The sequence below is a fragment of the Theropithecus gelada genome, chromosome 5 (assembly GCF_003255815.1).
Source record: "Theropithecus gelada isolate Dixy chromosome 5, Tgel_1.0, whole genome shotgun sequence".
Classification (NCBI taxonomy): Eukaryota; Metazoa; Chordata; class Mammalia; order Primates; family Cercopithecidae; genus Theropithecus; species Theropithecus gelada.
Window position 1 is genome coordinate 102,194,063 of NC_037672.1, and position 144,179 is coordinate 102,338,241.

Sequence of the window (144,179 nt, forward strand, 5' to 3'; positions counted from 1 at the left end):
GGGACAGAGAAAGCAGGCAGGCAAGGCAGATGGAATGAGGCAAGACAAGCCTAGAAAGGCAAGAGATTGGGTCCACAATTATGCTTCATTTTTAATCCTTATTTCTTACTGTATGTTTCCACATTTTGAAGCAGTTGAAAAATTCTAGGTAAAGAGGAAAACCGGGTTTAAAATTCTTTAAACTAACCCTCACTCGTTTAATGGCATTTTAAGAAGTCTAGAAAGGCAGACACTAAATTTTCCTTAGGTCTTCTTTAGTACTGATGTGGAAAATCATGATATACTTGCAGCCTGGCTGCTGCTAAAAATGACTAAGTCATTTATAAAATCTTATTAATGTTTGTTTTGATATGGCTTCTCCATTTCCGATGTTACCTAACACGCATTTCCATCTTCATAATCCAAGCCATTCTTGCTTCAAATACTATAACTAAAACAGCTTTGTAAAGAATTTCCTGATACGTAAATCTCTTTCTTTTCTATCTACAGCTACTATAATTGTTAAAAACAAAACAAAACAAAATAAAAACTTCCTCATGTGTGTCTTATATCAGAAACTTGCTTCATACACACACACACACACACACACACACACACAATAACACACCATATTTTTAAGTTTTAAAATCTCTTTATATTTTTATTACCCATGTATCTATCTGTCTCACCACTGAGTTGTAAGCTCTGTGAAGACCCGGGTCTTTACTTATACTGATGTCTGCTCCAAGGTTCCTAGAACACCACTGAACAGACACGCATTCAGAATGTGTGCTGATTGACTCTTGCATCCTTGCCCGTTCTTCCTGGCTTTTCTTTTTTGCTTATTTCAACAAAGGAATACAGAGAAAGATAAGTAGATTTAATATACAAGTTTGTTCAGGTACCTTTGCTTTTTGCTTTGTTGTTGTTGTTTTGTTGTTTTATCTATGAGTAAACATACTTTAAAATAGAGGCTGAAAGAGATGTGTAGTTAAGAGCATAAAAACTGTAAAATTCTGAGTTTCTATTCCTCTGTCTGGATAAAGTCAAATAACATTACTTTACTTATTTATGTACATACTAACTTGAAGTTCACATAAAGGAACAAAGTATCGGTCTTTTCACAGTCTCACAGGGGCTTGAAAACTTAAAGGAATTCCCAACAACAGTCAGCAAATTTGCCGTGCTTGGCCTGGTTTGGAACGTTGTTAAGTGCTTTACCTTTTCCAAGTGCTTTGCAATAATTTATAAGTCACTTTTTAAAAAATCCTGAGGGGGAGGGAATAAGTATTATGGCTATTTTTTTAAATAACAAAATATAAAAGAAGAAAGGAAGAAAGAGAAGGAAGCTTACATTCTCAGTGCTCACTACCTTCTTTCATTTTTGCTTCTCTGGCTTTAGATTCCCCACTTGGTTCATGACTTTCCAGAATACCAGGGCATATTGACATACAAACCATAAACAAGGAAGGAAAAATCACAAACTTGCCTCCCACTGCTCAGGTTTTAAAGTGGCACACCCATCATAGGCTTCTCTATTCTGTTTCTTCTGCCTAAATCACAGGAGCTTAGAGGTGCCCAGGACTACAGAGTCTGCTAATCTGGCCTCTTTCTACTCTCCAAATCGAGACCTCTCACTTGTTTTTATTTTCTGGAAAAATAGTGCTGTTCTATCGTGTTGGTCCTGCTGTAACAAAATACCTGAGACTTGAGAATTTACTAGGAGCAAAATTTTGTTTTGTACTGTTCTAGAGGCTACGTTCAAGACCACGAAGTTGGCATTTGGTATCTGATGGGGGCCTTCTTGCTTCTTCTCATGGTGGAAGGCAGAAGAGAGTGAACCCATGTCCTCAAGCTCATTTATAAAGGCCTTCATCCCATCCATGAGGGCTCTGCCCTCAGGAATTAATCACTTCCTAAAGGCCCCACTTCTTAATACTACCACATTGGCAATTGTCTCAACATATGAATTTTGGGGGGCACATTCAGTTCATAGCAGTGTTCTTTCGTAGGTGAACCTCCTTTGGCTTCTGGCTGAAGCTGTGGGTGCTGTCACCTGCTCCCCCACACTAACTTGGCAGAATGGTGGGCTGCACTTTCTGCAGGTTTACATTCTCCTCTAGATTCACTCTTCTGCCTTCTATTTAGATTCCTTTGGTAGCTGATTTCATAGCTTGCTCTCTCCTAATTAACTCTTTCAGGATTCTCACATCTGTTCCCTCCTCTGCTCTTGCTGTCATGGAACACCGGCTTTCTGAAAAGCTCACATAGGACTTCACTTCAGGCCTCACATAGCTATGAAACAAATTTTTGTGTGGGAGGTTCTTATGGTCTTTTATGAACATGTAAAATATGAAACCCCTACATGGTGACTTTTTCCTGATTAACTTGCTCTTCTTTATCTGAGGTTATCCCTCTATCTCAACTCATGGTTTACTTACTGACCCAATGTCTTTCCTCCCATTTTAGAACAAATATAATTATAGGTTTAAGATAGGTGTCAGGTTTTTCTTTAATAAAGAGAAGAATCATCTGTGGCTAACTAATCCCAATGAGAATTTGGGGGGATGGGGAAGGAAAGCTTCTCAGGAAACTAAAGAGCCTGGTGAAATTAGAAAGGCATCACTTCCTACCCTTAGTGTCAGGGATTTAACAGGAATTATCTCTTCTTTACTTTTCTCCCTGATAGACAATTGCTGTGAGGATAAGAAAAAGGCTGCTTTTATGCATGAGCTTAAGTCTGGATTAAGGAATGAATCACAACTGCTATTTTCTAGAGCCTCTTGTCACTGGGCAAGGCCGGGTCATACCATTTGGCTTCTATTTTATTAATCAATGAACAGTTTCAGAAAGTAGCACAAGCTGCAGCTCAGATTGGCACTTTGTCTTTATTTTTCCCCCCTTTTTAAACAATATCCTTGTTGAGCCACCTATGATTTTGGAATTTACTCATGTATATGTATTCATTCAACAACATTCAACAGCAAACACGTCGTCGAGTACTATGGTGACTGAGTTCGTGAATTAGTGGTTTTAATTCTTCACTCCCCTGTAGCATAATGTACATTCTCATTCTTTTCATGACTTCATGGTCAGAGGAGTGTACATAAAGCTCCTTGTCTTTAGACTTCTCCATGTATCTTTTTTTTTAACGATGGGATATAGCATACCTGCCTTAAGTAAGGGCTTGAATTGTCCTTGTTCTTTTATCATTGCCATGACAAGAATAGCTGCTATCCCATTATCCAATGAGCCTCAGTATATGGTACATTGTACAGAGATGCCCCAGCCAACTCACACATCTGCACTGAAGCAGTGCCCTCCCAGGTGAACCACAGATGTGTGAATGAAAAATAAATAAATAAAACCATTGAGTTTGGGCTTGTTTATTATGCACTGTAGATATCATTTTCACAAAGCTGAGTAATATAGGCATTTAGATAAGGACATCAGGCCTAAAACCAAATACAGAGTTTTTAACTTTTAAAATAGACTTACTATTTAGACTCACAGTTTATTAATAAAAATATATGTATTTTTATTTATTGCAATAGTGTATTTAAAAAATACATTATTGCAATAAAATAAATTTTGCAAAGAAGTATGAAGAAGCATATGGGAGTATATAGTTGAAAATGCCTCATTCTGTCTTGAGAGGTCAAGAGAAAATTGTCCATAGAAGAAACAATACTGAAACATTTGGATCTTGGGGAAAGAGACAGTGAGAACATTTCAGGCAGGAGAATACAAACAGGAAACAACACAGCTGGTTAAATTAGACATTAACCATGTTAATACCATATAATGTTAAATCAGACATTAACATCATATCATAAAAATGATAGACAATCAAAGGGGCCATATCAGATATAGAGTAAGGAGCACTCTTGAGCACTTATTTGTAAAGGGTGCTGAAACAGGGCAGGTGTTCAGAAAAAATAGAGAGCCAGTTAACACAAGGAGGAGAGTCCTTGTATAGCTGCCAAAATATGAATTGATCTCATTGCTGCCAACGTGGTCAGGGATCTCAAGTGAGGGGAAAAATCCTTGAAACATTGACCTTATTGACCTTGGCTGTAGTAAATACATGGTGAACAACTGTTTGAGGTTTATCAGTTTGAAGGACTGCCAAGTCATTTGACAACTAGGAACTCCAAGTCTTGATCTAGCTTGCACCCTCAGAGATGATCTAACTCAACATTTTCATCTTGTGGATGAGAAAACTAAGATTCAGAAGACCAAAATGTACTCAAATTCAAAAACTTAAAACCAGAAACCAGGTCTGATTTATCACTCTTGACTTCTTTCTACTATACAATACATTTTCCTCCCTTAAATTTACCAAAGCCTATAGGGAATGGGGAGATCTGCACATGTAGAAGAGTCAGAATTGAGACTTAAGAATATATGTCACTATAATAATAAAGAATTAAGAGTTAGGAGAACAGAGAAGTTCCATATGCATAGAAATATCCATGATATCATGTCATTTTCCACAAGAATGTGAATGTTGAGAATTTTATAGAATGCCACCACACAAGGTAAGCTTTAGTTTAGGAAAAGTCACTTATGTTAAATTGACTAAAAGGATGGGGTAGGAATAAATAAGAGCAGCTCCTCAGAAACACATCTAGAAGAAGCTACAACCAGCCTAACATCTTGTTTATCACCAACAGAGCAGTTGGGAGTAAAATACCTTCTAAAGCCAGCACACAATGAAGAAAACTGAACAAAATAAACTGACACGATTCAGCAATAGTATCTTCTGGGAAAATCCGGAAGATGTAAAGGCACTACTCTGTGCTTTCCTCCTCTTAAGAACATCTAATATCTTCTATAATATTAAATATTTTGGCAGAAGAACCAGAACCCTCTTTTACAGCTTGATACAATTGTATCTATTCTTACAGATGATTTCAGATCCCTTCAAAGATCCCTTGGAGGGACAGAATAGATTTTTCCTAAGCCATAGAATTCCCAGTAGTACATATTATAGCAAGGGACACGGAATGAGCAACCAATTAGCATTAACTGAGCACAAGTGTGCCCAAGACGGAGCATGTGTTGTTCACTTCACATTGTCCTGAGGCAGATGTCATGTCTTTCTCACACCTGCTCCGTGGGACTGGTGCAGATACTGAGCTCTCATCTCTAAATGAAAGTTGAGCCATCAATACATGCAGGCTTGACAAAACAAACAAACAAAAATGACAACAACAACAACAACAACAAAAAAAAACAGGGCTAGTTTGGTCTAAGGAAAAGGACCCGAGCTTTGAGTGAATTTAATGAAAAAGTACAATTATGAAGATTTGTTATTTAGAATATTGACATAAAAATGGCCTCTTAAGAGAAAATAAAGGTTGATTGAAAGCATTTATTGCTGTAAAAATAAAGTAGAGAAGAGCAGAAGCATTTAAATAACATATTTTGATCTACAGATCCAGGGATATCTCTGAGACTAAATACCTGCCACGGGTGAGACTGGTGAACTGTAGCTGGCACAGTGGCTCACATCTATAATCCTAGCACTTCGGGAGGCCGAGGCAGCAGGATCACTTGAGCCCAGGAGTTTGAGAACAGCCTGGGCAACATAGCGAGACTTAGTCTCAACAGAAAACATTAAAATTAGGTGGACAGGATGGTGCCCGCCTGTAGTTGGTACAGCTCTTGGTAACTGAGGAAGGATGATTGAGCCCAAGAGTTCAAGGTTACAATGAGCTTTGATTGCACCACTGCACTCCAGCCTGGGTTACAAAGACCAAGTCCTTGTCTCAAAAACAAAACAAAACTAGTAAACCTCAGTAGACAGTTTTTTGCCTATATTTCTAATTCTCTGCTAAATACGACTACTTCACTATATCCAAGCTACTGGATAAACCTATTTATCCCTGAAACAACCACAGAATAGATGTACCTCCTTTTAGAAGATGCACTTCCTTTTGGATATTCTTCCTTTTGTCCTTAAGTTCAGGCCTCAGTGTTCTGCTCTAATTAGTTTAACTCTCCGCAACTCCCTGTTTCCTCCAGCTTTATCTGATCCTTCTGGTAACAAGACCCACGTGTTTCCCTCTACAGTGCCAACTTCATTCTGATGCTGTACATCACTCTCTAATCATTCCACTCTCAGGTAAAGTTCAGTTTATTCTACAAATACCAAAATGGGTGAATTCTCCTGTCCCCACAGCAGCCTCATGAATGATTTTCTTAGAAAGTGCTAATATTCCTCTTCCATGTACATAGCACTACCTCTTTTGGCTTTCCTTTTACTTCCCTATTTCTTTTCTGTCTCTTAGATCTCATTTTCCCCCTTCAAGATTATTATTCTCCATCTCTGCCCTTAAATTTATTTTTCTTATTTTTATACTTTCTTCCTTAACAGTCTAATTAATTTAATTCTATGCAATTGATAGGTTAATATCTTCAGATTCGATTTCTCTTTTACATTTTTGCCCTATATTTCGAATTGTCTGCTAAATACAACTACTTGGCTATTCTACTTACACCTAAAATCCAATGAGCCAAAATGGAAACTACTGTTTTTCTCATGCAGACCCAGTTACCACTGTTTCTGTCCAAGGTGTGAACATTTTTCCTGGGTTTGAAACTTCAGCACTCTCAATGATTGTTTTATTTCTCTTGCTCCATGTACCCCCACATTCTGATCCAACCACTTTCTTAGTACTTTTGTATCTACATTTTTAATGTTTCCTTCATTCACCTTCTTATCTCCAATCTCATTGCCTATGTCCCAGTTCAGGTCCTCATTACTTTTCTCTTGAGTTATTATGAGAGCATCTTAACTGAAGTCCTTTTTTTGCACCAATTCATTTAAAATATGGTAAAAATATTTCTAAACAAAGAACTGCTCTGATACTGTCATGCATTTCTTCCTCTTTCCTCATATCTGTCAATGTGGCTGTTTTATATTCCTCGGCCTAACATTTAAAGCATCCAAATCTCCATGACCTCACTCCCAAGCTTATTTCACACTAATTCTTTTTATAGAACCATAAATTAAGCTAAACTTAACCACTGGATTGTTATTTGCTAGGATATAATGTTGGAAGTTAGATCTTATTGTTATTATTATTTTGTTGTTTCTGTTATTATTATGTTGATCCTTCTGGTAAATATATTTTATTTATCATCTTTATATATTCAAATTATAGTAATTTGTCAAGCTCCAACTCATTTTCTTCCTTCTTTATAAATGCCTCCCACAACTGGAAATAATTCCCACTCCAAAACTCAATAGTGTTTTTCTATGCCTCTGTGTATTGTATATTTTGACTAAGAGCATCTCTCCTACTAGACCATAAACTCCAAAGGGTAAATCTATGTCTAATTAACATTGCATTTATCAGAGAAAATACTCCAGTGCCAATAACATACAATTAAGCAAATTTGTATATTTACTTAATGTACAAATTAATAATCATAGCTAACTTTTTTGGAAGGGTAGCTTCTCAGTGTTGCATGGAAGTATGTGCTATTTTGTTCTTCAATTTTTTAATTAGAAAAAAGCACTGAAATTCAAGTGGTTAAGTAAGTTGTCTAAAGTCAGAGTAAATGTCAAGACCAGACTCTCAAATTTATAGTTCTAACACAGACCTCTCCCTGAGTTCCACTCCCATATACCCAACTACTTTCTCTATATTTCCATTTGAGTGTTTAATACTCTTCTTTTGTGACAGCTTTCATACCTATCCCTTATAGTTCATTGTCTTCAATTTGGGTCTAGCTTAGCATGCCCTCATATCATATCAAGGCTACTGAATTTGTTTAATGACTTGGTCCTTTAACCCATACTTTTTTAATAATTCAATTTGTCCTACATTTATCTTTCTAAATCACTTCCTGTAATACTATCACTATCCTGCTCTAACATTTTCAATGGCTTCCTACTGACTATAAAAATAAGCCCAATTTTCTCTGTCTGGCAACCAATAAAATCCACTAATTGGCCTCAATCTATGTCTCCAGTAAAATGCTCCCTAACATGTAGCCTCTACACCCAAACAAATTAATCTCTTCATTGCATTTGAATATACCATGTGTATCAGTGTCCCTTTTCAGAAATTATGTGTAAGATTTGGCTTTATTGAAACACATTCCTTATTCCTATCTACTTATTAAAGTCTAAAGTGTCCGTACTATTTATCTATCAAACTAGCATTCTTTTTGTGGGGGAGAAAGAAGAGGGGAAGGATGATTACTCAGAGACTGCCCAAGGTAAACTGGCATGTACAATTAACCTACTTAATACCCACGTACTTTCAACATCTATATCAAATCTCACCTCTTCTAAAATTTTCAGACTCATGGCCTTTAGTTTTAGTGATCATTTTTTCTTTTAGAGCACTGTTGTGTCATAGTAAATCATATAAAAGTCAACATCCTAAGACAAAGAGCTGAATCCTGTCTCCTCTACTTAATAACTACGTGATCATGCAAAGACCTCTTAAATTCTTGGGAAGTTTTATTTGTAAATGGAATTATTTCTCTAATTTCTTTTTATTCCTATAGTAGGATAATACATCTACATCCTTTCCCTCGTAACTTTGTAGTATCTGTCACTGTGGATGAAATATAACTTCGTTTCTGATGGATGTTGGCCTCAGCTACGTGACTTGGTTTAGTTAATAAGAGGTTAAGAAACATGACATAACAGAGGCTTTAAATGGGCATCCATGATTTAGTTTGTCTATTTGTGCTTCTGTAAGTCACTCTGAGGTTGACATACCTGAGGAAGTCATTGCTTCTTTATCCTGTGCCTTGGAATAAAGACGTATGAAGTGAAACCACTCCAACTCGAAGCTTGGAGTCAAGTACGACCCATCCAAGTCAAACAGAGAAGATTAAGAAACCAATGTGAACCTACAGATCAAAGACCAGAAGAGAAAAGGGAAGTAGTAGTTATAAGCCACTAATATTTGAGGTTCTTATATAGCCCTTTTCCAGGACAAGCTAACTGATATGACTATCTCACATATTTTTGTGAGACAAATGATAGATGTAAGTGAAGATGATTTCAGAAATTACAAAATGCAATACAAATGATATTTGATTATTGCTACTCAGTATTATGAATTTGTATCCATTTCTTGTTTCCTTATCTAAATTTTAAATATGAGAGAGATAAACTATTATATGAGAAACAGAATCATTAGATAATTAGATAAGAGATAATTATATTTCTTATATTTGCCAAAATGCCCTACATGATGCCTTATACCAAGTAGGTACTGAAGAAGTATTAACATTGCTGCTGTTAGCATGCCTCCCAAGTATATTTTGTTTATGTCTTTGTTTTTGTTCTTTTAGTTCTTCAGTTTTTGACATTTTCATGGTAGTATAAGATATTAAGAGAGTGTATTATCAAATCAAACTACTGATTTCAGAAACTGCCTAAACTCTTATTATCATCGGGTCTTGGGCAAACTGCTTAAACCCTCAAAGCATTAACTTATTTATTTATAAGAATAATATTATTACTAATAATACATTCATCAACTAAAATTAATTACAATAATCATTTGGCAGTGATTGTCACATCATAAAATATCCAGTAAATAGCAGCTTTTATTATATTTTTAATATTTTAAATGCTCCTTTCTCCTCTCCAGAAATTTCTAAACAAACTTCTCAGACCATCTTATCCTTCCCTAGCCAAATATAATTCTTCCAGATAGACAGAAACACACACACAGACATGCCCGCGCGCACACACACCTCTCGCAGGATTTTCCATAAATAGGTGGGGAACAGGAAAAGGTGATCTTAAGAACTCTGTGTTTTCTCTCTGCTTTCTGGTCATCTACGTGATGTTTCCAATGCCCCCCAAACAATTTCTATTCCTATTCACCTAACTAATGCTGAACCATCTTCACATTTCTACTTAGAGGACACTGACCCTGGAGAAGCTTTCCCAGACTCCTCAAGGCTAAGCTGAACATCCCTCTTATAAAGAGCTTTCATAAATTCGTGATTGAGGGCACTTAAAACTGCTTTTTGACTTGTCCATTTTGAAAACTGTACTATAAGTTATTTGAAGGCATAGACTGTGTTCATCACTTTCACTAGAGCCTGGAACAGTCCTGGCACATATTAATCACTTAAAAGTATAAGATAAAAGAATAAAAACAAAGAAAGAAAGGAAGAGAACAAGGGCAGAGAGACAGCGAGAGAGCATAGACTGTGTTCATCCTTTTCACTAGGACCTAGCACAGTCTTGGCACACATTAAGCACTTAAAAATATAAGATAAAAGAATAAAAAAGAAGAAAGAAGAAAGAGAATAAGGGAGGGTGGGGGAGGAGAGAGAAGGGAGGAAAGAAAGGAGAAGGTTACTTTTGTTTTTTTGCTTTTCAGAAGAGAATGTTAAAAGAGCAAGACAATTACTATAACATCATCAAAACTCATTTTCCATCTAAATCTACATTTTGTTTGAAATCACATGTCAGTGTGTTCTCTTCCACTCATCAGAGTAACAGGCTATTTAAAAACACCAACTCATCATAAAACCTATTTGAGACAAAATGGAATGAATAGAGTAAGGTGGATTTCTATTCTTTTCTTCCTTATTCTCCTTCTTGCTCATTTTAGAAAAAGGCTCTTCTTCTTCACTAAAAACCCTCCAGCAAGAAACAAATATAGAATATTTATCTCATCTACTTTTTTAAAATTAAGAACAAGAAATTTAAGTCATTCTTTATGTAAAATATTTATTTGTGCTTTATATTTCTGGATAGGAATTAGAGATAACAAGTCTAGATCTGGTTAACAATGGGTAAAAAAGAGGAAGATAAAAAATGGAGAAATGGATTAAAAAGTAGACAATACAAAGGAAAGAAGGAATACAAGAAACTTTAGAGTAATGTCTCTTCATAGCACTTCTGTTTTAATCCTAAATTCTAAATATCCCCCTCTGGGTATGAGGAGAAGAAAGGTCTACAGGATCCTAAAGTCTTCTCTAATACTGAGGAACAGGACTGGAATGATATCCCTCTGGAGTTTGACAAAATCTAACTGAAATTAAAATATGGTTATCAAACCAGCAATTCACTGTCTCTACTTAAAGGAACAATAAGTCAGGTGTTAATAACATAAATTAATAGTTTCCATTGTTCTTAATGTAAGTGGACAAGTATTAGACACAGCTTATCTGTGCTGCCTTTTATTTTCACATAACTACCTTCAAAAATTATTCAAAGAGTTCAAAGAAGAAAAAGTTGCAGAAAGAGTTGGATAAACAGACAAAAAAGAAAGAAAAACAGGGAAGAGCCAGTCAACTTAGCAACTTTAATTGTCCATGTGGATTGTAACAGTGGATTTGTGTCAGTTAGAACTATCCAGTGCACTGGCCCTAAAATACACAGACAATGACTAGGGGTGTTGTTGTTGTTGTATATTAATTTCTGCTATATAGACAGACTCAATTCTCTTCCCATATTTGTCTGATATATGCCGGCAAACAGAAGTCTCTCAAGAAATGTTAGTGAATGAATAAAAACAAGATTGCATAAATAATCTCCTTATTTATCATCAGGGCCAGGGCTATTGCTGAGTCCCCAATTTATGCCCAAAGTTGATTCCTCTGAAACAATGACACTTAATGTACACAGCCTCCCAGAGAAGAGGAGACAGCTCCTGTCTGTTATGTGACTGTAAGCCACTTGTCCAAACCAATTCTGCAGCAACAAGTGCCAAGTAGATTGGGAAAATGTACAGATGGCTGCCTGCATGCATCACTGGATTGGGCTGCCACCACGGCCCATTGTTTTATTTATTACTGACAAAGTAATTAACTGCTTGACTCCTTCTTTTTAAATTGGTCATCCTTAATGGACAGCTGCACTGGGTTGGGTTGGGGGGGGCGTTGTACTAATCATGCCTTTGACAGGAGCGAGCTCCACAGCCCCACTGCAGCAGCTAGAGCCTTTGTGAGGTCATCCCTTTGCTGCTGGACAGAAACCCATGCTTCACTCTCCCCAGGGTCTTTTAACAGGCTTCCTCACTCCCAGAAAACACACAGCATTTTTTTTTTTTTTTTCTGAGAGCTTCTTTTTCTGAAGTATAATACAATGGTAAAAAAGTCATTTTTTAGTTTGTTATCCATGTAATAATGTATTTTTTGTTCAAGTAATAATTTCTTAAATACAAACTGAAAAAATGCCTTTAATAATACTTGTGGAAGAAGATTGCAATAATCTCAGCAGATATTACCCAAATTATAAGGAAGCTAGAGGTCATGTGAAGGCATCAAAAGCTGTTTCAACTCACTTCTCTGTCCAGCAACCAAGTATTTATTTTTATTTCTATAGCATAAAGAATGATCTTTATTTTTTCCACAGTATAATGAATATTAGATGCTTGCAGAATATTTTACATCACAGAATCCTAAAGATATTTTTATAGTGAGCATGCCTAATATATCAAGCTCAGGCTCATTTGTTAGTAATACAATGCCAGATTCACGGCATAGGCAAAATTCTTCCTAGGGGTCTCATGCTTGTCTTTTCTTACCTGTGAAATGAAAGCCATCGTTCTTTCCTGCCCATACTTCTTCCTGACCTAAGTAACTTCAACTCTGTTCTTTAGGATTTATTCTATAAAATCAGGGGACTGGACATAGAGAATCTCTAATAATCTGTGACTATCTGGATATTGAGGCAAATAAAAATTATAATGTATTACTCAAAATAATAAAAACTGTGAATATGCAATGTAAGGGGCATGTATTAATTACAAATACAAGTAAATCTTGATTTGTTTTTATTATTACAAATATCAGTGTCAGTGATTTGAGTTTGCTTGTGAAAAAGTCTTTTATATATTCCTTTCTGTGCTTTGCTAATTTTCCATTCTGTATTCCAAGGCAGACCAACAGATTGCAACAAAATCGGGTTAAACATTGATCTTCCGCCCTGACATTGCATTAACTTTTATAATAAACATCTTCACTGTGTCAACCAGCACTGTGTTTACATATTGAACCCAGCAGCCAATTGTCTTACTTCTTTTAGGTGCTTTTGAATTCCAGAAGGAATCTTATCTGGAAGACTAGAATCATGCATCTGTCATGCCTTTCAATTTTGTATTTCAGATTAACTGCTCCTTTTCCTCCACGTTCATAAGGTCTCCTAAGAAATTTCCTTCCCAATTCACTTGGTAAGTACCTGCTCAGGCTGTTATTCTATAATGAATTCGTGTCTTTTCTCCTATTTTTCCTGTGCCGCCCTTTTTATCTGGAGTCAGGATTCTGAGCTCTGACCTCCCTCCTTGTCATGTTGCCTGAGAAGAATTGCAGACAGACCCTCAGACCTCAAATATTCTAAATTTTGAAGTCCCAGCTTTGGCTGAGAGGAGGCCAGCATTGGAGTACAAGTAAGCACTTATATATATATATATATAAGCACATATATATATATATATATATATATATATTTTACTTACAGTCCCTGAAAATTAACTATTTCTGTTCAGGTTCAGGGACTGACTGAAAGTATGAGCCAATAGGTGTGCCTATCCATTACTGATAAAATATTCTCTATTTTTGAATGTTATGAAGAATACACATTTAGGAATTGGTTTTCATATCTGCAGATAGGGTCCATGCTGCTTGCTTCACTGAAGCAACACGTAGAAGCTGACTAACAAAGGAGAAGGCTGAGGAGAAATTGCTCCATGAGATAAGGCATCGCATTTATCCCTGAATGTTTCTCTCTCTCCAAACGCACAGAAACATGGCATAAAGTGTGGGATTAGGGTCTCTAAAGGACATGTAATACCTCATTCCTGGAGATGTGGTCTAAAATGAAAGGGTCAAAATCGATGGTCAAGTCACAACATTTATTCCTAGAGTCTTATTTTAATAAATATGAAGAGATCTGCAAAAATTGTATGCCTGGGAAAAAAATCCCATTCAGACCAACTGACCCAGACCAATTAATGACAACTCAGAGTAGTAATAATGAAAAATTCATTAGACTAACTCCCATAATTTGCTAAAAGGGTATTTATACAAAACACTGTACTAAGTATATAACACAATATCTCATTGTGTGATCCTTATAATAGCTCTGTGAGGTACATGTCATTATTCCTATTTTTTAGACAGAAAAGTCTCTGATAAATAATTTGTCTAAAGTCACATATTTACCACATTTACCAGTTATAACCCAAATTGGTCTGACTCTAAAAGCTCTTAGCCATCCAGTCCTATTGTAAAATAAGCACACCAGTGGAGAGCAATAGAGAATGGGAGTGCAGTCACGATGGGAGCCTGTCATTGGATCTCATGTATGCAGAGGTTCCTCCTTCCAGGAGAGCTTTGCCCTTGTCCTCATTAACTTTTATGTCAATACATTCAATGCATTGTATTGGATTTCTAGATTGGGAGCTAAAAAAAGAAAAGATTTCTAAATATCAGCTATCTTATTTTACCAGTTTGCTTAAACAAGTTACAGAATATCTCTATTCATAATTTTTTTACCTAAAAATTGAAATAAAACTACTCTTCAATAAGTGATTTTTAAAAATGATGATAAAATCAAAGGAATTTAGAATAATCCTTGCACATATTGGGCACTTAGAAAATTTTGCTTCCTTACTGTCTCCCTTCTCCTTACATTTCAGTTTTGCACAATGTCTCATGGCCTCTTCAGAGCAGAGACTATGTAGTATTTACCTTCATATCTTCAGACCAAATGCTTAGCATATAGTCAGTGGACAATTACTGGAAATGATTTAGAGACATTGAGAATTACTTCCTTTGAAATTTTAAGAGGTATGGTAAAACTTTGGTTTCAGAATATATATTTATTGATTTTTCAAATATGTATTTTTCTTATATGTTATGGTCAACCTCTTGGGATCTTTAGAAAAGAAAATTTTCCAGTATTTTTTTTTTTTTTTTTGAATCTCAGGCCAAGAGAATTAGAACACTCCGTAAAATTACATAGGTATATCTGATAAAGGCCATACTCTGTTTTTCCATATAAGTATAAAACTGATAAAGGCCATACTCTGTTTTTCCATGTAAGTATAAAACTGTTGTATAAAAAATTACCTTCTGGCTAGGTGTGGTGGCTCATGCCTGTAATTTCAGCACTTTGGGAGGCCAAGGCATGCAGATCACTTGAGGCCAGGAGTTCAAGGCCAGCTTGGCCAACATGGCAAAACTCCCTCTCTACTAAAATACAAATATCAGCCAGGCCTGGTGGCGCGTGCCTGTAATCCTATCTACTGTGTAGGCTGAGGTGGGAGAATTGCTTGAAACCAGGAGGTGGAGGTTGAAGTGAGCCAAGATCATGCCACTGCACTCTAGCCTGGGCAACAGAGCAAGACTCTGTCTCAAAAATATAAATAAATAAATTACCTTCTAAAATGTTATCCTCTTCACTCAAATATATACAGTAAAAGATGTCTGTCCAATAGTATAATATATTTTGTTTAGCAAAAATACATTAGTCAATTATTTATCTTAAATTTCCTTTTTCCTCCTCAGTCTAACATGTTTATTTTTATACTGGACTTTGGTCTATCCATTTCACATATGGCTTAACTGTTTCCTATATAGATAGTTCAGTATCTGTTAGCTGCATAGTAACCTAATCCCAAAATGGTGTTTTAACATTTCCTCACCATCTCTGAGTTGTTTGGACTCAGCTGGACGGTTTTTCTGCTTCTTATGATGTCAGCAAGGGCTATAGTCATCTGAGGTCATGGGTGGCCTACAACATCCAAGATGGCTGCCTCCTATAACTGGCAACTGATGTAAGCTGTTGGTTGAGAGATGCTAATAAGCAGATCTCCTAAGTTTTCCTTGACATGACCTCTCCATGTGGCTGGTTTCTGAGAAGGAGTACCCAAAGGGTGAATGTTTGAAGGGAAGGAAGCAGAAGCTAAAAGTCTCTTAAGGCCTCCTTTCTGTGCATTCAGTTGCTCAAAGGCCATTTCAGATTCAAAGGAGGAGAAATAAACACTCCTGTTGACCTGATGTGCATTAAAGAGAAGAAATTGGTGGGTCATTTTTAAAGACTGATTATTAAATATAAATAGTTATCCTGTTATATTTTTTGGTAAATGATTTCCTTGTCCATTCTACTGCTATAAATTTTTCTTCTGTATGTAAGAATTTAAAATCCATGGTTTCTTTCTATGTACTAATCTACACATAGTTGTGTTTATCATTTGATAAATGATATGTCTTTGATGAATATATTACATGATACTGAAAACCTGATGTACCATTAAACATATAAATAAATATTTCACATTTTAGAATTCTGAGCTCTAACTCCTTCTTTAACCTCTGCATTAGAATTAGACAAAAGCACTCAGATTTAAAATATATTAAATGAGGCAGTGGGAGAGGTAGGTGGTGAAATAAAGTTTTTCGTTAGTCTTATATTTCTCTTTTTGTTCATACATTTTGAGCTCTCAAAATAGCTGCAAAATGCTTTATTACATTGCTAATATATGCTTAATTAAAAAAAATCCAAACTCTACCAAATTTAGCTAAATGAAATAATTATATGTTATGTTGGTGTGTAAGAGGTGGGGAGAAGGAGCACATTCTAAACTTCCTTGCTCTTTTCTAAATTTGTCTGTGAGAGAGCACCGATTAAGAGTCAGAATTTCTAACTCCAGTGTGGATGGACTTCACTGGAGTAACTATTAAACAAGATGCATGACAAGTGTTACCATGATAATCAGGTGAAGTTATTAAATAGAAAAGAACATATTTCTGTCTTTTGTAAGGAGAAATCCATCAGTTCCATGGAGAAATGAAGGAACTCTCTGAAGCCTGGAAACCCCTGGGAGGGAAGCACATGTATTATTCTAGATCAGAACTAAACATTCCAGCATGGAGGATGACCTCATGTGGCCTCCCTGTCGAAAGGTATGTAAAAACAAATGTTGTAACTATGAATTTGACATTAACCATGGGAAAATTTAAGACAAATGAAAGTTATACATTATTGATGAATCTCTTTGGGAAACTTGTTGAAGTTATATGTCATTTTTTCATTCACTAATCAGACAGTAAGGTTATTGGGTCATGAATGGTAGGTATACTTAGCAAACAGTATTTCTATTGTGTAAGTTCTTTTTGTGCCTTTTCTTGTTATTAAATAAATTATACCTGGGTATTCTTTAAATGGGAAATTGTCTGCGCTCGTGTAATTGAAGCAACATTACATCTGTTAATAGAGAGCAGAAGGTATAATCGGAATTTTGTTACAAGTGGAAAAGAAGGAAATTAATATTCTTTTTGTTTTTAGACATGCAACCTATGTATTAAGTAAGATATTGTTGATGGCAAGTACACACTGCTTGGCATTGATTTCTTCCTTGCTGCAAGGAGGTGGACCCAAGGTGAATTCAAAATGGAACACAGGAAATAAGAAGTAAATATAGTGAAAGGCAAGAATTTGATTTGATGAAACTCATCACTAAATGATGAAACTGATTACTCAACGTATGTTATTACTAGAGCTTTTTAGTGGAGATATCATACTATCGGTGTGAGCCAATATAAAATTGCACTGTAATAAAGAACACTGGATCTGAAATGAGACTAGTTACTATCTCAGTGTTTGTTTGAATATCTTTAAGGTAGGGGTAAAAACTGAATATGAAGTAAGGTACATGAGAAAAAATTGTCATGATATTTAGGAGTTTTAGTAATAATTATATAAACATTAATGTTTCTGGGTAAGTTTCACAAAAGAGAAAATCTTGTAAGAAGCTAAAAGGGGTAAGGAAACCTTTCCTATAAAGGAACAAGGATGAGAACTATAGCAAAATTTCATCAGAAATCATGCAAGCGAGAAGAAATGAAAGTTAAATATTTTAATTGTTAAAAAAAAACCCCACCAACCTAAACTTCTGTATCCAGTAAAATTAACCTCCCAAAGTAAAAAAGGAAGAACTTTCTCAGACAAACAAAAACCGAGGTAATCCATTTTCAGTAGACTTCCACTACAACATGTTAAAACACGTTCTGCAGGAGAAGGAAAGTGATATAATATAGAATCTCAAATTTACGTAAACAAAGGAAGAAAATCACAGTAGTCCATAAAACAAATCTTAACAAATTTAAGACAATAGGGATTATATCAAATATCTTTTCTGAGCAAAATGGTATAAATCTAGAAATCAACAACCTAAATAAATAAATAAATAAATAAATAAATAAACCCCTCAGAAACTTTACAAATACATGGAAATTAAACAACATGGGTCTATACAACCAATGGGTCAATAAAAATGTTAAAAGAAAGATTAAAATTTTTACTGAGACAAACAAGAATGGAAGCAGATCATATCAAAACCTATGGGACACAGCAAAAGCAGTTCTAAGATGGAAGTTTATAGCAAAAACACCTATATCAGAAAAAAATTAAGACTTCTAATAAACAACCTACCAATGCACCTCAAGGAACTAGAAAAACAAGAACAAACAAAACCCCAAACTGGTAGAAGAAAGGAAAGAATAAAACTCAGAGCACAAATAAATGAAATAGAGACTTAAAACAATTTAAAAGAACAATGAAACAAAGATTAGGTTTTTAAAAAAGATAAACCAAATGGACGAACCATCAGTTAGATTAACTTGGAAAAAGGAGAGAAGACTCAAATAAAATAATTAAAAAGGAGACATTACAACTGATACCATAGAAAAACAAAGAATCATGAAATTATTATGAATGACTGTAAGTCAACAAATTTAATAACATATAAAAAATGGGTAAATTCCTCTACACATACAAGCTACCGAGATTAAATTATAAAGTAGAATATCTGAACAGATCAATGAGTGAGGAAATTGAAAGAGTAATAAAAAATCTCCATCAGAGGAAACCTTAGAACCTGATGGCTTCACTGTTAAATTCCATCAAACTTTTAAAGAACTAATATGAATTATACCCAAACTATTCCAAAAAATAGGAGAGAATACTTCAAAATTCAATTTATGAGCTCATGATTACCCTGATTCCAAAATTGAAATAGGACACAAAGAAAAAAAATAACACAGACTCATATTCCTGATGAACAAAGATGCAAAAATTCTCATTAAAAAGATCATTTACTATGATGTAGTGGGATTCATCCCAGGGATGCAAGTTAATAAGTATAATCCACCACTTTAACAGACAAAAGAACATATAATACAAAAAAGACAAAGAACATATAATAATTACAATAGAAAAAAAATTTGACAAAATTCAATATCCCTTCATGTTAAAAACTCTCAACAAACATCTATGTCTAGATATAGAAAGTATGTATTAAACACTTCAACAAAATAAAGGCCATATATGCCAAACTCACAGCTGATATCATGCCTAATGAGGAAGAGCTGAACAAGTTTTCCTCTATGATCAGGAGGATCTTTTTCTGCTGTGATAAGCTAAAATTTCTATTATTTATTTAATTCTTCTCATGCATTTTACTCAGTACAGTTCAGTGATGAGCATGTTTATTCTATAGTGCTTGGAACATCTGGATAACTACATACATGAATTAAAGTCACAGAGCACTTAATACAAATTTTCTACAAAAATAGGACATTTCGTTTATTAAAATTTTACAGATAGGCATAAAAGACTACAATAAATAACTTAAGTGAAGTTCTACAGTTTTTAAGAAGTCAGATAGGCTGGTCACATAGGCTCATGCCTGTAATCCCAGCACTTTGGGGGGCTGAGGCAGGTGGATTCCTTGAGCTCAGGAGTTCAAGATGAGCCTGAGCAAATGGTGAAACCTTGTCTTTGCCAAAAATGCAAAAACAATTAGCTGGGTTTGGTGGCACACCTGTGGTACCAGCTACTCAGCAGGCTGAGGTGAGAGGATGATTTGAGCCCAGGGAGGCAGAGGTTGCAGTGAGCCGAGATCACGCCACAACACTCCAGGCAGGTGACAGAGTGAGACCCCAGCTCAAAAAGAAAAAAAAAGTCAGATGGTTATCTATCTCCAGGCTTTGTATATTCTGGTTCAGGGGTTATGGAGGAACATGGCCAATGTGAGAAACAACAGCAACTGTAAGCCCTTGGCAACACACTAAGAATATGGTTCCCCTTAATACGGAATCCATGGATACAGAAGCTGCAGCCAGCACACTTTATTTCTGTTAGTCATACTCTGTATAATTGATTTGTAATCTTTTTGGGGACAGGATAACTGTGGAGGAATTTTAATAAACTGGACTGATCTACTGATAAGGAGAAGGTCAGCCTTATCCTCACAAGTAAGCCCCCACACACTGGTACTGCCAATTAACTGAGGAGAACCATGTCTCTATGCCAAGTATCCCCTGCTGAGTAATCCCTTCCACTGCCCCAGCATCTGAGATGAGGATGTGGATATGTAGCTGAGCAGGACAAGGATGCCCACTTTCACTACTGCTGTTCAGCATAATACTGTAAGTCTTAGCCAGAGCAATTAGACGAAAGAAACAAAAAGAAGGCATCCAAATTGCAAAGGAGGGTTCAAATTGTTCTTGTAAAATTCATATGAAACTACAAAGACCCTGAATAACCAAAACAGTCCTAAGCAAAAAGAACAAAGCTGGATGCATTACACTACCTGACTTCAAAATATACTACAAAGCTATAGTAAACAAAACAGCATGGTACTGTCATAAAAACAGACACATAGACTAATGGAACCAAATAGCCTGCCCAGAAATAAATTAACACATCCACAGCCAACTAATTTTCAACAAAGGTACCAAGAACATACATTGAGGGAAAGACAATCTCTTCAATAAATAAGTGTTGGGAAAATTGAATATCTACATGTGGAAGACTATGACTAGACCACTACCTCTCAACATATACAAAATCAACTCAATATAAATTAGACTTAAATGTAAAACTAAAAACTATGAAACAACTAGGAGAAAACATAGAGAGGAAGCTTTATGAAATTGGGCTGGAAAAGTGTTTTTTTTTAAAATAAGGCTGCAAAGTCACAGGCAACAAAAATAAAAATAGACAAATGGAATTAAATCAAACTCAAAAGCTTTTGTACAGCAAAGAAAACATTGACACAGTAAAGAGACAACCTACAGAAGGAAAGAAAATAGACAAAAACTTTATGTCTGACAAAAGGTTAATATCCAGAATGTATGAAACTTAAACAACTCAATAGAAATAGAAAAAATAACACAATAAAAAAATGGGCAAACTTTAATAGATATTTTTCAAAAGAAGACATGCAAATAGCCAACTGGTATATGAAAAATGCTCAGTGTCATTAACACAAAGTAAACCCACAATGAGATACCACCTTACTCCAGTTGGAATGGCTAATACCAAAAATATAAAAGAAATCAAGTATTGGCTAAAATGGTGAGAAAAGGAAACACTTACACACTCTTGGTGGGATTGTAAACTAGTACAGCCATAATGGAAAACAGTATATAGGTTCCTCAATAAATTAAACACAGAATTACTATATGATTCAGAAATGCCACTACTACATGTATATCCAAAGGAAAGGAAATCCGTATGTCAAAAAGATATTTGCACTCTTATGTTTATTGCAGCACTAGTTACAATAGCCAACATATGGAATCAACCTAAAAGTTTAACAACAGATGAATGGATAAGGGAATTGTGAGATACACACACACACACACACACACACACACACACACAATGGAATATTACTCAGCTGTGAAAAAGAATAAAATCCTGTCATTTGTGACAACAGGGATGAACCTGGAGAATATCATGTTGAGTGAAATAAGCCAGAGACTAAATGACAGATACTGTATAATCTCACTCATATGTGGAATCTTTTTTAAAAAACTTGATATAAAACCAGAGTAAAACAGTGGTTACTAGAGACTGGGAAAGGGAGGAGGAATAATAGAACGGTAAGAAGTTGATCAATTAGTACAAATTGTTAATTAAATAAAAAAATGAATTGGGTTGTTCTATTGTCAAATAGGATGACTATGGTTAATATTAAAATATTCTATATCACAAAACACTTAGAAAAGAGGCTTTTGAATATTCTCATCACAGAAAATGCATGAGATGATGGTTACACTAATTGCCCTGATTAGATCATGATACAACATAGATATATATCAAAACATCACATTGTACCCTGTAAATATATTCAATTGCAATATGTCAAAAATAAAAAATAAATTTTTAAAAACATTTAAAAAGTAAATAATAGCAACATTGTATTGGATAATTATATCATGAACAAGTGAAAGAAATGACAGCAATGTTGTTACAAGGAATATATTTTAAATGTAAACATTCAAATAAATTAAAAGTAAAAGGAAGAACAATTACATATCATGCTAACACTAATTAATGGAAAGTTGGAGTAGCTATATTAATTTCAGACAAAAGCAGATTTTAGAATAGGGAAAATTATCAGGGATAAACAGGAGCGCTACATAATGATAGAAAGGTCAATACTCTATGAAGACATAACAATTTTTAACGTATAGGCACCTAACAATAGAGCATCAAAATACGAGAGAAAAACTGTTAAAACTATAAAAAGAAATGGACAAGTCCACTATTATAGTTAGAGACTTCAAAAGCCCTCTTTCAGTAGTTGATAGATTCAGCAGGCAGAAAATCAGTAAGTATATAGTTGTTCTGAACAGCACTATTGATCAGTTCCAACTAATTGATATTTAAAGAATAGTTCCTTAAACAAAAGCAGAACACACATTCTCTTCAAACTCATATGGAACATTCATTAAGATAGGCCACATTTTTGGCCATAAAATATACCTTAAATTTAAAGGGATAAAAATCATACAAAGTATGTCCTCAGATGACAATGAAATTAAAATATAAATCAATAACAAGCAAATTATCAAATATCTGGAGATTAAGCAATAACACTTCTAAATAACACATGGGTCAAAGAAGAAGTCTCAAAATGAATAAAATACATTTTGGACTAAGCGAAATAAAAAATACAAATTACAATTTGTGGGATGCAGTGAAAGTAGTAAGAGGGAAATTTTTAGTTAAAACACTAAATACATATATCAGAAAAGAAAAACTATCTAAAATCAATAATATAAGCTTCCATTTTAAGAAGCTAGAAGAAGAATAAAAATTTAACCTAAGGCAAGCACAAGAAAAGAAACCAATAAAAATTAAACAGAAATGATTAAAATTTGAAAATAGAAACAATAGACAAATTCAATACATTTAATATTTGATTATTTAAAAATAATTATAAAATTAAAAAATTCTAGCCATGTTAATCAAGAAAAAAATGAAAGAACATGCAATTTATCAGAAATAAAAGAGAGAGCATCCTTACTCGTCACAGGAACAATAATAGGATGACAAAGGAATGCTATGAACAATGCTATGCCCATGAATTTCCTTGAAAGACACAAACTATCAAAACTCACACAAGGGGAAACAATGTAAATATTTATATGTTTATTTAAAAACTTTAATAAATAATCTTTCAAAAAAAGGAAACCCAGTTCCAGATGGTTACACTGGTAAATTTTACTAAACATTTAAGAAAGAAATAATGCCAATTTGTTACAATATTTTCAATAAAACAGAGCACTAACATTTTCTAAATTATGCTATGAGGTCAACATTATCATATTTCCAAAACCAGATAAAGACATTACAAGAAAGGAAAACTACAGCTCAACATCTGTCATGAACTTAGATGCAAAAATCTTCAACAAAGCAAATTGAATTCAGCAATGTATATATATATAAAAAAAAACCAGCTACACCATAGCTGTTTCAGTCTCTTTTGTGCTGCTACAACAGAATACCAAAGACTCTATAATTTATAATAAACAGACATTTATTGGCATATAGTTCTGGAGACTGGAAATTTCAATACCAAGCTGCTTGCTTTTGATGAAGGCCTTCTTGCTGCATTATTACATACCAAGAGGTGAGAGGGTAAGAGAGAGAGCTCACTCCTGAAGACTTTTTTATTTAAGGCATTGAAACTCCTATGAGGGTATATCTGTTGTGGCCTAACAATATTTTAAAGATTCCACCTCCCAATACCATTACACTGGCAATGAGATTTCAACATGAGTTTTAGAGGAGACAAACATTCAAACCATAGCAATAGCTAAGTGGGATTTAGGTGGTATATCAGAAACAATCAGTACAACCCACCACATCAACAGGTTTAAGAAGAAAAATCATATGATCCTGTTAATTGTTGCAGAGAAAGCATTTGACAAAATCCAACACCTAATCATGATTAAAAAAAAAAAAAAAAAAGAAAAGAAAAGAAAAAAGAAAGCCCTCAGCAAACTGGAAATAGAAGGAACTCACTAAACTTTATAAAGAATAGCTACAGAAAAACTAACATCATACTTACTGGTAAGAAACTGAACGCCTTTCTCCTGAGATCAGGAACAAGACAAGGATGTCCTTTCTTGCCGCTTCCATTCAACATTGTAGTGAAAGTCATAGCTAATGCAATAAGACAAGAAAATGAAATAAATACATGTTAGTTGAGAAGAAAAAAATAAAGCTGTCTTTATTCATAGATGACATAATTGCCTAGGTAAAAGCATTCTATAGAATCAACAACAATAAAAAAATTCCTGGAATTAAAACGTGAGCATTGAAATTTCACAAGATACAAAGTCAATATACAAAAGTCAACTGATATCCTATATATAAAAATAAACAATTGAAATTATACGTGGAAGAAGGTACTAATTACTAACATCAGAAACAAACAGGTAGATTTATTTTACAGATTTTATTATAAAATATAAAAATACTATAAAGAGCTTACAACAAATTGAAACTGGAACTAAAAATTTCCAACAATATCAAAGACAGGTAAGAATCAGACAATGTAATAGTTATTTCTTCAAAGCTGTTTAAGAAAAATAGTACCATCCATACAAACTAGTCTAAAACACACAAGTAAAAGTTCTCTAATTATTTTTTAAGGCTAATGAAAGCTCGATACTAAAACTTGACTAGTTCATTATAAGAACGGAAAATTACAAGTCAATATATTTTATAAATAGAATGCAATGTTTGTGAAATTATGAACCAATAAAATTCAAATATATATACTTTAAAAACTATATTACAACAAACTTGAACTTATTCTAGAAAGCGAGGTTTCTTTAATATTATAAAATTAAAGTAATTCATCACATTAGCAAAATAAAAAGGGAAATTCTACAAAGACCTCAAAAGATGCAGGAAAAGCATTGGAAATGATTAAAGACCGTAATTAAATTATCTTAGAAAATTATGATTAGAAGAAAAGTTTCTTATCTGATAAAAGGTATCTATAACATAATATCTACAATAAACATTATATTTAATGCTATAGGATTAAAAGTTTTCATCATGGGACTGGGAATAAGATAAGAATGTACTGTATTACCATTTGTATTCATTACCATTTTGAAGGTTTCTACTAGTACAATATGGCAAAAAACAAAAAAAAGTAAAAGAAGGATGGGACAGGGAGAGAGATACAGAGAGAGAAAAAAAGAGAACAAGAGAAGAGGAAGAACAAGAAGAAGAGAGTTGAAGAGAGATGGAAAAGTGACAGGAGATGGGGAGAAGGAGGTAAGGAAGGAAAAAGGAAGGAAGAAAGTAGAAGAATGGTAAATAAAGAAATAAAACTTTTATTTACGGTTTACATGTTCATACATTTAAAATTCCAAAGTAAATACAGATAAATTACTAAAAGCAGTACAACTTAAGCAATGTCTTTGCACAGATGAACAGTATTTAAAAAGCAAATGTATTTATATGTACCACCAATTAGAGATAAAACTAAAAACTCACATTTAAAAAAGCATAATAAATAAAATATGTAGGAAATGACAAAGTATGTAAAAGTTCTAAACTTGCAAATCAATAAGTCATTGTGAGAAGCATTAAAGAGACCTGAAAAAACTGAGATGTTACCAATATACCAAGTTTTAGACTGGAAGACTCAGTATTCAATAGATTTCAATTTTCTGCAAATTGGCTTATGTGTTTAATGCAATTCCTGTAAAAATTCTAGCAAGTATTTTGTGTTGTTTATATTTTTGTAAAAATGGGCAATCAGATTTTAGGACTAATGGAATGCAAAGAGTCTCAAGAAGCCAAACTATTCTAAAAAGAACAAAATTTGAAGACATTACATAAATTAAGAGAGTATGGCATCGACACTTGAATAAACAATTAAATCAGGGCAAAAGAGAGTCCAGCAGCAGATTGTCACCACTACTAACAATTGACTTAGGGCAAAGGTGACACAATGCTGTGGAGAAAGGAGGGCTTTTCAAAAAAATAATAATGAGTTAATTGCATATTCAGAAGAAAAAATGATTCTTAACACAGAGTTCACTCTACACTCAAAAATCACTTCCAGATGGATTATAGATCAAAATTTACATGAGATAAAACATAGCTTCTGGAAGATAACATAAGAGAATATCTTCATAATTTTGCAGTGAAGATTTCTTCAACAGACCACAAAATGTACTAATCATTAGAAAAAAATATTGATAAGTTGGATTACATTACAATTCATGGATTACAGAAGACTAAAAAATTATATAGAATTATGTAAAACTATATTAAAATTTTAAAACTCCTAATTTCATCAAAGACAATACTCTTCAAAGGCAAACAAATAAGGGAAAGAAAATATTTGCAATACATACAACATATATATGTTATGTATGTGTGTGTTTGTGTGCGTGTGTATCACTCTTACAAGTTAATAAAAGATGACAGGCAACACAATTTTAAAAATAGGCAAGACTTGAAAAGACAGATCACTAAATAAAATACTCAAATGACTATTAAATATCTGAGTTGTTGCAACTTATTAATCACCAGGAAAATGCAATTTAAATTCACAATGTGTTGATACTGTTCTGTTTGTTGACATGGGTGGTGATTATAAATGTGTCCATTTTGTAAAAAATTATTAAAATACATTTATGATTTGTACACTCTATGTATTATACTTAAACAGAAATGTTTATTCATACAAGGGATAAGTGAGTTTGGGAGTTGGGGGGATTTGACTGGTAAATATGGAAGAAAAAATGTTGATAGTATTTACCCTCATATTTTCCACATGATTTCCTTTTCTCATCTCTGTCTCTTTTCTTCTCATCACATAATCACATTGTAAGTGTTTCAGTAGAAGAAGTGTGGTGATGGTGTTAGGATTAGGGATGGAAAAAGCAAAATTAAGGTTATTCCCTTCTCCGTTGTATTAGTATATTCTCACACTGCTATGAAGAAATACCCGAGACTGGGTAATTCAAAAAGAAAAGAGGTTTAATTGACTCACAGTTCCACATGGCTGGGGAGGTCTCAGGAAACTCACAATCACAGTGGAAGGCACCTCTTCACAGGGTGGCAAGAGAGAGAATGAGTGTGGAGTGAAGAGGGAAGCCCCTTACAAAACCATCAGATCTTGTGAGAACTCACTATCACGGGAACAGCATGGGGGAAACTGCCCCCATGATTCAATTATCTCCACCTGGCCCTGCCTTTGACATGTGGAGATGATTACAATTCAAGATGAGATTTGGGTGGGAACACAGAGCAAAGTCATGTCACCTACCCATTTCCTTCTGTTTTAATTCTGTGTTCCATTCTGCATAATGAATACTTTAGCAGAAGGAAATGGAGGAGAGTAGGAGTTTCAAGTGAGAAGATCAAACTTTCCTCTTATTCTCCCCAGTCTTGATAAATTAGTCCTGCTGCTAGATTAACACTGGAAGAGGGTGCTTGAGGAGTCACGGTCAGTTATAGAGTCAACTGTTGTGAAGGGGAAGAGTCAGAAAATAACTGATGGTGACAATAAGTAGGGAAATGAAACACCAGTGAATATTCCAGGCTGTATCTAATGGAAACAGAATAGCTGAACAGTGGAGATCATGATCATTAGAGATAGACCAGCATTGAAATTCTATTACTGTCTGACTTTGAGCAACTTACTTATTCCCCAAATTCTCAATTTTCCCATCTGCAGTATGTATGAAATACCAATGCCTATTTCAATTAAGTTGTAATGATTAAATAAAAATAATGTACATAAAATGCTTATGGATACCTGATATAGTTTGGCTCTGTGTCCCCACCCAAATCTCATGTCCAAATGTAATCCCCATGTGTCAGGGGAGGGGCCAGGTGGAAGGTGATTAGATCATAGTGGCACATTTCCCCTTACTGTTTCATGAATAGTGAGCTCTCAGGAGATCTGATGGTTTTAAAGTGTATGACATGTCCCCCTTCACTCTCTCTCTCTCTCTCCTGCCACCATGTGAAAAAGGTCCTTACTTACCCTTCACCTTCAGCCCTGATGGTAAATTACCTAAGTCCTCCAAGTGTCATACTTCCTGTTAATCCTGTGGAACTGTGAGTAAATTAAACCTCTTTTCTGCATAAATCACCCAGTTTCAGGTAGTTCTTTATAGCAGTGTGAAAATGGACTAATACCTGATGCAGAATAGGCACTAAAAATATGTTAACTGGGAAAATTATGATAGTGATAGAGTGTTTCAGAATCTCACATCAACAGTCTTTTATTTTATGACCTTTTTAGGTTGAATAGCCCTGAGATCAACAATGTCACTGGTTGAAGAGGGCTGTCCATTTCATGTGATAGAGGGCTCTTTAGGCGGCTTCTATACTCATTAGGTTCACAAAATGTGAACTGTTCCAGATGACTAGTAATAAGACATTTTCACTGATGGCAGTTGATGTTTCTCCTTTCTGACACATCAAAGTCTATCAAAAACTGAATCCCTTGCAGTCTGACATCACTCCATATGCTGCAAAATGTCTTATACTAACTTTAATTTTTTAGGCACCTAGTATTGAGCACCTATTATCTATCTGACACTGCTTACACTGATAATTTAAAATTAATAGATACATTTGGTATTCTCTGTTAAAGGAGAAAAACAAAAAGATGAACATAACATTGGAGGATAAGTGTTATGACAGACAAAAGCCTGGCAGGTTATGGAAACACAGAAAGAGAATGTCCAAACCAGAATAACTGAAATGGGCAGAAGGATGATAAGGAAGGATGCCTGGAGAATGTGATGGGTGAGTTGAGTTTTAACAGGTGAGCAGGAATTAGCCAAATTAGAAAGAGAAGAGGGTCATTCTGAGGAACTTGTATAGAGGTGAAGTGATATGAGAGAATATGTTGGATTTAGGAAAATATGAATGGTTCTACAAGACCAGCTACTTGCATTTTAAATGACTGATGCTTAGGTTTGTTAAGTTTAATATTTTACATGCAACATTTTGTCTGTCCAGTTGCGGAGTTAGAACTGCATATAATTGTATTGACCCATTATCAGTAAGAAAGAGAATTGATAGCACATACATGATTTATCAGACCAACTAAATTCCATTGTGAACAAGAAGTAGAATGTTTTTAAAACTTACTTTTGCGTTTGCCTAGTAACCATAATCTGATCACCTGAGATATCCTAAAAGGCTCCATAAGAAATATTTATATTGTATTCTAGGAAACTCAACAATTAACTCCAAGTCTCAGTCTTCCCAAGTGATAATATATACAACTTTTAATTTTGTGCTTCAGAAAAATTATACAATTTTTTTTTTTTTAGATGAAGTCTCATTTTGTCACCCAGGCTGGAGTGCAGTGGTGCCATCTCGGCTCACTGCCACCTCTGCCTCCTGGGTTCAAGTGATCTTCCTGCCTCAGCCTCCTGAGTAGCTGGGACTACAGGTACGTGCCACCATGCCTGGCTAATTTTTTGTATTTTTAGTAGAGACGGGGTTTCACCGGGTTAGCCAGGATGGTCTTGATCTGACCTCATGATCCACTCACCTTGGCCTCCCAAAATGCTGGAATCACAGGCATAAGCCACCACTCCCAGTCACTTCTTTCTGATATTGTCTTGTTCTGTGACTCTGTATTTAATGGATATTCATCAAGAATGAAAAGGCAACTTCATTGTGTTAAAGTCTGAATGATTTTACGTGCAAAAACTGTAGACTACAGCCTATCTTACATGCATTCCAGGATTAGGTAAAACTCATCCAGAAAATAATAAGCCTTATTCTCTTTAAACACCATTCAGCTGGAATAATTCTTGCCTGATTTTAAAATCTGAGCACCCAAATACTCACTAAAATTTTAGTGGGTTTACCCAGATAAATAAATCTCTTTATAAATACCTGCTTTTTGAGATCCTTTTCTTCAGGACTTTATTTTTTATTAAACTCAAAATTACATGAGAAGAATAATTTCACAACATGAAATAAGAACTATGCACAATTTATTAGGAATGATAATACATCTGGCTGGATTTTCAAAACTACAAGCAATATCCAGAGTGATTCTGGTATTTACTTCCAGGCCATTCACATTAGATAACTGGTATCTCAAAATTAGTCTTGTCTGAATGTTCATATTCTGAGTCTATAATCTATATGTGTGTGCCATGCCAATTTGTATTAAATGGTGCCTAATTTCAGCATCTCTACTAGAAAGGCTCAAACTTCAGATTTCACCAACAGTCTTTCTATGGTCCTATAGTTTTATGCTGATATCTATGTGATACTGAAATTTAAGGTGTACTTTGTTTCAATATGCTCTGCAAAATGCCAACCATGGTTGCTTATTTCCTGGGGATGACATTCCTTGTGCGTTCTCCAATCTGTACTTTGGTGTTGTATATGTGTTCACACAAGCACCTAAATTTTTGGCAGAGAGAAGGCACCAGATTGGCAATAAAGCACCTGAAAATAGCTTTTCACTATGAAAAGTGTTGGACTCTATGCTTCTTATGTAACACTATCAAAGATACTCATTTCACTACCATTTCATCTTAGTCCAAACCCTACCATGTAATAATTCAAGATTTTAATGTTTAGATTTTTGTGCCCCCTATAAACAGAATTCACTAGATATTTATAAGCTCTGTATTTACTAATTGAAGATAAAGTAAATACCATATCTTACAAGAAAATTATACAAGCCAATACTTAATATATAATTTGCAGTGTAGCTCGATGAATCTAGTATGTGGTTTCGTATAGTTTTCCTTGGGCAACTTTGAGAACAATGAATGTGCATGGAATGTTCATTGAAGACTTTGATTTTTAAAAATTCTATTAATAAAATCTATGAACCATATTGTCCTCGCCCCAATCTATATTTTGACTGTCAAAATATCTTTCCTACCTGATCACATATAAGTTTATAGACAGAGAAAGGAAAGTGTTTTCTTTGTTTTAAGAAAAAGAAAAGAAGAGGTACTTTTTAACACTTCAAATCCCATCAGCCTGGTCAAAAATAATTTTCATTGTTTACTTTTATTGCCCTCATCAACAGATCCAATTGTATTTCTGTTTAGCTCTTTTATTTTTTGAATTCACTTTTACCTTTCTGATCTCATCTTTGCTTATTTCATTCAGGTTTTTAAGAATTACTTTACTTCTCTATGCTTATAAAACTTCTAAGGACTTCTAACTGGCAATTGTGTAATATCAAAGCCAATTGTCTCTAGTTAGACAATTTTAAATATGTGCAATGATAGTTGTTACCCATAACAAAATTTTAAGATTAATCACATTAGGGTCTGTTAAAAACTGCAAATGTAATAATAATTTAGTTATATGCTCTCTTTTTTATGTGGTTCCAGTTTTTGGGGAATACATATTTTATATAGCTTAAATTCCTTACTTATGAGTATAAACCAGAATAAAATAAGGGAGTGGATATAAATCTAGATAGTTGCTCTTTTAATTCAGGGTAAAAGGCTGCTTTCATGTCACCTCAGGCGGGAAGCAAAGCTACTCCATGAAAATTGATCCATAGCCATCCTTCTACCCTGACCATTAACACTAACTTTGCCATTTTATAGCTACAGAGGCAATCAGTACAACTTTGCAGAAATTCTGGAAGATTGGCACAAAGCATTTTAAAAATCACTTTCTAGTGTACATTAAATTCTTCAAAAATACTTATGAAGAAACAGGAAGTAACTAATTTTCTTTACCTTTGCAAGAATTGGCTCGTGAGAAAAGGTAATATATGAAACTTATAGTGTTTTAAAAATCTTCATACTGTAGCCAAAAAAAAAAAAACCTTAATAGACAAACAAACTTTCCTAGTAATATAATTTTTACTTTAGGGTTTCTTTAACTCTTAAAACTTCTTTATTAACAGTAAATTTTCTTCATTTTATTCTTTTCTTAATTTTCTATGACTAGTCATTTTTATTCCAACTCCAAGCTTGTACAACAACTCAGCAAATGTCTTGGGGTGAATGCCTGAACCCAAGGCCTCTTTACTCTTGGGGCCAAGTCTGTCTGACAGATTCTGGAATTACTGATTGTCAGGCTGATTTCTCTTCCCATCTCCACACTTGGTCTGTCCTGCCTTGCACAGAGGCATATAGACACCCCAGTATACTTGTCTAGACTCTGCTCACACCTATGGTAATAGCTTTCCTCAGGCCAAGGTGTGTCGTACATGCTGGACCCAGTCTTGAAAAAAGAGGTACTGTAGGACCTAGAAGCAGGCTTGGGTGATTTGAGTGTGGGATTCTAGATTTCTATGTGTCATGGCATCTGATCATAAAATCAGTGGGTAGGTCCTGGGTGAGTGTATCCTCTTGGCCCCATGGACTCCTGACCCATTGGAGAGGTGAGGTCCTGGAGAGCCAGGGTAGGCCCCTCTAAGATCAGGGCTCAAAGCTGGGTCTCAGTTTACCAGGTTAAAAGTTATTATTGTGGAGAAGCCTTCTAGATATATGTGAGGAAATAATAGATATTATATAAACAGGATTATTCCCAGCCATGAACCAGCCCATGTTTAATTAAAAATGTGGAATTGAGGCGGAGCAAGATGGCCGAATAGGAACAGCTCCAGTCTCCAACTCCCAGCGCGAGCGACACAGAAGACCAGTGATTTCTGCATTTTCAACTGAGGTACTGGGTTCATCTCACTAGGGAGTGCCGGACAATCGGTGCTGGTCAGCTGCTGCAGCCCAACCAGCAAGAGCTGAAGCAGGGCGAGGCATCGCCTCACCTGGGAAGCGCAAGGGGAAAGGGAATCCCTTTTCCTAGCCAGGGGAACTGAGACACACAACACCTGGAAAATCGGGTAACTCCCACCCCAATACTGCGCTTTAAGCAAACAGGCACACCAGGAGATTATATCCTACACCTGGCCGGGAGGGTCCCACGCCCACGGAGCCTCCCTCATTGCTAGCACAGCAGTCTGCAATCTAACCACAAGGCAGCAGGGAGGCTGGGGGAGGGGCGCCCGCCATTGCTGAGGCTTAAGTAGGTAAACAAAGCCGCTGGGAAGCTCGAACTGGGTGGAGCTCACAGCAGCTCAAGGAAACCTGCCTGTCTCTGTAGACTCCACCTCTGGGGACAGGGCACAGATAACAACAAAAGCAGCAGAAACCTCTGCAGATGCAAACGACTCTGTCTGACAGCTTTGAAGAGAGCAGTGGATCTCCCAACACGGAGGTTGAGATCTGAGAAGGGACAGACTGCCTGTTCAAGTGGGTCCCTGACCCCTGAGTAGCCTAACTGGGAGACATCCCCCACTAGGGGCAGTCTGACACCCCACACCTCACAGGGTGGAGTACACCCCTGAGAGGAAGCCTCCAAAGCAAGAATCAGACAGGTACACTTGCTGTTCAGCAATATTCTATCTTCTGCAGCCTCTGCTGCTGACACCCAGGCAAACAGGGTCTGGAGTGGACCTCAAGCAATCTCCAACAGACCTACGGCTGAGGGTCCTGACTGTTAGAAGGAAAACTATCAAACAGGAAGGACACCTACACCAAAACCCCATCAGTACGTCACCATCATCAAAGACCAGAGGCAGATAAAACCACAAAGATGGGGAAAAAGCAGGGCAGAAAAGCTGGAAATTCAAAAAATAAGAGCGCATCTCCTCCGGCAAAGGAGCGCCGCTCATTGCCAGCAACGAATCAAAGCTTGACAGAGAATGACTTTGACGAGATGAGAGAAGAAGGCTTCAGTCCATCAAACTTCTCAGAGCTAAAGGAGGAATTATGTACCCAGCTCAAAGAAACTAAAAATCTTGAAAAAAAAGTGGAAGAATTGATGGCTAGAGTAATTAATGCAGAGAAGGTCATAAACGAAATGAAAGAGATGAAAACCATGACACGAGAAATACGTGACAAATGCACAAGCCTCAGTAACCGACTCGATCAACTGGAAGAAAGAATTTCAGCGATTGAGGATCAAATGAACGAAATGAAGTGAGAAGAGAAACCAAAAGAAAAAAGAAGAAAAAGAAATGAACAAAGCCTGCAAGAAGTATGGGATTATGTAAAAAGACCAAATCTACATCTGATTGGGGTGCCTGAAAATGAGGGGGAAAATGGAACCAAGTTGGAAAACACTCTTCAGGATATTATCCAGGAGAACTTCCCCAACCTAATAGGGCAGGCCAACATTCAAATCCAGGAAATACAGAGAACACCACAAAGATACTCCTCGAGAAGAGCAACTCCAAGACACATAATTGCCAGATTCACCAAAGTCGAAATGAAGGAAAAAATCTTAAGGGCAGCCAGAGAGAAAGGTCGGGTTACCCACAAAGGGAAGCCCATCAGACTAACAGCAGATCTCTCAACAGAAACTCTACAAGCCAGAAGAGAGTGGGGCCCAATATTCAACATTCTTAAAGAAAAGAATTTTAAACCCAGAATTTCATATCCAGCCAAACCAAGTTTCATAAGTGAAGGAGAAATAAAATCCTTTACAGATAAGCAAATGCTTAGAGATTTTGTCACCACTAGGCCTGCCTTACAAGAGACCCTGAAGGAAGCACTCAACATGGAAAGGAACAACCGGTACCAGCCATTGCAAAAACATGCCAAAATGTAAAGACCATCGAGGCTAGGAAGAAACTGCATCAACTAACGAGCAAAATAACCAGTTAATATCACAATGGCAGGATCAAGTTCACACATAACAATATTAACCTTAAATGTAAATGGACTAAATGCTCCAATTAAAAGACACAGACTGGCACACTGGATAAAGAGTCAAGACCCATCAGTTTGCTGTATTCAGGAGACCCATCTCACACGCAGAGACATACATGGGCTCAAAATAAAGGGATGGAGGAAGATTTACCAAGCAAATGGAGAACAAAAGAAAGCAGGGGTTGCAATACTAGTCTCTGATAAAACAGACTTTAAACCATCAAAGATCAAAAGAGACAAAGAAGACCATTACATAATGGTAAAGGGATCAATTCAACAGGAAGAGATAACTATCCTAAATATATATGCACCCAATACAGGAGCACCCAGATTCATAAAGCAAGTCCTTAAAGACTTACAAAGAGACTTAGAATCCCATACAACAATAATGGGAGAATTCAACACTCCACTGTCAACATTAGACAGATCTACGAGACAGAAAGTGAACAAGGATATCCAGGAATTGAACTCATCTCTGCAGCAAGCAGACCTAATAGACATCTATAGAACTCTCCACCCCAAATCAACAGAATACACATTCTTCTCAGCACCACATCGCACTTATTCCAAAATTGACCACATAATTGGAAGTAAAGCACTCCTCAGCAAATGTACAAGAACAGAAATTATAACAAACTGTCTCTCAAACCACAGTGCAATCAAACTAGAACTCAGGACTAAGAAACTCAATCAAAACCACTCGACTACATGGAAACTGAACAACCTGCTCCTGAATGACTACTGGGTACATAACGAAATGAAGGCAGAAATAAAGATGTTCTTTGAAACCAATGAGAACAAAGATACAACATACCAGAATCTCTGGGACACATTTAAAGCAGTGTGTAGAGGGAAATTTATAGCACTAAATGCCCACAAGAGAAAGCAGGAAAGATCTAAAATTGACACCCTAACACCACAATTAAAAGAACTAGAGAAGCAAGAGCAAACGCATTCAAAAGCTAGCAGAAGGCAAGAAATAACTAAGATCAGAGCAGAACTGAAGGAGATAGAGACACAAAAAACCCTCCAAAAAATCAATGAATCCAGGAGTTGGTTTTTTGAAAAGATCAACAAAATTGACAGACCGCTAGCACGACTAATAAAGAAGAAAAGAGAGAAGAATCAAATAGATGCAATAAAATATGATAAAGGGGATATCACCACCGACCCCACAGAAATACAAACTACCATCAGAGAATACTATAAGCACCTCTACGCAAATAAACTAGAAAATCTAGAAGAAATGGATAATTTCCTGGACACTTACACTCTTCCAAGACTAAACCAGGAAGAAGTTGAATCCCTGAATAGACCAATAGCAGGCTCTGAAATTGAGGCAATAATTAATAGCCTACCAACGAAAAAAAGTCCAGGACCAGATGGATTCACAGCTGAATTCTACCAGAGGTACAAGGAGGAGCTGGTACCATTCCTTCTGAAACTATTCCAATCAATAGAAAAAGAGGGAATCCTCCCTAAACCATTTTATGAGGCCAACATCATCCTGATACCAAAGCCTGGCAGAGACACAACAAGGAAGGAGAATTTTAGACCAATATCCCTGATGAATATCGATGCAAAAATCCTCAATAAAATACTGGCAAACCGGATCCAGCAGCACATCAAAAAGCTTATCCACCATGATCAAGTGGGCTTCATCCCTGGGATGCAAGGCTGGTTCAACATTCCCAAATCAATAAACATAATCCAGCATAAAAACAGAACCAAAGACAAGAACCACATGATTATCTCAATAGATGCAGAAAAGGCTTTTGACAAAATTCAACAGCCCTTCATGCTAAAAACTCTCAATAAATTCGGTATTGATGGAACATATCTCAAAATAAGAAGAGCTATTTATGACAAACCCACAGCCAATATCATACTGAATGGGCAAAAACTGGAAAAATTCCCTTTGAAAACTGGCACAAGACAGGGATGCCCTCTCTCACCACTCCTATTCAACATAGTTTTGGAAGTTCTGGCTAGGGCAATCAGGCAAGAGAAAGAAATCAAGGGTATTCAGTTAGGAAAAGAAGAAGTCAAATTGTCCCTGTTTGCAGATGACATGATTGTATATTTAGAAAATCCCATTGTCTCAGCCCAAAATCTCCTTAAGCTGATAAGCAACTTCAGCAAATTCTCAGAATACAAAATTCATGTGCAAAAATCACAAGCATTCTTATACACCAACAACAGACAAACAGAGAGTCAAATCATGAATGAATTTCCATTCACAATTGCTTCAAAGAGAATAAAATACCTAGGAATCCAACTTACAAGGGATGTAAAGGACCTCTTCAAGAAGAACTACAAACCACTGCTCAGTGACATAAAAGAGGACACAAACAAATGGAAGAACATACCATGCTCATGGATAGGAAGAATCAATATCGTGAAAATGGCCATACTGCCCAAGGTAATTTATAGATTCAATGCCATCCCCATCAAGCTACCAATGAGTTTCTTCACAGAATTGGAAAAAACTGCTTTAAAGTTCATATGGAACCAAAAAAGAGCCCGCATCTCCAAGACAATCCTAAGTCAAAAGAACAAAGCTGGAGGCATCACGCTACCTGACTTCAAACTATACTACAAGGCTACAGTCACCAAAACAGCATGGTACTGGTACCAAAACAGAGATATAGACCAATGGAACAGAACAGAGTCCTCAGAAATAATACCACACATCTACAGCCATCTGATCTTTGACAAACCTGAGAGAAACAAGAAATGGGGAAAGGATTCCCTATTTAATAAATGGTGCTGGGAAAATTGGCTAGCCATAAGTAGAAAGCTGAAACTGGATCCTTTCCTTACTCCTTATACGAAAATTAATTCAAGATGGATTTGAGACTTAAATGTTAGACTCATACCATAAAAACCCTAGAGGAAAACCTAGGTAGTACCATTCAGGACATAGGCATGGGCAAAGACTTCATGTCTAAAACACCAAAAGCAACGGCAACAAAAGCCAAAATTGACAAATGGGATCTCATTAAACTAAAAAGCTTCTGCACAGCAAAAGAAACTACCATCAGAGTGAACAGGCAACCTACAGAACGGGAGAAAATTTTTGCAATCTACTCATCTGACAAAGGGCTAATATCCAGAACCTACAAAGAACTCAAACAAATTTACAAGAAAAAAACAACCCCATCAAAAAGTGGGCAAAGGATATGAACAGACATTTCTCAAAAGAAGACATTCATACAGCCAACAGACACATGAAAAAATGCTCATCATCATTGGCCATCAGAGAAATGCAAATCAAAACCACAATGAGATACCATCTCACACCAGTTAGAATGGCGATCATTAAAAAGTCAGGAAACAACAGGTGCTGGAGAGGATGTGGAGAAATAGGAACACTTTTACACTGTTGGTGGGATTGTAAACTAGTTCAACCATTATGGAAAACAGTATGGTGATTCCTCAAGGATCTAGAACTAGATGTACCATATGACCCAGCCATCCCATTACTGGGGATATACCCAAAGGATTATAAATCATGCTGCTATAAAGACACATGCACACGTATGTTTATTGCGGCACTATTCACAATAGCAAAGACCTGGAATCAACCCAAATGTCCATCAGTGACAGACTGGATTAAGAAAATGTGGCACGTATACACCATGGAATACTATGCAGCCATCAAAAAGGATGAGTTTGTGTCCTTTGTAGGGACATGGATGCAGCTGGAAACCATCATTCTTAGCAAACTATCACAAGAACAGAAAACCAAACATCGCATGTTCTCACTCATAGGTGGGAACTGAACAATGAGATCACTTGGACTTGGGAAGGGGAACATCACACACCAGGGGCTATCATGGGGAGGGGGTAGGGGGGAGGGATTGCATTGGGAGTTATACCTGATGTAAATGATGAGTTGTTGGGTGCTGACGAGTTGATGGGTGCAGCACAGCAAAATGGCACAAGTATACATATGTAACAAACCTGCACATTATGCACATGTACCCTAGAATTTAAAGTATAATAATAATACATAAATAAAATTTTAAAAAATGTGGAATTGAAAGGTAAATATGTTTTATAATGAACCCCAAGCTAAATAAAACAAAATTATAACAAAGAATCAAAGAAGGAAGTGAGTTTTTTCTTGTCAATGAAAATGCTCTGAGAATTCTAGACTAGTAATCACTCATTCCATGAATGTTTTATAGGTACCTGTTATGTCTCCAATGCTGTACTATGTGCAAGGAACACATCAATGAAAGGAAATGACAACATATCTGTCCTCATGTAGTTTATGTTCTTCATTACATAACAGTATATAGAGAGACAAACAATAAAAAAGTATGCAGAAAGTTATCATGTATATCATTGGCATAGTAACTAGAAATATTTATAAGGTGAATAAATAAAATAAGCAGTGGAAGATGAGCCATGCAGGCAGGGATGAGTAGTGCAAAGTTTCTGTGGTGGAAAATGGCTTTTCATGGGACAATATGAGATGAGGTTGAAGAAAAGACTATTCAGCACCTTGTAGACTATGATAAGGATTTTAATTTTATTCCAGGAGAAATAAGTAGTCCTTAAAAGGTTTTCAGCAGGAAAGTTTCAGATATAATGTACATTTTTGAGAGATGGCTATATTAATTAGCTTGGGATGTCATAACATAAAACTGTAAACTGGGTGGTGTAACCAGAAACATATTTTTCTCATATTCTGAAAGCTTGGAATTCTGAGATCAGGGTGTCAACATGGTCAGATTCTGGTGAGGAGGACTGTCTCCCAGGTTGCAGACGGTCATCCCTTCACTCTCAGTGTGTTTTTTCATGGCAGATACGAGAGAGAGACAGAAAAAGAGACAGTGGAGACAGCGCACAAGAGCGCTTTGGTGTGTTTTCGTATAAAAACACTGATTTCATCATGAAGGCTCCACCTTTATGACTTCATTTATTATAATTAACTCCCAAAGTCTCCATCTCCAAATACTATCCCATTGGGAATTAGGGCTTCAACATATGAATGGGGGGGACACACACATTCAGTCCGTACCAGTCGCTGGTTGCTGTGTGGAGAGAAGTACAAGGGGCAGGAAGGAGACCAGAAAGAAGGCTATTGTGTTCCAAGAGTAATGACAGTAAAGAATGTTATCACACAGCACAAGTTACTCAAGAGTCTAACTAAGACAACATAAAATACTTCTTGATATTTTCGTCTGATAGCCATATTTTAAAAATCACCTTGAACATTTTGCAATTCTCAAGCATTATGTTTATGTACTATTTGTGCAGATAAAAAGTGGATGTGGGAAGAAAAGGCCAAGAGCAGGTCAGTCTTCCTTTTCAGTCCCTGCCAGTATAACGTGTCAGGAAGTGTGACAATATTAAATGGGTGGGAATAAGAGAGTGGAGTGGATTTAAATCCAGCCTCTATGTAAAGATTTTCTGGGATCCTAATATCAACCCCACCTAAAACGTTTGCTTCAGGACACAGATTTCAGCCAAATAACAGACCAAGCTAGGATGAAAATATCGGGACGCTAAGTCAAATGTGCAAGTTGTTGCAGGTCTCATGGATCCTGATATTCCTTACTCTTTTGCTGCCACCCTACCTCCCCCTGCTATCTTTCTTCCCCACCTTCCTGTATTTGCTCTGAATCTGTGTTGTTGCCCTCTTCTTGCTCAGCTCACTGATTCAACTTTACTGGACCCCAGCTGTTTGCAAAGCACTATTGCCTTTTCCTGAAATTCTCTCCTTGGTTCTCAGACACTTGTTTAAATTGTTAAATTGGGTATTAATTCAACTAGGGGTAAGGAGGAGGGGGAAAGACCACAAGCCGCCTCATTTCAGCAGTTCCCTGATAGCTTTCCCAACTCCAAAAAGTCAGTTTCAACCAAGTGTGCTACTACATGTGCAAAAAAGCAATGCTACGGCAGTTATCTGAGAGTATGACAGTGAAAAAAATATATACTATTTCCAGTCACTGAGTAAAATAATTATTAACGTGTACACCATAGCTGCTGTAGACAGTTATGTACTATGGGGAATGCAGCAATAAATGAACTGGTGTCTGCATTTATGCCCCTATGCCCTGACAACATGGCCTCATTAATTCAAGGAGGCCCTATTAAAAGTGTGGCAAGTGGTTTGCAACCTTGTTTTCTCACCCATTAACCACAGCACCCTGACCACAAGATGGCCTTTTTTATGTATTATTACATAATGCCAGTCTGATTTTCCCAAACATAGCTCGCACAGTATAACAAAAAACCACTTGGCTTTGGCCAAACAAGGCTCAGCTGCCTGCAGCCCAAGTGACACTCCCTCCTGTCACTAGAGAGTTATGATCTAGTTAAGAAACGAAAAATGAAATAACCACTGAACAATTCCAGACAATGTAAAAATAATCTCTATTGAATTCAACTGTGAAAAGGACATCCCAAGCGAACTCTTATTCATACTAGCTCAAGACTACTCTGTTACTCAAGTTTCAACAATTTGGACTGATTCATTTCTCAAGCTGTCTCCATTGTTTTTCTCCTGAAGAAAGTCTATAAAGATGCTGCAAGTAAAGCCCGTAAGATAGCTGTAGAGCTGAATTCCATTCCTCCCTGGGCTGCTCTTCCAAAAACAGCCTTCATTAACCATGGATAAGTAACATGGAGGCACCAGGCTTAGAGAGCAAACCTTTGAAATTAGATATGATCATTGCCAATAAATCTATTTGGCATCTTAATCCCTAATATAACACCCACTAAAAGATGATATAGGTATATATGTAAATAGAGATATAGATACATAGATATGCATTAGATATAGTGACTACTACATGCAAAGTTCTGATGCTCTATCAGTGAATAAAAGAGGTGAGGGGAAATAGTCATTAAATAAATATGCAATTTATTATATGATCACTATTATGATATGTGCTTTGAAGAAGAAATTAAGTGCTTTGAAAACTTATAATGAGGCTTTGACCTAGTCTTGGGGACCTGAATTGGCTGTTAGGATTCGGTTTTAGCACTAATAATAATAAATAAAATTGCCCTCTTTTACTTAGAAGTGGTCTGGCTTCCCTGCTAGGTAGTGACTCTGCTAAACTCTACACAGGCCACAGAAGAACTTTGTTCATATTTCGCAAGTTCCACAGTCCATCTTCTGAAAAACTACATGACAGTGATCTCAGGAGGAAAGATAACCAGGACCAAGGTCCTCATACCTAATCTCTTTAGTTTACCTGACTCAGCAGGACCAGCACTGCCCTCCCAGTTATCCATCAGGATGAGGACACTTATCTCTGTACAGTTCTATATATGCCCTTAAATCTGACCAAGTTCTACCTCTCCTCCACACCGCTCTAAATTCTTGTTTTGTGGCTTTTGAAACTCATAGTCTGCTTGCAGCTAACCGTTTTATCTCTGTCTTTTTTCTGGTCATTCTTGTTACCTTTGGGCTCTCACTGAAACTTGGCCCTCCCCAAGGTCACAGCTTCCCCTGAAGCCTTCTCAAGTGGTTGCTCTTTTCTCAACCATACCTTATGTCTTGCTGGTACTTGCCCTTCCTTGCTAATTTCTATATGCTTCCTAATAAATACATAGTCATGCACACACATACACACACTGAAAATACTCCTCTGTCTGATGATACTACCAGTTGACAGCAACTAACAGTTACATAGGTTGAACATCCCTTATCTCATCCTAAGGACCAGAAGTGTTTCCTATTTCAGATTTTTTCAGATTTTGGAATATTCACATATACATGCCTGTTGTTCACTCAATCTGAAAATTCAAGCATGGCAGGGCTCAAAATGATTACCTTGTTCCAGGCACCGATCTGACTTAATATACACAAAAACACTGAGTTACATATGTTCCTATCCTTATTCTACTGATGCACTTGAGATACTGGGACATTGGATGAAATATTCACAGTCAAACAGCTAGGAGGTGTTAGAGTGGGGATTTGTACCCTGGAAGTGTGGCTCCAGAGTTCATCTTCTTAAAGACTATGTCATATTTGCCTCCCGTCACTTGCTGGCCTGTGATGCAGTGATGATCTTAGTTCTGTGTATTAGTCTGTTTTCATGCTGCTGATAAAGACATACTCAAGACAAAAGAAAGAGGTTTATTGGACTTATCGTTCCACATGGCTGGGAAGGCCTCACAATCATGGCAGAAGGTGAAAGGCACATCTCACATGGCGGCAGACAAGAGAAGAGAGCTTGTGCAGGGAAACTCCCCTTTTTAAAAACCATCAGATCTTGTAATACTTACTCACTACCATGAGGACAGCACAGGAAAGACCTGCCGCTATGATTCAGTTACCTCCCACCAGGTCCCTTCCACAACACATGGGAATTCAAGATGAGATCTGGGTGGGGACACAGTCAAACCATGTCATTCCACTCCTGGCCCCTCCCAAATCGCATGTCCTCACATTTCAAAAACCAATCATGCCTTCCTAACAGTATCCAAAGTCTTAACTCATGTCTGCATTAACTCAAAAGTCCACAGTCCAAAATATCATCTGAGACAAGGCAAGTCTCTTCCACCTATGAGCCTGTAAAATCAAAAGCAAGTTAGTTACTTCCTAGATACAATGGGATTATAGGCATTGAGTAAATACAGCCATTCCAAATAGGAGAAATTGGCCAAAACAAAGGGGCTACAGGCCCCATGAAAGTCTGAAATCCAGCAGGAGAGTCAAATCTTTCAAAGTTCCAAAATGATTTCCTTTGACTCCATGTCTCACATCCAGGTCACACTGATGCAAAAGGTGCGTTCCCATGGTCTTGGGCAGTTCCACCCCTGTGGTTTGTTAGGGTATGACCTCTGTCTTGACTGCTTTCATGGGCTGGCATTGAGTGTCTGCAGCTTTTCCAGGCACACAATGCAACTGTCAGTGGATATACCATTCTGGGGTCTGGAGGATGATGGCCTTCTTCTCACAGCTGTACTAGGAAGTACCCCAGTAGGGACTCTGTGTAGGGGCTCCAACCCCACACTTCCTTTTCACACTGTCCTAGCAGAGGTTCTCCCTGAGAACCCTGCCCCTGCAGCAAACTTGTGCCTAGACATCCAGGCATTTCCATACATCCTCGGAAATCTAGGTGGAGGTTCCCAAACTCCAATTCTTGACTTCTGTGCACTGGCAGGCTCAACACCACATGGAAGCTGCCAAGGCTTGAGGCCTGGACCCTCTGAAGCCACAGCCTGACCTCTACGTTGGCCCCTTTCAGCCATGGCTGGAGCGGCTGGGGCACAGGGCACAGGGCACCAAGTCCTTAGGCTGCACACAGCACAGGGACCATGGGCCCAGTCCACGAAACCACTTGTGCCTCCTAGGCCTCTAGGCCTATGATGGAAGGGGCTACCTTGAAGAACTCTGATGTGCCCTGGAGACATTTTGCCCACTGTCTTTGGGATTAACTTTCAGTTCCTCATTATTTATGCAAATTTCTGCAGCCAGCTTGGATTTCTCCTCAGAAAATGGGATTTTCTTTTCTATTGCATTGTCAGGCTTCAAATTTTCCAAATATTTATACTCTGCTTTCCTTATAAAACTGAAGCCTTTAACAACAACCAAGTTACCTCTTGAATGCTTTGCTGCTTAGAAATTTCTTCCACCAAATATCCTAAATCATCTGTCTCAAGTTCAAAGGTCCACACATCTCTAGGGCAGGGGCAAAATGCTGTCAGTTTCTTTGCTAAAACATAATAAGAGTCACCTTTGCTCCAGTTCCCAACAAGTTCCTCATTTCCATCTGAGACCACCTCAGACTGGATTTCATTATCCATGTCATTATCAGCATTTTGGTCAAAGCCATTCAACAAGTTTCTAAGGAGTTCTACACTTTCCCACATTTTCCTATCTTCTTCTGAGCCCTCCAACCTATTCCAAACTCTGCCTGTTACACAGATCCAAAGTTGCTTCGCCCTTTTTTTGGGCATCTTTTCAGCAGCACCCCACTCTACTGGTGCCAATTTACTGTATTAGTCTGCTTTCCTGCTGCTGATAAAGACATACCCAAGACTGGGCAATTTACACACACACACACACACACACACACACACACACACACAGAGGTTTACTGGAGTTCCACGTGGCTGGGGAGTCCTCACAATAATGGTGGAAGGTGAAAGGCACATCTCACATGGTGGCAGACAAGAGAAAAGAGCTTGTGCAGGAGAAATTCTCCTTTTTAAAAACCATCCTATCTCATGAGGATTATTCACTATCATGAGAACAGCATGGGAAAGATCTGCCCCCATGATTCAGTTACCTACCACCAGGTCCCTCCCACAAGACTTGGAAATTCAAGATGAGATTTGGATAGGGACACAGTCAAACCATATCACTCTGAAACCATGGTTTTTCCCTCTGTTACTGGTCCTGTGATCAACCTTGGTGACTTCAATAGATGGGGAGAAAATTCAACATGTAGGCCTCGTGGTTCCTTGATGCCATTCCCCCAGTCATGCACTCTCCTGGATGTCCTCTTGATCTTGTCATTGCCAATAACTGTTCCATCTCCCAAATCTCACTCTCAAATACTCAAATAACACCTTTCATGCTTCCACTTATAGACTCTAGCACCTCCACTCCTACGATTGTTCTACCACACCATACTTCATTTCTTCCTTACTCACTTGCATTCCATGCCTGATTACAATCATGTCCTTGCACTCTCCTTCTCTTTCCTTTTCCTTTTCTTTCTCAATCCTTCTTTCTTGACAGGATTCTAATCCAGGTTGAATCTAGCTCTTCACCTACACTCATAATTCTGTGCAGCTGAACATGAAGTGAAAATGAAGTCATGATAATTTTAAATTTATAAAAGCAAACGTCAACACCACCTAGTAACTCTACCTTTTACTAATCAGTTCTCTTTCCTAGTCTACAACATAACTGAATTTTACTTACTTTCCTTTCTCTACAAACCTGAAACATCACATATTTAATCTTGTATAAGTGATAATTTTGCCTAATATTGTCTGAGCAAATATAAATCAGAGACCATCCTCATCCTTCCACCTTCAAACTTCCAACCTACCTGCATTCATGCATTTGTACTCTGTCTCTCCTCCCTTCAAAAGGGACGGTATTCCAAGCCCATTTCCAAAATCATTGTTTTAAAAATTTCACAATATAATTAACTTTACTATGTAGAAATCCAGCAATGTATTACAAAAATGTAAACAAACAAAACCAAATGAACCTATATCCAATTTTTTTGAGGTTTTTTTTTTTTCTAGCTTCAGTACTGTTTTTCTCTCAGGATGTATCCCTGTGGTTTTATTTTGGTTTTCCCCAAAGTAATTGTGCACCTATCAACACGATTGATTGTGGAAATAAGTAATAGATGTAGCATCATCACTTTCTTATTGGATTCTCATAATGAATTCAGCATTTCTCAGCATATTGAGCTTCTAAATTATTAATCTTATACATAGTCCAAAAACACATTCATAACATAGAACATATACTATAGAGAGAACAAACTATACTCTGGTGTCCAGTGTTTGTGACAACACAAACCAGAAGAGAAAAGCTTGAACTGTTTGCATATCACCAACACAAAAAGATGAAAAAACATTTAAATGTAAGAGCAACTTAAGCAAACTTTTATCTGCTTACCTCTTAGATAGTTTGATATAAACAATATCAAATAATTTATTTCCATTTTCTGTCCAATTCTTTTTTTCTATTTATTTTTGGTTTTTATTTTTTATTTCAATAGGTTTTTTTGTATGGGTGGTGTTTGGTTACATGAATAAGTTATTTGGTGGTGATTTAGTGTACACCATACCCAGTGTGAAGTCTTGTATCCCTCACGCCCCTCCCACCCTTCCCCCCAAGCCTACAAAGTCCATTGTATCATTCTTATACCTTTGCATCCTCATAGCTTAGCTCCCACTTATGAGAACATATGATGTTTGGTATTTTATTCCAAAAACCAAACATCACATGTTCTCACTCAAAAGTGAAGAGTTACTTCACTTAGAATAATAGTCCGCGGTTCCATTCAGGTTGCTGCAAATGCCTTTGTTTTGTTCCTTTTTATGGCTAAGCAGTATTCCATGGTGTATATGCATACACATTTTCTTTATCCACTCGTTAATGGATAGGCATTTGGGCTGGTTCCATATTTTTGCAAATTGTGCTGCTATAAACATGTGTGTGCAAGTGTCTTTTTCATATAATGACTTATTTTCCTCTGGGTAGATACCTAGGAGTGGGATTGTTGGATCAAATGGTAGACCTACTATTAGTTCTTTAAGAATCACCATACTGTTTTCCACAGTGGTTCTACTAGTTTACATTCCCACCAGCAGTGTAATAGTGTTCCCTTTCCACTCCATCCACACCAACATCTATTTTTTTTTTTGATTTTTTGATTATTGCCATTTTTGCAGGAGTAAGGTGGTATCACCTTGTGGTTTTGATTTATATTTCCCTGATAATTAGTGATGTTGAGCATTTTTTCATATGTTTGTTGGTCATTCATATATCTTTTTTTGAGAATTGTTTATTCATGTCCTTAGCCCACTTTTTGATGGGATTTGTTTTTTTCTTGCTGATTTGTTTGACCTCCTTGTAGATTCTGGACATTAGTCCTTTGTCAGATGCATAGTTTGCTAAAATTTTCTCCCAGTCTGTGGGTTGGTTGTCTTTTTACTCTGCTGATTATTTCTTTTGCTGTGCAACAGCCTTTAGTTTAATTAAGTCCCACCTATTTATCTTTGTTGTTGTTGCATTTGCTTTTGGGTACTTGGTAAAGTCTTTGCCTAAGTCAATGTCTAGAAGGGTTTTTCTGATGTTATCTTCTAGAATTTTTATGCTTTCAGATCTTGGATTTAACTCTTTGATCCATCTTGAGTTGATTTTTATGTAAGGTGGAAGATGAGGATCCAGTTTTATTCTTCTTCATGTGACTTGCCAATTATCCCAGCACCATTTGTTGAATAGAGTGTTCTTTCCTCACTTTATGTTTTTGTTTGCTTTCTCAAAGATGAGTTGGCTATAAGTATTTGGGTTTATTTCTGGGTTCTCTATTCTGTTCCATTGGTCTTTGTGCCTAGTTTTATACCAGTACCATGTTGTTCCGTGACTATGGCCTTGTAGTACAGTTTGAAATCAGGTAATATGATGCCTCCAGATTTATTCTTTTTGCTTAGTCTTGCTTTGGTTATGTATGCTCCTTTTTGGTTTCACATGAATTTTAAGATAGTTTTCTCTAGTTCTGTGAAGAATGATGATGGTAGTTTGACTGGAATTGCATTGAATTTGTAGATGACTTTTGGCAATATGGTCATTTTCACAATATTGATTCTACACATCCACTATGTGTTTTCATTGTTTGTGTCATCTATTATTTCTTTCAACAGGGTTTTGTAGTTTTTCTTGTAGAGGGCTGTCACCTCCTTGGTAGGGTATATTCCTAAGTATTTTATTTTTATTTTTTACAGCAATTGTAAAAGGGGTTAAGTCCTTGATTTGATTCTCAGCATGGTCACTATTGGTGTATAGCATTGCTACTGATTTGTGTACATGAATTTTGTATCCTGAAACTTTACTGAATTCATTTATCAGTTGTAGGAGCTTTTGGGATGAGTTTTTAGGGTTTTCTAGGTATACAATCATATCCTTCGGCAAACAGCGATAGTTTGGCTTCCTCATTACTGATTTGGATGTCCTTTATTTCTTACTTTTGTCTGATTGCTCTGCCTAGGATTTCGAGTATTATGTTGAATAGAAGTGGTGAAAGTGGGCATCCTTTCCAGTTTTCCAGTTCTCAGAGGGAATGTTTTCAACTTTTCCCCATCTAGTATGATATTTACTGTGGGTTTTTCATAGATGGCTTTTATTACCTTGAAGTATGTACCTTCCGTGCCAATTTTGCTGAGGGTTTGAATCATAAAGGGATCTGGATTCTGTCAAATGTCTTTTCTGTGTCTATTGAGATGATCATGTCATTTTTGTTTTTAATTCTGTTTATATGATGTATCACATTTATTGACTTGCATATGTTAAAACATCCCTGTATCCCTGGTATTAAACCCACTTGATCATGATGGACTATCTTTTTGATATGCTGTTAGATTCATTTAGCTAATATTTTATTGAGGATTTTTGCATTTATATTCATATTCATCAGGGATATTGGCCTGTGGTTTTATTTTTGTTATGTGCTTTCCTGGTTTTGGTATTACAGTGATACTAAATTCATAGAATGATTTAAGGAGTATTTCCTCTTTCCCTATCTTTTGGAATAGTGTCAATAGGATTGGTACCAATTCTTCTTTAAATGTCTGGTAGAATTCAGCTGTGAATTCATCTGATCCTGGATTTTTTTTTTGTTTGTTTTTGGCATTTTTTAATTACCATTTCCATCTGACTGCTTTTTATTGGTCTGTTCAGAGTTTCTATTTCTTGCTAGTTTAATCTAGGAGGATTGTATATTTCCAGGAATTTATCCATCTCCTCTAGGTTTTCTAGTTTGTGTGTGTAAAGGTGTTCATAGTAGCCTTGAATGGTCTTTTGTATTTCTGCAGTATTGGTTGTAATGTCTCTCATTTCATTTCTAATTCAGCTTATTTGGATCTTCTCTCTTCTTTTCTTGGCTAATCTCACTAATGGTCTATCAATTTTGTTTATCTTTTCAAAGAAGCAGCTTTTTGTTTCATTTATCTTTTGTATTGTTTTTGCTTCAATTTCATTTAGTTCTGCTCAGACCTTTGTTGTTTCTTTTCTTTGCTGGGTTTGGGATTGGTTTGTTCTTGTTTCTCTAGTTCCTTGAGTTGTGATGTTAGATTGTCTATTTGTGCTCTTTCAGACCTTTTGATGTAGGCATTTAATGCTATGAACTTACCTCTTACACCATGTTTGCTGTATCCCAGAGGTTTTGTTAGGTTGTATCACTATTATTGTTCAAAGAATTTTCTAATTTCTATCTGGATTTCATTGTTGACCAGTGATCATTCAGGAGCAGGTTATTTAATTTCCATGTATTTGCATAGTTTTGTGGATTCCTTTTAAAGTTGATTTTCACTGTGGTCTGAGAAGTATTTGATATAATTTTGGTTTTCTAAAATGTATTGAGACTTGTTTTATGGCCTATTATATAGTCTATCTTGGAGAATGTTCCATGTGCTGACGAAAATAATGTATATTCTGCAGTTGTTGGGTAGAATGTTCTGTAAATATCTGTTAAGTCCATTTGTTGTAGGGTATAGTGTAAGTCCAATGCTTCTTTGTTGACTTTCTGTCTTAATGACCTATCTGGTCCTGTCAGTGGAATAGACCCCAGTGTCTATTTTTCCCATCTTTCTATCTATAGGTACCCCATGTTTAGCTTCCACTTATAAGTGAGAACATGTTGTATTTGATGTTCTGTTCCTGCATTAATTTGGTTAGGATAACGGCTTCCAACTGCATCCACATTGCTGCCATGAACATGGTTTCATTCTTTTTTCTGGCTGTCTAGTATTCCATGGTGTATACGTGCCACATTTTCTTTATCGAATCCACCATTGATAGGTACCTTGGTTGATTCCATGTCTCTGCTATTGTGAATAGCGCTGCGATGAACATACAAATACATGTGTTTTAATGGTAGAATGTTTTATTTTCCTTTGAGTATATACCCAGTAATGGGATTGCTGGGTCAAATGGTAATTCTATTTTAAGTTCTTGAGAAATCTTCAAACTTCTTTCCACAGTGCCTGAACTAATTTATTTTTCCACCAACAGTATATGTGCATTCCCTTTTCTTTGTAGCTTTATCGACGTCTGTCATTTTTTGGCCTTTCAATAATGGTGATTCTGACTGGTGTGAGATAGTATACCATCAGGATTTTGATTTGCAGTTCTCTGATCATTAGTGACGCTAAGCATTTTTAAAAGTGTTTATTGTCTGCTTGTATGTCTTCTTTTGAGAACTGTCTGTTCATGTTCTTTGCCCACCTTTTAAAGGGGGTATTAGATTTTGCTCGTTGCATTACGTTTCTTATAGATTCTAGTTATTAGACCTTTGTTGGATTCATAGTTTGTGAATATTTTCTCCCGTTCTGTAGGTTGTCTGTTCACTCTGTTGATGATAGTTTCTTTTGCTGTGTAGAAACACTTTAGTTTAATTAAGTCCCATATGTCAACTTTTCTTTTTGTTGCAATTGCTCTTTTTAAAATAATTTCAACTTTTTTTTTAGGTTGAGGGAGTACATATGCTGGTTTGTTACATGAAACTACCCATGTCTTGACATCATCACTCACACAGGGATTACTTTAATCACTTCCTAGCAAGCCTCTTGATCCTCCAATTCATGCTATGCTTACTGCCAATATACATTTCCCTAAACATTGCTTATGTTAGTCTCTGCTCGAAAACAATCCAGATCTCCCTGCTTAAAATTCTGTGCAATGTAAATTTATTTGCTTAATTTTTAAGACATGTCAGAATGCCTATCCGTGTTTCCCACAAACTCTTTTGCCTAATAAGGTCAGTGTCCTCATGGCTATTTAAAAATCTGTTGCTTCTGAACGTTTTCAAGTATTTTCCTGTCACCTAAGCAGCAGTTTTCATCTCTGCTTCCTTTTAAGTTTCAGTCTATCCTTCAAGGCTAAGACCTACTCTCTCCATATTAACTTCCCAATCTGCATTTTTTTTTCTTCTCCCCTCTATGGTCCTGTAGCACTCATGGCATGTTCCACATAGATCAACACATGTCCACAAAAGTATTCAAAAGCTCATTCATTTTATCTTGGTTTTTCCAGTATTACCTCCTAGGAGGCAGGAACTGCATTTCACACAGGCTCCACGGTACTCGCACAGTAATGAACATATAATGGGAATTTATTAGATAGACACTCAGAAGGTTTATGAACCCCCTTTTTGCCTATTTATATTTTCTAAAAAATAAATACATAATTAATATAAAATATTTACCTTTCATTTATTTCAGTAAAATATTACATACATGTACAGTATGAAATAGGTTTATAACCTCTATTTAAGAAAGGTTTCCAGGACTCTCAAAACAAACTAATAAGCACTTAGAATGATACTTTTATTTCTTCTCACTTTCTTTTCTTTTCTATACAGAGAACCTTGGCAATATCCTGAATTTAGTACTAAAAGCAAAAGATAAGGAAGGTGTTATGTGGCCTCTGTATAACAGAGACTGTTCTATACTGAAAACTTATGATATACTTTCCACCTTAGACAAAGCCAGACAGGTAAGATTTTCTTTATCATAGTGTTTAGCACAAGCTGGGGAATATAACTGCTCAATAAATTCTTGTTAAGTGATTGAATTTTTGATAATTCACTCAATAGAACCTTCCATTTCTGAAATATGCACATAATATCTTCAGGAATTAGACCTGAGTAGCATTTCCCAAGGCAATCCCTCATTCTAACTTTGAGAAGGAATGTGATTAATTTGAAGCTGCTATTCTAATTTTTCATTTTTAGATTTTTACTATTATCTTCTTTTAGGTTTTTACTATTATCTTGAGAAATAGCAGGCCAAGATCCTTACTTCCATACTACCAGCCATTTCTCTTGGGTAGCAAAACACTTTAGAGCTGTAGAAACAGTATTAGAAACCAGGTATTCCAACCCATTCACTCTTCAGATGAGGAAAACATCTCTCAGGTTAGATGGGGAGGGCCAAGACAGAAATCAAACTCTTTTAAACAAGTAACTGCCTTACCTACATTTAAATAATGAAGGATGGCAAAATACCATGAAATCTCGGGGCTGAATAGAACTTACAGATGGTTCATTATTCTTTGTTTTAGCACTTCCAGTAATTGGCAAACAACTCTTTCTACAATGGAATGCCTCGAAAAATTAGAAATGTTCTCAAAAGAGTATTTCTCAGTGACTTATGTTGAATCAAAATTTGTCTTCCCAGAACTTTGCAGCAACAGCCCTAGTTTTGAATTCTCAAACAGTAGCAACAATCCGCTTCCTCTTCCATGGGACTGAACTAAACAATTTATACAACCCTTAAGATTTTGTCTTCCCAAGTTCCTCTGAACTTCCTTTTTATGGCATGACTTCCCTCTGTTTTGACAATAATCTTATTAGAATTTTGTTCTTGAATCTTAGAATGCTCTCAATTAAAGGCGACAAAAAAATCAAACTCAAGTTGGCTTAAAGAATAACTAAAAACTCCAGGGTAATTTAGGCATAGTTCCATCAGAGCGCTGGGTCCATTTTCCTGTGGTTTGCTCTGCTCCTCTTTAATCGGTGTTAACTTTCTCCCCAGCCTGACTTCCCTCCTGGTTGTTGGATGCCTGCCAGCAGTAATTAGTGCTGCATGATGCCTCATTCAGCAAGAAAGGCAGGTTGCTACCCATTAACTGCTGAAAAAAAGGAAACACTGAGATTTACATCAATTGGCCACCCCTGAACCAATCCGTAAAACCAGGGGAATGCCACACACTGATAAGCTTAGGCCTGTATTAATTAAACCAATTACAGTGCAAAGGAAGATGGAATTTTCCTGATTGGCCTTAGCTGAGCATAGCTTACTGTTGAAGCTGGGGTGAGGTCAAGTTCACTCAAACCTTATCGCTGGTATCAACAGAGAAGGTGTAATGGATGTTGAGGAAAAAACCATAGCTTCTGTCCACCATGCATGTATACCTGTATGTAACACTCAGGATGGGTCTGACAAATGTTCAAGTTAAGTGAAATATTAGAAATTAGTCTTATGGCCATTTCCTTCATTTTGAAAATGTTCTTCTATTAACATAGTCTTACCTTGAATTCATTTTCTTTTTTAAAGCAGGTGTAATTGTTAGAGTTTGTGGTTACTGAAGTACCTAAAGTGGTTTTTTAAATTTCATTTTATACTGCTTTTGAGTTGAACTTTTAAAACCTCCCCACCAAGTGCATTCTTATGGAACTTATTGCAAAAACCAAAACAGTACATTAATTCGGCTCCTCAATCTCCGTGTTCTGTTTTTTATGCATTGTTCTATCTACTAAAACACTTCAAATTATGTTTCTAAAAGTCAATACGTTAGTTTACCCTTTGCAGACAGATGCCTCTTCACCCAGATTGGATTTTTATATGTGACCAAGACAAAGCCAAAGACAAAGCCATGAGACATACTGTGGGAAACCTTCCAGCAAGCTAATATCAAATTAATAATTACATGCAGTTGTTCAACCAGCTTTACACATCTGCTTACATTCACTATTATTCAGTCATATTTCCACCCTTGTTCCCAAGGACATATGAGTGATTTCATCAAAATCCCTGCCTAAACACAAATATTGCAACCTCCCAATCCTCTAAAATCTCCCAGGCTACTCAACCTACAGAAAATTAAATAAGGCTAATTTGGCAGGAATGCTTTTAGTGCACTCAAACTGGATCTTAGAGGTTGTCTCATTATTTTCTAAGTGATTTCAATTCCTTGTTAAAGTAATCCATTCTAAAATGCTATTAAAGATCAACGTTGCTGATCTAATAGTTTCCAGAATCTACCTTTTAACCCTTTGAGAGAATTGGTGTGATATTTGCTTAGATCGCATCTTCTAGCAGTACTCCCCTTCTCTGTGATTTCTGTGGATTACTGCCAATCATTCTGTGATTACAACTGTAAGTCCTTTCGACACCTTGGAATGTAATTTGTCTATGACTGCAAACTTGAATTCATTTAGAATGTCTGGGTGGCTTCCTATCATCTCTTCTTTTTACTTTTTCTGGGACTTCAATTCATTGTTAATGGTGTTTTTCTAGCTGTTCTATTTTGATGATAACTTCTTCATAGTGGCAAGGACAGATTCAAAATAGGAGCAGAGTAATTCTGCCTCCTGCCTGTATTTGTTAGCCTCTCATCATCTTTTCTAAACAGTGGGCTGATGCACTATATTCTCATAATTATGATTCCTAGCTTTTGCAGAAGTACTTTTCTCTGCTGGGAACACTCTTCCTGTTCTGAAACTTTCTGTAATCTAACTTTTGTTCATCCATCAAGTCTTAGCAATAATCTCTCTGAGGAGTCTTCATTTATCCTGCGAAGCTAAATTAGATGCCCCTCCTATATCTTATGATACCTTATGATAGCCCTTTGGTGGAATTTAGTAGATTATATTGTAAATGTCCGTTAGCATGTCTGCATTCCCCATTTGACTATCAGTGGTTAGAGGATAAGGATCTTTCCTTGTTCTCTTCTGCAGAGATTTTCATAGTTCTTGGCACCAAATAGGTGGTTAATATTAATAATTGTTCAATGAATTAAACCTGTAAAGGTCCTTTTGGTTAACTTTGAGCATTGTTTTATTTCTTATATTTTCTTCCAAGATTTATTTTACTGCCACATCAAGTTTCCTTGGTGGTTGAAAGTAAATCTAGAATAATGATTTCTTCATACTTTTTTTTTTTTTTTTTTCAGTAAAAAACTTCCTTGTCGAACCTCTGAGGTATTAATTTTTGGGGAAGTTTAAAATAATGTTTCTTATGATAAAAGGAAAAAATCTTCTACTATACATATATACTGGATCAGAAAATATGCTCATCAGAAATGTTTGAGGTGCATGGAGTATACTCCACAAATGGAAACATGAAAATAAAAGTGAGATAACTATTTTTGTAGAGACAAAATGAAACAAATTTCACTAGAATTTTTTTAAACACAAGATTTTAAAAAAACACATTTCAGTCATTAAGACAACTTTAATATTTTGAAAGCTTGAAAACTATATTTTTTATCAAATGCACTCAGTAAATTTTACAATCTTTAGTTTTTCTATTTACCAATGGTATTTCCTACTGATACATTTTTCTTACAACAATAAATCTCCTTAACTTATTCAATTTGTCACCTGTTCAGTAGTTTATAAAATTTTAAAGCTAATGGTATAACAAACTCAAATGATGATATTTTATATTTATAAGTGCATCCGAGGATGAATAAGTAATGAAAACACAGTCTGCTGCTACTAAAAGTGAGGGACTTAAGAAGTTTAGCTACAAAGAGATGGAATGCACTTGATTTCATCTGATTTTAAAATTCAAGTAGATTTGATCCAGGTTGGTTCTTAAGGAGGTCATCAATAGAAAACACCCTATTACTTTTTCTCCTGTTCAGCACTGGATATGCAGTAATTTTCCTAATCTACTGCCACAGATTGAATGCATCGTTGCATTTTTTTCAAACTATCTTGTGTTATATGACATGTTTGATGACAGACTTTCCTGACCACAGTTTTCCATTAAACTTATCAGTCAAAGGTCATTTACAAGCAACTGTGATTGACTGAAAGTCAGAAGTATTATTTTCATTGATTAGGGTTTAAAGAGAAAAATTGTTGCCAATTGGTACAGTCCAAAGATATAGTACAAATAATCTGTAGCTACTTTTTAGCCAAGTGTAATGACAGATTTCAAGAGAGAGGACTTAAAAATGTCATCTTTAAATTTTTTAAAGAAAAATATTAATAATATAGTTATAATTCATTTGTATGCAGCCACCGAGAGAGAATATCTGCAATGTAATACAATATAATGGCAACAACAGTGTAACACTAACACATAATATTTTATACCTCATGTTAATTGTCATTGTAAATACGAACTGTCATGTTTATATAAATTATAATATTTCCATAATAAATATGTCATCATATTATCTACTTTCAGCAGAATTAAGAAGATTGGCCTTCTAGTGCTGAGACACCATTAATTATCTGTACAATCTATGACAAATCATTTAAACTCTCTAGGTCTCAATGTTTTCTATGCATAAGTAGTAACCCCTCAAAAATTAAAATCTACGAAGTTTGTAGTAGGGGGGCCTTGAGTTACTTTTAATATTTCATAAAGCTCTTGGGAACTTTGTACTTAACTACAATAAAAACTCATAAGCTCCACATAGTTTCTGATACATAAAAACTAGTTAATAATAAAGTATGAAATGAATAAGAGAATAAATGAAAAAGAAAGTGAATGAATGAATGAATGAATGAATGAATAAAAATTAGAACAGTAGGTTGATCTGCACTTTATATCAACTCTGTTGTCTACTGGTTATTTCTTGCTGATCTGATTTCCAATTATATGTGCTTGTGACTATTTAAAAATGAATTAGTCCAGGCACAGTGGCTCATGCCTGTAATTCCAGCACTTTGGGAGACCGAGGCAGGCAGATCATGAGGTCAGGACTTCGAGACCATCCTGACCAGCATGGTGAAACCCCATTTCTACTAAAAATACAAAAATTAGCTGGGCATGGTGGTGCACGCCTGTAATCCCAGCTACTCGGGAGATTGAGGCAAGAGAATCACTTCAACCTGGGAGGCAGAGGTTGCAGTGAGCTGAGATCACACCATTGCACTCCAGCCTGGGCGATAGAGGCAGACTCCATCTCAAAAAAAAAAAAAAAAGAAAGAAAAAAGAAAAAAAAAGTGACTTAACAATTACTTTTTCAATGTAATTTGAGGAGTAAAATATTTTTTAATACCCAGAGCAAGTCATGGGTATTAATAAAAATGATGCTTGGTAGCATTAATATTAGAAAATAATAGAAAAATGGAAATACGTCTACCTATACAAGTACCATAAATCCTTTTCAGTGACTCTATTGCAGCTATGAGGAATTCTAAAGCTTTTTCACAGGGATTGTTGTCTATTACTTTCATCATTTTATGTGATATGATCCTACCTGTGACAATCCCTTATCCTAAAATCTCAACTAACAAATTGAAGAAATCAATAAAAATTATCTTACTTATAAGATATTAGTGGTTATCACTAATTTCATATAAACTCAATTTTATTTCATTTAAAGCTATATTTGCCTCCATAACTCCTCTTTTCACAATGATTGATTCCAAGGGTGAGGTATATTTTATTCCATCTAGAACGAGAGGTCCTGATCAGAGGGTAAAAGGTAGAAAGGTTTTTTCCCCTTATCCTTAAGAAAAATTGTTAGTCCTTCTCCTTATGTAAGGAAGAAAGTAAAATTTTTTTTTTCATTTTTTGAAGTAACGTATGACAACTTAGTGCTATTTCCTCTAACTTTTCCCTGAATATGTTCCTGATTCCATAACAACCGTACTCATTCTTTATTTTGCTTATAGCTGAGTTGATACTAGGCTACAATATTGTTGTTATTATTGATTTCACTGGCATTCTCTGTTATATAGTCTTCACTAAAAAGCCATGAATACAATTTATTGTGGTAAATTATACAAATACTTGTTCACAAAGCGAGAGTATTAACTGACATTTGTCTTTCCTGTTAAGTCTGTTCATTGATGTTGATCAATTCATTATTGTTTAATACATATAATTTTTATCAAATTTAAATGGACTAGACTGAATTATGCTGCTTTCTGGATAATAGAATTTTAAGTCAGCAGCATGTTTAATATGCATGGACAACCCCCCATAACCTCTCCAATAAATAAATAAATAAATAAACAAACAAACAAACAAATAAATGTATGGCATATCAGGAAACATGGCCTTTACTTGACACTGGGGGAAACACACATGTGTTTTCCCAATGTCATGTGTTAAACATATCTAAATATGTGTTGATACATTTAATGTGTGTTTTAATACATACATTTAAAAAATATAAAATCAATTAAATAAATATGTAAATTTAAATATAAAAATATATTTTTATATTAAAATAAAATATAAAATTTATATTAAAATAAATATTAAAATATATTTTAACTTAAAAATATATTGTAACTTAAATATATTTTATATTTAAGTAAAAATATATTTCTTAAATTTAATAACTATATCCTTGCTCTCTCAGGACAGAACTTTTCAAGGTCAAAAATTAAATTAAAATTCTTATTTAGAAAGTTAAGAAAGCACTGAAATTATTTTGACTTTAGACTATGTAGTTAATCTTATCGAATCTTAGTTTCCATTTTTTTTTTTCTGTCCCACAGGACAGAAGGCACAGAAGACAAAGCCTATGGCTCACCAAAGTGATAAATCCAGTAGGGCATACCTACATAATGCTGGGATCCTAAATGACTCTACCCTGTGTATGGTGTGTACCAGTAATAAATCCACCCCACAGCACAAGAGAGGGAAATTCTTTGCTATGATTTTTGTGCTAAATTCAGACAAAGTATCTCCCCTGAACATTCATAGCCAAAGAACACTCCTCATGCTGATTTGTACACTGAATCCACATTGACCTAGTGGCCTAACAAACCTAAATCCAACAATCTGTTTAAAGTGGTCCCAAATAGTAGTTTCTTCAGGGATCTCAGATAAACCTAGGCAAATTATCTTTGAGGGGATACACATTCCATCCAGGCTTCAAAGGATTTCTACAGATAAAGTTCCAAGAAACATGAATTTACAGTCAAAATTTATAAGATAATACCCACAATAAATCACTTGATAGAGTCCAACAGAAACAACAGATGACAGAAAGACTTTAGATGTAGAATATAAAATTATATTTCAATCTGTCTAAATAAATAAAAGATATATATATAAAGCATTATAAAAGAGTAAAACTATACAAATGCAAATCATATTGCAAAAGAGCCAAATGGAACTTCTGGAAATAAGATTATGTGTAACTGAAGTAAAAAATTTCAATGGATGAGTAAACAGCAAATTAGATACAGTTAATGGGAAATGTAATGACTGGACTCAGTGCTGAAGAAATTGTCTATAATGTAACATGTAAACACAAGTAGTTGGAAAATATTAAAGAGAAGTTAAAATACATACAGAATAACATAAAATTTTTAATACACATGTCATTGGAGTACTACATTTAAAAAAAAAAAAAACTAGAAAAAAATGAGGAAGGGACAATATGAGAGATGGTATCTTAGGTCAGTTTTCCCAGAAGCAGACCCTGAGGCAAGGATTCATGGACAAGTGATTTAGAAACGCAATACTCCCTGTAGAGATCAGCAAGGTAGCATGGAAAGCAGAAGGGGGAAGAGAAGAAAGTCATGCCAGGGTGCAGTCTCAGATAAAGTCCTGCAAATACAGCTTTGGCCTGATCTTGCAGGAGAATTTTGGAGTAAGTTAACCTCAGAGTTGCCCAAGGCAAAGAAGCTAACTTGCTGTACTCCTACTTCTGTGGGACATTGGTCAAGGGCTGTGTGGAAGGAGTAAATTCTCAGGGACTTCTAGATTTCTGTATATGTGGATTAAAAATCCCCATAGAAAAAGTACCATTCTCAAAGAAGAGGCATAGTTGCAATTTGCCAGATAATAGTCAAAATTGCTTTCATACTTGTTTATTTTTTCTTGGTTCCCTTTAATTTTGGCCTGGTCTCATAAACTCTTCAATGTGCATAAAAATAATGTCAAAATTTTGCCCTTCTTATAGTTGTCCTCAGTGAAACACTTGTTGTATTAAACTAATCCAACAATATTTTTAATTGAAAGTTTTACCTTTATTCTCAACTTTTATCATCTTTTCTTTGAAGTTTTCTTTTGTATTTTATATTTTGTTGGATAATGTTTCTTCTAATCCACTCTGAAGGTCTCTGTCTTTTGTCAGTGAGTTTAATACATTTACATTTATTGTAATTGTTACTAGGATTCATTTATTTCTTTATATTTGATTTTTATTGCTTATTTTCTGTGTATTAGTTTAATTTGCCTGTCATACTTTCCATTCAATTTCATACGAGAAGTTTCTTCTCGTATGAAAATTAGTATTGTATTTTATTTATTGTTTGGTTACCAGTAAAACAATGATGCATATCTACATTAATTTTTTCTTCTACCCATTTCTTAGCTTATCCATATTCATATCTTCTCTCTCTACCTTGTCTCTTATTTTCTTCTCCCCTGCCACCACGTTTGCATTTTCTACATTTTTAACTCTGAGCTTTATGGATCTTTTATAGATTTTAAGTTTGTTTTAGCAACAAGAAAATTTACTATGCTGTTTTCTTACCTGTATATTTCATATATTTCATAGATTTTTCTAGTTTCAACTTACTATTTTGCTACCTGAAAGTATTTTCAAGAGTCATTTGCTTGATGAAACTTCTGAGTTCTTGTTTGCCTGAGAATATGTAATTATGTTTCCTTTGCATGTAAATTATTGTTAGTTGCATATAGTATTTCAGATTTAAAGTCCCTTTGTTATGACTCTTGAAAAACGTTGTTCTCCTCTATTATGCATATAACATTAACAATAATTATATTAGTGTTTCATTTCTTGTTATTTTTGTTTTTTAAATAAATACTCTGTTTTCTATTAGAAAACTTTAATAATCTCTCCTTTATGTTTGATGTTTTAAAATTCACTTTAATATGTTTGTATTGTCTTTTTAAATCATGTGAAAGGTTTGGCACTATGAAACTTTGCAATATTTTTCTTTTATAATTCTTACAAATATTAGGCCACTCTTTCTCCAAATGTTTCCTCTCTTTCATTTTTTAAAAATATAGTTTCCTGGAATACCTTCAATGTGAAGGTTAACAATTATATATCCATCCTTCCTCTCTCCAAAATTTTGTTTTTTCTTCTTTTTCTTTATATTTTTCTTGCGACATTTAAAAAATTTCCTCTACTTAATCTTCAAACTTATTAGTTTGTTACCCAATTGTATTTATTCTATTTTAATTTACCTATTGAGTTATTTTTTATTTTTTCAAAATGTATTATTCTACTCATCTTTTCCATTATTCTCCCTTATCTCTTTGAGAATATTTAATTCTTACTTATATTTATTTTAACATTTTATTTATATTTATTTTGAGTTTCTGTTCCACAATTCTCTTCTATCTGGTATAAGGTGAAGGAATCCACCTCAAGTCTGAGATTTTCTAACTTTGCAATCTGTACAGAATCACTCTCTGTGCTCACCGCCCCACAGTAAGCAATTATGTACTTTGAGGACTCTTGTTTTCTCCTCACTAGTCCTGATAGGGAAGATGGAGAAGAGAAAATCAGAATCCACCCAAAATATCTGGGAACCTGTTGTTATTCACCCTCCAACCCAGCTAGGTTGGAGTGCCTTTCTGCTGTTTCCTCCATTTGTCACTGATGCTGGGTTGGTGTTACTGTTTTTTCTCCTTACTGTAGGAAATAATTCTCACAGGGCAATGTGAAGAAAGGCAGAAATTACAACTTAAAAGTTCTTTTCCAAGTTCCTGCTGTTTTTGCAGCCAGTTCCTTTCATATCTAAATTGTTCTTCCTTCCATATATATGATGAATCAGCTTGTGTCTTTCTAAGATTACTCAGTATTTCATTTTTTGTTTCTCAGAATCATACAGACTAGCATTTGTTTCACATCTACAGAATTATATTAAGGGGAAGAAGACAGCCATACTCATTAATTTGTCAAAAACTGGGAGAGGTTTTTCCAGTGATCTTATTTTACCCTTATAACTAAGATCAACATTATTGCTGTATCTCCTTCAACACTCAGTTTTTGGCTATTACAAATTAATTCATTTCCACAGAATTCTATGTACCTAGCTCAGTGTCATGGGCAAAAGTGTTTTCAATAATTCCTAACTTCTATTTTTCTGGGGAGGCCAAGTTTCATAAATCTATTACTAAATTTGCACACATATATTACTCTGTGGAATAATACACTTGTCTAAATTGCAAATAAAAAAATCCTAAATATAATGCTAAAATTCTTCAATATGACTTATATAGGCAGTAAGTAGATAAGAAATAATTAAGGGGCCCAACTAATGCTTTCTATGAATAAATAGGGATAGGTAAGTAAGACACAGCATCATGAAACTTTCTGTGCCTTTATTTCATACAAATGTTGTGAAGTAGTTCACAGCTTCACAACGTCTTCTTTGAGGATGAAGGACAATCTTAACACTCACCTTGAACTACTCTCTAGTTTTCCAGAGTCCATTTGTAAATTATACTTAAATAGGTTTAAAATTACTTCTCTCTCTCAGGTAAATTTTTAATTCCACATGAAGTATTCCAAAAGAAAAAAAATTATGTCAGATTTATTTTTATATGTTTACAAATACGCATTTTTAAATCCACTTTGAAACTTTTACCTTGATCATTCCAATATGACAGCACAGTTGTATCTATTGACGTTGACCGGTATTAAATTGAAGAACTGCTGTAAATTACCTCTCCATTTAGATCTATATGTCTAAAATGTAATTTTCTTCCTCTTACATGCAACACTATTTCTTTTAGCTCCTCAATATTTTGAAACCATCTATTTGTCCACGAAAAAAAAAAAAAATTCTTCCAGGATTAATAGAACAAACAATTTGGTGAAGACTTCTGTGAAATTACCACAAGAGATAGATCATAATAGGTGGTTGTAACAAGCAAAAAAGCTCCTAAGAAAAGGCTTTCAGAGGACTCTAAGGGTCCAAATCTCCCATGGGCTTTGCAAACAGCAGCCCCAGTTGCAAATCCAGGACCTGGCTTTAGGTACATGAAGCTCAGCTCAGGTTGTCGCTGGCACAAAGGGTCAGCTCTAAATGAAACTCTAAATAAGTGAATTCCATTTCAGTGTACTGCAGGGGCCTTTGAAAACAGTATGCTGAGAATAGATAGGGCTCAAGGACAGTATCTCCACTTGAACTTTTAATGAACTCCCGTAGGCGCCAAGAAGGCAAGCAGATAAGGAAGAGCATAGAGACAAGGAACTGAGTAGAAGGTTACATCTGGGTAAAGAAAGTTTGTTTTGCATTGTGTTCTTTCTGCTGACGTGGGATTTATGGAGTATAAATAAAGTGAGGCGGAGGCTCTGAGCACGGCCGCCATGTTCTCTGTTTGTCTTTGTCTTTTGTGTCTGTTCATTCTCCACCACCCCCGGCACGGACCCCAATAAGTGGCGCAGCAAGCAGGGTTCGCACGGGTGAGTAGGGGAGAACAAGAAGGGGAACCCCCTAGGAGCGGGTAAAGCCCGGATATTGTTAAGGGGAACCTTCTTAAGCTTTCATTATGGGGAATTCCAGTTCCTTGGCCTCAGAATATTTAAGATTATTACAAGGGCTTTTACTTTCAATTGGAGTTGATACCAAAGAGAGAACTTTACGGAAATTGTTTGCTCATGTGGAACAACATTGCTATTGGTTTCAATATCAAACTAAAGTGCAATTAAATAAATGAGATTGGCAACAGGTTGTTAAGACCCTTCGTCAAGCGCATTAGCACGGCGATGTAATGTCGGCACCTTTGTGGGCCCTCTGTGCCTCTATTACTCAGGCTTTGGAGCTCTTAGAGACAGACTCTGAAAAAGAGGAAGGTGGAGATGAGGAATCTTTGAAGTCTCCAATAGCCATTTCCCCTCCTTTAGATAATCCTGTAACTGATGGGGAAGGTCCTTTGCATAATGATGTGTCTCAGGAAAGGGAATCAGAAATTCAAAAGGAGCTTCAGCCCGTTGTTCAATTGTTACAACAAATTTTACAATTGCAGTTATCTCCCCCTTACCCTTCTCCTCCACCCACTCCTGTTTTTACTTTTCCTGTGGCTCATCCACTCCCGTCAGCAGCCAAGGCGGAGGAGGAGGATAGTTTTCCACCACCACCACCGACGGTGGAAATGCTGCCTCGTTCAGGCATGGTTTTTACTGTCCCTGCTTCTACTGCTAAAGCTGTAATTGAGGTATTGGATTCTCANTATATAGTAATGAGACTATTCCTAGTTCTTTACCTTTTTGTCCTATCTCAGAGGTTTCCCCTAATATTGAGGTGCTGGAGTGGCAACAATGTCGGGGAACTAAACCCTGGATTTTATTAGAATACAATGGGATGCAAATAACTGATTGGAGTGTGCACGGTGATTTTCAAACAAAATTTAGTCACATACCTTTGAAATGGCACCGGGTAAATAAAAGTATTGCTGCTAATGGTAATGAAACCTTGGTATGGCGTGAAGGAGGCCTGTCGCCACCTATGCCTCATCTTAGACACTCTTTACAAGTACAGAGTCATCTTTGGAAGTTGTTAGCTGCAGGCAATGCCATTAGCACTTTTGTGGGGAATATGTCCCTTAATCTTTCTAACCCGAATAACTCCTTTCATATTCAGTTATATCGGAATACCTCCCGATATATTATTGCTTGTGTCCGTAAGCCCTACCTATTATTAGCGGGGAATTTGACATGGGATAATGATACGGGGATTGTTAATTGTACAGATATGTGTACATTTTTGTCTTGCCTCAATCATTCCTGGTGGCACAACTTTACTGGGGATATTTATATCCTCAGGGCTTGTAAGGAAATTTGGCTACCTGTTAACCTTACATGACTGTGGGGGGCATCACCTCTTGAGACTTATATTTGGACTTCTCTCCAGCGAACCCGCCGTGCCCTTGGACTTATAATGGTCTTGGTGATGAGCCTTGTCTCCATCGCCTCCACTGCGGCCGTAGCAGGGCTCGCTCTTCATCAAAGCATACAAAATGCTGAATTTGTGCAGCAATGGCACGAACAATCTCACCGGTTATGGCTTCAACAACGAAACATTGATTCTCAACTTGCTGAAAGATTGGACAACATGGAGCAAGCATTGACATGGCTTGGAGATCAGCTCACTGTCCTCAGTACTCGGATAACATTACAATGTGATTGGAATTCCACTCAATTTTGTGTAACACCTGTGCCTTTTAATATCTCTTAGAATTGGACCAAAATCCGAAAATTATTAGTAGGCCATAAAAATATTAGTTTGGGCATCCAAGAGCTCACTCAGAACATTTCCGAAGCATTTCGACAACAATTACATGTGTTGTCCAGAACCGCAACCCTGCAGGAGCTGGGTCAACGCCTTGCTGCCCTTAACCCATGGACCCAGATGAAAACATGGATTTCTACAATCTCTGGAAGTATATTGCTTTGGGCACTCAGATTGGGTCTACTTCTCTTGGTGATTCAATGCTCCCTCCGTCGCCTCCAAAAACAAAAGAAAACACAGGAACAAATATGGGCTACCTTTTTAGGACTGAGGCAAAACAAAAAGGGGGAAACACAGGGGCCTTTGAAAACAGTATGCTGAGGATAGGGCTCAAGGACAGTATCTCCAATTGAACTTTTAATGAACTCCCATAGGCGCCAAGAAGGCGGGCAGATAAGGAAGAGCATAGAGACAAGGAACTGAGTAGAAGGCTACATCTGGGTAAAGAAAGTTTGTTTTCCATTGTGTTCTTTCTGCTGACATGGGGTTTATGGAGTATAAATAAAGTGAGGCGGAGGCTCTGAGTGTGGCCGCCGTGTTCTCTGTTTGTCTTTGTCTTTTGTGTCTGTTCATTCTCCACCACCCCCAGCACGGACCCCAGTAGTGTACACAGTGGTATCTTTTTCCTTCAACTCGCTCCCCTTGAATTCTCCCTCAGACATTCAGGGTTCAAAGCTTCCCCCTTCACTGCCAACACGAAGTCATTTTATCGTGTATTCATTCAATGAACAATTTGTAAGACCAAATACCAGATGCTAGAGTTATCAAGACACATAAGGCAGAAGGTATATCCTTAATTCACAGTCTAACGGAGAGAAAGGTACAAAATAAATGCAATTTAATGTGACGAACACAATAATTAGGGTTAAATACTCTGTATAAACACAATCAAAGAAGTAAGTTATCAACTTCATTTAGATAGTTCAGGGAAGGTTTTGAATTGAAAAACACATTTGAATCAGGTCTAGAAACATTGGGTATGGGAGACAGGGGTAAGGGAAAGGGCACTTCATGAGAATTAACTGGATGTGCAAAGCAGAAAAAACTTAACAGTAAATTGATTTACAGTGAGGTGTGAAATTTCTAGGATAAAAGAATATTAGGTCTGAGAAATAAATCACTAAAACATACATTTTTAGAACTTAAAAAATTAGGAATATCATTTGATTTTGCAGGGAGACCCTCCAACAAACCCAGAAAAATGATAGTTATTCTGCTTAGTCTTAAATATAAAAAATATTTTTAACTTAAAAAATATTGAATTGTTATAAATACATAATAGTATACATATTTATGGGGTACATGTAGTATTTTGATGTAAGCATACAATGTGTAATGATCAAATCTGGGTAACTGATATATCCATCACCTCAAGCTAGAGGTGATAGAAAAATGCTATCATTTCTTTGAGTTAAAAATATTCCAAATCCACTAGTTTAGTTACCTTAAAATATACAATAAATTATTGTTGACTATAGTTGCCCTCTTATGCTACTGAACACTAGATCACTAGAGGTCCCCTGACTTGCCAGCATTCATTATTTTTTGTCTATTAATAAAAGCCATTTTAACCAATGTGAGATGATATTTTATTGTAGTTTTGATTTTCATCTGATGACTAATGATGTTGAGCATTTTTTCATATACCTGTTCACCATTTCCTGATATGTTTATCATGAAAAAATGTTCAATGAGAAAAAGGAAACCACTTATGGCTCATTTTGAGAAATGTCTATTCAGATCTTTTGCTCATTTTTTAATCATATTATTTGTTTTTATCATTATTGATTTGTTTGAGTTCCTTATATATTCTGATTATTAATTCTTTTCCAGATGGGTAGTTTGCAAATATTTTCTCCGACTCTGTAAGTTGTCTCTTTGCTTATTGATCATTTCCTTTGCTGTGTAGAAGATTTTTAGCTTGATGTGATCCTATTTGTCCATTTTTGCCTGGGCTGCCTGCACTGTTGAGGTCTTACTCAAGAAATCATTGCCCAGACCAGTGTGCTGGAGTCCTGTCTCAATGTCGTCAACTTCACAGCCTGATTTTTTATCTATTTATCTATTGATCTATTTATTTATCTAACTATCCATCTATCTATATAATCTACCTTACAATACACACACACACACACACACACTCAAATACACATAGTAAATGTAACCTAAAATGGACAATATAGGATATATCAATTCTACAATGCTAAAAAGAGTGTTTGGTAAGAACATTTGTTTGCTGTCATACTGATAGCAAAACGTCTAATCAGACCGCTTCTCTATGTTGATCTTTAGCCAAATGTTTGAACACCCAATTACTCATAAGTGTTTTCTCATACTATGTCTGTGCTACTGTTAAATTTTTGACCAACTACCATCACATGTTCCAGTTTATTTTTTGTGGTAACTTTTTCTTTCCTTTTTTTCTGCTAGAAACACAGAGCTTTTGGTATAATTTGGCAAGTCCTTTTCTTTCTATCTCCAACCATATATTACTATCCCTTCTGAAAACTATAACCTATATGAAGCTCATACTGAAGCACCATTATTGAGTGGTTCACTGTAGTCCTTAAAAAACATAGAGAAAAAGTCCAATTACAAAGAGTTTAGTTTAAAAGCAAGTGAGTCATTTCTTATTCACACTACAACACTTAGAAGTTTATATTGATCCTCATATGCTCTGACAGAAATTTTACCAACCTGTATGTTAGGCGGAAAATCCAAAGGACTATCCATTTACATCTGGAAATTAAATTGATTATGCATCTACATGAAAAAGATAAATTCAGGTCATATCACTGAGAGAAGCAACAAAATATTGTAAAAGTCTATACAAATAAAAACAATTAAAACATTTGAAATTACCAAGTAAATGAAATCTATTTTATTGAATCACTGAACTTCAAAATCATAGATGCCATGGCTCTGTCTTTGGGTAAGCTAGCATCCCAGTTGTATGCGCTAATATTGTTTTTAAGTCAGTCATTTCGCAATCTTGAATCACTTTAATTGATGTTTAATTGCCATGTTTAAAAACTTTTACCATAGAAGACATGAAGAAGTCTATTTTTAGGCAGGAAATAGAAGTTTCTAGGTCTTCATGAAACTATAAAATTATAATTTTACACAAATCCCTGCCAGCTGGATAATAAATTAGGATAACAGGGGATGAGCTATATACCCCCTTTTACTCTTCTGTGAAAACTGATTTTGTTTTAAAAACTTAGAAATTCCAAGTTAATATTCTACTATTGCACCAAAAGTTGACATCCTTTATTCACATTCCCAGCCTTCCAGTGGCCACTAAAGAAGAAACCTTCATCTAGTCTACATCACCACCAAGGGAGAACAATGACAGCTAACACTGCTCCAGCCTCTACTACCTTGACCTGGTACAGCCATAGAACACAGGAAGTCCTCTTTGCTTCTAATGAAATTGGAAACATGGGAACATGCCCTATAATGAATGGTCTATATCCAAGAGAATACACTACATTAAAGTGTAGGAGAAAATCAATATTTATTAACTATAAACTTCCATTATTTAAAACAAGTCTTTGAAATAGTACCAGTTGCCTCATTTTCTTCTTCAAGCATTATATTTATGATACAGAAAAATGGGTTTTCTATTAGTCTAATCATTTTCTAAATTCTCAAATTGAGTCTTTTTCTCCAGTTATAATACTTTTCAGATGCTTCTTTGATGTCATTTACAGGGAGTTGAGGTTTTTTAAGTGTATTATGACCTTCCAGGCTTTCTGGTTTCAAAAGAACCTGGTGTCTGGGATACTAACAAAAATAATCTGTCCTTCTTTGAATTACCCTAACGTTTTATCTACAAATCAACAGGCTTCTTGAGGGTAGGGATAATGCATCCCTAGCACTTAGCCTAAAGTCTCTGAAACAGTACACTTTAATAGATCTGTAGCTCTTTAAAGTATTATACTTATTTACATTTATACCATTTCTGTGACCAGGTATGTTTTCCAACTACACTTATCATTTTGTGTTATTACAAACATGTGACATAGTTAAAACAGAAATCATGAAAATACAGAAAACCACAAAGAAATAATCACCTGTAATTACTGCCTATATTACAGATATATTGTATATTTCCCACATTAGCAAGCCAATTTACCAATTATTATTTATTGGTTAATTAGCATTTCATCATATGGCTGTCCATACTTATTTATACATACTATATATAACAATATGGTGGCGATGTGTATATTATTGCCTGTGATCTCATAGGCATGATAAACAATGCTTCTTAGTTGGTGTTCATTTAGTGTGAGTCCTTTGTAAAAATCATTACATTACTGATTTTAAATTGAAGAGAGAATAAGCCAGTGGATTTATTTATTGTTATAACAAAACTTTGTAAATTTTATACCGATATTTTCTTTCACCAAAAGTTCAATTCAAGGCTGGGCATGATGTCTCATGCCTGCAATCCCAGCACTTTGGGAGGACAAGGCAGGTGGATCACCTGAGATAAAGAGTTCAAGAACAGCCTGGCCAACATGGCGAAACCCCGTCTGTACTAAAAATACAAAAAAATTAGCCAGGTGTGGTGGTATGTGCCTGTAGTCCCAGCTACTGGAGATGCTGAGGCAGGCGAATCACTTGAACTCAGGAAGCAGAGGTTGGCAGTGAGCTGAGATCTTGCCACTGCACTCCAGCCTGAGCAACAGAGCGAGACTCCGTCTCAAAAAAAAAAAAAAAAAAGTTCAATTCAAAATTACTCCATTATAAACTATTTGATTATATTATCCAGAATTTTACAACTCATATTGAAATGCAAATTTTATAATATTTTTTCCAAATAGAGTCTTAATAGGGTTAAAGGTTGATAGTCTCACAATAATACACTATTCCACAATGTAGAGCACTTAGCAGTATCCATAACAACCATTATTATTTTTAAAATATTTTAATAGTAACATTCTTTAAAATAGTTGATGATTTATTGTGACAGAATGAGGAGAACTTAAGCAAGACTATCTATCGGTAAATTAATTTCTAACCATGCTGACGGAAAAGCAGCTTTATATTTTACTTTTGAAACAAGGTGATGGTTGTATCTGAAGGAAAAAGAGATACAAGCTACTATTTCTAGGCTATCCAGCTCAAGGAAAGCACTTTGTCAAGCATTTGACGTAAAAGAATGTTGTCTTCAGAACCCAAACAGTTGTATCTCAGAATACAAAGGAATTTAATACATATATTGGTCTGTCAGTCAGAAAATAAAACACTGTAAAAAATCAAAATCATTTCAAATTAGTAGAATTTTAGTCATTTTTGTTGTTGTTGTTGGTTAACATGGCAGAACATGACACAACTGAATCTGTTTAGAACGTACTCCTGTGTTCAAGCAACAATATTTTCTGTGCATGAAAGAATGTGTATAGGTTGTCTAATTAACACTAATGAAAGTTCTAGTTTTCAATATACTCTGAATTATTGGGTAAGTATAACTGATAGTAACGTCACAACAGTACTGGGAACAGAAATATATCTGAAGGAAAAGATGTTACTGAGTTTACCGAAAATCTTCAAAATATTCATAAAGGCAGAAGAGGAAAATAGAAACAAGGAAGACTAGTTTATACAGGAGAGTAAATGGAAGATGAGTATAAGGAGAAGAAAGGGGGAAAATGAGACTTGAGGAATGTCGTGATTCATTTAGTGTGGTCCTTTCAATGAAGCTAGAAGATAAAAGAAATAGTTTATTGTTAGGTTTCTTATGTGAAACAAAGAAAAGAATCTTTGAAAATGTGACTGATATCTGTGTACAAAAGTAATATTATGTAAAAATTCTTAGTGTTCTACTGAGCCATTTGTTACCTTAATTTGCCTGAAACTGAAAATTCAGTTGTAAAGAATAAATGAAAAAATAATTTACTTTGGGAAAAATAACACCAAAATCTGCTGCTAAGTGTAATTATTTGATATAAACTTTATTGACTTTTTTGTGATTAATAAGACTTACCCAAAACTATCTTAATTGTTGTATTTCTATATGAAAATTTGTTTTGACAATTTAACTATTATTGATTCAGTCAGATAAAATAGAAATTTCATTTTATTTGGTTCCTTGATTTTTCATTTTAGTATATATTTCACATTTTGCCAATTATGGCAAAGACTGTGTAGATGTTAGCAACCCTGCATCCTCCTCTTGCCACACTGGAAGATTACATATTCCAGCCTCCCTTGTAATTTGGACAGGGCCATATTCCTGTGCTCTGTCAAAGAATAGGAGTGGAAGTATTTCATATCTTCTTCCAGGACTGGCCAAGAGTCCCCCTTCACTTGCTGTTTGCCTATTGCCAATTAAAAGCAAAGAAGCCTATGTGGGAATTTGAAGGAGGCCTAGGAGACAGCAGTGTCACGACATGAAAAAAGCCAGGATTCCTCAACCGTCATGCAAAAGGCCATCCACTAAATATATAAACTGTGGTATTACCCATAAATGAACAGTAATTTTGCTAAGTTAGTGGAATTAGGAAGTTGTTTTTATGTAAAGCTAGCATTAATAACCTCAAATGACAACCTAGCCCTTAAAAGGTTTTCTGTTGACATTATTAATTTTTTAATTTAAGATGGTGTTTGCAAGTTAGACAATTTTAGTATTGAGTTCAAAAGAAATAACTAAAATAAAAATAGGTTGCTCATACAACATTATTAACTAAACTGCCTTGTAATCAACCAAGGGCTGTCAACTCTGCACATGTTTCTCTTGGATGTTAGCTCTTTAAAATACATCCGGTCTTAAGTGTTCTGAAATACATTACTTCATTTAGTTCACAGCTAAGTGATGGCAATACTCTCTGATTACTCATCAAAGCCAGAAGCTTTACAGAGCAGAGAGAACTACCTTACCTCTTTGTTAAATCATCAAATATTACATATAAGAATTGTAGACATTTTGGTATTGGAATGGACCTTAAAGACTACAAAACCATCACACTCGTCAGCTGAGCCAACTATGCTTTAAGGGAGGTTAAGACAATAGTATAAGGATCCAGAGCTACTTGGCAGCAGAGCTAAGGTTAGTACTATAAGCTCCCGAATGCCTAATTACATTCTTACCTGCAAAAGCTTTTTCACAGCAAGGTCAGTCATAGGACTCCAATATCCATATTTCATTCTGAGAGATACTGACTAGCCAATGACAACTGTTGTTCAGTTTGACTCATTGACACCACCACTTCTTTCCTTCTTGCTCCAGCCAGTCACCCAAAGAGAGGATTCCAACTAATGGACAGCAAATCCACATGTTGACCAAGAATCTGCACTGAGGCCTTGTATATAAAGATTAACATGACCATACTCTTTGAAATCTAAATAGAGAAACATAGGCCCATGGCCAGTTAGCAATAGGATCTGATATTAAAAGTATATGTAAAGAGAACAAGACTGAATTAAATCTAAGTAAGCCATGAGGGACTATGACGAGTCAAAGTTATAAGGGGGAACTAATACCTAGAGATAAATAAGATTCTACCAGGGGGAGATCGTGAAAAGATTGCTAGAGCTTCCTGAAATCCTGATGTCTATGTTGATCTATTCCAGTACTAATTTTTATCATTAAGCCCTCTTTATCTTGCTAACTTATAAATAAGCCTTCTATATCTTACAGAGGCCTAAATGAGTAGCCATGTTTTTACAACTGAAAAAAATATACATGAAAGAAAAGCATTTAAAATATGTCCTTCAACCTAATGTTTGTAAATATATATATAATTATATACATTTACAAATATATATTTACAAATATAGATATATAATTATATATGGGAAAAATCATACAATTAAATATTAAATTAACCATTTAAAATTTTAAAATTTAATGGATGTCAAAAATATAAATTGAAGTGCACGCACAATGAGAGTGAATATTGACTAAAACTACATCACAAAAAGGTTAATAAATTAATAAGGAAAACATACATAATGATAATAAAAACACTAATGCTTCAGTGAGATAATATGCAAAGAAAGTGGACTAACGGTTCACAAAAGAAAGACATAGAAAAAGCTGATTAGTATATGAAAAAGTTTAGCTTTGCCAGTAACAAAGGAAATGTGATATAGGTCAATTATAAAATATCATTTCTACTTACCAAATTAGCAAGCATTTATAGAATATTAATAATATGCTGATAGTGGTGAGAAATATATTAACACATTGCCTATGTGTTCATAAATTAATGGAATAATTCTGGAGAGCACTTTGATACCACATACCTATAGCCTTCAAAATTCTTATCCACATTGGCCCAATAATTCTCTTTCTATAATATAACCTTAGTTAGTGATCAGAAATATAAACACATATTTATATTAATATTTTATATTAGCATTTATTATACTTTATCATAATTATTTGTTTTTATAGCCTATCTTCTCCACTTACTGACTTTGATAACTTCAAGGCCTAGCATAGTGGCTGGTACACAGTACCTGACCGAGAAAAACCATTTAATGGAAATCTGATGAATGAGCAAATAAAGAAAAGAAGGAAGATATATAGGATAGTGTTATTTAAAACAATGAAGTGTTAGAAAAAATCCTATGACTATTAAACAAATCATAGTGGACAAATATAATTGCAATAGTATATAAGCATAAAATTATGTTTTGAGACTTTTAATGATATAAGGACTTGTTTAAAAGTAAAAGGTAATCAAAAACTAGGATATAGCACTCTATGTACAGTATGCTCTTGACTGCTAAAATGTGCTAAAATATACATGAAGTCTAAAAGAGACATGCTACTACATATATATTGGTCAAAGTTGGTCAAATATTATATACAAGTTGATTATTCCTAATCCAAAAATTTGAAGTCCAAAATGTTCCAATATCCAAAACTTTGAGTGTGGATGTGACACCACAAATGAAAATTCCACACCTAACTTCATATAATCATTCACAGTCAAAAACAGAGGTGCACACTACGTAGTTTACTCAGTGTCCCAAGGGACAAAAGACCTTCCCAGTCCTTTTCAGCTGATATATCCTTTCAGCATACACCCATATTCTTCCATGCAAGCATGCCCACAAAGGGTAATCAAATGGCATGTGTGTAGAATGGCATGTGTGTAGGCTGGATGTGCTTATGGTAGGTTCCCCACAAGGTTCCCATGGGACCAAGACCTATGTGCATTATTCTTTTTTTTTTTTTTTTTTTGCTTATTCTCTGCTCTGTGGTATCAAGATGTTGAAAATGTCAAAAATATCTGCAGATATCCCTATGATAATAGTGGTAAGAAAAAGAAGCATTTATGTTTATTGCAGAGCAAGTCAAGCTGTTGGAGAAACTGGATAGCAGTGTAAGTGTGAAAAGTCTTACAGAAGAATACGGAGTTGGAATGACCTCCACATTCTACCTGAATAAACAGAGGATAAACTGTTAAGTTCTATACTGAAAGTGATGAACAGAAGTTAACAAGGAAAAAAAGAAAAAAAAACACTGCACAAAGCCAAACATGAAGATCTCGATCATGTATTGAAAGGGTGCATTTGTCAGCTTTGCAGTGAACACATGCCACTTAATAGTATATTGATCATGAAATTTTCAATAGATGATTATAATCTCTATTTTGATAGCCTACTTTTATTTAGACAATAAGTCTTATTTTTTTAGAATGCATTAGTGGAATAGGGAATCTCCATTAATGACTCAGATGTCCCAAATATTCAACCTGTCAGTGTTATCTGATCACATCTGTGTATATTTACCTGATTTAAAGCATGTAACTGGGACCAGTTAGATTGCTTCATAGTTCTAAGTTGCAGTGCATGTCTTACCTGCAATTGAGAGTGTGGCAAGGGATTATGGGCAAATGAACATACCCATACCACTACAAACCATTCCCCAAAGGGAAAGAAGGTATTGGAACTAGAAGATACAGGGGTTAAATTTGGATACTAAATCAGTTCCATAAGTTGTGAAATGTCATTCAAGGGTGGATTTTTCTGCCATAGTAGAAATGACAATTTTAAAAATCAATATGGTAAACAAAATCAAACACTTTTAATAGTATTCATACTGGTGATATTGTCACTATGCTACCTCTACTGACTCCCCATTTTACCTGCCTGTCCCCATGAATTTGACTATTTATGTTGGTGTTTGAATATCTTTGCATTGTTCTGCATACAAATTTATTTCCCACAAAATTTCAGCCATGGTAATTTCCATTCTTGGTAAATAGTAAACGTTATTATTTTAAATCATGATAAAAGACTAAAACTATATTCTCTTCTGAAGGTTTTACATGCACCATAGCTTATATCCTTTTATTTCTCTCTCTGGGTTTCCTCCATTTTCTTCCATTCCCACATCTTCTGTTACCTAGCTGGAGCAGAAATTAAACTGATGTCACTAAGATACTAGGGTTAGAAGAAATGCCAGTGCCTTGTTGCATACATCCTTATTAGTATGAGAGACCAGGATATGTATACTCCAATGGGCCCTCCTTAGCAACTCATGGAACACCTCAATTCTTTATCCCTAATCCTACAACCACAGTTAATCATGTCCCAAATGCTTGCCATTGTTCAAAATAAAGGTACTCTGAAAGGAGATGACAGCTAATGAAGCAATGCCCATGCAGCCAGGAAGAAGGGAGGGGACACTGTTCTAGCAACTATGTGATCCAGAACTGCCCATCTGTCACGTACTAGATGTCATTGCCAGAAAGCCTCAAATATATAAGAAACTTCCAGATGTGTTTGAATCAGCATAAATGTAACATCTCCTACTAGAAAATAATTCCCTGGCAGGGTACCAGTGGGATAAGTTAGTAGTATTGTTTTGTATGTAAATCATGGTTCATGGGTATCTTCAGCATAAAACTCTTACTTATTCAAAGCTTAAATAACCCATGTACAGGCATATTCTGCTCTCCTGGCAACAATTCTCAGATGTTGTTACAACTCCTCAAGCATAAGAACTGTTTCCCTTAGGTTGAGTTCTGGAGGGTTAAGTATCTATCCACTGAATTACTGTGGTTTCTATCAGAAAATCTGACTTTTAGTAGAAAATATTCAAATAGTCAGTGACTGCTGAAAATTTAACAGCCAACCTATTGAATTGTCTGTGGTCAAGGCCTTAGAAAAGTGAGTGGTGGCCTTGGAGAGATGCAAGTCACTTAATCAACAAATAAAGCTTTAGAAAACCAAACAGGAGGCAGCTGGCACTGTAACATTCTGTTTTGATGGGGATTTCATTACATTTTGGAACATGCATACTTGACTTTAGCTTTAGTCGCTGAGAGTTCAATGAAAGAGGCCGACACTATATTTGTTTTGTGCTAAATGAGTATATTTGATGAAACACGTGACTTCTGTAACAATAACCACTATATGTACCATAAACATGGGTAACTACATTTATAGATTAATTAATGATAAATATGCACAGAGAAATCAGGCACTTAGCTAGACACTCAGCCTTCAAATCATTTTTCTTTAACTGATAGGGCACTTGTTGAAATTCCTACAAGCACATTTGCTTGAGTTCTCATTGAAATAATTTGGTTCATTTTTCAATTTACTTTTCTCACAAGTCAGAGAAATTTGCCATGCTAAGGAAATCAGACTTACTATGCCAAAGAAATACAACATTTAGGGTAGACTATTTGGGTAATCATGTATTCTTAAAAGAAGAAAGCTTTTCTAAATAGAAATCAGACCAATGAAACTTTCAACAAAGCATTGCATAGATAATTATTAAGATTATAAATATGCATGAAAACTAGAGGTAGCCAAAGATTGTCCACAGCTACTAATATGTTTTGACAGGACTATAATTTTGTTATACTTCAACAAGAGTAAGGATAGTCATGAAGTACAAACTGTGGGCTTGCCTGTTTTATATGCTGAACAAAGAAAAATAGAAAAACAATTTCATTGAATCAGGATCAAAAGCATATATCAAGGGTATTCAGTCCTTAGAAATAAGCTGGTTCTCAAAAATACTTTTAAAAACTTAAATAAAGCAAATTTTAATTATTCATATGAATGAAGAATTAATACTTAAGGTGAATTTTAATGTTCAGTAGATATGCATAATTATGTGTCTATTGTATTGACTTTGTATATCCTTATTAAAGCAGATAAGAGCATGTAAAGTTTGTTTCTTCTGCCAAGTAATGTTGATTACATCATTACTGGTATTTTAAAAAATATGTATTTCACTTGATATTGAACATCAATGTAATATTTTTCCTTTTCTATCCCAAGAACAATACATACAAGTGAAACAACTTAGAATATATATACAATATGGATACAGTCATTTGCCATCACTCTGAATTCTAATTTTTGCATTAGGATATTTTAGGATAAGAAAATTCTGAGTTATACTAGGATTCAAAGATGAACATGCACTTTTATTGAATCCCTCTTATTTTCTCCTCTCTCCCTCTGAAGTTATCAGAAAGCTCATCACTTGTCAGTATGAACACGTAAGGTTAGGAAAAAATAGCATGAAAATGGTATACATTTATTTTTCTGGACTAAACAACGTTGAAGATACATTTAAATTCTTGGTCATATTCAGTTCACCTTGCTATTGACTTATTTTCATGTAAAAGTACTGGCTTAACAGTTGCACATTGTGTAAAAACATTAAATACTACTACTATTACTAATAGCTAACATTTGAGGATTTAGCATATGCCAGGCACTGTATTAAGTAGTATACATATTTCTTCTGATTTTCTCAGCCAAACATACCATAGGGCAGGGGCAATGTTATTATCCATAATTTGTATATAAAAATATTTTAAAATACTAAGTGTAAAGAGTCTGTATAACTAGCACAATGTCACGCAACAGAGCGTGGATAGAAATCCACACAATCTGAGGGACTTCAGGACCATACTTTAAACCACTATGCTAGCATGTTGTAGATAAAATATGCTGTTGATACAATATTTAAATGCAAATAAGCATTCATGTAAAAAATAAGCCACACTGCAATTGTTTATGGACATGATGAGTTTAAGAATGATGAGACTTACAATAATAAAATCTTAGAATGTAATGTGCTATAGAGTCATCCAAGTCTAACACATTTTTGCTGACTCTTATCATGGGCCCAACATTGTCCTCACCATTGTAGATATAGTAGTTAAACAAAGTTCTGCTTTTATGAATCTAACATTGCAATTAGAAAGCACACAAGAAGAATGAATGTTTTTAAAGAATGGCAAGGGCTATGGGGAAAAAAAATAAAACAAAGAGCTATAACAATAAGAAGGAAGAATTCCTTTAGCAAAAGTAGCTAGGTAAGGCCTAAGGAGGAGGCTTTAAGTGCTATAAACTTCCATCTAAATGCTGCTTTAGCTGTGTCCCAGAGATTCTGGTACATTGTTTCTTTATTCTCATTGGTTTCAAATCAAAATCAATGTGCAAAAATCACAAGCATTCATATACACCAATAATAGACAAACAGAGCCAAATCATGAGTGCACTCCCATTCACAATTGCTAACACGGGAATAAAATACCTAGGAATACAATTTACAAGGGATGTGAAGGACCTCTTCAAGGAGAACTACAAAGCACTGCTCAAGGAAATAAGAGTGGACACAAACAAATGGAAAAACATTCTAGCTCATGGATAGGAAGAATCAATATTGTTAAAATGGCTATGCTGCCAAAAGTAATTTATAGATTCAATGCTATCCCCACCAAACCACCATTGACTTTCTTCACAGAATTAGAAAAAGCTACTTTAAATTTCATATGGAACCAAAAAAGAGCTCGTATAGCCAAGACAATACTAAGGAAGAAGAACAAAGCTGGAGGCATCATGCTACCTGACTTCGAACTATACTACAAGGCTACAATAACCAAAACAGCAAAATTGGTACAAAAACAGATATATAGACCAATGGAACAGAACAGAGGCCTCAAAAATAATGCCACACATCTACAACCATCTGATCTTTGACAAACCTGACAAAAACAATAAATGGGGAAATGATTCCCTTTTTAATAAATGGTGTTGGGAAAACTGGGTAGCCATATGCAGAAAACTGAAACTGGACGCCTTTCTTACACCTTATACAAAAATTAACTCAAGATGGATTAAAGACTTAAACATAAAACCTAAAACCATAAAAACCCTAGAAGAAAACCTGGGCAATACCATTCAGGACATAGGCATGGGCAAAGACTTCATGACTAAAACAGCAAAAGCAATGGTAACAAAAGCTAAAAGTGACAAATGGGATCTAATTAAACTAAAGTGCTTCTGCACAGCAAAAGAAACTATCATCAGAGTGAATAGGTAACCTACATAATGGGAGAAAATTTTTGCAATGTATCCACCTGACAAGGGCTAATATCCAGAATCTACAAAGAACTTAAACAAATTTACAAGAAAAACAAAAATGACCCCATCAAAAAGTGGGTGAATGATATGAACAGACACTTCTCAAAAAAAGACATTTATGTGGCCAACAAACATATGAAAAAAAGCTCATCATCACTGGTCATTAAAGAAATGCAAATCAAAACCAGAATGAGATACCAATTCATGCCAGTTAGAATGGCGATCCTTTAAAAGTCAGGAAACAACAGATGCTGAAGAGGTTGTGGAGAAATAGGAATGCTTTTACACTGTTGGTGGGAGTGTAAATTAGTTAAATTGTTGTGGAAGACACTGTGGTGATTCCTGAAAGATCTAGAACCCAGAAATAACATTTGACACAGCAATCCCATTACTGGGTATATACCCAAAGGATTATAAATCATTCTACTATAAAGACAGGTGCTCATATATGTTTATTGCAGCACTATTCACAATAGGAAAAATTTGGAACCAGTCCAAATGCCCATCAGTGATAGACTGGCTAAAGAAAATGTGGCGCATATACACCATGGAATACTGTGCAGTCATAAAATGAATGATTTCACATCCTTTGCAGGGACATGGATGAAGCTTGAAACCATCATTCTCAGCAAATTAACCCAGAAACAGTAAACCAAATACCGCATGTTCTCACTCATAAATGGGATTTGAACAATGAGAACATATGGGCACAGGGAGGGGAACATCACACATTGGGGCCTGTCAGGGCATGGGGGCAAGGGGAGGGATAGCATTAGGAGAAATACCTAATGTGGATGACGGGCTGATGGGTGCAGAAAACCACCATGGCATATGTATACCTATGTAACATACCTGCACATTCTGCACCTGTATCCCAGAACTTAAATGATCATCATCATCATCATCATCATCATCATATCATCTCTCTCTGGATTCTCTTTGAAGGATGGATTGGAGAAGTAAAAAGAATGGAAATAGGAAAACCAGATCGAAGGTTATCAATGCAGTTGACATAAGTGATGATTGTGTCTTGGACTGCAGTTTATGTGAAGGGAAAAGGAAAGATCAGAATATGTTGTAGAAGTGAAGTCAACAGGGTTCGCTTCCTTATATTGACTTACAATGGTCTCCACATAATCTTAGCCACTGACCTTGTTTGGTTCTTGGAGGAAATACAGAATAGCTTTAATCCCTTCAGATTTTAAAAAGCAGGACACATGACCTCTCTTAAATATCCCTATTTCCATACTAACAAGCCCTACTTCCCTCCAACTATCTTCTGATATCTTTTTAACATTGCTGAATATCCTGGATACCTCCCATTGATTATCTTCTTTTTTGGCAACGTCTCTTTTAAAATGTGGTGCCCAGAACTGAATGAAGCACTTCAGGCATTCCCTGACAACTATGGAGTCCAGTGCGGCGATTTCCTTCCAGAGTGTACTGCATTTCTTTTAATACAGCCTAGTGCATATGCATTGCATGCTTAACAAAGGAAGGTAGTGGTAGGACAATATAGTTTGAAGAGTCAAAACCAGGATTACCACCTGACTATTACTGGAGAATATTTATGAAAGTAGATTTTTTTTTTTTTTTTTTGGAAAAGGGAAGTAGAGCTATGGAGAGGATGATTTTCTTGGCAACTGACAATCTTTAGAAAAGGTGCTAAATTAATAGTTAAATAAAAGTGCTGCTAAAAAGTTCTGCTGGGGTTGGAGGTGAGGTGAGGAGAGTAGATGGGGAAGCAGGACAAGAGAGTGAGCGAGCAAAGCAAGGTTAATAATGAGAGATGTTTCTGAGGAATGAGGTGAGTGAAGTGGAAAATGCAGGTGAACATAAAACAATTATTTCAAGTTGAAAACAATGGTAAACATGATTTTTGCAGTAAAGTTCTCTGGGTTCTTTAAGCACCTTAATTGGTTTGACTCCGTGTTTTGCATCAGTTGCAAATAATACTTCGTGAACGAAATTTTAATCAATCACTACAAAGGAGATGTCTTAACTATATTTTAACTAATTTGTTTTCTTATCAGTTATTTCTATTCCATGGTTCCACAGGACATGGAATAGTCCTTATTGTTAATAGACACTAAGTCTATTAACTCTGAAGCGGTCTAAGGATGTGAGAACTTGTGGCATATTAAAACTGTCTCCTAAATGCCAGATCTGATTTTTTATCTTTGTTATATTTCATTTTTATTACTCCATGCAGAATATTGCCTTATTGTGTGAATGAGCATCTGACATTTGGGGAAGACCACAAGACGGTGAAGAGGGACATTTTGAGAGGAAATTAACTCAATCCCTAAGAGGAAATGTGCCATATTCAATGAATGAAAATGTATCATTCTATTTATCCTCATTCAGGAAAGAGGGCATTATACACACAGTACTTTTCTCAATAACACAATGAAATCATAAAAGTTAGTGTTTAACACTAAACTTTCTAAAAATTTGTGCTGAAAATGTTGAGTTGGGGTAGACGTAAATAGGAAGGTCCCAAATAAAGCTTCCCAAACAGTCTTTTTGAGACAAAATAATTCCTCAATATTCATAATCTAGAATACAGTAGAATACAGTCCAGGAACCAAAATAAGTATACCATTTAATAAGAAGTAAAATAGCAACAATATCTCATTTTTAATGATTTCTAGAACTTGTGAGAATTTTATAGAAATTAATTCATTCATCTTTACAGCTTTCTGAAGAGTAAGTTGAAATAAAAAGGAATAATTTACAAAAACACTGGCATCTATTAAAATCTTACTGTGTGCTAACCTTTATGTTCAGTGGATTATCCTTATGCCTTAGAAAACACCTCAATTCATTTTTGCCAACTGACACAGACAGTATTTCAAGACATTTATATCACACAATCATTATCTAAATTCCTTAATGAGGTACCCAAGAACTACACTTCATTGTACTTCCTGAGTAACCTATAACATCTATGTGTTAAATTCTGCAGCTTCATCATACTATGTCAACTCAATGTCTATAAGGAGATTTTAGGTTTGACTAATACCATAAATATGTTTGAGGAAAAAATGTGATTATTAATATATAAGGAATAAACATTAGATTCAGTGTAAATATTCTAAATACTTTTGGCAAAACTTTACCCCAAAGGTTAAGGCCACTGTTTTGTAGATTGGAAACTAGTTGAAGTTTACAAAACAAAGGATAAGCATCAGTTTACTAAGAACTGTCAATTTTTAACCTGGAATGGGATAATTTTTATTGAATCTTTCATAAACTAACTGGAGGTGGTTTAGAAGTTGCAGACAACACTAAGCTCTTCCAGTTAGTGAAGAGGTAAACTGATGAGAGTACAACATAGCAAGACAACCTGAGACTATGAGTTGGTATAAAAGTGGTAGCCAGGCTCCTCAGGGAGAAAGTGCAAAGCAACACATTTAGCTATCAGTTATATTGCTTAAAAAGACTAGACCTGAGTATCTTTTGGTAGTATTTATTTAAGACATCGGAGCAATTGTTTCTATAGCCAAAAAGATTTTTTTAAAAAGTCAAAGTGCAAACATTACTTTGCCTTTTTATAAGTAAGACTTTCCATTTGCTGACATGGTATATAATAAGGCAATAACTAATTAATATTCTACTGAAAACAGAGTCAGTGTGTCATTTTGAAGCAGAATATGTTGTTTCCAGTCCTGGCTCAAGTGCTTATTATTTTATTCAATAAGTCATTCATTTAGTCATTCATTCAGAGCAAGATTTATTAAGTATTTATTATGTATCAGACACTCTGATGGGTACAGGCAAGTATGTGTAGATGATAAAATTACATTCTCTCTCCTGAAAGAGCTAATACTTTAATAGGGGAGATATACAAAATAGCAAACAATGACAATACATTGTCATTAAATACAAGTTTATGGAGCAAACATAATATGTAAGAGACAAAACTATTTCAGATGAGGGTAGAAGATGTTTTGTAAGTAGTTCAGTGTGGCCAAAGTGTGACGTACAAGAAGAATGGAAGAATGGCAATAAAACTGAGATATAGGAGGAAGAGCTGGTTTATGAACAACCTACTAGTCTAGGCTAAGGTGTTGGTTCATTTGTTTGTTTTAATATAGCTAAGGCAATGAAAAGTCATAGTGAAATTTAAGGAGAGGTGGGCAATGGCAATTGTTAAATTTATATTTCCAAAAGGATAGTTCAATATGGTTATGGAAACTAAACTGGATTATATTCAAGTTTGGAGAGAAAGGAAAAATTGGAATACTACTGAAGAAGTTTGGATAAGAAATAAGAAGGACTTTTTAGGAAGATAAAGAGAAAAATAGCAGGACTTGATGACCTATTAGGATAGGAGATATGTAAGGGAGGAAACAGGGATAAACCCCAGGTTTCTGGGTTGGGCAACTGGGTATATTATGAAAATAATACTGACTAAGGTAGGAACAGTAGGTGTGTGTTAAAATTTGGGACCTATTGATTTTGAAGATACTTAATATCCTCCAATAAAGGAAATGTGCACAAAATGTTTGCACAAAACAAAATTTTAGACATAAAAGTAGATATTTATGCTATAGACACCGATTTTGAAATTATCAAATTGGATAGTTGAAGCCAAAAGTTTGAATGAGATTTTAAAATGTTGTCTAGTAATGGAACCTTGAGCATCTTCAACACCATTCCAGCAATAGCACTATTCATAGATACAAATGTGTGTGTATATATTTATATTTTAAATTTAATTTTAAATAAATATAAATTTATTTTATATTTAATAAAAATAAAATTTAATAAATAGAATTTTATTTATATATTTAAATTTATTTTAAATTCCACATTGAACATTTATTCAAAATATGTCCTTGGATTATAATGGAATTAAAGAAGTAACTGATAACAAGAAGATATCTAGAAAATTATCAAGTATTTGGAATTTAAACAATACACTCCTAAGCAACCAATGGGTCAAAGCTAAAATTTCAAGGGAAATTAGGAAATATTTTGAATTGACTGAAAATGAAAATACAACATAGCAAAACTTGCAGGAGGCAGCTAAAGAAATACAGAAAAATGTACAGTATGAAATACTACATTAGAAAAGTATAAAGGTCTCAAATCAATAATCGAAGTTTCCATGTTAAGAAACGAGAAAAAGAAGAGCATAGTGAATACAAATTAAGCAGAATGAAGTAAATAATAAAGAGCATAAAGCAATAAAATTAGAAACAAAAATACAAAAAAATCAATGAAAACAAAAACCAGTGCTTTGAAAAATCAACAAAATTGACAAATTCTAACCAGTCTGACAAAGTAAAAAGAGAGAGATAAAATGCAAATTACAAATATCAGGAATAAAAGGGATGATATCACTACATATCCCACAAACTGTAAAATAAAATCAGATACTAGAAATAACGGCATATTTTAAATTCAAAAAATAGATTTCATGGACCAAATTCTTGATACACAAACTATCAGAACTGACTCAAGAAGAAATAGATAATCTATAACTATTGAATTGAGATCATAGCTTAAAATCTTTCAAAAAAATGAAGACCCAGAAGAATTCTACTATACATTTAAGATGAAAAAAAAAGGATTACATTCTGCATAATGTCTTTCAGAAAATAGAAGGTAACAACTCACAAGGCATTCTATGAGGCAAGTATTACCCCAATTTCAAAACCACAGAAAGACTTTGCAGAAAAAGAAAACTATAGACCAACCAACATCTCATATGAATACAGACTCAAAAATTATCAGCAAAAATATCAGAAAATTAAATCCAACAATATATAAAAATAATAATATACCACAATCAAGTGGGTTCTTCTTTCCAGGGATGCAAGCCTGGTTCAATATTGAAAAATCAAACAATATAATTCTCCACATTAAGAGATAGGGAAAACCATATGATCACTTTAATACACAGAGAAAAAATTTTTGATAAATTTCAATATGCATATGTGATTTTAAAAATCCCCAGCAATCTAGTAATAGAGAGAACTTCCTTAATCTGTAAAAGGCCATCTTTAAAAAACAAAACAAAAAACCAATTAACATAATATAGAATTATGAAAAACTTAATATATTCACCTAAAGATCTGGGATAACATAAGAATGTCCTTCTCATAATTCCTTTTCTATATCTTACTAAAAGACATACAGCTTAGAATAGATGAAATAAAATTGTCTCTGTTTAGAGATTTTTATTTGTTTGTTTGTTTGTTTGAGATGGAGTCTCGCTCTGTTGCACAGGCTGGAGTGCAGTGGAGCGATTTTGGCTCACTGCAACCTCTGCCTACCAGGTTCAGGTGATTCTCCTGCCTCAGCGTCCTGAGTAGCTGGGACTACAGGCGTCTGCCACCACATATGGCTAATTTTTGTATTTTTAGTAGAGACAGAGTGTCACTAAGCTGGCCAGGCTGGTCTCGAACTTCTGACCTCAAGTGATCTGCCTGTCTCAGCTCCCCAAAGTGCTGGGATTACAGGAGTTAGCCACCACTCACTGTTTTCTATATGCTTGCAATTAATTCAAAAATTTTCAAAATACCTTTAACAATAGCACCTGAAATGAAATATTTTGATATAAATCTAAAAGCACAATATCAAAGTCTATATGCTAAAAATTACAAAACACTGATGAAAGAAATATCAAATCTATATAAATGGGGAGATATACTGTGTTCATGTGCTAGAAGAGTGAATACTAACATGTTAATTCTCTCCAATTTAATCCACAGATTAACATAAAGCAACTGAACATTCCAGCAAACCTTTTGTAGATACCAACAAATTGATTCTAAAGGAACTAGAATAGCAAATCAATTCTGAAAAATAAGAACAAAACTGGAGAAATCACACTACCTGATTTTAGGACTTATTATAAAACTACATTAATCAAGACAGTGTGATACTGATGAAAGATAGATATATAGATAGGTGAAACAGAATAGAGTCCAGAAATAAGCCTTTGCACATAGTCAATTGATGTGTAACAAATATATAAAAACAATTTAATGGGAAACGTTAGTCTTTTCAACAAATGGTGTTAAAATAATTGGATATATGTAGGCAATCTATTCCTCAATCTATTCTGTGCAAAAATTAGCACAGAATACATCATTGACCTCAAAACTATAAAACTTCTAGAAGAAAATATAGGAGAAAATCTGCATGACCCTGTGCTTGATGAGATTTTAGAGACATCACCAAAAACACAATCTGTAAAAGAAAATATAAATAAACTGAATTCTATCAAAATTAAAATCTTCTCTGCTAAATACACTGATCCAAGAGTAAAAAGACTGGAGGTAAGTATTTGAAAATCACATTTCTGACAAAGATCTTGTATCTAGATTATAAAAAAAATTCTCTAAACACAGCAGAAATAAAACAAACAACCCAATAAAACAAATTGCTGAAAGATCTGAAGAGGCACTTTACCAAACAGCGTATATGAATAGCTTATAAATACATGAAGAGACGGTTAATAAATAAACTGCAAATTAAAACTATGTGCTACCACCCACATCTATTAGAAGGATGGCGGTTGGAGGAAAATGGCACTACCAAGTCTCGACAAAGATGCAGAATAACTGAAACCCTCATACATTGCTGGTGGGAATTGAAAATGTTACAGTCTCTTTGGAAGACAGTTTAGAGGTTTCATATAAAGTCAAACATATATGTACAATATGACTCCGCAATCTCACTTCTGCTTATTGACTAAAAAGAATTGGAAACTTCATGCAAAAATCTCTATATAGATATTTATAGCAGCTTTCTCATAATCATATGCATGCCCTTTAAATGGTAAGTTTATACACAAAATGTGATACATACATACAATATAAAAAGAAACAAGGCCGGGCATGGTGGCTCATGCCTCTAATGCCAGCTCTTTAGGAGGCCAAAACAGGCAGATCACCTGAGGTCAGGAGTTTGAGACCAGCCTGGCCAACATGGTGAAACCCCGTGTCTACTAAAAATACAAAATTAGCTGGTTGTGGCAGCAACCCAGCTACTCAGGAGACTGAGGCAGGAGAATCGCTTCCACCCAGGAGGTGGAAGTTGCAGTGAGCTGAGCCGAGGCTGAGACTCTGTCTCAAAAAAAAAAAAAAAAAAAGAAAGAAAGAAAGAAAAGAAAAAATTTTCTGCATGGCTGAATCTTAAATGTATTTTACTAAGTGAAAGAAACCAGACCCCAAAGGCTACACATAACTTGAGTACATTTATATGGTACTCTGGAAAAAGCAAAAACAGATACATAGAAAATAGATTAATTGGAAAGATCAGTACTGCATTTTGACTACAAAGGGACAGCACAAGAAAATTTTGGGGGTGACGGAACTCTTCTGTAAGAAAATGTGGTGATAGATATCTGACTCTATGTCTTTGCCAAAAACTCTAAAAGTGTACACCAAAAAGAGTGAGATTTACCATACATAAATTTAAGAAATGAACCAAAATGTCAGAGAAACTCAAGGAATGCAAACTGTAAGGATGAATCTAACTGTATTAAATGTAAATTACATAACCACACTGAAGGAAGTCAGGAAGAAAGTAGTTGACTTCAGTAACCTTGGGCAAAATACTTTCATACTATAAGGCTGAAGAAGAAAGATCTGTACAAAAACTAAACTGTAGTTGATAAATGTACCTTTCCTAAGTATATCATTTAGCATTCATAAAATTACATGTATATTAGGCTTGAACAAATAAGCAAATATATTATAGATCATGATAACTAGATTGCTTACTGTCAAAGAAAGAAGTTACAAAGAAAGAAAGAAGGTTGGTGTGAATACTGGGTTGCTAGAGTCAAAGTTATCAGTATGGTCTCATGGATTTTGTTTTAGATAGATTACATAGAACAATGTTATAGAGATGATAGATGTCAGAGATTTGTGTTCATGCCTGGGTATGTATACATAGGTATATTTCCTAGCTCTTTTCACTGAAAGGAATTCAACACAGGGATATCTCCATGCAATAAGCAAAATTGGTGTCTAGATCTCTGGGCTTCTAAATACCATTCTCCAATAAAAGCAATCAGGGTTCTTTGAAGAAGTAGTTGATTTCAAGGCTGGAAAAATACAGGAACAACCTGAAGCATCCTGTACTAGAAAGTAAAGAGGCATGCAATAAAACAAGTTGTTTAAGGATGAGGGTATCACTTCCCATTGACTTCTTATCACTAAAATCAGTAAAACTTGAGCAACAAAATAAATGATGATGGTATTATACTGTAACTGAGAAAATAAATATCCATGAGTTGATACCATGATAAAAATAAGTGAATAAAGAAATCAGATAAAAGGAATGATACTTCCTTATAGAAAAATTTCAATTAATAAATGAAGGGAATGAGGAAAACAGAAAATCACAATTGGGACAGCATGGTAATAATTGATACAAGCAAGATCCACCTGTGGATGCTAAAATTAGCAGTGAAAATTTAAACAAAGGAAAAATATTTATAAATTCTCAAAGTCTCTTCCTCCAAATATTTATTAATTACAAATGGTAAAACAATTAGTTTACAATGTAGTAAAGCACATATACCACTTTAGCCAACTGATCAAAATTATCATCATATGTATCCATATAACATCGTTTACTGCCTTATTTGACATGCTGAGAAGGCATGAAGCTCCTGTGGCATTCTTCCCCAAAATGCATAACCTTGATCTAATTATGAAAACATATCAGAACTTGGAACCAACCCAAATGCCCATCAATGATAGACAGAATAAAGAAAATGTGGCACATATACACCATGGAATACTATGCAGCCATAAAGAAGAATGAGTTTATATCCTTTGTCCATACATTGAAACAATCGAAAAAAGGCAAAGGAAAAAAAAAATCACAGAAAAGTGAGAATTAGAAACCACAAAGTAAGATGGTAGAAACAAGTTTAAATATCAGCAATCAAAAATGGATAAATGAACTGGACTCCCTTTCAAAGAAAAGAATTCTCAGCTCAGGGAATAAATCCAGTCTTATGCTGTTTTCAAAGTGGCAAACCTAAAATACAAGCTGTTAAAAGGCTAAAAGTAAAAAGATGCAGAGATATACTGAGCAACTACCAATCAAAACAAAGCTAGGGTATCTGTTTAATTTTATGCCAAAAAACTCATAGAGATAAAAAAGGGAGTAGGAATCACAAATTAATGATAAGGCTCAATATAGAAGACCTAGGTATTCAAAACTTGTAGCAACTTGTAAAATAGCTTAAAATTAACAACAGCAAAAAAAGCCACACTAGAGTTACAGAGGGAAATAGATACCCCAGCATTGTTTCAACACACCTTTTTATATTATTCTTAGGTAAAGGAGACCAAAAAAAAAAAAAAAAAAAAAAGAATGATGACAATAAAAAGGTGGTGAGAATACTAGCTCGATTTAGAGGAAATACCTAGATCCTTGGATCTGACAAATAGAAAATTCACATTCTTCTCAGGCACACATGAACCATCTTTAAAACAGGTGAGGGGCAAATACTAGGTAATTCTCTACTAATTTCAAAGAATAGATATCCAGATTATGTACTCTGACTATGATGAAATTGCTACAAAACAAAAACAAAAGATATATTTTAAATCATATACTTTAAAGTTTTTTTTAAAAAAAAACATTACTCAAAACTCATTAATAAAGAAGATATCTGAAATAAGATACTGAAATAAGAATTTTGAATTGAACACTAATAAAATCACTCCATATTAAAACTTTGCAACACAATACAAGTAAATCTTTGAGGGAAATTTTTGTCTTAAATGTTTTACATGCAAGAAGCTATAAACAAATTGCAAACCAAAAAAAGCAAACAAACAAAAACAAACAAACCAACTATTTTTAAAAGTTAGTAACAACAGACTACATCCAGATCAATGATGAGGAGACACAGGTAGTGAAAGAGAAAAAAGAAGTCTCAAAAAAGAAAAATTTGGCCATTATTTTTATTTTTTGAAAAAAAAAAATATTGAGTATAGAATTTTGGAAGCACAGATTTGTAAACAAAGGCTGAAGACAGCTCGGTTGTAGAGATGGGAACCTCTGAGAGAGGGAAGCCCTCACTTGTAGCTCTTTAGGACTGAGAAAATAATCAACCACCGCCATGGAAGGGCACAAGAGAAAGGTACACGATCTTAAGCGAGATTCAGGCCTCAGCCCGGTAGGTAAGAAGGTGAAAGGAGCTTTCTGTGAAGAAACTGAGGGTGTGGGAAGCTTTGTTTATCATGATACGGAGGTCCCAGAAGAAGGAAAGAAAAGAGTTGGAAGGGAGTAAAGAAGTGGGAAAGCGAGTCTGGGAAAAACTGCATGATATTACTAGTATTAATAGTACTAGAATGAGCGCACATGAGAGGAACAGACATGGGGCTTTCTTATGGACTTTGGTTAAGAAAAAGAAAATGTGAGGAACAAGGTGTTTTATGTCCCTAAGACTCTGAAGGAAACCTAGGAGGAATGGTGTATTAATGCTCCCACAGGCCAAAGATCCTGACATACTATAACCTTGTTGATTTTTAGCAAAATGTAGCCCTTGGCCAAAGTTCCAACAGAACACTGTTACAAAATAATTAAGAACTTTCTGAAGTCCTTCTGGCAAAAAGCAGCAAATCACAGGACTCCGGTGACTCTTAGAATCAACTAAGAACTGATTTGGTCACATGTCAGTGGAAATCCACCCCTGTTCAGGTGACAGTTTTACTGGTTTCCAGGACATTTTCCTGGTATGAATCACTGGCAAGAGCGGATTTTGGCCTCAGTTGATGGAGGCAGTTCAGTTTGTTTCAAAACTTAACAGTTGCGTGACCTAGTCTGAAATATTTAAAATTTCTTAGTTTTTACCCCTTTATATTTAAAATTATAAAATGGACACAGGGTCCTTGCGATGACTGCTGATAACACAGAATAGTGCCTAGCCTTGAAGGTGCCTGCTACATAGGAGGTAGTTCATAAATTGTAACTCATCATTAGTATTAACACCTGTTGCAGATTATCACTTATCCACAAGTTACAAGCATGCTTAAGTGCTTTAAAAATCACTAGTCCTTTAGCACACAAGTACATGACAACCACTACCCCTTAGCTAGAGTCTACCAGATCAAGGATTTCACTTGCTTTACTGCATCCTGTTGATCAGGTCCAGCTTCCACTTCAAAGTTACCTCACGTCCACATTGATACTGCCGCCATCTCTCCCAAGGGATGAGGGGAGGGACAGTGGGACAGTCAGCAGCCTTTTATGCTGCCCTTTATATGCTTGCTCTAATTCTTTTATGCTCTGCTCTGCTTGCATCTCTTTTATCCAGCTCTTGATTCATTCATTTATCAAACATTTATTGAGTGCCCATGTACTAGGTTGGACACTAGGGATACAAAGTTGACAAAGGCATAGTCATGTCCGTAAGAATATCACAGTCCAGTGGGAGAAGGAGATGTGAGCAGATAACTGCAGTACAATTAGGTAAGTGCTAATGGAAGGTTTCCATGGCACTTTTGGGAGCAACTAACACTTCTGGGGCAGACAGAGAAAGTCTCACAGAGGTATCTGAGCAACTTTTAGAAAGGTGGGTAAGGGGATTACCAATCCAGGAGATGGAGGTGAGGATAGGGAAGGAAAAGAGAAAGAGAAGAAAACTACCAGAGACTGAAGCACTGAGCAGAGACGGGGTGGATGGGTTCCAGTAGAGAAAAGCATGGGCATTTAACTTCACTGCAGGATTTTAGGGGGAGGTTTAAGAAAAAAAAAAAAATTAAATTCAGGAAAAAAAATGAAATAATATTTCTCAAGGATATTTTGCTTAAATTAGAAGTAAAACATTCCATAAGATTGCCCAAGAACATACATGTTCACCATAATTACCACTGGAAAATTGAAATGTTTTAGATTCATGTCATACTTTATAGAAATGCAGTGGTGAACAAAAATTATCAAGGTATCTTTAGGCATCATTTGGGAAAGGTTTAGTTTAGCTTGCATAAAACATATTTTTATTCTTTTTCTGCCTTCTTTGGTGCAATATGTAGACTGCACTAGACTCTCTCATGAGTGTCATTGTAATGAAATGAAAAAAGATGACCATGGCAACCCAATGTCCCCCATTTACATCTGCAATGCCTTTACATTTCTTTTAGCTTTTGAAAAAAAAATAAAAAGTTTAAAAGACTTTTACCACCTCTTTTGCCCCCATCAAAAAGAAACATAGCAAAGTAGGTCCAACTCAATGAGAAACAACAAAAACACAACTTTCTCCCTTTCACATTCATTCACAAGACCACTGGGTTACACAGGAGTTGCTGGGAAAAGCTTCTCTCAAGAGTTATTGAGCAGAAACTTCCAACCCTAGGCCTTGAAAGGTAACCATACTATAAAATAAAACAGAGAAAAATGTCCTAAGACTGATAAGGAGCAGGAAGAATATGTTAATTGTGGTGAAAAATGACCCAAAACATAACTTTTGACTAATTTTTCAGGTTTCTTCCTTGTCCCCAGATCCTCTCCCTAGCTCTTACAACAAATACCTAGTTCCTGTGGGTTTGTATCATCTCTTTATTCCTGAAGAAACAGATCTGGAAGAAGGCAGAAATTCTGTAAGCCCAAAAATTCTTCAGGGTTCCTGGTAGGTTGATATTATATTCCAGACCAAGAAAATAAGAAAAGAAAGGCAGGATAAATTTTGTATTATTTTCTCACAAATATTTACAGGTCAAACACCCTAATCCTTAGCTACCGCTTAGGGCTATCGTGTGTCAGCAGGGTTAGCTTGGATTTGTTTCATCTTGGTTAGAAAGCTGGTGTCAGCAGTTCTACAGAATATTAGAAATGTGCTTGTTTCCCAGATATAAAGACTATACACACATGGTGTCTTTTTGTCCTGTGGAGTTTTATTCTAACATTTACATTGAGAGAAAGATGGACCCCATTTAGATTCTAAATCATTAGTACAAGAAGATGTTTTAGAGATCATCTAATGAATGAGATCACTCATTTTTATGTGGAAATTGAAGCACTTTAACTTGGTATCTAATATTGTGGGACAGTAAACAGTTTAATTTTAACATGTGTAAGCTACAAGAGTTTCAGTATCTTTAAGAAGAAGAGGAGGGGATATTTTAATTACTGTAAAGCAACTCATAATCATAAAACAAATATTTTCATACTGTTTTGTATATAACACTAAAGTCTTTTTATCTCCATCAGCCTCAACCATGTGGTACCATTTTGCATGCAGACCACTCAGGCTGAGGAGCATTAAATTTAATTTGTGCTAAAGTTGAAGGTGGAAAAGCGTGAAATTAACTTGATGCATTTTTATGGCATTTTCTGTCTCCTAGCTTCTCTGAGCCTTTCCAATCCAGAATGATTTGATTGGCTGTGTCAGGATCTCCTCATCCCTGGAACTTCCCTCTACTCTCTGTTCAGTGAAACTCTGAGGTCTGTGTATGTGTAGCCCATTCTTCCTTACCTCACGGGCGACCCAGCTGAAGAAAACGCTGATTTATTTGGCTTGGTATTCACTTTGGCCAAGCTTCAGTCTGTGCTCAAGGTTCACTCTTCTTGGTGATTCATCCCTTTCAGGAATATGTGTGTGAACAGCAAAAGATGAGTCAACTCATTCAAGAAATCATTCAGCATGGTCCAAATAGCTTGCAAAGATTTCAAGAGAAAGCTAAACATTTTATAAGGCTATATGGTAAATAGTAACTTTCCAGCAATCAGTTGCTAGTATAACACCTACAAACTTTCAAGGTTTTTACAGATATGCCTCAATCTCTGGGAATAAAGCTGAGATATTCCATATTGTATTCATCAAGGAAGCACTTCTACATAGTTTTAAAAAACCCATAGAGCAAGAGCTGATTGAAGGCACTTATGTTTAGAAAGAGAGAGACAGATGGAAATGAGACTGTGGGTTGCCTACTGTAGATTTCATTTAGTGACCATTTGTTAAGTGTTATAAAAAAATGTCTATACCAGGAAATGTAAGCACTCCTATCCTATTATTGTATGTCTAGGAAGACATTGCTATCAATTCTGTTCATCTTCTGATATGATCATTCAAATAGTATTATTTAAATAACATGGTTGCACAGAGATTTTGGAGTTTTGTGTGGATAGATTTGCAATGGGGTGTATTTGCAATATTGAAGAGGATGATAAAAACAAAAATGAAATGCATGAATACCACAAATTGAGAATTTTACCTTATTACATTAGTATTTAAAAGGTAATGGTAAATGAATATTTTGTGCATGTTTACAGAAGTAACCATATAGTAATTTTGTAAAGGTACCTATTTAAAATTTATTGTGCTCATGACCATGTGTCTTTTCCAGTACTGGCAAGTTTGCCTTTAAAGAAACTCTTTTACCCCACTAAACAATATTTTTTTTTCAGGAGAACATGTTTTTTACCCTAAATAGGACTTGTACTCCACTAGCCAATACCCAACACAAACCAAATCTTCTGCATTAATTGATTCTGTCTGCTATACAGGGACATTTCCACAGGTGTTGGGCTCTAGCAGTGCAAGTGTTATATGACATCATGCATTCATATCTGATACATGTAAACAAATAAGTTTATATGGGCTTATGCCTGGATTCTACCAAACTTATAAATAAAGGCCTTCCTGTTTCTAAAAGGACTGTAGAAAAAAAAATCAAATGATTCTGTCTCGTGGCAAGGCTTTTCAAAGAAAGATTAAAGGACCTCATAATAAACCTATAATTTGGGAGAATAAGATCAGTACCTTTCCATTAATATTGGAAATATTGAGAACACCAATAACATGGAGAGAAAAAGTAGAAATAAGAGAATATTTATGTGTTGAGAAAGAAGGGGTAGACGTATTTGTCCTTTAAAAGAATAGTTTAATAAGAAACTTACAAGATAAGATTTTTTTTATGCTTGTTGAACAAATGAGAAAACTGAGGATCTGCAAAATAGTTATACAAGTAGAATGTAGCAGAAATAAGATGGAACCCAGTTCTAACAATCTTCAGAACTTAATCCTTGTAAGCTTAAGGAAAGTATCTAAGAAAGGGTGACATCTATGTTAAAGTTTGAAGAAAGAATTAAAGGCTGATTTATGAACACCTAGGTAAACGTTGGAGAAAAAGCATTCTAGACAGAGGGTGAGTAATTACAATTATAGCTATAGTTTATAGCATTTACTCTGTTAGACACCTAATGTACAAGGTACATAACTATTAAATAAACACATATTGAACCTCCCAACAATCTAACAAAGTAAGTAACATTACTTTCCTCTGAAAGAAGACAAAATGAAGGCCAGGTAAGGTTTCAGTAATCCACTATAGTTATGACATATCAGAGCCTGACTTGAAGCCAAGTCTGAAGGATCCCCAAAGTCTGTGTCCTGTCTAAATTCTTAGGGTCACTAGCATAGCAGGATCGGAGGTGATGGGAGGAAAACTGGTAGAATCGAGGCTGTTGAGTAGAACAGAGTCCAGGTCACAGAAAGCTGTGATAACAAAGCTAGGGTGTTTATGACTTATTCTTGACTAATGAGAAGTATTTGAAAGATATTAAATGAAGACATGACATGATCATATTTGTGTTTTAAGGTCATTCCGGGTAAGGGATAAATTGGAGAGACTCACTCAAATTATGAGGCAGAGACCTGTTAGTAGACAATTTAAATCACCCAAAGCAATAAATGCTATTTAGTTAAGTAGCCATGGAATTGGCATAGACAAGGAGGGTTCTAAATGTACTGAAGAGGTAAAATGACAAGGTAGGGAGACCAGCAGATTTTCTTGCCAAGAAAGAACTCTATAGTGATTCCAGGTCTCTGATTTGGTTAGTGGAAAAATCAAAGACAATAATGGAGATTAAAGATATACAGTAGTCATTAGGAAGTAAATAAATAATATCTAACAAAGATCTAATTATCAGCCTAGGTTCAAAATTCATGAAAAAGTTTTGTTGCAGTGAAGATTAGAATAAATTTGGAGAACATATGAGAAAGCAAATTGAATTGAAATCACAATATAGGGCCTGGCACAGTGGCTCACGCCTGTAATCCAGCACTTTGGAAGGCCAAGGAGGGCAGATCACCTGAGGTCAGGAGTTCAAGACCAGCCTGGCCAACATGGTGAAACCCCATCTCTATTAAAAATACAAAAATCTTGCCAGGCGTGGTGGTGGGCACCTGTAATCCCAGCTACTTAGGAGGCTGGAAAGGAAGATTGCTTGAATCTGTGAGGCGGAGGTTGCAGTCAGCCAAGATTGCGTCACTGCCCTCCAGCATGGGTGACAGAGACTCCATCTAAAAAAAAAAAAAAAAAAGAAATTACAATATAGGTGATTTTTTTTGTATTTACAGGCATTTTATTTGTTTTTATGTTTAATTTTGTCTACTTCACATCCCTAAAGCATACATTTCTTCACAGCAAGGATTTTATATTCTTGTTACCACTCAAATCTCAGCACATAGAATAGTCCCCAGCATAGACTAAGAACTCAGTAAATATGTGTGGGATGGATGACTGTGCATTGCATATGCTTGAGATCCTGACTAGAGGAATCCTCATAGTTTATGCAGCATCTTCAGCCAAGTGTTAATGTGCTGTTTGTTTCCTGTCCTGACGAATGAAATCGGGTTTATTTCTGACATTCTGACAAACAAGAAATGTAATAACAAAACTCTCTGAACTCTGGTGCTACTTCTTCCTTCAAATAATGAGTACCAAATAAATTTTCATATTAGGTACTCTTCAAACTCCCTAGAAAAATCAGTAATACAAAGTCATGACACTAAGGTTAGATTATTGATTCATCAATTAATATTCTTTTAACTTTTCTGACAAGAGATGGTCTCTTCAAGGCCACTTATAACCACCTAATCTCTACTCCTTTTCCTAATCTTTATTCTCCTTGTTGTTTCATTTAACCTTGAAGAACATCCTGCATAGCCAGGGACCCAAACCCTCCAATTCAATCTGCTCTAATGGAGTCAAGCTGAAGGTAAAGACAAGATCAGAAGCAGCGAGCCTAATCTGCCTATATGGGAGCAAAGTCGGCAAACAGGAACCAGCTCAGAGACCAAGAAAACCAAACAAGTTTGTTAAACCACATCAGAACACCAGACAGAGAAAAAGAAGTTGGTTCCAAGATGAGAAATACAAGAGAGAAGCAGATTGTGGAAGGAAAGAGAGGATGTTCCATGTTCATATTCACCTGATTGTACTTAGAGCCTCACCCCTCCTTTTACTCAGGTCCAACTCAGCAGGGACCTTCTGGAAAAGCTTTTCGTTCTGTGCACTTTCTTTCTCTGGCTTTCTTTGTCTCTAGATTTTCCTTGTTCTGTGCCTGATCTGTCATAATACTCCGAGGTTTTATTCTGATCCCTCTGCATTCCCCCCTGAAAATTATTTTCTTACAATTTCAGATATCCTATAGTATTAATTGTGGCTAAGTGCCTCTTTGTTTCTATGTGGATCTTTTCTTGAATCCTTGTTTCATATCATTAACTGCATACAACATATCTCTACTTCAAAATGATATTGCAATTTCAAAACCAACTGTATGAAAATATTTTTATTGGTATTTTAAAAACACGTTTCCATTGATAATACCAATATCTGAGTACTCCTCACCTTGTGTTCAGATTACTGCAATGTATTCCTATCAGGTAATTCTTCCTTCAATCTTCTGTACCTCAAATCCAACTTATTAATATATTCAAATTTAAAAGAATTAAATTCCATTTGTAGCATATTATTCCTCTGATTGAAAGGAAAAAAAATCTTATTTTTTTGTTACAATAAAATTTCTTAAAATCAGTTGAGAACTCTTGCTGTGTTTGAGGTTACAAAAGTGCTTAACTAGAGACTGTAACAACACTATTCAGCCAAAAACAGGGGTTATTTTTAGAATCCTACTTACCATTAGAAGTCTAAATTTGAACCTGGTCTTGCAGGTTACTATGAGGACATATTTGTCAATGTTGGAGAATGCAACATATTATATTTAACAGTTTGTTTTCCTAGTTTGTTATTTCATATATGTAGGTATAATATGCAATTGTATTCCTGCCCTGCCCTTGAAAATCTAGTGGATGAGCCTAGAAAGAAACCTGAGTAATCTGATAAGACATGAATAGAGACAGAAGCTTCAGCAATTGTGGTGGCAATAGCCACAATGGAGTCTATGAGGTAAAGTTTGAAGATCTATCAATAAATTTAAGTTAGAAGATTGAGGAATAAAGTCTATATTCATTAACCCATCATTACTAACCATTCATACAGTTCATCAAACATTCTTTGCTCATGCTTTTAAGATGGAATACCATGCTCTGCCTCCCCTTTCCCACTTCACCCTACCTGCACATCACATACCCTGACTGCTTTGGATCTTTCTGCAAATCCCAAGTACTCAACCTTCTATAAACTCCTACTCCCTATATGTTTCTCCTAACTCCTGAGGCACATTTTTGTCTATCTCAGTCATTTGGAAGTTAACATTCCCAATTTTATTTGGCCTTTTAAGTTTCTTAATGTTATAAACACCATATACAATAGCTCTTCTAGATTGTGATCTTGTTGAGTTAAAGTACCATGGCTTACTGATCTCTCTTAGTGAAGAGGGGATGTCCCCAACATGTTAAATACCCAGATGAAGTGAGTTAAAGTTATGTTCCCAATGTTTGTTTCTTATGAGTGTTACCTGAAAAAGGATTTAGCGTTAAAATAAGTTTGGGCGGTTTTTACAAAGTTAAGCATGTTTCTTTACTTCAATGCTTATCAGAGCCTTTAATATACTATTAAATATGGTTAATATCTAAAAATGAATAATAATGAAGAGTTGACCATATTTATTGACCTTTTATTTCAAGAATATCTTACACAGCTAGTGTTACATAATAGATACTTTTGAAAATCCTGGCTTAAAAGCTAGTCCTCAATCAACTATCTACATATATATTATTTGTATGGAGTATATAATTCCAAATTTTCATATGCATTCAAAAGGCTAGTTTTACCTTGACATCCCCACTCCAACTGTGGAAAATTGTTCAGATTCTACAAGACTCCTATCTGATACACACATTTCCTGCTCACTCAGTCTTTAGAGATAAAAATTCAGGTCTCTTTTACAAAGTAGAGTGATGGACTGATCTCCATATCCATTGATAAAAGATCCAGAGTGAACAGCTTTATATCAAAACATAAAATATTAAGATTCCAGTTATTAACTGGAATGTGTTAAGGAGGCAGATGAGAGATAGAATCTTTGGCTCTGAAGAGCATCTGACTTTTCATGGCTAAAAATGGTTTTGTCATCTGTGAGGTGGACCTTATCAGGCTTTCTTAGGTTGTAAGCATCCTGTGGACAGACGCAACAGCTTTCTTAGTTTTACAAAGTATCTTAAGAGAACATCATCTAAAAATATTGATAGCAACAGTGAACAGAATGCTTTTTGTTCCCTCCTTCACAGAGATGCTGTGAAAATTAATGACAGGCAGTCTGATAAGTTTCTTGAGTTCCTTTGGGTAAGATCATATAAAATATAAAGTACTTGCATATAATAATGTTTTTGTCTACGTCTGTAAGCATTTGTAAATTATATGACCTTAAGTACATGGTCAGTGAAGCACTAACTTCTTTGAGAGGCAGACAGATAAAGTTTATGATTGGAATGTGTGTCTGAACATGAAGAAGCTACTTAGACTGGGTCCAGTGGGTCATTGAATGAGTAGTTCTGCTTTTCGTTATTTACAGATATCAAAGTAATCTAAATTTTGGCATATCACCTTTAGGGTCAACAATAAGGAGAAACACTCCCATTATTATCTTAGCTGACCTGCAAGTAACTACATTGAGAAAAACTCTATCTAATTTGTGATAATGCCATGGAATTAAGGTTTCCATTAGTACTCTCAGACATTGTGGAGTATTTTCCTCAAATACTGTCACCTTCATTTTATCTAATTGAATTTCTCACTTTTGAAGCCAGAGTTTCTTTTATCAATACTGTTATTAGCATTTGCATTCCTATTTTTAACTCTCATTTCAAGGCATGCCTTGAAAACATTTTGTTGAAAGCAGTTATTTGCCATGTTTAGTGTGTTGCAGTTTGGCAAAATTGAACAAATACCTCTACTGCATTAGTAACATAAGAACAAAAATGTATTTTATCACTTTGAGTATGTAAACACTCAGAGAACAGAAAATCAAATAATAGAAAGAAGAGGAGACATAGTCTAATGGACTCAGCAGAGAATTAGGAGCCAAAAATATCTCAGCTCTAACCTTGGCTCCGATACAGGGTTCTATGTCCTTGGGTCTGTTCTTTTCTCTTTATGGAAAAGAAGAACTGAAAAAAAAAGTACTTCATTGTGGTAGAAATGGGGAATGGTAGTTGGAAGAATCACAGACATCTCAGTATGATTTAAAGCAAGATTTTTACCTTAACTGTAACAATGTTATATTCCTATCAATTTCTGTCACAAATTTGACACTCTGTTCATGCTGCCATAATTCTATTTGTTTTTTCTCTATATCCTTTGAACTTGAATGCTTTCCAGGTATAAATAAGTCACTGGAAAGACCTAATTAAACAGCCTTATCCTTTATTCTTGTTATGACAATGGTATGCAGTTATATATTCTTTAAGGAGACAACCAGTTCAGGCAACAGATTATACATGCCTTGTGGTGTCAAGTTTTTCTTAGGGTTTGACCAGGTTGAATATATTCTATTACACACAATCACCATCTGTGATGTTTGGACAGAAAATAGAACACATAGTACCTCACCAGAATCTTGTATAAACTTGTTATTTTAATTAGTTAGAGACCATTTGTGTGCGGGCTTACACATCACCTCATGAAAAACAATTATCTCCTCACGTCAGCAAAACAATTCCAAAACGCAACTTGAAGGCAGGAACCGCATGCTGCTCCTCTGTATTTCCAGCATCTAACAAAGTTTTGCTAAAAAGAGTGGCCAAATAAGTGTTTATTAAATTGACCTGCCTAAGATTAAGTTTCTCTGCCTAACTGTATAATTAATAATACTTATCAGAGCACCAGTAAAGGGAAAACTAATGGGTAAAAACAAGAATGAAGCTCCCTTGAGGTTCATTTTCACAGATGCACCTGGTGCTACCTTAGCCACCGCCTCCTCCTCCCTCTCAGCACACATGGGCACAGAGTGGACGGCAGTGAGGACTCTGCTATCAGGGAACCCTTCTCCAGATGCAGTATCTTGGTGTTCTTGACAAACTGCAGTGCAGTACATGTCTCCTCTTCTATCTCCACTTCTCCTATGGGCCTAACTAAATTAGGAAGTATCTCCTCTTCCCGCAAAAATGGGCTTCTCAAAATTTCTCTGTGCAGTAGTAGCAAATGTCCCTCAACTACTTCAATCTTTCTTTACCTTGCAAGTTCACACTACCAACCCTCCACTGTCCCCAAGCTAAATGGACAGATTGCTGCCTCCCCCAGAGTCTTCCTGTAGCCAGTTAGACCCTTTCTGTTGGAAGGCTTCCTCTGCAATGGAAAAGATACAATTTGAGTAAATCACTACAGTTACTGCCCTAAAAGTATCCTTTTATTTGGGTTTTTGCATAAAGACACCACCATATCTTTGGAAGATAAAATATGTACATACTTCCAAATTAAATTCCTTTTAAAATTCATGAGGTTCTTGGGGTTCTATATATAAACTGGAACTATTAGGGAATAGACTTTCTTCCCAGAATATTCCTTTGTTGGACCTCTTTCCTTCCCTGTCTCACTCAAATGAGACAAAGGCAAAATGTTACTGTCTCCCAAGGAGCTTGGTTTTACCAAATGTGCAAGTGGAAAGCCCCACACAAAGCTTCCTTTCCCAGACAGAAAGGGAAGTACAACGTTATTAATACTTTTAACAGGAAGTAAATCTGTTTGGGGACTTAACTGCTGTATACCAGCAATGAAAATATGGGGGTTCTAGAACAGGCCAGGCAATTTCTTAGTCTTTTGCCAAGCCAAAGTCTCTCAATATGCAGTAAGTTTAGAGGGACGTGGGGATAAAATAAATCAGAGACTCCTACCTGTGCCAGATGGTAATAGATGGTAGATGGTAATCTGACGTAGTTAGAGATTTTCCCCCATGTAGTTATGCAGCTTGGTGTTGACTTCAGTGTTAATAAATTGAGGGTGGAAGAAACAAAAATAGACAGGAGCTCTAAGCTTACTGGGTAAAGGGGAACAGATTAAAAGAGACAGCATTTCCCTTTGAAAACTCTTGATATAATGGACTCCAACCATATATTCTCTGGAAGAGCTTTGACATTTCCCCTTTCTCCTCATACTTTGACAAGGGAATTCTTTTATTTTCTGCCTGAGCTCTTAGAAAGATGGCTATATAAGAAAGCAACAAATGGAATATATATGGCACACGCTTTTCACTTAGCCTGGGACAAGTGATTGATCAAATTTCTAAAAATGAGAATATGGGGTACTTTAGGTATAATTCCAACCTACTAACATGGTAATATAGATAGAAAAGTAAATATATGTAATAGCAACAGAGAGTAAACCTAAAATGCTCACAAACTATTAAGCATATATGGACCAACAGAGAGATCAAGAGCCCAAAGGAAGCAGAAATTCAAAACCATTGCTTTCATATCATCTATAACATTCAAAACACAAGGTTACATAAAACTAGAAGTATGATAAAAATTAGCAAATGACACTAATCACAGTATGATAGGCCATTGAAATACTGTGTAAAGTTTCAACATCTTATTACAGGAAAAATATCAAAGAGTTGAAAGGTACAGAAATGACAACAAAATGATAAATGTATGTATGTTTATAACTGTGAAAAAATGTAGACAAAAATAGGTTTTTTTCATTAGAAAGGAAGAGATTAGAAGAGATAATTATTGAGGTGTCTAAAACTCTGATGTCTTCTGAGAAAGGAGAGACAGGAAATGGCTTAAAAGCAAAAGAGAACATGAGCAGAAAGGAACAAAAGACTGCATTAAAGGGAATTCAGAAGCAATGTATTTGCAGAGTGTAATTACTATGGTCTGCAGAAAAGGCTACTGATATCAGATGGGCAATATTCAAACCCTGAGTGTATTTTTACAATGAGTCAGATGAGGGTTTTGTTTGTTTTCGTTTGCTTTTTGTTTTGTTTTGTTTATGGCTGTGAGAGGTGGGAGTAGGGGGGACTTGGGTGGGGAGGGTAGTGGGTCAGAGGTGGGAGAGGGGATACTCTATCAGGCACAGAACCTACATACAGGGATTGATTCATCAGGACGACATGGCTGCTTTCCTTCCTGAAACGCGAGCTGCTCTCGCTCATTAAGTTAACACACTGATCTGGCAGAGCCACATCCTGGAATCCTAAAAACATCAGCTTCCATCTAAACTTTTCATTTCTTATATGCTTAATTTGGCTTAGTCAGCTTGATGGCAAGTTTGCAATATTATAAATATGCATATGGCCTGGTATCTGCCACCCATCTGATCCTGACTTAGTTGCCTATAGGAAAAAGCATAAGCCAGATAGGATGTGCCGGTGGGCAAAGCTCCAGGTTTGGAGTTCAGGTTCAGTCTTGATAAATATCAGATAATACTGACTGCTTATCTAAACTGCTCAGTCCCATAAAGCCTGTGACCTTTCTTCAATCACCTGACTAGGCCTCGTTCGCTCAGGGTAGAGGAGAAATTTTAAAAGCAATCTATACAAGCCACAGTTTTACCATAATTTTGCCTACTACTGTTATAAAATATTTTGACACTCAAATGTCTCATCATTCAGGGTCAAACCAACACTTACTATTCTCTATGAAAATATATGCCCCTACATTACACTGTCCCCAAAAATTAAAGGCATAGAAATTCAGAAAATAGCCTTCCCACAGTGGGTGCTTGTGTCACATCAGTGCAGCCATAGGTTGGCAGTATCACAACAAAAAGTCTTTCTCCCCTCAAACTAATTCAACCCTCCTGCATCCACAAGATATTGCTTTGCTAATTTTCTTCTAAAATGTCAACCTCATTTTTCCTTCAACCTGTAAATGTTTTAAAATACCTCCCAAAAAAACTCCTCCTGTAGTAACAACTATATCCCATCCCTCTAAAAAACTTCTCTCTGTGGCAAAATAAATAAATAATTAATAAAATTTTTTAAAAATAAAAGGAACAGACTCACATACTCTGCTTCTTCAAAGTCCCCAGCACTCATTTAGGCCCCAGCCTCTATTCAAGATTTAGTTTGAACATCATTTGTGGTGTACCTTCTCAATACAATCCTCTCCATCCAACACTAGTCATGGCTAAGCATATTTTGGACTGCATGCCCAAAGCATTTTGTAACAGTATCCATTAGAGTTTATATTACATGTGATCTCTGTATGGTTTGTGAGACTGCCTTTCCTATTCAATTCTGAACTTCATAAGGTCAGAAATGATGTCTTATCATTTTGGCCTCCCTTAGTAGAATGACTGGTACATAATAGATATTCAATAAATGTTTATCAAAATCAATAAAGTTGTGTTAACTGTTCCCAATAAGGGTGGCTGCTGATGGTTAGGAAAGAGAGCCTACTGGTACTAAGGTCTCAATATTTGTACCCCTACATTCATATGTGGAAACAGTTCCAATGTGAAGATACTTGGACATGGGGCCTTTGGAAGATGCTCAAGTCAAGGGCAGAGTCCTCATGAATGGGATTACTGACTCTATAAGAGATCCCAAGGAAACTCTTTCCCTTTCTACCACATGAGGACATAGCAAGGTGCTGTCTATGAAGACAGAAGAAAGTCCTTACCAGACACCAAATCTGTTGGCAGCTCCAGCTTGGACTTCCCCACCTCCAGAACTGTGAAAAATATATCTCTGTTGTTTATAAGCTACTCAGTCTATGGTATCTTGTTATAGCATCCTGAAAGGACTAAGACACCAGGCGATTACTTTTACCATGAAAATCAAGAAGAAGGTGAGATTGGACAATGTTTTCTAAGGTAGTTAGGAAAATTACCATGAATTTAAGCCAGTAGAAAAAAGTTTTTAATCCATACTCACCCTCCCCCACCAAAAAAAGTGCAAAAATTCAAGTTTTTGAGCAAATGCTTACTAACCAACCCCAGAAGGTATTTTAGAGGTGTCTAGATCTGAATTTTCTTAGAGAAGTTTAATAGTAGCAACACATGTGGTATATGGAGCATTTTTTCCTAAGTGTTTCCATCTTTATCTTGGCATATATTTTCACAAATCTAGCCAGCAGATATGAGAATATACTGAGATTTCATTTAGCAGATGAAGAAACCAAAGACTCAAGATGTTAGGCAATTTTCTCAGAATTATACAATGTGTCAACAACTGATTGGTATCCAGTCTCCTAAATCCACGCTGCACGTTCTAGCAACCTAAACTTGTCCTCTTTATAAAGGATTCTCCTTTCTCGTTTCATTTCTTTCTTTTATTAATGCATACATTCATTCATTAAACAAATATTTTATTAAGACCTATGATAAAAGAAAAAGACTCATCAATTTAGAGCTCAGAGGCTTGACCTTGAGTTCTTCTAACATGTACGTAAACATTCAAATGCAGCCGAATATAATGAAAAGAATACTTGGAAGATCTGAGCTAGATTCCACTCCACTGCTTTCTGGCTAAGTGATCTTGAGCAAGTCATTTCACTTCTCTGAACCGCAATACCCTTTTTTACAAAACAGAAATAGAAGTGTTTATGTGGTTTACTTCATAAGGAGCTTTTGAGATGGAAAACCTGAAACCACTTTGTAAAATGTAAAAGCTATATAGTGACACTGATAACATTTATTGAATGTTTACTATGTGCACAGTAGTGCCATAGATATTTTATAGACACAGACTAATTTTAATCCTCACAATGATCCTGTGAGGTAGACACTGTATTATTCATATTTACAGATGAGAAATTCAAGGAATGAAGGAGTTAGGTAACTTTTAGAAAATCAAACAAGTAATAAATGGAGCAAGGATTGAATCTAGACAGGGAAATGCCCAAGACCATTTCTAAACAATTTAATTATGCTGGCTTCCAAACGAAGACACCGAGCATTTTCATATTCTAGGATCTTAGGATGTATTAACTCATGCAATAACTCTTTGTATGAATTATTCCACTCAATCCCCTCTACAACCTTCTAAGTGTGTCCAGAGGCAGTTAATAAAGATAACTAAGTTCCATGCTTGCTCCTCTATTCTTTCTGAACACAGCAGCTGGAGTGAGCCTTTGCTCAGAACCCACTAATGCTTCTCATTTCATTCAAAGTCGAATACAGTGTCTTTGCTATGGCCTAAAAGGTCCTGTACAGTCTAACCTTTTGTTGCTTGCCCTACCAGTCACCTCATTTCTCTTTTCAAGTCATACTGACCTCCTTACTGTTTCCGAAAAATGTCAGAAACATGTTTCTTCTCAAAGAATAACCTACCAGAGGTTCCTTCTTTTACTATTCAATATAAAAGAGAAACTACCCACCCCAACTCCAGCCAATTTCTAGCTCCTTCTGGGTTTATTTTTTTGTGGCACTTATTATCATTGGGATTTATTTTTGCCACCTTATATATTTTATATGTATCTGTTTATTTGTGTCCCTCCTACCACACATACATAAACACTCCCTCGCCATATGTGTGTGCACGCACGCACACACACACATGAATGTGAACTTAATTCTGCTTTCTGCTGTTGCTCTCAATACTTAGAATGACATGCAGCAAAAGCCTCAAAACTTGCAAGTTTATGAAAAATTGATTCTGTGCCCTCATAGATTTTTAACTCATGTTAAAAAGCAAGGGAAACTTCCTAAAGATTCCTAAGAAACAGTTTACAGTGAAAAATTGGGGGTTAGTATGTTTTTACTCCATTTCTTTAGACCCTTTCAGGAGCCCCAAATACAGTCCTCTATTGTGAAATAAGGTAAAGTAAATCTGATCAAATCAATATCCAACTACGTCTCTCACCTACAGGAGTCCCTACCTTTGCTTCCACCCAGATAGTAGCTAACTTTGTTTTCAGTGGCATATAAAGGATTAAAATTTACCTGATTCGAACCAGACATAAAAAAAGAATTAGAGTTTAGGCATGTGTAGAATGTGATTCTTTTTATCTGTGATCTACTTCACGGGAAGGTTTGTTTCACTAGAAGTTGCAATGTACTCGTATCACAAAAATACCTCGTGCATCATTTTTCATCCAAAAGAAGGTAGGTCCTAACTATTATTATTCACTTTATTTTTCTCTTAAAATGTATTTGCCTCTGTTTCATAGCACTATGGGAAAAATGAGGTGAGGAGGCAGGTGTCTCAATAAGAAAATGCTAACACAGTGCAAAGCATGGTGGAACTCTCCTGAGAGGAAGTGTTTGCAGAGGCTTCCGAAGGACCTTATATGGTGGTGTTATCATCATTTCATGGAAGAATTGTTCAGAAACCAGGGAACTGGAACATAAATCTCACTGTTTTCTGGCTAGGTCAAGTACCTCAATCTCTTTCCTTTCTATGAGGCATTAGTAGCCAGTGGAAAAAGCGTGAACTTTAGAATCAGACAAAATTGATTTTAAGTTTTGGATCTACTATGTATTAGCTGTGTGATATGAATATACCACCTAACCTTCCTGATCCTGTTTCTGCCCATCTAAAATTGCATTTATAATATCTGCTCCCTAGGACTTTTGTAGGGTTCCAATTAAGTTATGTGGTAAACCACCTAAATGGTCTTGAGCTGTGAAGGTCTGTTTCCCTCTTTATTGCCTTCTCCCCTAATAAAAACAAAAACAAAAACATAAAAGTACTTCAGCTAACTCTTGATAAAGGCTGCAACTGTTAAAATAACATCTTATTTGTTTTTGAAGTAAAGATTTCAAATATTTCTCCAAAAAACTCTAATAAAAAAGACCTAGGTGTCAAATAATGTGGTTAGGGATTAATGAAAACTTCTGCATTTACCTTCTATACCTTGAGTAAAGCATTTAAGATCCAATGGTTGGTACATGTCCTTGCAGTGTTCATCCCTTAAATTTGGTAAGAAAAGAACTGCTCAAATCTTTAGCTTGTAGGAGGAGACATAAGATAAAATGCACGAAAAACTTTGGTATAAAGAGGAACCGAAAACACGATTTGCCCCTGGGGAACGTCAGCTCTCCTCTGTCTGACTCTCTTTTCACTGACACACAAAAAAATACTGAGAAATTTCAAAGTCACTTGGTTAAAAGAAAACTTTAAAACAGCCAGGGTGCCTACAAAGCAATCCCTATTCTGCCCTGAGTTATGTAGAGAGCAGCTTGGATCTTCACATATCTAATACAGTGTCAGAGCCAAGCCAGTCCCAGGATTATCATGAATCTTGTATGAAGGCTAAGTGTGGCTTCAGCCTGCCACCATTTGAGGGGTAGGAATTGGAACCCCAAATTTAGCCCTGCGTCCTGCTCATGTCTCAAGGGGGTGGGAGCTTTGAAAGCTTATTTGATTGCCCAGTTTGATATTCCCAGTGTTTAGTAGTAAAATCTGCACCACAAGCTAGCAAAAATAGCAACTCTGATTCTAAGAGGAAAAAATAAGATGGATGCAATTATACAAGGAAGGAGAACAACAACAACTCTGAAGCTGCATGAAATAAATATTTTCTTAAAATCATGCTATGGTCCTTTTGAAAGGGAAATAGAGCTAAATATTAACAAACCACATAGCTTTTATTGAATTTATTTCATTTAAAATATCTCTAAAGGCATCAAAATAACTTTAGGCTCTAATTTTAAGGAAATTCATTTTAAATTCTCTATTTTGAAATTTTATTTATCCACATTGCTTATCTACTGAAATGTAAAGGTTTGATTTGTGACAATCACTTACTGTATAAGCACCCAAAATTGTTAATGATATCGTGGAGGTGTCCTAAGAATGCATCTAGCAAGAGGAATAGTAATGCATTCGGAAAGATTTCTAAAAAGCTCAGTGTATTGCCATATAACAAATGTATCTGTGCAATTTTTATCTTCCTAAAATACAAAGGATTAGAAGTTACATTGGGAAAGAACGAGAAATGAACAATAATTATAATATTTTTCTGTTTTGTAGTATCTTATAGCTCATTCAAATATTTTTTACAGACAATATAGTTTCTCATTTTTACATAACAACATGTTTATTTTAAAAATTCCCTCTTTTAACAGATGATGAAATTCGGGCCTAGAGAGCTAAAGGTTCTTTACCAAGTAAAAACATAGCTAGAAGATAGTAAAGCCAGGGCCAGCTGGCAATTCCTCTGGCCCTTTGAGTTATGGTCTAGGCCAGCGGGCAACGAGGATGAGCCAGGTACCCAGGCTAAATGATTTTTTTTTTTAAAACCATTTTTGTCCCATACCTATGATACTCCTATGTCAGTATTTTCCTTTTTTCTTTATACTATAAGGTTAACATACGTCTCAAATTTCTGATTTTATAATTCAGGGACAAAAGTAAAAAGGTTTACTGGAAGGGAATTTGATAAGATTGTTTTCAAATCATTATCCAAACATCTTACAGCTTGCAATTTGTTTAGCTTTATTACGTTTTTATATTTTAAATAACAACTGTTTTAGATAGTATTTTATTGCTGTTTGTTTGGTTTTTGAGACGGAGTTTCACCCTTGTTATCCAGGCTGGAGTGCAATGGGGCGATCTTGGCTCGCTGCAACCTCTACCTCCCCGGTTCAAGCGATTCTCCTGCCTCAGCCTCCCAAGTAGCTGGGATTACAGGCATGCGTCACTACGCCTGGTTAATTTTGTATTTTTAGTAGAGATGGGGTTTCTCCATGCTGGTCAGGCTGGTCTTGAACTCCCAACCTCAGGTGATCCACCTGCCTCGGCCTCACAAAGTGCTGGAATTATAGGCGTGAGCCACTGTGCCTGGACTTAGATAGTATTTTAAAATGTACATTAGGTATATTTCTTCACAAAAGGTGGTTTCTGTTTTTTTGTTTGTTTGTTTGTTTTTTGAAAGTTACCTGTATATTTAGAATGGAAAGCTGTATATAATTTTTCCCAATGACATTTACTATGCTAAAAAAAGACCGAGTTTTTTAATTTCATTCAACTAAGCAGAATAATAAAATATGAGACATTCCATTGTTCAGTTTGTCTCATTTGGAAAAGAGCATCTACTTGTAAACATAGTCTTGTGATTTAGAAATAAAAATTACATATCTGAAGATGATTTTTTTCAGAATTTATACATTTATTTTATATTTATCAAAAGCCTATTTATGTATAGAAAGACAATATCAGATATTGTATAGCTGGAAAATCAGTATTCTACGACGGATTAAGAAAATATACATAGCAAAGGATCCAGGCCTGCATTTCTGTTTTATTTTTAAAATTTTAGTTAACTAGGAAATAGAGTTTGAAGAAATGACATTCTCTTTCTGCTGTTTAATTTGGCAAGCAGTGGAAGGGACCTACAGCTGGCCTCTATCACTTGCACCCAAGATTAATACATGGTGATTTGGACAAATGTTAACCTCCCTTCCCTGGCCTCTCCTTCCAGGAATTAGATGGGATCAGGAGTGCCAAGTCAGAGCTCTGGGGCTGTTAACTATAGGAAAACTCTGAGAAATTAAGATAAGGAAAAATCTCCAGAAAACTACATGAGGACCTATTTCAAAATATTGTACATGATAATAATCAGAATTCAAAATATGAAAGAAGTACCCCCAAGATTGCCACTCCAGAACTTTCTAATAAATATTGTATTGGCTGTATTGACAATTGGTGAGCTCCCCAGGTTTCCACCCCACTGTTCATGTGCCTACTATGAGTCAAGCACTATATCGGGTGCTGATCACACAAACATAAAGATGGTTCATTGTCTTTCTTCAAGAAGCTTACAGCCCATAATGCAATATTGTGAGATAAGTGCTGTGCTAGAGATTGGCAAGAGGAAGAGCTCTTAATCCAACCTCAGGGGAGAGGGAAGATTTATAACTGGATTACTTGCTCCATATAAACAAAGGTCATGTCTCCATAACGTCTATATCCTCTGTACCAGGCACTATACCTGTTCCCTAATAGAGTCTCAATGAAGTTGATAACAACTGAACAGAGTCTTACACAATGAGCAGGATTTATATAGGTGATGAGAGGAGGAAATGTTGTGTCAGGTATGCCCAGGAGTAGAAACGATAGAGAACGTGAGTTTTTGAAATTGTAAGCCATGTTTTAGATGCAGCTGAAATGATGAGTGTCAGTGGAAAACCCTGAGCAATAAGGCTAGAAACATGTGCGAGTATATCTTGAAGATTTAGTAGACCAGGCTGAGAAATATAAATGCTTTTTAGAAAACTATCAAAGTTCTGACTTTCAGAGATTGAATAAAGCAATCATTACAGTATAGTATATGCATAGGTTACTGCTACAATAGTGCAGGAGAGACACAACTTAATCAAACTACCCAAGAGGCCTTACCAAAAATGTCATCCTTGAGTACTATGTTGTTGAACTTCACCCTGAAAGAAATGGGGAAACATGGAAAGACTTTATGCAGAGGAATCATATGTGCATACTTCCATTTTAGAAAGGTCTAAATATGATGTTACTAAGAAAATCAGGGAAATGGTTCTCTAACGGGCAATAAATACTACACCAGGAAGCATTTTGAAAAATTTTTGCTGTCACAATTATAAGAAGGCATTATGAGCATTCAGGGTGCAGAGGTCCAGGAATGCTGGAGATCTTGCAGTTACTGCTGTCCAGAGGAAAGAAGAGCTTATTCGTGTGTCCAGCATTGCTTTCTAATGTTCCATTGCACATTCAAGAATTGAAAAACCTCTTTAATGATCTCGATTAGAATCTAACACTGATTTACTTATTAAAACAAAGCGTTTTCCACTGTTTTAATATATACTGAATTATACATAAATGCAGGTACCCTATAATTTAAGATAAAATTTTGCTTTTCTTCGAACTTTGTCAAGAATTTTACCCCATTCAGAAAAAAAGAAATGCTCCAAGGGAACATTGTTTATTACCAATACAGCACACCTGTATCAGTCAGCTCTTGTAGCTGTTGTATTCACAGTGCTTCCATAGGCACAGGCTTCCAGAATTGGTTTAGACATCTTTTCTTCCCCAAGAGCCTTGCCTATGACCCAGCCCCAGTCCCAGCCACAAGACCAGTTAGTGGCGTCTCAGCAGGCCTCAATCCTGCTCTCTGTGAGGAGGGGTCTTCAATAGAGATCTAGAATTCATGAGAGACAACATCGTAGACAATTTGAATTGGGAAGAAAAGTGGATTTGAACAATGGCTCTCAAACTGGAGTGTGGATCAGCATCAGAATTACTCAGGTAGTTGAATTACAAAGTCAGGTTCTCAAGTTCTACTCTCTGAGAATCTGGGTCAGCTAGTCTGTGGTGAGGCCAGGAAGTTTAAATTTTTAACAAGTTCCCCAGGGAACTCTGTTGCAGATGATTAAATCTTGGAGTACCCTGGGAGAACCAAAACACTGTCTAAGGTCTCCTTGAACCTAACATTCTATGATTCCTTGAAGACTATGGCATGGGAGTGAGAGGCTTCCCTCAGTCTCCTGATTAGCCCCACCAGAACTCTGAGCACCACCATCCTGAACTTGACTCCAAATAAGTCACCAGATGAGTCATTTATGTGTTAGTGATCACACAAGCATGCTCTAAACAACTCACAAAACAACTACATTTTTCTATTTGTTGTTAGGTACACAAAGTGCCACCCTCAGTATTCATAGACATTTATAAAAGAGTAAATGGTCAAAAATGACTTATATAATGTACGTCATAGCAGGTGTATAAGAAATAAAGTTTGCCAAACTGCACTGAAATTTACTCCATGACAAGAGCAGTGCATTTTCTCCATGGCTGTCATAGATTTCATGGATCCTGAGAAATCCAGCCATTTTTAGAAACCCCATGAAATTTACCTTTTCACTCGAATCCACATGAAATCAAAATTTTTCCCTACGAGTCCCCATAAAATTGGCACATTTCCTCAGAAGACCCCATGAAATTATAAAGAATATTGCAGATTCTTTGCTTCTAGCCCTTGTTGCACATCTTAAAGAAACAGGTTAGAGACTGCAGAATTATTTCATTTCTCTGATGATATTTCCCTAAAATCACTATGAATACCAGCAAGGCAACAGCTGTTAAACAGATAATTTCCAAGTGAAATAGAACTTGAACCTACTTTGCATAACCTGAAAAGGTAACAGAAAATTTTTTCAAATGAAAACAGTAGTAATATTCCAAACATCTAATAAAAATAGAAAGTTGCCCCAATTTTTTTCTTAAATAAAATGGCCATTATTACTCATTTTCTTTTTTTTTTTTTTTTTTTTTTTTGAGACGGAGTCTCGCTCTGTCACCCAGGCTGGACTGCAGTGGCCGGATCTCAGCTCACTGCAAGCTCCGCCTCCCGGGTTCACGCCATTCTCCGGCCTCAGCCTCCCGAGTAGCTGGGACTACAGGCGCCCGCCACCTCGCCCGGCTAGTTTTTTGTATTTCTTAATAGAGACGGGGTTTCACCGTGTTAGCCAGGATGGTCTCGATATCCTGACCTCGTGATCCGCCCGTCTCGGCCTCCCAAAGTGCTGGGATTACAGGCTTGAGCCACCGCGCCCGGCCTTATTACTCATTTTCTAATTGCTCTTAATTTATCTACACTTTGATATTATAAAAATTTCTGGGAAGCCAACTGAAGTTGGGATGTTAGAAATAAAGAGAATATTCCAATTTTCACATTAGCAAACTATGTAATAATCAAATCAAAACAAAATATTCCCCAAAGCAAAAAGTTATATTCTCATATATATGTTTGCAATGGCAAACAATGTCTTTCCTAAGTTCTACTTCCCAGGATGTTATGAGAATAAAATGAGATAATGAATGTGCAAATGCAGACTATAAAGTGCTTTTAAAATATACAATAGTAATTTAGTGCAGTTTTCAGATTTAATGAAAAAAATTGATTATAATAAAGAAAAATATATATATTTCTGCTAAAACTAGCATGCATATTCCAATTAATATAAAATGAACACTCAGCCCTTTCTCTTCTCAAAGAAAAATTGAATAAGAAAAAATTTTAAAAAGGCATCACAGCAAAACAAAGCAAAACTGCAATACATCAATGGTTTTAAATTATTACTATTTATTCATTAGGAAAATAAAAGGAACACACATATTTCATATTCCTATAATAATCATAAAATTTCACCCTCCTGGTTTTACCTATATCTTGATTCCCTCAGGATGATTAAGCAAAACAAGCTCTCAGTTCAAGTCAGTAAGGCCACACCTCAAATGTCATCTCCTGAGTGTGAACCAGAATTCCACTAGAAGGAGGAAGTTTTGCTGCAGATAGAGGCTCTTGAATGGTAATTGGCCTACAGAAATTTGAAGCTGCCTTCGCATTTGCCTCAGCACTTTCATTTTAAATCATGGGAATATGGAATCCTTTATAAGGTTCATCATGCACAATCACAAATCCAGAAAGGTGCTAAGGATGACCACACAAATCAGTAAATGAAGAGAGGTACTCCATGCTGCCAGCCAGAAATTCTAGGAGCATATACAGTATTATTTAAATGTAAATAAACAGATGCAACTATCGAAAGGAAAGAAGAATTTAGCTTATTCTGATATTTGGAATTCCGATTCTGATCCAGATGGGAGATCTTGTGCTGTCCTGGTAAAAACATCATTGTAGAAAGAAAGTGCTTCTCCCAGCTCTCTACCAACATTGATTGGATTCCCCTTTAGGTTAATCAGTCTGCAGCTGAATTAACTTTCTGTTGCGATAAGCTTTCAGGCTCTCCAACAACACCCAGCAGATAGAACATACCATTGAAAATCAGCAGAATGGAGTTCTAATCCTAACTTCACTATGAAATATTCATGTGACCTTGTGCACCTCAGTTAACCTCTTTGAGCTTCATTTTCCTTATCTCTAAAATGGGGACAATAATCCCTTGTGTGACAACTTTTCAGTTTTAATAAAGCTCATATAACATGCTTTCTAACTGAAAAGGACCGCACACCTTTCCAGGCTTTCCTCAGAAGGAAATTCAGTACGCAGAAGACCCCTACGAGTATGCTTCTGAAGCCAGAGCCAAGGGGTGACCCTCAAGTACTTTCCAGGATCCCAATGTTTGGACTTAGCAGAAGGAGCACATAGATCTGTAAGCAAGCCATTCTTTAAGCTTCAGATTTCTAATCTAAAATAAACCAGGACAACAAAATTGAAACTGGTGTTTCTTGTGTCATAAGAGGTTTTGAACATTGATTGCCTAAACCAAACAAACAAATGAGCACCTTTGGCAAAATATCAATAATCCAGAGCTTTTTACCTGATGGATGAAGTGGTTTAGCCCATTGGCTCTACTTAATTAATCTGTGAGCTAAGTTATATTATTTTCCTCACTTTATGATGAGACTTTGATGAGAAAACCAAGATGCAAAGATTATCCTAGGGGCCTCCAGTTAGGAAGTGATGGAGAAGGGACTTTTTTCAAGTGGCCTTAGCCACCAAGTCCCAGGAGGCTTTTGTCTTTGTTTCCATTGATATTTGGGGATAGATTGTAAAATGTTTTGCTAACAAAGAAAGTTGTCTGTACCCTGTTTTTTAATTAATGAAAAGACAATTTGAGGGTAGAGATAGTAATTTAGAGATGTTTAAGGAAAACTCATAAAGGTGAAGTTAAAATGCAGGAGATAGAGTTTTACCACTTTTTATTTTTATGTCTGAAAATCAGAATAAACCAGTAAGGTTAGAAATTACCATAACAAGAATTTTTTGTGATTAGTCAAAAATTAAACTGCTACTACTATGTATTTCCTTATTATCTTGCTGTGACAAATGAACAAACAAACAACAACAAAACAATAACAACAAAAACCCTGGCTGTCCTGAAGACGTACATGTAGAAAATCTATGCTAAAAAATTAAGCAGGTGAAATGCAGTGTGGAGTGAGGAAGCAGCTGCCCATAGAAATGATCCTTAGCCCATCACCAGAGAAAATTTGTATTTCTCCCAAGCTACAGAACTACTCATATCTGACTTTAGACATTTAAATGAAGTGATTGCTTGATTGAGGCATTCCAAAATCTGTCTGCCATACTGACTTCAGTACTCACATCTTGCCCCAAATTTTAATAAGTGTTTTTAAGGAGCATAAACATGGCACAAATAATGCCCAATTCATCTGAGTTGTCATAGGATTTCATATTTGATATTTTTTAAATATTAAATCACAGAAAATAGTTGACTAATATACTACAACTAAACTGTTATATTTCATATATTTTCTTTACTACATCATTTATATCCTGGCATTTTTCTTCATTATAAAAGGGCATTTGTTAATTTATCTACTCACTTATTTGACAGCTATTTAATGAACTGCTACTCTGTACCAGGCACTAAGTTAAGTTCTGGAAATTTGGATACGACCACAACTCTTTTCTCTTTTGTCCTTTAGATCTGTGCAACTGGTTCAAGCTAGTAAGGTGTGTATAACTTACCAAAGAAGTTTGTTAATTAGAGCCAAGGACTAAACCACTTCATCAACAGGTAAGAAGCTCTGGACTATTGACATTTTACCAAAGGTGTGTGTTTGTTTGGTTTAGGCATTTGATGTTCCAAACCTCTTAGAGCATAAGAGGTTCAAAATAGTGAGGTGGAAATCAGCCATCAGGCAATTGAAATGGGATGTATAATTAGAATGATGTGTGGTGCTATACTGGTTTCCTCAGGATTGGATTAACAAGGATTAGTGCTTTTCCTATGTTCTGAACAGCGGCAGGGCTTAAATCAGCATGCTAATACTTGTTAGCCTTATAAGAAGGCTAGCAACTGAGCATAGATACCCAAGCAGCTAGAGGCTGTGGGTGGGGGTTCATCAAGAAAGAGCTGAGAAAAGGCCAGAAAAAAGTTGATCCAGAGCAGATCCCCATGGCAGGAAACTGTGTGATGAGGAGACTCTTGATGGATCCACACACATACCTCCCAAAAACTCAATCACTTGAACCATTTGCCACACAGATAGTGTCCATGCCCAATTGAAGATTTCCGGGGAAAGACAATGATTATCAATAGTCTACAGAGGTATCAATTAAAGAAAGAGAACTAATAATCTCTGTGTGATCCTTCATGCCTGTGTCAACACAAAACCAAATGGTGAGAAAACAGGAGTTAAGTAGCAGGGAAGCTCCCCACCCCCATCCCCCACTCAAATTATCGGCAAACCTAAGCTAGAGAGAAGAGAATGTTACACTGCTTATAAAGCTGTACTTTTTAAATTTGACTGATCTTTTTTTTTTTTTTTTTCAATACCTGAATGTGATCAGGCAGCCAAGGGATTCACCTGAGATGTTAATGAATGGGAAAACCACGTTTAAAGGTGGTCCTTCAAGAAATAATAAAACTCTATCTCCTTTGTAGTCCCTGTGGAGTTCGGACTGTTCAAAACCCTCGCTGTAAGTGCTATAAATAAGAATGTCATGAGACCACTTAGCAAAGACAATTAACATAATGTTGAGGTGTCAAAGAAGCCTCAGAAATGTTTATAGCTATGAAAAAACCATTACCTCAGTTAACCTCTCTAAGCCTCCATTTTACTTCTGTAAAGTTACTTGCCAAAGTCATTGAGTCATGTTTATTTTGGTCTTGACTCTAGATTGCTGACTTTAAAAATAGCAAAGGCCTTGCTTTACATAATGCATAGTCTAGTCCATTATTATTAATTTTTTACATAAGTGAGTTTCACTTTGGACAAAGATGATTTCATTCCTTTGACTGGCTTACTTGCCTTAAAGTATTTTGAGAATGCAGGGGTTTGTTCTTGAGTTGTAAAGAGAAACATGAGGTCTAGTGCAAGCACAGACTTCAAAAACCATATTATTTGGGTTACTCGTATTTCCCAAGGAGGAAAAGGAAAGTAAGCAGAACAAAAGAACAAATACAAGACATTCTGAGGAACACCAGAGCAGGACTCCAACTGACTTACTGAGGTTTTATCCACATTAGGATGGAAGCTGCCACTGAAGGGACAGATGCTCATCCTAGCCTCATTGTTCACAACCAGGTATGTGACCTAGCAACACACACCTCCAATCTTACCCACGTCTCCTCTGTCTATTGTGGGTGTGCTTTAAGGTCCAGCAGCAGAAACAAAGAAGGTTTTTTTTTTTTCTTTTCTCTTCCCTTTCTTTCTTCCTTTTAAAATGTTTCTTATGTCTGATTTTTATATTACGTCCCTTTTGTCTCCTCCCTTGTGTACTCTGCCTACAAGAAATGAAATAAACCCTCTGTAATGACAGTGACTCAAGAGAATAAATTCTCAAACCAAAAGCAGTCACTTTATTCAGAAAATTTTTAACATATCCTGGCCTGGCAATGCTTTTACTTTCATTTCATTAAGAGATTTCAAAACCTGGGAAACATTAATGGTTTCTGCTCATATATATGCCCATATATACCTATATATATGCAGTGTTCATAATGAATCCTAATTTTTTTTTCTTTTTTTTTTTTTTTTTTTTTTTGAGATGGAGTCTCACTCTGTTGCCCAGGCTGGAGTGCAGTGGCATGATCCTGGCTCACTGCAATCTCTGTCTTCCATGTTCAAGCGATTCTTCTGCCTCAGCCTACCAAGTAGCTGGGACTACAGGCTCCCGCCACCATGCCCGGCTCAATTTTGCATTTTTAGTAGAGATGGAGTCTCACCGTGTTGCCCAGGCTGGTCTCGAACTCCTGTCCTCAGATTATCCGCCCGCCTTGGCCTCCCAAAGTGCTGGGATTACATGTGTGAGCCACTGTGCCTGGCTGAATTATTTTATTCTACTAACCAAACAGTATTCCTTTGCAGTGTTGGGGTTGTTACAATTTTTTATTTTTAATTTCTGTGAGTACATAGTAGGTGTGTATATTGATGAGATACTTGAGATATTTTGATACAGGCATGCAATGTGAAATAATCACATCATGAAAAAGGGGGTATCCATCCCTGTAATCATTTATCCTTTGTGTTACAAATAATCCAATTACACTCTTTTACTCTTTTATTTTAAAATGTACAATTATTATTGACTATAGTCATCGTGTTATGCTATCAAATACTAGGACTTTCTCATTCATTCTGTTTTCTGTACCCATTAACCATCTCCAGCTAACCTCCACTCCACTCCATTACCCTTCCCAGCCTCTGGTAACCAGTCTTCTACTCTCTATCTCCCTGGGTTTAATTGTTTTGATTTTCAAATCCCACAAATAAGTGAAAACATGAAATGTTTTTCTTTCTGTGCCTGGCTTATTTCACTGAACAAAATAATCTTCAGTTCTATCCATGTTGTTGCAAATGACTGAATCTCACTTTTTTCATGGGTGAATGGTACTTCATTTTGTATATGTGCCACATTTTCTTTGTCCATTCATCTGTTGATGGACACTTAGATTGCTTCCAAGTCCTGGCTATTGTGAACAGTGCTGCAACAAACATGGGAGAGTGCAGATATCTTAATATTCTCATTCCCTTTTGTTCAGGTATACACCTAGCAGTGGGATTGCTAATTGTATGGTAGCTCTATTTTTAGTTTTTGAGGAACTTCCAAAGTGTTCTCCATAATCGTTGTATCCTTTGTAGTTCAGGATTGATTGTTTTCATCTTTACTTGTTGCAAATTCTGGCCCAAGTTGTATATTGAATGTTAAAAACTGGCTTTGTGCTAAAATTATTTAAATTGAAAAGAAATATTCTTTAAATGGAATGACAAAATCCTCTAGTTTCGGAAACTGAAACTTTTTTATCAATAAAATGGTGTTACATTTTTTTTGCACCTCCTGTAAATTACTACTTGTAATTTGTGAAGCTGGTATCATTTGCCATTTGGTTATATGGACTAGTAATAATAATTTTCTTCATAACAGATGATAAAAATTTAATATAAATTAGGTTATATCATAATGTGGCTCCTTTATCTAAAATTAATTTAAATACAGAACATGAATAATAGAAAAATATTTTAAATGCAATTTAAAGAAAGGATACGCAAAATACAAAGTACATTTTCATCTCATAAGATGGTTACCAGATTTATTCAATGAAAATAGATTCTGGTTTTATAATTTGCACACTTATAGCTATATAAACCTTTTTACACTTTTGTACTGTATTTTCTTTTTAGTGTGCTTTCATTTGGGGAAAAAGAACCAAATCTCTGACTCTCAAATCTCTATTTACAAGTTTAGAAAAAGTGACTGTATTGACTCTAGTTATTAAGTTTAATTACTTAGCCAATACATATTAAGATAAGACAGCCTTAATATGGCTCTTTTAATAATCATAATGATCAACTATCCCCAACTTCCTGTTCCTATTTTAGTTTGGGGGTAAAAAATTTCCATAAACACTTTAGATGTAGTTTTGCAATTTGGCAAGTAGAGTTTCCTAAAAAGTATCTGTTTCCCTCCAACCCCAAATAAAATGGAAGTGTACATCTATGCAAAGGCCTATATATGAATATTCACAGAAGCATTAGTCACAAATAGAAAATGCTGGAAATAATCCAAATGCCTATCAAAAGGTGAATTGTAAAACATAATGTGGTATATCTATGTTTTAGAATAGTAGTCAACAATAAAAATGAAATGAGTCACTGATAACATGCAACAATACGAAACCTCAGAAACATTACACTAAGTGAAAGAAGCTACACACGGAAGGCTACACATGGTATGATTACATTTATATGAAATTGCTATAAAAGGCACTACAATAGAGGCAGAGAACAGACAGATCAGTGTTTGCCTGGGACTTGCGATGGGAGTGAGGATTGGCTGAAATGGGCATGAGGTAACTTTTCAAAGTGATAAAAATGTTCTCCAACTAGATTGTGGTTTTGAACAACTGTAAATTGAATAAAACTCTATCAAAATGTATGCTTAACATTGGTGAATTTATGACAAGTGACACACACATAAACCTTTGGAAAAAATCTAGGCTTATTCTATTCTCCTTTTGTTAATATTTCATATATTTCTCTGCTTTTTATTCATGATCAGAGTAGAACATTTTTCATTCTGTGATCTTCTTCTACTGAAAACTTACCCAAATATAGCAGCTCTTTATATCTCCCTCCTTCTGTCTGCCTGGCTTGTTCATTCACTCAGTCATTCAATTATTCAACAAAACTATATTGAGCATCTACCGAGTATCAAGCCCTGTGCTAGGTGCTGAAAATGCAAGATGAATAAGTCATCTCCTAATGCTCCTCTCTTCCTTTCATTATGAACTCTGTCTTCATTTTATGGGCACATTTACCCATCTTTCCTATTTCTACTAACTATCTTATTTAGGTCAGTAATTTTCTATGTTGGTTCAGTGCTTTGCAAAAAGTACTACCTTGAAGTGTCAATCTTTTATACTATAATGAATATATCTTTAAAACACTAAGCCAGTTCAAAATTAAGTAATCAGTTAAATGTTTTATTTATTTTTTCTCAAAAGACACACCAGACAACACCAATGGTTTGGGAAAAAGGACTTTTGCTTTACTCAGCAACACCAACTTTGCTGTCCCTATCAGTAACATCTAAGGCAGTTCTGAATTTGTGTAAAAGTTTCCCTCTACTCTGATGGAAGGACTTCCAAGTCTTCTCTGGAGATGTCCCTAAAACCAGAATTAACCTTTGGATTGGAATCCATTTTCTAGACTCAATGTGATATACTTAATAGTTTCCAGAAATTGTTTTTTAGTTAATTACATTTTCTGGATTTGTTCATGCACTCTTTCTGCAAAAATTTTCATCTTGTAACTCTTGTGCACCAGACATCAAGCTAAACAAGATGTCTGCAAGATGAGACCTAAAGTTTGCCCTAGGCATACAGTGTGAGAAACAGGCCAGCAAAATGACAAGACAGAAAAGGACAAAACAATAAAAGCCTATACAGAGAACAAAAATTACATATACAGTGTTAAATAAATATAGCTTTTTCTGAAGGTAATATTGAGCTGATTTTCAAAAACTAAGGGTGTCATAGGAATACGACAAGTAAAATGGTAAGGTATCCAAGCTAAGGTAACAACATATGCAAAAGTCATGGTCAGGGGAATTATATATAACACAGACAGATAGTTGTAATGTGTGGTGCAACTGGAAGTATCTGTACGAAACTGAACATTTCCTCAAGGGTTGAATAATGAGAGACCACATACACTACTCAAGAAATTATATTTTATATTATAGATAATGGTCACCCATTGAAGGGTCTTAAGTAGGCAAGTAACATGAAAAAGACCTGTTTGATGCCAATATAGGGGATATATAATGACTGGATTTGAATTGTTTAGATGAAGGAGATCAAGAGATCTGGGCTGATTTCTCCATTTCACTGACTTTTCTACAACTGATTGTGACTTGGGTAAAAAGTAAACCCCTTCTCTACTAAAAATACAAAAACTATCCAGGTGTGGTGGCAGGCACCTGTAATCCCAGCTACTTGGGAGGCTGAGGCAGGAAAATCGCTTGACCCCAGGAGGTGGAGGCTACAGCAAGCTGAGATCACGCCACTGCACTCCAGCCTGGGTGACAGAGTGAGATTCCATCTCAAAAAAAAAAAAAAAAAAAAAAAAAAAAAAGAAAGAAAGAAAAGAAAAGAAAAGTAAATCTCTTAACCTTAGAAAATAGGTATCCCACAGATTTTCCTTAGAAAATGCCAGAAAACCCTGTTAAATTATTGGTATGCCAGCCTTCAAGGCCTAGATATGTAATTAAAGTCTATTTCTTCTATGCATATATATGTATTTAAGTTTCTGATTTCACTCATATTTAACAAAGATATTACTATTTCTAGATATTACTGTCTTTGGTCTTCTTTCATGATTTTCTTTGCTGGAGAAATCATTTAGTGGCCAATCCTGCTAAAAGCACAAATATAAGGATTCTATCAATGCCACTATTAAAATCTGGTCTCTCCCCAATGTTTAATCAATTTTTAATTATCTTTCTTCATAAAATAGACATTAATACAATTTAAAGTTTTTAACATTTTAAATATATCGTTTTACATTTTGTTTATGCATATACTTTGTGGACTCTTCTTTCCCTTTATCAATCCCAGCATTCTGAAGAATAAGAAAAAATTTTATGGAAAAGAGAATGTGTATTCCAAAAAATGACACATGAACAGGTGCCTTAAGGAAAAGTTGAGTATTCCAGAGAATTTTCTGGAGAACAGCAACTCAAACTTTGTAGCTCTATTGGTGAGAGATGCCCCCAATGATTGCCATGAGTTGTCCAAGGGGAAGAGTAAAGTTAGGTACAGGGTTGTCTCAAACCATCAAGATCTATACAACCGAGCATACATGTGACCCAAAGGAAGAAGCCGCTGACCCTCAATGCTCTAGATGTTGGGAGGTCCATAAATCAGGAGGTGGTGTTAAGCTTCTGTAAAAGAGCCAAAGGAGACAAAAGGTCACCCATTGGCCTCAGGCTTTCCCTGAATGATTGTTTTCTCAGGCCCCTATTTGTTTGGGGACTTTGAACCTAAAGGTAGTTCCTCCTTCTTCTTTATAACCTCAAGGTGTGGGTAAGTTTGAATTAGTCCCTTTTAAAGGACTGAGGCTTCCTAAACTCAGAGTTTCTCAGCTATGATACAAACTTTGTAGCTCTATTGGTAAAAGCTATATCCACCTGAGCCACTCTGCATCTACCTGAGCCTCAACATCCACCAGAGCCTCTCTGCATGGCCACTATTAGTGCTTTTGTGGGGTCAGAAGAACAACCAACAGTGGGAACCTCATGCTGCCTGTTATGCCATGAGTAATAAGGTCATTTATCTTTTACCAAGGAGACTTGCAGCTTTGCAACATCCAGAAACTATGGTAGGCTAACTTATCACCTTGCAATTATGTAAGAGTAACATCTTAGATTCTTCACAGTTCTTGAGTGTAACCACAAAAGAGTGTTTTTTATTTTTGGGGTTTTTTTTGTTTTGTTTTGTTTTGTTTTGTTTTAATTTGATAGGAAAAGCAGAAGTTCCTGATGTATCTATCACCTTTCCTTCCATGTAAACATTAGAGTTTACCTGTTCAGATTTTGTGCTTGCCTTTATTCTGTTATTCATTGATAAAACTGGAAATTACGTTGACATGAGAAATCGTACGGCATCCCAACAGAATTATCTAGGAGTCACTTATAATAAATCTTTTACCCATTTACTGATCGAAACCTTTATTTTTCCCTTAAAACAGCTCCTATCTCATCTCATAGTGTTACTCCTTTGTAGTGGGCAGTTTGGCTTCTGATGGAACTATCATCTGCATATAATGATGTTTTTATTTCACAAAGTGCACAGACCCTTGACTCTATCCTCAAACCTGGTCAGAAGCATGGATGTCAAGTGCTAGAAGGATTCTCATTCATAGTCATGAATCAAAATAGAAGCCTTATATAAATCAATCACATTCAAGTTAAAAAAAAAATAAAGAAAAAGAAGGAAAAGAAAAACTGTAAAATTTGGTGTCATCTGCGAAAATTGTCTGCTTGGTTTGAATTCGTATGGAAATGATTTAAATTCAGGTTCTAGAATGATGTTTTGCTTCTATTGGTTTTAAGGCATCTGAAGGTGTGGGCCCTAGGAAAGATTTACATTAATAGAAAGACTTCAGTATTCATTGCTGTGACCAAACCCTTCATTTAAAAACAGTTTTGACATGTTATGTTCAAAATATGTCTAAATGTAAGAAGAAAAAGTTTATTCTTCCACAGAACTCAGATTTAAAACTAGGAGTTGGGTGAATCAAACAAGGCTCGCTAAAAACACATAGGATATGTAATATTGGAATTGTATTTTCTAAGAAATACAAATTAGTAGGCATTAGCAAGGAACGATAAGTGAGAGGAGTGGTAGAAAAAGGGAGATTAATACTAGGAAAATTTCTTCTCATCAGTAATAATACTGTGAAGGTAGCCATCTTTTAAGTGAAGGTAAGTTATCATGGGCTCTTTGCTAACTAGGGGACAGATAACAGAAAGATGGTACTTTGTGTGTACATTTCTATTCTGAGATAGAAAAGAAAAAGATAAGAATATAAGGTGATTTAGAAACACAGCGGTATACAGAAGCCTTGAGATGGGTTGCCCTTTCACAAGTACTAAGTAGATAGTGAGACCTAGGTAAGAGGTCAGGATCTTTTTTTTCTAATAAGAAGCTGAAAAAAATAACGAGGTGATGCCTGAAGCCAAAGCTGCAGGAGCCAGGCTCTGTGTTTCACAGAAATATTAGCATTTGTGAGCAGAGCAGCAAATATGTTCAATACAATGCAAAGAAGAATAATACATCAACATTTCAAATCTGACTGAAACAGAAATTCAAAATAGATTACAAACACACTATACGTAGCTATTAGCATTTTCTTCAGTCTTGCCTCCCAAGTCTAAGAAATAATCTCTTAAATGTCATTTGCAAAGTTGAAATCATATTCTTGTCTTCTAAATCAAAATTAACATATTAGTGAGAGAGACATCAAAATACACATTTCAAATATATATATGTGTGTGTGTGTGTGTGTACATATTAATTTTAAGAATTCATATTCCAATATGGAAGTGTAATTTTTTTTTTCATTTATCTCAAGTAACCCTAGTAGAAAAAAATAATTCATTCAGTCTGAGTTCCACAATCTGTGGCTAATCCTATCTACTTAGGATTGGCTACCTACATTGCAAGAATTATGCCTGAAAGGAAATGATCAGCCTGCATTGAAAATTCACTCTATTTTTGTGACGGCATTTACAAAATTACTGTCATTTTTGAAACTTGGTTTTGAAAATTTTAACATTTGTACACAGAGATTTAAAAAGAGAGGACATATTATGATGAATTGATGGGGAGTACCTCTGTTAACAAGGGAAAAAGCCATTCTGATCAATGTTTTTAACATTAGTTGTCAGCTTGGAAGTGACCTTCAGCCATGCAATATGCAGTCAGAGGCATTTGAGCCACACACAGTGCACATCATCCCAGGGTCCTATGCTAATTAAATCTGTTCAGGGGATTGCATTCCCTCCAGTCTGTCTTAATCTACAACTGCACTGCGGGGACTAAATCTGACCTAGAAACATTTGAAACACATATGGTTAGTAAATTAATATACCATTCAATGTACGTGCTCCTTCCTGTCCATAATAGCTTTCAGCATGATAAAATTTTGGCTAAAAAAATCATTTCTAAAACTCCTCAAGCTACTTCCTTTTTCTCAGAAGAGTCTCTATTCCATATGCATTGGGCTATACCATGTTCCATATTCTCTTTCTGGAATCAGGCTATAGCAAGACTATATAATGCATGTGCTGCCAACACAACCTGGAAGATTGCAGGAGTTAATACCCCATGGGGCACACCTTGAACAGTAAACAGGAGAATCCAGAAGATAAATTCCTCTTCCTTTCTTCCCTTTGCAGGAGGTACAAGGCACATGATGTCATATGACTCTCCAGAGCAGTCCTCAAAGTAAATGTCTGTTTTTTTGAAGCTGTGGCCACCTCAATACTATATCGCATTACATTTGCTTTCCCTTTAGTCCTTCCTAACTTCCCATTTCCCTTCATTCCTGCTGCTCCAGAATTGCATCCTACAATAAAGCACTAGTGTATACATTTCATCTCATATCCTGTTTCTCATGGCTGAAAAAGGATGCCAATGGGTTTAATTAATTTGATCATTAATTTGATCTAATGCTGCCATAAGCGGAAATTATTAACTAATAATATCTAATCAAAAGTTGTTAACCAATTTAGGACACGGTGGAGCAAGTTTATCCCTATTATTTCACAGAAACACAAAGAAAAAGAAGCATGAACAAAAGGTTTTATGTAGGGAATTTATAGGGGTTACACTGACTTTATCTTTTGAAAGGAACATGAAGACTGACACATCTTGATTTAGAAAAATAGTCATTGTTTATTAATCCCATATGTTCATGTAAAATGGGAAAAAAAAAAAGTACTGTGTTATAGTCTCAGAACTATTAGGCCCCATAAGAGATTTTCCTGAATGTCTCCTTTATGTTCCTACACTTAAGTTCTGGATATACCAAAGTTCTCCAGACCCAATACTGTAATGTTCTCGGACTTCCGTATCTTGGCACAGGCTATTTACTCTACCTGAATGTCCTCCCTTCCCCTGCTCCCCAAAAAACACTTTCTGCCTGGAATATTCATGATTCAGATAAAGAATTTTCTTTTTTTGGAGCTTTCTCAACCGCCACTTCTCCCTATGGCAAACTTAAGTGTTCCTACCTCCACTTTCATAAACTCCTATTTATACTTCTATTCTAGGACCTACCTCATAGACAGTGTCTGTCTACATGTCTTTTCTAACTATATGAGGCCTCTCTGAAGTTTCATATTGTGTTGCTTTTTATTTTTCTATCCCCCTGAAGTTTTATGTCTCCTCAAACATGGTATGAACTCAATAAAACGGAAAAAATGGAAAGAGGCAAAGAACAAGGAAAAGGAGAAAACGAGAGTGTACCTGATAAAGTTTCCTTCCATTCTTCCTTTCTCCCCAAATTTGGGGCTTGAGGCAGAGAATCCAAAGCTAAATAATGCTACATATTTTTGAAAGTCCTAGAAAATATCCCAGACTTCAATGCCCTGCATGATAAAATATCCTAAGTCAATCCTCTAGAGAATTTTTTTCCTATTTGAGACATGATTTCAACAGTAGAGTACAAATCAGTTTAAAAAAAAAAAAAAAAAAGGATTTGCTTTCCAAAAATTTTGTTGGGAAAAGTTGTGCTGAAATGTTTTAAATATATAATCTAACAGATATTTTGTATTTGTATCTGAAGTTTGAGAGCACTATGGGGTATTATAAACTAGAATGGATCATCCTGTAACTAATGATAAGCCTTACTTGTGCTAAAGAAGGAAAAAAAACTTGTAAATACAGTGTGTCAGCTACAAATTTGATTGTGAACTAACAGACAAACCCCCTTCTGATCTTGAACCTTTAGAGAGATAAGCCTAGATACACAGAAATCCTTCCGAAACAAAACAGCCAGTGGTGCCATGTCCACGCTCTGAAACATCATAAGAAACAATCATTTCCAGAATAAGAGTCAGTACTCTAACACAGGTTAAAGACTGAGAAGGCAACTGCTATTTTTGATTGTGCTAACCTGTGCATAATTATGTAATTACCTACTAAAATTTAGTCAGAGTGTTGCATATCTAAATCATTAACTTTAACAATTGACAAGCTGCTTTGATTAGTATTTTCATAGTGTAGGATAATATACTTTTGTCAGCTTTCATATGATTAGTTATGACTAGGAATTTGTTTATGCAAAATGTTTTCATTGCCTGTTTGAAGAAAAAGAGAGGGGGGTGGTGAGGGCAGGGGAGTCCTTTCCCTCCCTTGGCCAACTCCCTAACAGGTTGGCTCAGGAAATGTCAATGATGAGAAAACACATAAAAGGTACACGTTATCAATCCCCAAATGGCAGATACTTTTAGTGTCAAGGTAGAAGAGAATCTAAAGAATTCAACTTGGGAGATTAGGCTCTCATTTGCAAATTAGAATAACAGAACATCAGGGTCCGTGACACCAACTCAGACTGTCACATGCAACCCCCGGCTTGGCCAGACAGCCCTTTTAACAACATTGATCAGTACAGCTGCTGTTCTAAGGAAAAGGCATGTCAATATATTTGTTATTTATTTTCTAGCAGAAACACAGCAGCTGTGGCAATTTTTGAGAAAATTCTCTAACACGTCTGATTTGCTATCAGTCCTAGGTGCTATCGACTGTAGACACACATTCCTAACAGGCTAACATCTCTGAATGCAGCTAGCTATTGAAATAGAAAATCCCTTAATTTCTTGGCTATGAAGCGGCTGTGTGATGCCAAATTTCAACTCTCTATGGAAGACAGAAAGTCCTCAGGACATGAAGCGTTTCTTGTCTCCTAGGGCAAATTGGCTGGGCTCATTTGTTTGAAGCAAGCAATTACAAAAAGTGGCTTAGATAAATTTTAAAGTATAATTAAAACAAAAATACTCCACTGGCTACTATGCATGTATTCCCTTTCCCTTTAGATGGATTATGTTTGGGGTGAAGACAGGAGTAATCAGAACAGGTTACTATAGGTAATGCATTCTAATTTGGAATGGAAAAATATGTGTGTGATTTACCCCAGAGATCAGAAGATGAGACCATCCTTCCAAAAGAATTTTTAAAGCAAAAGGGACCCTCAGCTCTCATTATTCTTTTCTTTCTCTCTGCATTTTTAGGATGTTATATTCTAGTGAAAATGCCTAGAAAAGGATTGTTTCATAATATGATAGTCATTGTTGTCTCCCTACCCACAAGAGAAATAATACTTAAGTGCTGTTTTTCAAAAGGAGCCGAGAATGCTGTATCACGTGGGAGATACTTTTCTTTATCAGATTAGAAATGTCAAACTTCACAATCATAAAGTATTGATCTTTCAAAATCAGACATCTCTGTCTCCATGTCTCACAAGCATGAACATCTGCTCCATCTCTCACAATAAGACTCTTCCCCATAATCAGACACACTACTGTCTTTGAGATGGCAAGCTTAATTATACTGTTTTTAAACCTTCGTGATTGAGCACGCATGCAGCAACACCGCTCCCTCACTGTGGCTTTAATCTTGTCTTTCTATGTCTCTAAGTATAATTTAAATGTAAAACTCTTTCTTTGCAATTGCAAATCACCATCCAGTCTTAGAATTTTTCTTCTACTCTGTATTAATTCTACCTTTTGACCACAAGTCAATGAAAGATTCTAAAAATCATAAAAGTTTCTGTTTTTTCCTAAACAGCAGAGACTTGGTAGTTTTACCAATTTAAGAAATAGATGCCTTTCTGAAAATCTGGAGAAAAATTCTACTCTACTTCTCTTCTTTGATAACATTTTATTATCTATTCTGTTTTGCAGAAAGGAAAGTTATTTGATGCTCTGCCATATTCTTTTGCATTTTAAATAAAATAATCACTCATTTTTATTAATTACGTATCTCCTTCTTTTAATGCCCTACATATACATAAATATGTGCAGCAAATTTGGTGCAGCAATAGGCATTTCCTCTGTCAGAAGATTGGTTACCCAATAATGCCAAATACTATGAAAAGAAAGGAGTACAAGTCACTTGAATATTACAGGTAACATGCATTAATTCCTTCTGCTGCATGGACATATCATAGCTTGGGTATATCATACTTGATGAAACCATTTTGTGGTCTAAAGACTAAGCCACTCAACTTTCAACTTTTTTTTAAACTACAATATATGTGAATCCAATTCTGTAGTTGAAACTCAGGTATGAGATGATGCTTAGGAATGGGGTCAGGAATGGGCTACCGTTAGGGTCTGAAATGGAGAGAGATGCAAGAAGAGGTTTAGCAAAGAAGGAGAGAATGGAGTAAAATCTGAAATGGTATAAAATAAGGAGTGCCTCTACACACATTACTCAGTAACAATAAGCTATATTTATATTTTAACATGACTGGGACATCAAACAAAAATAGCAAAAACAGAAGAAAAGAAAGCAAAACTCTAAACCAAGATTTCTTTGTTCTGGTGTTGAGCAACACTTGTAGCTTCTACCCACCAGATGCCAGTTGCCCCCGTCAGGCAGTTGTAACAACTTAAGGCACTGTCAAATGTCCCCTGAAAAAATAAAACTGCTTCCAGTTAAGAACCACTGTTCTGAAAATTACCTTAAAATATCTCACTTTACTCTTGACCTCATAAACATCCTTAATACTACCTGCCATATGATTTTTCAGGGCAAAGGCAAGGGTCCCTTGATAATGGTTCCCTAGAGTGTAGCCACATGATCAGTAAGGGTGGTTGATGACCCAGCCCTATCATCGATTTATAAAGACCTAGTCACAGCTCTGTTCTCCACAAGAGAATCTACACTGGAAGCAAGCAAAACTTAGCTAAGTGTCCCCTCCTTTCACATTTGGATCACTCTTGCTACAGGCACGGGGTACTCTTTGTCTACAGGACCACTCCTTTCCGCATTCAGTACGTTGTCGATGAAAATCTCAAGAATGGTTAAGGCTGGACCCTGCAAGAGGGAAGCCAGTTTTTTTAAACATTCTCACAGAGCCTGCCAGTTTTTCTCACTGAACAAGAGTCTCGTCTCTGGATAAAAATAATAGTATTTCCATATTAGCAAATTCAAAGGTCCATAATAAGGTTTACTTTCACTTAAAAATTCCCACCATGTTCTCCTTTATAGTTCAATAAATCTTAAAAATATGCCCTTTGTTTAAAGGATCTAGAGGGAATTGTATATAGTATGTACCTATCTAATAGAATATTTATTTAGAGTTTTATAGACAGTAGATTTGTTTTCAAATTGGAAAACTATATTACTACTTAGCTTATAGAAATAATTATTACACATTTTACACAATTTAACATTTCGGCCTTTTTCTTTCTGATCTCATAAGCTTTTCTAAATTTCTTAGGAAATGAAAGATTCTAAAAATCATAAAAGTTTCTGTTATTTCCTAAACAGCATGCAAAGCTGTTGCATAATCTCAGAAAAAGATAGACAGGACAGACCTTACAAATATATTTAAATCTCTGAAATGTAGACAAGAATATGTAAATTGAAAGTAAATTTATTTTAGTGAACTGGCAAGAAGGGAAAAAATATAGGGCCATATGTTACCATCAGTTTTGCTATGCATATTTGGGGGGGGGAGCTTCTTAAGCCAGACATTTTCAGGCCATAAAATGTCTTCCATAGGTAACCACAAGCTGGCAAAAGTAGTAGGCAAGTGTTGGAAGTTAGAAATGAGGACGATGCTTTTATTGGTGGCTGAGCAGAGTTGAGAACTTGGTGTAAGAGGAATGGAGATGAGAGTGTGATTTTATTTATGTGAAAATGGTAAGGAAACTCGGTGCTTGAAGCAGAAGTTCTTTGTTTCACCTGATTTCCTCTTGTTGGTCTCCCTCCATCATGAGGAGCAATTTTGAAAATAACCTACAATGTACAGAATGTGTACTCCAGTTCACCTACCTGTTCTAGGTGTCTCATAGCTTGTCTCAGTAAAAAAAAAAATCACAGCACACAAGATGTCAGTTTGAGTTCTAGTCATTGATGCAAATAATAAATTACATGAATTTTTAATGTTAATAATAAGCTCTATGAAAGCAAGACTTTGTTCTGACTTTGATCTACAGTGTTGTGAATGATGCCAGGTATTCAATAAGTACTCGATAATTTTTTAAATAAAAAAAGATATAATAAACAACAATTATGCTACAAATGGTGCCAGGAGTTTTACATATTTTAAATTAATAATTATTCTGCTTTGTGTGTATATGCCTGTGTTTGGGTATGATTATATTTGGACGCCACACATTTTCATCAAAGATTAAATATTTCTCAACAATGACATAATTTTATATGTGTGTACTCCTTTAGCATTTATAAAGCATCTTCCCATAGCTTATAATAAAGGAATTCACAAGACAAAATTCCAATGATTTCAAAAGACAGAATTATATTTGCTAACTAAGATCATGGGCAGATAACTGACTCTCTAAACTTCTATTTCGTACTCTATGAAGCGACAATAACACAACTCTCATAAGGTTCCTGTGAGGATTAAATGGACTGAAGTATAGAAATTGCTCGACAAAATGTGAAGTACTGAATAAACATAAGTAGCATTACTGTAGTTATTCTCAAAGGAAAAGACCACAAGTAAATATGTAGATCGTTTGCATATTAACAATTACATGACCTCTTGAACTCCAAGATGTTGGAAGTCTCAAGGAACAAATGCAGGTAACCAAGAATCCCGGGCTCCAAGTCTAATTTTAGCACTGATATGCTGTGATATTTGTCAGAATTCATAAGCTTTTTTGTACCTCAGTATCGTCATCTGTATAAAAGGGTCCTCATAATTTATCAGGGGTTCCTTTGGCCCCAATGTTTTATGATTCTACAACAATAACAACAACAAAACATTAATGAGGCACCTGGAGCAGAATCTAAAAATGAATAACTCAACTTGGGGAATGTTTTAATAGAAAGAAGGGAGTATAATTGGTCATTTCTTGTGCCCAATTTACAGCCTTTTACCCCATCTTACACTCCAGTCATGCTGCAGCACTGTCCCTGTGTTGTAATCTTGCTCCACAATGTGGGACTCCTTGGGGAAACCATTGGACACCCGTGTGAAACCCGGAAGTATAAGGAAATTAAAGGCCAACGGCAAAAACTCATCAATGGAGGATAACATCAAATGGACAAAACTCCTCTCTTCTTTCCCACAGGTGACAATTCTGAGGCAATTCTGTAGGGCTCCTCAGAGGGTCCTGGTGGAATCAAGCCCCAGTTTCCCACAGCGGTGACCAACCTAATAATGCATCCTTTACTGCCTTTTCTTCTTCCCTATTTCATGCTTCCTAATCCACCACTTTGGTTCTTTGGGGTCAATTCTCAAAATAAACTATCTGAACATAAGCCCTTGCCTTGAGCTATATTTCGTTGGTTGATCACATGCTAAGAAACAAGTGGCCCTGGAAAGCAGACCATTAGGATGAGATTTTGGACTGGATCATTCACCAAACACACAGAGATACAAACACCATATAGTAGTAAGAGAGATGCTGATAACTCCTGGCATACTATCCCATCACATGCTATGCTGTCATTATTAAGGCTGCCACTAGGGTTTAGCTGGAACACTATAACAGCCATAAGAATCTAAGAGAGGACTTTGTCACCTGCAACCGCAGAGAAAAGTGTGCTGAAAATTAGGCCCTGAGTTCAACTGCTAAGAGTGGCGTTTCAAAAGAGACAGAATGTATGGGTTAAATAACTTTTATAAGCCAATATCAAAGTCCTGATTAAAAAAAAATCAATGGCGGACGGGCACGGTGGCTCACACCTGTAATCCCAGCCCTTTGGGAGGCCGAGGCGGGTAGATCACGAGGTCAGGAGATCGAGACCATCCTGACTAATACGGTGAAACCCCGTCTCTACTAAAAGCACAAAAAATTAGCTGGACTTGGTGGCGGTGCCTGTAGTCCCAGCTACTCGGGAGGCTGAGGCAGGAGAATGGCGTGAACCCCGGAGGCGGAGCTTGCAGTGAGCCGAGATCGTACCACTGCACTCCAGCCTGGGTGACAGAGCGAGACTCCGTCTCAAAAAACAAACAAACAAACAAACAAAATCAACAGCATTTCAAGACCTGAGATAGGAGCATTTTTGTCTCACTTTTAAGCTTTTAGGCTGCATGGGAGAGAATGTATTGACATCAAAACATTCATGTTTTAGGATTTAATGTTTTAGCAAAGAAGCTAGAATCAGTCTCAATATGCTTCCAGGATGACAACTTGAAGCTTGGTCTGCAAAAATGGTATAGAGATTATCAGAGGTGCTTTAGCAGAGGATTGAGGGAGAAGTCAGAAGCCTCAGAAGGAAGAAATAATAGGATGGGTTTAAAAAAATATATGAGACCAGATAATCTACCACTTTTGAGCCTGCGATCTCAATGAAATTCTAGAAATCAAAAGGTCTGGAGGACATCCTCAAGCCTTAAGCTAACCCTCTAGGATAAAAGAGAACTTGTTGCACCTTGTATTTTTACTACTAAATAGTGGTTCAGCATGTAGTAAGCCTCTGAATTTTAGAGACAGTGGAAATATCGCACTTAGGAATACTTCTAAAATACTTTCTGATGACACAGAAAGTTGCCAATTTGGGGCACGTGTCAGACCAAGAGAAGGCATTACAGAAGCTCTTCCCTCCAGTACAAGCTGCCTTGGCACATGGGACATAGGACACAGCAGATCCAATGGTATCTGTGTTGGATTCTGATATGGAACAGTGCCTGACAGGTGCCAATAAGAGAGTCATGATTCAAACAACTGTTTTCATTTTGAAAATCAGTTCCTGGTTTGCTACTAATCCTTAGTGGGAAAACACCTTAACTATGTGACATAGGAGAATAGGCCACCAATGCAGCCTTTTCTGAGCTGAATATTATCCCAACCACTGAGTTATAAGTTTGGGTGAATGAGGCCGTGATCCATTGTATAATGGGTTGTGTGCAAGCAGGTCCAGAGGGTGCAAGGCAACTTTATGAACATGTGGCCCAGAATCCCACTTCTCCTACCTCTGTTGCACCAAAGATGTTCCTCAGTTACTACATAAGGCCCTTTGGAGTGTTGCCTAACCCAAATGGCAGAAAATTTACAAATGTGGACTTTATTCACCAATTGAATGTCTTAATATATTGGTACTCATCAATACAGACCACTGAGACAGTGGCAAAGCAAAAGCCTTCAAAGTCCTTTTCTGCTCTGATTTCATGGTTCTGTAACAGCACAAGTGTACTGGAGCATGTGTGGCAGCATCCAAAATAGAGGACTATATTTACAAATAGTTAGAAAGGAGTAGTATTGGACTTCTCTTGGACCCCCTCCCTTGGCCTATCTTTTATTCTAATTGTCACTGCAGTTAACAGCAATACAAGGAGGAACCCTGACAGAATCTTGTCTCAGCTACTCCAAATATTACTTGCTTTGTGCTCTGGAGCTTTTCAACTCCACAACGTGAAACACTTTTAGGAACCACCAGGCTCTCATACAAGAGCAACCTGAAAGTCAAAAGAGATAATGTCCTATTAGTAATCCTTTTGTTAACTTCTTAAGAACTTTGAAAAAAGAAAAGGCAAACCTATATTAGCCAATTATCAATTCAAGCCATGCTGTGCAGGTCAGAAGGCCTCCAAGGTGGTGTTTAAAGAAAGGGAACTTCTAGGCGTTAATGCAAGCACAGCTTGGAAGTGCAAGGAAGTTAATGCCCCATGAAATCACTTTCCAAAACAAACTACCTGCATGTAATCCCTTGTCTCAAGTTCTTTTACTGAAAGGAAAGCTAGAATAGGCCAGAGAGGTAAAAATAGAAAGCATAGTTCCTTAATTGAAGACGTGGCTCTCATATTCAGCAATTCATGAATGTATAGATTCAATATAAGAAAAGGCATTAAACCCAAAAGATCATCCACACTTGCTGATCTCTTGCACCTTAACCAAGAGATTTTGCATAGGATAAATGTGCCCAAAGATTTAAAGGACAGACTGTGCTTAAAAATGAAGTTTCCATGTAGGGCTGTACTTTGCTGTTTTCTCCATTGTGATTCACTCATTAGTAATGTCATTTAATGAGATATAATTGTTGATAATAGCTACCATTTATAGAGTGTGCCTTCCATGCCGGGAACCATGCCAAGCTCTGTGTGTGTGTGTGTGTGTGTTTAATCACTCTTAAACTGTATGGCCACCCTCTGAGGCAAGTGTCGTTACCCCTTTTCTACTGATGGGAAAAGTGAGCATCAGAATATTTAACCTGACAAAACACACATAGTAGGTAACAGAGATAGGATGTGAAACTAAATAAATCATTATACCATATAGCTGCCTTGTGAGACATTTCTGTGGAATTAGACATTGAACTAAAGCATAGGAAGCACAGAGGCAAGAATGGGAGAAAGGTACTAACCTGCTGAAGTTTTTACTAAAGGATCTAACTCAACTGGGGCCACCAAGAATTACATTTTAGTAGGAGGTCAGGGCGTCATTAATCATGTATTATTCAGTCAATAGTATTTATTTAATATTCGACTGTGTGTAAAGTACTTCTGTAGATATTTGAGATAAAACCAATATCTATCAAAATGAATCTTAGAGCACTTTCTCTAACTAAAATATAAATGCCACAAGAGTGGAATTTTATCCCCAGCACACAAAATTTGCCAAGCCTATAGTAGGTGCTAAGTGCATATTTGCTGAAATGGTTAATCTTTCAGGAGCAGTTACTTCCAAGCAAAAATTTAGCCTTCTCCTGTATTTTACTGTATTTGTACATAAGCATTTGATTTTGAAGCACACTCTACGTTTTGTGGAAAGAGGGGTGATGATCTCATGAAACGGTTGAGTTAAATGATTCAGAGACTCCGTTTCAAAGCATCATGTCTTGTTCTTATAATTCATCCAGCGTTTCCCTCTGTGAGTTTTTCACTTTTCAGTTGGTTTTCCTGTCTTCTTTCTGTTGACATTCATTGTATATTTTAGATATTAATCTTTTGTGGGGTTTTTTTACATTGTAAATATCTTTTTCCGTTTCTCACTATCAAGTTAACTTTGTCTATTTATCCTTTCTTGAGCAGAAATCTTTAGTGGTGATGTAGTTAAATCTCTTGATTTACTCATTAATGTTCTGCCCTTGTTTTTGAAGCCCTTGCTATCTTCAGAGCTATAGTCATGTCTCAGATTAAGTTTTGTTTTGGCTTTTGAGTTTACTCTTCACGTTTAGGCCTGTCTTATCTTCATTCATTTGAGGCATTGCTCCAGTTATAAACCAAATTCCAGGATACACCAGATCTGTTCTGACCTTTCATTTTGCTTCCATTGGGCTTTTATACTAGAACTCTGACTTGGTAGTATATGTTAGAATTGGGGAGGCTTTACTTTATTTTTAAAAAATCCAGAATTTTTAAGATCCTATTTTTTCAAACACATAAAAATCAATGTTTCAATATCTTGTTTAAAAATGTTTGCAATTTCGATTGCAGTTGCATTGAATTTATATGCTACTTTAGCAAAATCGACATACTTATATTATTAATCATACCATCCATGAACACGGGTCAGTATTTTGACCATTTACTTAGGTATTCCTTAATATCATTTAATAGACTTTTGTTTCTTTATAAAGATGTTGCACATTCTTCATTAGATTAACTCCTACAATTTTATAGTTTTGTTTTTACTGTGATTGGTCTCTTACTTTCTATTTTATATTCTAGTAAGTTGTAATACAGATGAATTAACTTCATTTCTGTAAACTGGCCTTATATCCAGCAACTTTGTTTTCTATGTTTAGGAGATTTTGTAATAAATCTGAATTGATCTTTATTAAAGTTTTTCTTTATTAATTCTGATAATCAAAAATTATTTCTCCTTTGGTCAATTAATGTAGTAAATTGTACTACTAGATTTTCTGATGTTCACATCTCCTTACTTTTTTGAGATGGACCCATCTTGATCAGTTTTTAAAATACACATTTGAATCCAGTTAATGAATGGTTTATTTGTACTTTTGCAACAACGTAAAGAATTGATCAAATTCCTCTAGAATTTTCTTTTTCTCTTATTTTTCAACTTGTTAATCAAATTTATACTAACCTCATAACATGAGTTAATAAGATTTGTCTTTTTTTTTCTGTTTTATATAAAAACTTTAAAAGCAATGAATACTGTTTTTCTTGAAAGCTTGGTACAGTTCGCCTGTAGAATCTTTTGTTGATGGGAGAAAGGGTTTGGTTGAGTTTCAGTTCATTAGTAGTTTTAATAGTATGCATATTTTCTTCCTTTTTGCACCTGCAAAAGCCTGCAGGACAGGCTTTCTCCAGAAATTTATTGAAGTCATTTAGGTTTTCAAATATAATTGGATATAGATTTTCATATTCTCTTTATTATTTCATGTTAAAATTATGATGTTTCTACTTTTTTGTTGTTATTTGCATCTTTTCTCTTTTTTTCAAGATCAGTTTTTCCAGAGGATGGTCATTCTTATTAATATTTTCAAAAAAACAAATTTTACTATTATTAATCTTTTTTCTTTATTTCATTATGATTTATTCTTATGTTTATTCTTATTTTCCATATATCGCATGAGCATATTATGCTGCTCTTTTCCTAAGTTATTTGTTGGTCTCTGCTCTCTCAAGCCTGTTTGGAACTGCTCAGGAGTATTTCCTTTCCACAAAGTCTCATTAAGGAATCAGCCTTTTTACCCTATTGCTGCATGTGTAATATTATTTCAAATTTATTTTCAGTCTTTATTACATTTAATGTTATTATTGTTTTTCTAAACACGCCTGCTGTAGTTCAACACATTAGATAGGTTGTATTTTCAAGGTCATTTAGGTCTAAGTGTTTTCCCTTTATCATAATGTTCAATCTAAAGGTTATTTAGTAGTAGGTTTATTAACATCCAGAGAAAGAGAAAGTTTTAAGTTATTCTTTTACTCTTGATTTCTAATTTTATTGAATCATAGCAAGTCAATATAATCTGAATAATATGGAATTTTAAAAATACACTGAGACTATCTTGAGGCCATGTTTGTGGTTAATTTCTATATTCTATATAATTTCTATATATATTATATGTTTGTTTGAAAAGACTAAAATTTTTTCTTGGTTGATTGTAAAATTTTCTTCATCACTGTGAGGACCTTCCTCCTCCATACACATATCGCAAATTTGGTTCAGATGTCAAACTAATGACACCACACATGCACCGATGGGTATAAAATGTTTATCACATAATGGGGTTTCGCGGGGAGGATACACTCCTAACCAGGTCCAAAACCGGATTGAGAGAGCAGAGAAAGGAGACTGGTGTGACTTTTATTATGGTGAAGGAGTGGGGCTGAATTGAGAGTTCTCATACATACTGCCCAAGACTTATGTGGCTTTAACTTACCACTGACTGGCACTAAAGAAGGGGACACCTGGATTTCTCATCTGCTTGACCAAATGTGGAGCAGGAAAGGAAAGGAAAAATGTGGTCATTAAAAGCTGTCAGCAATCAAACATCAAAAATGGAGTCAGGCACTTCATTACAGCCTCCTTCTCTCCCTCTTTCTCTCTCTATGTATTTTAGCTTAATTGTTGTGTTTTTGAATCTTCTAAATATTGAATATTTTTGGTTTGTATGACATATCTATTCCTCTGAATCTAGTACAAAATCTCTAGTTAAAATGTCTAATTTATATATTTCTGCCCACTATGTTATAGTTATATTAGTATTTTGTAAATTCCAAGTTCTTTCCTATACTAAAGTTCATGGTCTACAATTCTTAATTTTATTTTATTTTCCTAATGGTTACCCCTCTGGTAACCATCATTTAACTCTCTGCCGTCATTTTCCTTGTACTTTTTTCTTTGTATTTTTTTTCCCAAAATCAGTTTTTCTAGAAGTTGGTTATTCTCACTAATTTTATCTCTCTGAACTTCAATTTCACTATATAACAATACTTCTATTGTGTTCAAATTATTAGTCTATTAACTAACTTTAGTTTTCATTCAAATGTATGCTTCTTTCTTTCTTGGTAAGTTTCAGACGTCAGTTCTCAAGTCAAAGTTTGACCAGTAGACCAGGCAAGCTTTAGGCTCAGCTCACCTCTTTTGACACTTTACAATCCTCACCTAGACAAGGCTTTGGGATCCAGTCTGGAGCCTGCACCCCACTCATGGTATGGAGAGTTCTATAAATTAATCCCCTGTAGGTTTCTGATGCTAAAATATCTTCTCCCAATGAAATGTTGTTTGTTCATGCAACAATACCATATTGTGATTTTTAAAACAATTACCATGGCTTTGTAAATATGTATTCATATCTGCTAGGGTAAGAATTTCTCTTTAAAATGTTCCTCAAAATTAACTAAGCTATTAGTAGATCCTTATTCTTTCATAGACATTTTAGAATGAATTTGTCTAGATCCTCAAAAAGGTTTTTAAATTAATATTGTATTAATGTCATAATCACACATATTTCTGGAATAAATGTGATATTTTGGATACATGCATACCATGTGTAAAATCAGGGTATTTAGGATACCCATTACCTCAAATATTTATCATTTCCTTGTATTAAGAACATTTCAAATCTTCTTCTCTAGTTATTTTTAAATATACAATAAATGATTGCTAATTATAGCACCCAACTGTGCTATTGAAAACTAGAGCTTTTTCCTTCCATCTAACCGTATGTTTGTACTGATTGAACAACCTCTCTTCCTCCCTGTAATCCACACTTCCTACCCTCTGGGAACCATCATTTAACTCTCTCCCTCCATGAGATCACCTTTTTTAGCTCCCACCCATGAGTGAGAATATATATTTGCCTTTCTGCGCCTGGGTTATTTCCCTTAACATGATGGTCTTCAGTTCCCTCTCTGTTGCTGCAAATGACAACATTTTGTTTTTTGTGGGTCTGAATAGCATTCAGTTTTGTATATATGCCACATATGCTTTATCTATCCCTCTGTTGATGGATACTTATGTTGATTCCGTATCTTGGCTATTGTGAATAGTGTTGCAGTAGACAAAGGAGTTCAAATATCACTACCCAGTAATGAGATTGCTGAATCATATAGTGGTGTTATTTTTGTTTTTTTTTTTAAGAAACTTCCATAATGTTTTCTTTGTTGGCTATACTAATTTACATTCCCACCAACAGTGTGTAAGAGTTCTCCTTTTCTGCATCTTACCAGCATTTATTATTTTTTGTCTTTTTGATAACAGCCATTTTAACTGGAGTGAGATAGTATCTCATTGTAGTTTTCATTTGCATTTCACTGATAATTAGTGATGTTGAGCATTTTTTCATATATCTGTTAGTCATTTGTCTTCTTTTGAAAAATGCGTATACAGATCATTTACTTACATTTTAATGAGGTTATTTGTGCATTTGTGGGGGGGTGTTTGTTCATTTGTTCATTTTTTTGTTATTTGTGTTCCAGGTATAAGAGCTTTTTGGTGAAATGTGTAGGTTTATACATACACACACATATATATGTATGTGTGTAAGATTATCTTGTCTGCAAAGAGAAATAATTTGACTTTGTTTGCTAATTTGGTTGCCTTTTATTTATTTCTCTTCCTGATTGTTCTAGCATTTCTAGTCCTTGTCATATTCCAATTCTTAGAGAAAAAACTGTCCACTTTTTCCCATTCAGTATGATGTTATTGGTGGATTTGTCACATATGAACTTTATTGTGCGTAATTTGCTTTTTCCTGCATTTATTGAGATTATCCTATGGGTTTTATCCTTCATTCCATTGATGTGATGTATCACATTTAATGATTTGTGCATGTTGAAAACATTCTTGTATCCTGAGATAAATCCCACTTTATCATAGTGTATTATCTTTTTGATGTGTTGTTAGATTTGATTTGCTGGCATTTTTTAAGGATTTTTCATCTATTTTCATCAGACACATTAGCCTGTAGTTTTCCTTTTTTGTTGTGTCCTTGTCTGGTTTTAGTATTAAGGTAATATTGTTCTTATAAAATGAATTAGGAAGAGTTCCATCCTTTTTAATTTTTTGGAATGATGTTAGAAGAATTGGTTTTAGTTACTTCATTTTTATAAGACTGGTTAGAATTCAGCAGTAAAGCCATTCAGTCCTGGAATTTTCTTGGTTAGAAGACTTTTGATTACTGATTCAATCTTATTACTTTTTATTGGTCTGTTCACGTTTTCTATTTCTTCCTGGTTCAATCGGTAGATTGTATGTGTCTGGGAAGGTATCCATTTTCTCTAGGTTTTCCAATTTGCTAGAGTATAGTTGTTCACAAATAGTCTCTAATTATACTTTGCATTTTTTGTGGTATCTCCTCTAATGTCTCTTTTTTTTCAGTTCTGATTTTATGTGGTTCTTCTCTGTCTCTTTTTTGTTTTTTCCTTGGACTAGCTACTGCTTCATTAATTTTTTCTTTTTTAAAAAGAAATCTGTTTCATTATATTGATTCTTTGTAACTTTTAAGTCATGATTTCATTTAGTTCTGCTCTGATCTTTGTTATTTCTTTACTAATAAGGGTTTGGTTTCTTCTTGCATTTCTAGTTCCTTGAGGTGCACCAATTAGGTTGTTTACTTTAAATCTTTCTACTTGATTGATGTAGGCAATTGTTTTTGGTATTACATTCTCTCTTAACCCTGCTTTTGCTGTATCTCATAAGTGTTGGAATGGTGTTTTTCCATTTTCACTCATTTCAATAAATCTTTTTATTTCCTTCTTTATTTCATTTTTGAACCGATAGTTGTTCAGAATCATGTTGTCTAATTTGCATGTATTTGTACACTGTCCAAAGTTCCTGTTATCAATTTCTAGTTTTATTCCATTGTGTTCTGAGAATATACTTGATAATATTTCAATTTTTAAAATTTGTTGAGACTTGTTTTGTGGCCCAGCATATGGTCTATCCTTGTGAATGGTCCATATGCCGGTGAGAAGAACATGTATTCTGTAGCTGTTGGATGAAATGTTTAAATGTCTGTTAGGTCCATTTGGCCTAAAGTA